At 37.2% G+C, this 144,179-nt stretch overlaps 1 protein-coding gene across 5 annotated transcripts; it reads right to left on the bottom strand.

The window, feature by feature from the left end:
* Window positions 1-55,482: 55,482 nt before the first annotated feature.
* Window positions 55,483-109,033, bottom strand: MDFIC (MyoD family inhibitor domain containing). Of its 5 annotated transcripts, XR_008450501.1 has the most exons (6): window positions 108,892-109,032; window positions 106,704-106,859; window positions 93,475-93,597; window positions 70,983-71,258; window positions 59,008-59,330; window positions 55,483-57,483 (listed from the first exon to the last, which is right to left on the bottom strand). XR_008450501.1 is itself a non-coding variant. In XM_054070419.1 (5 exons), the coding sequence occupies exons 2-5, from the start codon at window positions 106,792-106,794 to the stop codon at window positions 59,083-59,085; spliced, it is 738 nt and encodes a 245-aa protein (XP_053926394.1). In that variant the 5' UTR covers window positions 106,795-106,859; window positions 108,892-109,032; the 3' UTR covers window positions 55,483-59,082. The 5 variants fall into 5 exon arrangements, 4 of the variants coding, with proteins under 4 accessions (XP_053926394.1, XP_053926410.1, XP_053926404.1 ...); XM_054070419.1 differs by having other exon boundaries at window positions 55,483-59,330; XM_054070435.1 differs by lacking the exon at window positions 108,892-109,032 and adding an exon at window positions 107,373-107,486 and having other exon boundaries at window positions 55,483-59,330.
* Window positions 109,034-144,179: the final 35,146 nt, after the last annotated feature.

Here is a 144,179-nt window from a genome sequence, read left to right as displayed (position 1 = left end):
AAGAGAGTCTTTCAGAAAATGGAAGCAGTAAAGCAAACAGCTACACCTTGGGAATGATACCGTATTGCAGTCTATCAGTAATGATGGAATTAGGCTCAGCAAAAACAAATTCATACTTTTTTACTAGATCTGGCCTACATGGAATGTCTAGGCTGATTACAGGGGATGATGCGGGAAATACAAAGAACCTATGAAAGATCCTGTAATGCTAGGGCTAATTTGGTGTATCTTGCTGTAGTCTAAAAAAATGAACTCTATTTCTGTAACTCAGTTCTGGTTCAGTTTGGCATTCCTTATGCAGTCAAAATTCGCCCTTAAACTAATAACAGCTTCACTGAAATGTAAAGAAAAGGTTTAGGATACAAGGGAAGATTATTTCATTTTCTAAATACAGACATATTAGCAAAAAAAAAACTATATTTGTGCTTTAGCATGTCCATAATTATAAAATCTTGACAATGAGTACACATAACAAAATTACAGAAGTGTTATTAGCAGTAATCTTAGAGGCAAAAACTTGCAGAATAAAAGGGTATAGATTTCTCTTTTTACAGAGATTTACAGTACTCATCAACTTGTATAGTTCACATTAGCATCCAGTGACATTGCTTTGTCTGTATATATTTCTAGCTGTCAACAGAATGTCCTGAGGCAATTGCATCCTGATTCTATAGCTATCTTCTATTCTTTTATAATACACAAGGGTCTAATTTTCCATCAGCAAAGCATGAAATCATGTAAGAATGCCACATAACCAGCATGTGCAAACAAGTAGCACTTTTTCTACACATAAAAATGCTTCATAAAATAACAAATAAATTAAATCTTCTTGTTCAAGTAAAGTGCTTGAAAACTAAGATCCTTTTTAAAAATCAGAGTTCTCAGTGCAGAAATGGCCATGCCACGCTCTTCTTCTAAACGTGCATCATCTTGCAGCGTTATTTTGTGTAGTAAAATCATTTCACTCAGGCCAATGTTGGAGCTCTCTATTTCCTGGACAAATAATACAGTTGGAAACATCAGGTATATTAATGAAATTAATGCAAATATTAAAAAGCTATCAAGTTAACGAAAGGAGTGTGCTTCAATTTTATGATGCCAGGTTATTTTTCTAACAGTAACAGCCTTGCCCTAAAGCTGTTCAGTTTCCTATCAAATGCTTTTAGTGGAAATTACCGTAGCAAAATGGGTACAGTGACTGTCACTTGCTACTTCCAATGTATTTTTATGGAGTAGCCAGAGAAAACACTAAGGCTTGGAAATTAAATGATTGCAAAATGTACAACAATATATGTTGTACATTTTGTACACATAGGACATGCAGGCTGCAACTCTGTATTCGGAACAAATGTCTAGATCTGCAGCACTGTCTGCCACCACCGATGACTCCTTACACAGAATACACTTGAACCATATTAAAGACACATGTTTTCCTTGCTAGAAGAACTACAGAGACAAAGCCTAGTTCAGCCTCAATGTATTGACTACATTCGCCAAAATCCTTCCTCTTTGCCTCTCAGATTTCTACAACTTCAGGGGATTTTTAACACTCTTCTCTACATAATGTACAGTTTATTTAGCACGCGACTTTCAGATGTCTGGCTGCAAAGTAACCTGTTGTAATTTAAGGCAAACATGTTTTGAATAAAGAAGCTAGTGCTTTTAATCTCTACTGCAGCTTGTACAATGGAAACTTTCAGAAAAAAAATAATTTTTGCTGATGAAGAGGACCACACAGTTTCTACCCATGAAAAGAACCAACCTAGAATTTACATGTACAAGTTTCAGTAAATTTGCCTTTGTCAGCTTCTCACCATTGTAGCAATACCTTTGAGAAATGAGTCTGCACATGACAAAGAGAAAATCAGACAACATGCACTTGTTTTTCCAACACACTCATGTTTATGGAAACGTTTCCTAAACATTATGAAGAGGCATGGTTTTATCTGCCTCTTAGACAGAAGGAGATAGGAGCAAAGACAATTGTTGCCAAAGTATAACAGATGTTTCTGAAGTGCTCAGTGATGACTCACTGCAAGAAAAGAGCACCAAGCTTGCAGGGGAAAATCCTGACCCTCTTCCACAGCCAGGGCAGCCCTGCCCACGCTGCCACTAACGAGGCTTCTGGCCCACACAGGTGGAAGGATCAGCTCTGCAATAAATTCAGCAGTGCAGGAGTATTGAGGCTTAGCATCACCACAACCAGGACTAAACGCTCATTAATCAGGGACAGGATTTCAGCAAGTTTTCACTGTTACTGGTTCACAAAGGCCAAAGGAAAAAGACTATCTGCAACATCTGAAAATCTGTCCCTCCAACCCTCCTCTCCTTAAAAGTGGAATTAAAGGAAATAATTATGTAGCAGACAAATATCTTTCAGGAGAGAGAAGTCACCCCGTAGAACTGAAGTAATCTTGGATTTAAGTAAGCTCACTGCAATGCTAGGTCTTTTCTAGGCTACATGTATGACCTTGTTGTTTACAATAAGCAAGCAGTATGTGCAAGCAGACAATGCGTAAGCATTCAGGCAAGTAGCCTGTACCCCATACTTGTGCTGTCACCACAAACTAAGACAGTCCATACTCAGCTGTTCCTGTCAGAACTGAGGCAGAGGGATACTTCTGTTTTCACAGTCCTGTCTGTATTGTAAAATGGGGACAATGGTATGTCCCTTTCCCCCTGTGGTACTACAGGAACAGAAATGTGGAAGGTTGAAAGGTTCAGCCATTGTATCTGTGGTCCACTTACCTGAGATAAAGATAAAAACCTGTAAGTGTCCTGATAGTGCATGGACTCTCCTCTGAGCAAGCACAGTCACGCTTTAACTTATTACACCCTAGGTATACATATCATGTTGGCAACTACAGCAAATGTGATCTTCTCTCAGCCAGAGCAACAGTAGGAAATCTAGAAAACTTGTGCTAGTAATAAGTTGGAGAAAACAAGACAAGGGCAATATATTCACTTATGTCGTCCTGCTTCTACTACCTTTCTGTGGTTTATCACCGCTTGAAAAATCTTCCATCACTCTAGACCTTTTTTTGAGGCATGCATAGTCAGAACATGCTCCTTTTCAGGAGCAAGATTTTCATCCATCTCTACCATACCATCTGCAAATGATAAGTGAATGGTGACCTTTAAGCTACAAAAATTAACATTTCTCACTTGACATCCATTGCAATGCTGACTCAACTGTGTGCTGATTTTCTGATTTACACCTCTGCAGGTGGTGTGGTGGTGTCAAACACCCAGTTGTTCTCTAAGGCAACAGGCCAAATTGACCTGCTTCATGTACTTACATAACTCACACATTACATTAAGATTCTACATATTCTAAACACTCATATAAAAACTTTTCAATGAAAAGAAAAATATTCTTTCTAGCTTTCATAGCTGTGAAGAAAACCTGCAATTGCTAACAGACTGTAAAATGGTGCAATGCCTAAGGCTGGAAACAGATGGAAAACTGGGCTCAGGAAAGTGACATCTCAAATTCTCCAATTAAGCTCACTTGATGTTGATATTAAAACCTAATAATGTCTCTTTAAAACTTAATGCTAGGTATTTTGGTGATCATTTAAATAGATAGGAAAGGAAGAAGATGAGAATTAAGCCCTCATCGGTCATAATAGGAAGTAGAAGAGATAAAGTCTGGAAAAAGATGAAAAACTAATATTGCAGAAATACTATTGTTTATCAAATGCATGAGGAGCAAATAAGGAATTAATTATACATAAACCCAAAAGTTAAAAGAATGACAGGATTAGTAAAGACTACAATGACGTAAAACAGTGGCCATAAATTTAAATGTCAAAGTAAGAAACTTTAAATGGCTTAGATAAGCACAGTATTTTGGAACATCTAATTTTAATTGTAGTTTCTTTTATGACTACTATCATAACATATAAGCTATCCTCTTTTTAAAAATAATGTTTGTTGAAATCAGCTATTTCTGACAAATATTTTAAGTAAATGGGCATCTGAAAGAGTAGGGTAGATAAGCTCACCCAAAAATTTCTAATAAAATGTAAAGATAACTTCAGCTATATCTATAGGAGTTAGACAGCTTGGTAAGAGTGGATTTGTATGGCAACTCCACTAATGCTGAGGAATCAATATAAAATTTTATGTATTTTGGACTTTTTTACTGTGATTGGTTGTGATGGACCCTCACAGAGCCTTGATGCCTACTGATAGGTGGAGAACACTAGTTCCAGCAATGCTTGTCTCAAAGGAACAGAGACTATGATCCCTGAGATACTCCACAAAGTGAATGAATTCTCAGTAAGAAAGTTTTATCAGGAAATTTGGTCTTGAATTCAACTAAAACACCAAAGGAGGTGCCCCTTTTGTGTGGTTGTGTATTACCGTGCATATCTATACCAAAAGCTGAATGGGAAGGAGGGGTTGCTGCGTGTGCTGTGTGTTTCCCTGCTATGTTGCTGCCAGCCAGCTCCTCCTACCTGCTTTTTCACAGCTATGGATCTACTAGAAGAATCCTAACTGTTTGGTCCAGATCTAATGGTTAGACTCGATGACCCAGTAGGTGCCTTCCAACGTAGTGATTCTATGATTCTTTGGAGTAGAACTGAAGGGTGGACTGTATGCGGATGTTCACTGCCTTGATGCAACTTGAGTGGACATAGCAGTGTTCCCCTGGGTCACCAGAGGCCCAGTTCGATGCAATGGCTATTCTGTGTGTGCCGCCTTCTTTCACCGAGCATACTCGGTTTTTACCTACTTGCTTCAGCATCTTCCTTCGCACTTTTCCTGCTGACACATGACTACAGCTGTGATAGTCTCTGCATTTCCTCAAGAGCCACTTGGCAACAGAGAACTTAGGGTTGCTGATACCAGACCACCTCCCATCTCTTCTCACAGGTTTTGTTCTTTTTTCCCAGCTGCTGGATTCGCTGTTCTGGCAGCAAGACAGTACAGGGAGAGGCAAGGGAAGGAGACCAGGATTCCCCCACAAACAGCACTGAACAGGTAGGTCTATGACAGGTAGACGAAACCATGGTAAAACATTATTAGGTCCAAGTCCCCACATGTTTCTCTATCTGTACTACAGATAGATACAGTCTGGGAGCAAACAGGTGCAGAGTGAGGGGTAAGTATACAGTTGCAATGAAAAAGGCAACTCAGCAGCCTCCTGTGTAAAGGTTATGATCTGCTTTCCAAAAGACAGCAAATGAGCTACAATTAAAGCAGCTGGACTAAAAGTGGAGAGAGTACAATCAGTTTCCCAAAAGAGCTGAGAGATGATAGCCTTGATTCTTCATCGCATTAGAGCATACTCCTATCCCTACCTCTACGGAAGCCCCACCACACACAGCTTGTGGTTTTGCAGGAGAGAATTAAACTTTTCCCTGTTACAGTTGCTTACAACTAAGCCATTTACACACAAAATACTCAAGGGCGAAATATGCAATCAGATACAACTTTGAGAATAACTTCATTACAGAATTAGATTTGGCCAGAAAACAGATTTCACATGCCAAGAAGATGATGGCATTGTAGACATTAAAGAAACCAAAATTGAAGAAAAAGAAGAACTTTCAACTTTCTCTCTAAGTATCATTAAAAAGAATACGTTGTAATATTTTGAAAACATTTGAAATTTTACAGAAAACAAAATTATATTTCAAAACACAATTGTTTTAAGGTGAAGAATGTATTAGTTGAAAAAGAGGAAAAACAAGACCTACACTATTTCAAAATGTTTTCTTTTTTCTCCCTGTCAGCTTCTTGTCTCATAATAAAATTATCTAAAAATTGTTATGACAATATGAAAGTGTTTATCTATATGCCTATATGTCTGTCTGTCTGTTTATCCATCTACCCATCTGTGTTTTCATTTGGGTCACAAGCTTTCTCATCATTTACTCTCCTGATAAAAGTAGGTATGAGCTGAAATCCAAACTGACTGTACATCACACCACTGGTTTTAGGATAAACTAAACTCCAGGGTTTATTACGTCTCCTCAGTATAGAAGTAGTTGAGGACAATTCACAGTCTCAAACTGCTCAGGATTTTATATGACAGAGGAGCACAACATATTTATAAACCAACACTGATGGATCTCACTTGCTTTGAGTAATAATGCAATTAAGACTGTTAATAATGCCCAAGGAGAGTTTTCCCTGAAACCATCTCCTCTTCAAGTTCCCTTAATGATTCTTTTGTATATTTGATTATTATTATCATCCCTGAGACAGAGTCTGACAGTTTATCAATACCACCGCCTTTTCAAGAAACAGATCAAGAAATAACACCATGCTGCCTCCAAACACATTTATTAAATGTAGTGCTTGGCTGACACACCAACAATAGAAGCAGATATTCATTTCTCATCAGGTCTGTGCCATTCCAACTATTCCTCTAGAGCCAGGGCTGCACCAGTTTTACACCAGAGTGTTTTAAAGAGACATTATGCACTTTTCCTCGGAGTGGGCTAAAACCTCATTGCACGATTTTTTTATTATATGCAAATGAGCAGGATCTGATTAGGTCCTGAGGCAGCTTCACCTAAGTGTTCACAGGAATAGCAATGGGAGCTGGGGAAGAATATTTCGTAACTGAAGTATATTTTCCCTTGGGGGACACCACCATTTGATTTTGACATTTATTTGTCCTGCACTGTAAAGGACAAAACTACAATTACACTTTTTTTTTCTGCTGTGCAGTGGGCACAGTGTCAGAAAAAATTAAATCAAAGGCAGTGTGTTCCCACAAAAAAAAAAGCCAAGCTTTAAAACCAAATTTAAAGAACATATTCAGAGTTAAGTCACACTACATGAAAACAGCTTATTTGATTGAAAATGGGTATTATAAGTGTATTTTGCTAAAAAAAGAGTATTCATGAAACATAATATACAGCCCTGCAATTGCTTTGTTCTTAGTTTGTTATTAATACTATTAGCATTATTATTAATATTTTACTTTTATTGATGTTTTTTACTGACAACTTTACAAACAAGATGCATCAAAAATAAATCTCTTGCTTGAGCTCATTTCTATTTAATTTGTGACAATCTTCCTTATATGTGGAGAAAATATACATAAATTAATTGAATACAAGATTAAATGAATGGTACAGATTGTGACTCTTGCATCTTGCATTTCAACCACATACAAATCTATTTTTTGTAGTTACATCATCGTGCAACACATAGGTTTCCATTCTTGAATTCTACTGGCAAAATTCACACATCATGTAAAGGAATTTCTTCATATTTTACACTGAGTGTGCTTGGAAATTACCAATCTTGCAAACAATTTATGAACTACTATTTTATCTTTCACTTCAAAGGTTTTCAAACCTTAAGTGCATAATTTCCATAAATTAATCTGATGTTTCCAAGAAGATTCTAGAATAAAAATCTTAGAGAAGTAGTCATAACTGGCATTGCATCCTCAAATGAGCAATATGTATTTATTTACAAACCTCATCTAAATCTTAATCCAAACTAAAGGTGTCAAACATATTGTCATGTTCTTTCCTCCCATTGAATTTAAATGCAGTTAAACATGAGCAGTTCCTAGGGTTAACAAGTCTCTAGTACATAAAAATATAGTGTCTTATATATAAAAATATAGATAGGGTTATTCTCCCTCTGTACTCAGCACTGGCGAGACCGCACTTCGAGTACTGTGTTCAGTTCTGGGCCCCTCACCACAAGAAGGATGTTGAGGCTCTGGAGCGTGTCCAGAGAAGAGCAACAAAGCTGGTGAGGGGGCTGGAGAACAAGTCTTACGAGGAGCGGCTGAGAGAGCTGGGGTTGTTTAGCCTGGAGAAGAGGAGGCTGAGGGGAGACCTTATTACTCTCTACAACTACCTGAAAGGAGGTTGTGGAGAGGAGGGAGCTGGCCTCTTCTCCCAAGTGACAGGGGACAGGACTAGAGGGAATGGCCTGAAGCTCCGTCAGGGGAGGTTCAGGTTGGATATCAGAAAAAAATTCTTCACAGTAAGAGTCATTGGGTAGTGGAACAGGCTGCCCAGGGAGGTGGTCCAGTCGCCTTCCCTGGAGGTGTTTAAGGAACGGGTGGATGAAGTGCTTAGGGACATGGTTTAGGGAGTGTTAGGAATGGTTGGACTCGATGATCCAATGGGTCCTTTCCAACCTTGTGATTCTGTGATTCTGTGATCTTATTGAACTGCATTAGATGAAAAAATAGGTATCACTTGGTAAAAATGTGAAAATAGCATGTTAAACAAAAATTTCACTAATTCTTAAGGAAATTTAAATCTGTACTTGTAGAGCTAGGCTGAATTAGGATATCATGATGTCTGCAGAAAGCATATATGGCCACTTTGATTTGAATATACATTAGACTTGATATGGACACCTTCTATGATAAGATGACCTGCTTGATGGATGACGGAAGGGCTGTGGATGTAGTGTACCTGGACTTCACTAAAGCCTTTGGCACCATTTCTCACGGTATTCTACTTGAGAAAGTGGCTGCCACTGGCCTGAACAGGCACACTCTCTGCTGGGTTAAAAATTGCCTGAGTGGCCAGGCGTAAAGAGTGGTGGTAAATGGAGTTACATCCAGCTGGAGGCTGGTCTTAAGTGCTGTCCCCCAGGGTTCAGTGCTGGGTCTAGTCCTGTTCAATGTCTTTATCAATGGCCTGGATGAGGGCATCTAATGCAACCTTAGCAAGTTTGTGGATGACACTAAACGGGGAGGAAGTGTTGATCTTTTGGAGGGTAAGGAGGCTCTACAGAGGGAACTGAACAGGCTGGATCAGTGGGCTGAGGGCAATGTGATGAAGTTTAACAAGGCCAAATGCATAGTCCCACACTTGGGACACAACAACCCCATGCAGGGCTACAGGCTTGGGGAAGAGTGGCTGGAAAGCCACCTGGCAGAGAAAGACCTGGGACTATTGGTCTACAGCTGACTGAACATGAGCCAGTAGTGTGCCCAAGTGCCTAAGAAACCTAATAGCATCTTGGCTTGTATCTGAAACAGCGTGGCCAGCAGGACCAGGGAAGTGATTCCGCCCTTGTACTCAGCACTGGTGAGGCTTCACCTCGAATGCTGTGCAGTTTTGGGCCCCTCAATAAAAGAAAGACATTGATGTCCTGGAGCGTGTCCAGAGAAGAGCAATGAAGCTGGTGAAGGGGCTGGAGAACAAGTCTTACAAGGAGCGGCTGAGGCAACTGAGGTTATTTAGCCTGAAGACGAGGAGGCTGAGGGAAGATCTCATTGCTCACTACAACTACCTAAAAGGACATTGTAGAGCGGTGGGTGTTGGTCTCTTCTCTGAAGTGGTAGATAATAGGACAAAAGGGAATGGCCTTAAGCTGCATCAGGAGAAGTTTAGATTGAACGTTAGGAAAAATTTCTTCACAGGAAGGGTTACAAGCACTGGCACAGGCTGCCCAGGGAGGTGGTTGAATCACCATCACTGGAGGTATTTAAAAGGCAGGTAGATGAAGTGCTTAGGGATATGATTTAGTAGTGGACAGGTATGGTTGTAGTTGATCTCAAAGGTCTTTTCCAAACTAGGGAATCTATGATTCTATTATTCAATTAAATAGGATGAGAGGAAAACAAATTCAATGGGTGGAAAATAGGAGGCGTTTTTAAATTTTATTTGTTGTTGAAGCTTACTTCCACTGCCAACTTAAACAGTAATGATGGATCAGTATGTGAGAGTGATGACCTAGCTACTAGAACATTTGTTTCTTTCCTGCACCGATCTTAGTTCAATGAAGAATTGCGGCACATCGTTTTAAACACATTAATAGCCCCACTAAAGAAACAATACTATTTGTATGCTTGAATTACACACTTGCATTGTAAGCAAATAGGTCAATCAGGTCACCAAAAAGAAAATTATAGAATCATACAAACATAGAATAGTTTGGGTTGGAAGAGACTTTAAAGACCATCCAGTTCCAAGCCTCCTGCAATGGGCAGGGACATTCCACTAAATCAGGCTGCCCAAGGCCCCATCTAACCTGACCTTGAACACTTTCAGGGATGGAGCATCCACAATTTCCCTTCACAACCTATTCCAGTGTCTCACCACTCTCATAGTGAAGAACTTCTTCCTAATGTCTATTCTAAATCTATGCCTCTCCAGTTTCTACCCATTCCCCCTCATCCTATCACCACAAGCCTTTATGAATAGTCCCTTTCCATCTTTCTTGTAGGCCCATTTGAGGTACTGGAATGTCGCTGTTAGTATGAAAGACTCTACCTAAATTTTTGAATATGTGTTTTTTATGAATCGCATGTACAAGAGACATTACCCTTAAGTCACTCAAAGTGGACGCTCCCTATTTCTAGAAAGAATATTGTGGTGATAACACTCACAGAAGTCACTCATACCTGCCTGTGCCTTTAATCCAGAAAAAAAAAGAGGCCACATCTAAAGAAGAGGAAGGCTGGGTGATCTTTATACCCCTTTATTTCTTAGCTTCTGACATAGACTACTAACACTGTTAAGAGGAACCCTAACAGGACCTATGGAAAATTTTTCCAAAAGTTTAATCAGTGAAGTTCATTATGATTGGGTTGGATGGATGTTGAATTGGTTCAGTAATAAATAGGCAATTTTTTAAAGGTCATCAAATAACTTTTTGATGAATGTTAGCCCTTAATTTTGTTATCAGAAATGCAGTAGTGTGGAAGGTTTCCTTTCCAGGGATAGCTCTCATTATGGCATGACATATTACATGACAGCATGAAGTGTGATCATCTTCTGTTCCAGAACTGAGATGGGGGAAGCATTGCTTGTTGTATACATTTATTTCTTTAAAATGTTGATGCTAAAGAAAAGTAAAGCATTATAATAAACGATAAATTTTCCTGTAACTGTTCATGCTTTCTACTGAAGATTTCAAAATTTCACTGTATCTCTTCAAAAACTGAAAGCTATATTTTTATGATTTTATATAGCAAATGTTTTTTTAAAAAACCCACATATTTGCTCTGTAAAATGCACTGGTTTATAATAATATATTATAACACATAGGATTTTAATACCAGTGCTTTAGTGTAATAAAACTTTTAGTGATTCCCTGGTATGTCTTGTTCAGACTTAAATTCCTCATTTACATATCTGATGTTCCCCAAGAGACAGACAGGCTTCAAGTTAATTATCCATGTAGCTGTAAGAACTCCTGTTTCTCTGCTAAGAACTCTCTTAAAGAAAACTAACAGTTATTAAATATTACTTTGAGTTTCAAAATGTAATCAAATTGCATTTAAAGAGGCACTAAAGAGATACTTAAATTTAATATTCTTCTCAGCCTAAATAATACATAAAACATGTACAACTCTTGCACAGCCCACAAATAAAACAATCATTAAAAACTAACAGGAAGCTCAACTTTCAGTAATTTCCAGGAGTACAAAAGCACAGAGGCAATAAGGGTCTTAAGCAGACCCTGCACTACTCCCTAACATGTAGACATTTTACACAAAGGCAAAATTACACCTGTTGAAAACAGTGACACATTCCCAACTGCTTCGAGTTGAGTAGGATTACATTACTAATCGGTCATAAAAATGTGGAGAGAGTCATGCTCTTTACAGAAAATAACAAGTGACAGAATACAATTTCTGAAATTAAATGCAACTGTTGTAAAGACACCAATGTGTCTCTTGTATCTCACCAAACTATAATTACAGGGAGGAGTGACAGAGAAATACTGTATAGTGTATGTTGTCACTTGTGACCAAAAGCTTCTTTAAAAACCAGTATGATGTATCAAGGAAAAGAGGCACGGAATAACTGCCGAGCATAAAATGGACTTTAATTCTGACTCTTCTACACAGCTTCCACTCACGTAGCAACCACACGCCTTCAGAAGAGTGCTAGACAATGTACCTAATATATGTCATCTGTGGCTCATTCTCTGTCATCCTCAGCTGCAGCTGGCAACTTACAAGTACAGATAGCAGGTGAAATAATTAATCTGAGTATTTTACAATAAATGAGCATGTGCATCTATTTCCCAGACTCTCATGACGACTTGCATGAGAGACAAATTCACTGACTGTCTCCAAATTATTACATGCATCCTATAATTAAGTTACAATGACTGAATAGAATGTGGATGCTCTTCTCTACACAGAAGACAACAATCTCATTCCACAAAGACCTTGGGGGTCATTCAAGAAACAATTAGATGTCCTGCTATCTATACTAAAAAGAAAGAAGGCCAATGGCAGAATAGCCTTTCTTCTGTTTTCTGTACCTTTAGTGCTCACACATTCAAATGAAGCCAAATAATAAGAAGTCACAGAGCAACAAACACAGAACATGTATGCCCTGTGAAAAGTTGCTATTGTTTCTATCTGGTAAAATGGAGTAAAAAGTTGCTACTATTTCTATCTGGTAAAATGAAGCAGGAAGAGTTATGTCTGTCATTTTACAGAAAGGCAAGAGTTAGCAAATATCTGTTATTTTTCTTTCTCGGCATTACTACGTACAAAGTGAAAAGCACTAACTAAAATCATTGTCATCATGCTGCTATGTAAAGACAGAGGAAAACATACATCAGCTGTGTATGTATTCAGCTCTGGTGTAAAAAGAATTAACATGGGAAGAGAAAGGGGTAAGACCTAAATTTTACGTGTCAACCAAGTCTTATACCATATTTAGAAAGCATATCTGATAATTTCTGGCACTTTATATTTGATCAGATATTTTATTTATTGTGATAAAGGCAGTTAAAACTTGGTAATGCTCACAGACTTTGGGGATGCAAAATCTTGCAATCCTTATCTAGACAATGCTATCACTGACTTCAAAGAAGACTCCTCAGTCACTGAGTCACTGAGATTTAGACCTTTAAGGGTGTTCCCAGGACTGTAAGGAGCTGGTTCATCCAGATGCCTCAGCTAAACTGAGGAAATCTCAGCCTGTGAAGCTTTCTATCACTTACTTCTATAGCACTAAAGGAAAATGTTAAAACTTACAGAAAGCACTTTCTAAGATACAAACAGTTCACGACTCACTACCCTGTAATATTTCACCCTTTCTTTACTTCCTTTCCAGTTTTTCCCCTTGGCCTTCCTATTTCTAGTAGAACCAAGAAACAATTATAAGATGAGTGGGGCAAGTATCAGTAATAAGGTAGGCTTTACAGTTTGATCTGAACTGTTGCCTAGGTGAAGTTCAAAGAGCAATGCAGACCACTGGAAGATTTGTCACTAGAAGTTTTGCCACTAGAAGATTTGTCTCAGAAATAATGGCTTGTTTAAAGTACATCTTTAGAGCAGAGATACACAAAATTCTAAGAGAAAGGCATAGTCCTGGACTGTCAAAGTAAAATATTTTGAAAAAGCCATTGACTCCAATCACACAAATAAACTAAGTTAATAAATAAAATATGCTTCCAGGGTGTCTCATTTTCCAAATCTAAGCATCTCCTCTCATTACATTTAAGTCCACTTACGTGTTTAAGAAGAAGAGTCAAACTTAGCAGGATCTAAGCACTGAAATAAGTAGAGATATAGAGAAACACAACAGTATATAGCTACATTAACAGATGCTTTCAAACAAAAAAAAAAAAAGAGGAGAATATGCACTGATTATCCCTGAAAAGAAGATATGAAGTTAAGAGCCCTTCTGGTTTAGTTTTTTTTTTTCCATATGGGAGCCAGAAGACCAAGAGCAATTACTGAATTACTGCCAACACTCTCACTATCTAGAATACAGATCCTGGTGACAAGAGATAGTCTACTTGACTAGTAGATGTGAAATGTGTTTTTCAAGGATGAAGAAAATCTGCCTACTTGCTATGAAGACTGCAGCGGGATTTTCCTTAATCAGAACAGTGTGCAACTGAGTTTGGATTCTTGCCATTGTTTTCTGTCTATGAAGTAGTTATTTCACTTGAGGAAACTGAAGATGAACAGAGCTCTCTATGCCATTGATCCTATTTATAACAGTCTTGATGTCAAAGTGAAACAACTTTAGACACAGACAAAGCACATTCTTGGATCTGCAATTAGCTGGTCTGAAAGTCCCATTAATGAGCGTTAGGTTCCACACCTGTTTCCTTTCATCATTCCCAAGGCCATATCCCATCCCATTATCCACAGCAAAATAAGAATGGTATCTGAATTTATACTACAATCGTATGTTTTTGTTTGCCACTTGTTGAGTTTGCCTGGTACCAAAGTACCCAACTTCATCATTTCATGTTTAAGGAGAACTGGAACAACTCACCTTGTGTTTAAATTTATCAAACAGTTTATGGCACAAATATACACACGCTTCATTATAGAATGTGAGATTATTTGGGCACCCTACTTAAAAGGCAAAGATTATATCCTGTTTCCTCCCTATGGCACAAAGAGATACCATCAATCAAAAAGGTACTTGGAGTCAGACAAAATGGCCGTACGGTGCTTCAGTGTTCAAATTATGTGTGCTCTTTAAAAAAAATGAATGCTGGATAATGATTTGCCACACCGCTATACTACAGGTAAGTTCAAAAGCAGTCATTGTCAGTATGCTGATTGATGTAAAGCTTTCAGTCTCTGGGGGGAAGAGTATAGCACTTCCTACTGCTTGATCCATAAAGCAGCATTTACTGCAGCCCACCTTCCTGGTCTGTGCTGCATAATACATTGCCAGATTATGGGAGTTAGGGAATTAAAAGGAAAAGAAAAGAATGGATGAAAAAGCCATGACCCTCTCCTCCACAGGTGAAATATTTGAGTCCCTGCCTCAGGGTACTGGAAGTAGACACTAATTGCATTCAGATACCCACTACTCACTTTCACCTAAATATTTCCCACTTCTCATTGATCAGCCAACCTAAAATTTAATTGAAAAAGTTTTCATTTAACGTTTGCATCCTGTGATGCCTGGCTGGGATTGGAAGCATTCACTATCAGACCTACAGAATAAAAAGGGAGAATAGCGTCATGTGAAGGAGCCAACAACTTGCACTGCAAGTGGTACTTCATGTGCCAGGTACTGTGCCAGCTGTTTGTGTCTGTATTTGCTACCTAGTGATCACTATCTGGATTTTTGTAGGCATTTTCTCATGACTGTTGAACAGAAACCTGCAACACCATCCAGACAGGAAGGGCAAAGCATTATTGATCTGTGCCTGCTTTGATGTGCGGCTTTCTGGGACTGAAAACCAATCTGTTGCAATCTTATGCTGCACAGCCTGAATTATATTGAGGTTCCCATCAATATATAGAATATGTAGGAGCAAATAAACAGTAGCCACAAAAGAAAGACTTGACCAGATTATTAACCAACTCTGGGTCTTGAGAAAGGAAATTCATGTGAGATCCAGACAAGTCTCATTCTTAAAGACCTTTTGGGGACAAAAATACAATAAAAGAAGTGCTTGATATTGGAAACCATGCAGAGAAGGCATGAAGAGGATTTGCGGTTTATGAAGCATTACAGTGACTTCTGTAATGATACTCTATTTGGAACAGAAATGCTCCATTTAAAAAAAAATAAAAAAGAATTAAAGCAGTTGAGATTCCGAACTCGCAAACCTTGTCAGATAGATATTTTCTATGTTAGAGTTATGCATAAAAGGATGAGATGGAATACAGAGCATTGAAACCCTAAATCCTTGCTCAAGTGTTTACGATCTGAGAGAAGGAAGGTGAGTACAAGCAGTCATCAGAAAGAAAAACTCAAAGGTAATAAATTGAGACAAGAGGAATAAGATCTGAAAGACAAAAGAGTAAAGAGAGTGATAATGTTGAGCAGATAGCATTTCTCCCTATCTCCTAGAGCTTTTCACCATCTGCCCATCAGCCTCCAGGCAGGGCAGGCAGGCAAAGGGGAATATTGGTTACAAACAGGGACAGATTGCAAAATTAGATTGGCCAAAGGCAGGAACATGGGACAGAATGAAATTTTTTCAGAAACAAAGTCCTTGCAATGATTAAATGTTTAATAACAAAATCGAAACACAAATGTGTAGTTTAAAGATTAAAAATGTTTGTATCTGATTATGCAATGTTCTGCATCTTGTTTTCTTCCTCAGTCTTAGACGTCATCTGCAAAACAGAACCAGTTTTTTCAGAGATGTAAATACAAAAACGTTCAAGTGTTAGGCTGGTGCAGAAACAACTCACAGCTGCCTCTCCACATAGAGATTTCTGTTAGATATCTCGTTCTAAATGCAGAGATGGCACTCCTTTGCCAAGCTAATAACAGTGGTCAAATGTGGCATGAAGGCTGAATTCATCATTAGAACAGGTAGAAAGACAAATATATGTTAATGACGGTAGTTGAATACAGGCAGAATCACATAGGCCTAAGGGAAATGTGAAAATATTGGAGGATGGAGTCAAAGGAAGCCTAGGGAATACTGCAGCACTGCAAGCACATGTACTAGAATGATAAAGTAATATAAGGAAGGTCCTTACATTTTGTGTAACTCATGTAATGCACCTTTTCAATGTGGAAAAGTAGAAAACAGAGATAACTGAAACAAAATACTAAAGGCAACTTCAGTACCCTAAATATTGACAATGTGTTAGAATATCTGGGACTTATGCATAAGGTGCAGACATGATGCAGGACCCACAGAAGACTCACAACTTGTGAAATCAAGCAGAACACCTCAAAGCACATCAAATGGCACTTGACACTTACAATAAGGCACCTGAGATATTCTCAAAGAGTCAAAAAGCCACATTCTCTTCAGAAACACTAGGTAAGCACTCTCCCAAACAAAACCACCCACACAAGATTGCTTTAATTTTTTCATCCCACTTATTTAACTTTATCACAATATCTTTAAGTGGAGTTCTTAAAGAAAAAGACAGGTTTCACAGAGAAGTGAAGGCCGTTCAACTGATGCTTTTGGACATGGGTAATTTCTCTTGCAAATGTAAATGGTCATGACCTTACGAGTTAGATGTAGAACATTATGATGCATAATAAAGGCAGAGGACTCTGAAGCATGGTCTTAACTTTAATTATTTGAAGAGGTTTATGAGATTCTTCTGTTCTTGGGGTTTCAATTTCTCTTTGGAAGAGTAAATAAAATTAGCTCAATTTCCAGCTGTGGACAGATTGTGGGCAGATAAATAATTACCCTGCTGCACCCGCGGGTAGCCAACTTCTCCCACTGTTCAGTAGCATCTGAATTTTTTGCCTTATCTCTTGCTGATTTTGAATTTGTTGAGAAGAACTGAGGTGACATTTATCTCTTAACACAAACATATATTAGTAAGCCATTTTTAGAGATGCAGGTTAGGTGAGGGACCAGAAGGCACACATATGGGCAGACATAGCACTTTCAGTAACAACAAAGAACAGAAGGGAATTGTTAGATTTGGAAAAAATGTGATCGAAAGTTAAAGGATAAATTCAGGTATGTGTCACTATTCTCTCAATGCTAAAAGAAAGCAGAAAAATAATGACCTGTAATTCCAACAGGGAGCAAAGAATCAGACCTTCTACAGACAATAGGGGTGTTTCACCCCATGTTCCTCCTTTGATTTCCACATGAAGCCATACAGTGAATAAAGTCCTGGCACGGTTCTGTCAAATTTCCTGTCACTATAGTCAGTTATTAAGTATCTAGGTTTGACAAGAGAAGTGACAAATTAACTTTACATGAAAAGCAAGTATTTTGGTATTTTGGTAGTTTCTTGACTCAGCTGCTGTGTAATCAATAAAAGATGGATTCACCCAGATGGCAATGACTTAAGTGTAAGGTTATACCACTTACTTTAAGTGCTACAAAAAGCAGGCATCCGATCCCAATCAGGAGATTATAATGTGTTACCCTGGCACCAACACGCTCTACAATTAACAGACAGAGTGAAGCTACTTTGAAGAGAGATCCAAAAAGCCCAGGGGTGGCTAGAGTTGGCCAGGAACAGGGCTGTGTCCAAACTTAGGCTCCTTGCAAAAGCTCGGGTATGATTCTGCTCTAGAGCTGCCTCTGAAGGCCTGGTGCATAACCAAGCATGGGCTCTTTGCAGAATACGCTGGTGACCAGAGCACCCAGGGAAGAGATACCTGTGTTTCAGCTTATCCTTAGTTTAAGCAGATTTAATCCCTGAAATGCTGTACCCAATAAGAGTGCTCTACTATCAAACTAGATCTAAGTGCAAGAGTAAAAGAGGCTAGTGAGAAAATGCTCTCTAACCTTCCTTTCCAAACTGGCATACTGTGCTGTCAAAAGGGCAAAAATATTGAAGTCAAAACACAACACAGTCTACCATTAAGGCCTGTGGATAGATGGAGATAGGTGGAGTCAACTCCCCAGCCATGTGTAGCATTTTTTAAAACTAATTCATAGAACATACAGTGGATAAAGATAGAAATATCTTGGACATCTCCCTTTACCCAATTAATGACCATTCTTGTAGCTTCCATATTCTGCAAGATGGAAAATAACAGGAAGAAATATATATGATTAGAAAATTTGCCAAACTCACATTTCATATGTTTTGAGTCATAAGTGATGACAGAAGCCAGCACAATTCTGACATGTTAATGCCAAGAATTTTGAACAAATTCTTCTGAAAATAAATTTGATTGCACTATAACTTCATCGTATTCTGTAACTAGAAGTTTTTAAAATGTATAAATTTGTTACTATCATTTTCAATTGATAAACAATGGGAAGGCAACGAAAATGCCTTCACTCAACTGTACACAAGAGTGTGGAGGTAATCAGGAGGAATTAATAGAATAGGGAAATACTGCAATGTCTGAGAGATTATTTTGACAGAAAAATTTCCAGCATGAATAGTGGCGTTGTAAGCAAAATGCAGAAGACTTTGCACAGATTCACAGTCAGTACAGCAGTAATAATCCCTGACACATTATTTTTGAGCCACTGCTGCCCCTATGCAATATGTTAAGACAATGAACTTCCAAACCCAATCAGAAGATGTCACAAACATTACCTCTCCACTCCATAACACTCAGTTGTGAGTCAGGGCAAGCCTCTGGGAGGCTTTAAACGAGTTGTGGAGTACAGCACCAAGGCAAGAGAAGCCCTCAGAGGTTGTAACTCTCCCACTTCTGTCACTGTAACTTGGTCTGACTCAGAGCCAGCAAATGCTGCAGCTGCTGCTCTTTCTCTTTCTCTCCCTATCTGTAAACACATGTGCCCTGTGCATTTAGCAGGTTCTTGTTTAAAAAGAAAACAACAGACCCCCAGCATCTTTTCAGATTAGAAAAAATATCCGTTTTTTTGTATTTTTTTTAACCATAGATTTTACTTCATGAGGCTTCTTTTTTCACTCTCTTGCAATATTGTTCATCATCTGCTTTGAAAAGAAAGTGAAATGGATATATACTTGTGTCATATATGGACCACAAAATTTCTCTGCCTCTCAGTTTACAAGGACAATAAGGATATCAAAATTTCCACAGCTTTTTCACCTTTCATACCTATTCCAGATTCTTTGAGGGTCTCTGAGGGACTGGTTTTAAGCATGCTATTTAATGGTCCATAGAAAATACAAATCTACTAATCTGATTTTAAAACTACCCACTAACATTGGTACATAAAGTTATTTGCAAAGTATTTTTTACCAGAGTTCATATGATACTATTGGCCACAGGAGATTTAAAAATACAAATTCAAAATGTCTCTTGTATATAAGCCCTGCCTAGATGGAGCTACATATTCCTCCCTGCACCCTATTTAAAGTTGCTATTAATCTAAACAAAAGGAGAATATTATCAAAATATTCCATATCCCTTCTACCCTTAAAGTGTCAGAGTCCAAATGCATCTGATTCAGTTCCAGAGGGATCCAGTTTCCACTAGCACACAACTATAGCATCAAGCATAGGCACTGCAATATGTTGAATCATTGAGGACGGCAAGGGGTGAGATTTAAGTCTGCAGTGACTCTGTATTTGCAGACTGGGCTCATCTGTAGCATAGGCTCAGGTTCAAATATATAGTTAGTGTAAAAATAGTACCAGAGTACACATACTCTGAAAATATTTAGGATGCATCAGGTTTGCTTTAGCAGTCTTCTGAAGACTTTGATAGTACTCTTCAACAGACAGGAGCTTGGATACCATCAGTCACTATTTTTATTACAGTTGCAATATGCGGAGTGCCATAATCACTGGCTAGGAAGTGCTGGACTGAGTAAAGTTTTGAATATACTTTACCATTGGGCATTATTGGACATTTATTAAACAATATTACTTATCTCTAGCACAGCATTTCCTCATTTATAGTAAGAAACAAACATGGTGGTAAACAAAATTACCTACAGGCTTACTTTACATAGACTTTGCTGTTAGCATACACAAGGATGCCCTAACAAATTAAATCCTTTCTGCTTTATTAAACTTAGACAACAACATCAACAAATCTTCACACAACTGTTCTTCCGTGGGTTAAATTCTGCAGGAGTTAAAGGCCTAATAGGTTTATCAATTGCTGTTTTGTCTGAGGCTGAAAAGATCATGCCTTACTTTTCTGCCCATCTCACCATAACTCAAAGGTACAAGAGATCAGCTATATATATTAAAAAAAACACCTTTCCCTCACAAGTCCAAACCTTCCGAAGCCAACTATTCTGACCTGCTGCCTTTAATGATAATTACAGATAAGGACCAAATTGTGAACTTAAGTGCAGGCACTTATAGTTTAGGGCAATGCCATTCCTTGCATCTCAGAGTACTATTTAGACAGAGAGGGATTTATTTAAAACAAATCTGATAAAAGGCCAAATGACAGGAGTGAGACATGGCTCCTCCTTCTTCCACAACGAATGCTTCCTCACTAGCACAATTCTCCTCTCCTTCTCTCTCCCTCACTTTGACAATTGCAGAGTACCAACATGTGGAAATCATCCTTCCACTGGTGACGTCTGTCTCTCCAAAGAGCTCCGGAGGCTGTTACTGTGATAGCTTTGGAGTATGTCATATGATTAGGTGAATATCGAACAGTCTAGGTCTTCATTCTCTTAATGCTAGTTCCTGTGACCCACATTTCATTAGCTGGAATTAAGGCAATGTATTATTTTATTTTATTTTATTTTATTTCATTTTATTTTATTTTTTGTGCTAAGAAAGGGAAGAAAAAGGCTTAAATAAATTTGTGCATAGCACTTGCAGTTTAGGAATGCTTTCTCTTTTATTTATTGCATGGCATATCCATAAGTATCAGTCAGCATTGTCCTTTTATACATCTACTGGAAATATCGAACTTTCATTGTGAAAAAGCTGATGCTTATGAACATGTAAAAAAGCTTTATGTGCCACTCCTTTGCAAACAGAGACTTCAGAACGCTCTCTTCAATGATCCATAAAGGGAAAAAAAATTAAAATATCAACTTTCCTAAGAAATTACAATTAAAAGGACTACTGATTAATATCAGAAACAAGTCAAAAGAGTTAAAGAAGTTTTAAGTATTATCCTTTTCAGCATGGCTATCAATAGGAACCTGACAATAGTATTATTGCTATTTACATATTGGTAACATGCTGGTATGAATTTGCATAACGTATTGTGGTTCTATGCTCTAGGGAATAGCATTGTAACATATTGGTGCTTAATGAACTCTGAAAAAATTGATTTTCCACAGAGTAAATTAAGGAATGCATTATAGCTGTTAAAGCAATCTTAAGGGAAATCTGAGGCTTCCACTGCAGCACCATGCTTAGTAAGTAATAAATTACATGTTATACTTATTTGCCTTAATTCATGCTAATTTTGTCCAATTAATGTATCACAGTAATTCAGAAGCCTGTCACAGGAGAGCTAATTATTTATTGGATTTTTGTGTTCAGCTCCCTAGGAGTCTACTAGCAAACAAACTTGCGACTGTCTTTCTGTTAGGTCCACAATGACATTTTTATGTCTTACTGTGGAAAGAAAAAATTGTTATTATTTTTGTGTTTCAGTTATGAAAATGGATCATTATTCATGTAAGTTAGTTTTTTTGTTTACAAACTAGTGTCACATCCTGACAGACTGCTGTACTGTTAGGATGAGACCCAATGTTTTTCCTATTCCTGTAAATGGCTGAACATGACATAATTCTTATTATAGACCATGGCAGTACTTTTCACAGTCTGAAAGCCTCTGCCGTGTGTGTAAAGTTCAAGAAAAAGACCTTCTCATTCTTTTCACTGAAACATATTTTTCAAAATCCGTTGGCTTGAAAAATCAAGCACAATGTGCCCACAGCAATTGATACTCTTTCATAAAAATAGATTTTAAACTGTGGCAGAATATTAATTCACAGCAAAAAAATGAATTATTTATGAGATTAATTTGTGCAATTCATACCTATAAATAATATGGCAGTTGCTAAATATTTTGCGCAGAGTGATAAGATGCAGACATCACAGTTAAACAATAAGAGAGTCGCCAGCTGTGAAATATCCACTATCTGCTAACATTCTGTCATGCACAAGCGTTTACAGAAAATTATTTGTTGGGAATGGAAAGTATTAGAACTGATACTTGGCTTCTCCTCATGGGTAGCAGGAGAATACTTGTCAGTTGATTACTGTCTTCTACCCTACGTGAAAAGAAGTGATATTTCTTTAAATGTATAATGCAAAGTGACGTTACCAGCAGGCTACATAAAATCATGTGATGTAACCTGCCATAATATGATGCACATGACCGACTGTGTCACAAATTTAGAAAGATTTATTTTAGAAGAACTGATGAGAAAAAAAATATTACCCCTACTCCTTTTCAGTCATTTGCCATTGATCTGTTTGCCTATAGCCAAATGAATACCTAGTAGTTCAGTAAACGTCTCAGAGCAGCAAACCATCTTACACTGTAGCTATTAATATCACTTTAAAAGCATCTGTCAAGTACTCCATTGTTTTCTCCTATTGTTTTTCAATCTCTTTATTCCTAGCAAGCACAAAAAGATCTTGAAAAAGAATTAATTATCCAGTCCCAACTTCTTGGAAAACTGTTGTTTTAGGCATTCAGAATTTTCTTCCTTGACTTTTCCACTCCTGAAAATATAAAGCTGACAACGTTAAGCGTGTCTCAAATGCCATCAAAGTCAACAGGGATAATGGTTGAGTTTTCCCCTTGACTTATTTTCAGACTGCGTTACCCGGACGTTATGGACAAGGGCACAGAATATGGGCACCCCCTCCAAGGGTGGGAGCGTGTGTACAATGCAAATATAATTGCTGCTTCCTGAATGCTTAAAAAAAGGGAGTGAACTATGCAGAAGAGTAACAATCAACAAAGAAAACCAAAGAATTGGGAAGAAAAGACTTTATGAGAATGTCAGAAAATTCTTCCTGCCATCAAGTAAACCAGTTTTGAAAGATGACTTGCCTGAGAATATAACTTTTTCCTTTTCTCAATCCTTTTTTCCTATGAGTAGCCTTGCATCATTGCCCATATGGATAAGTTTAAATAGCCTCTTCTCATAAGCCAAAACCCACACAACCTGACAATGAAAATCATCTAAAACACTAATCATATGGAACGGGTGACAGAAGGTTTGCGCTGTAAAGATGTCACTCTATGGATGTACAGAATAAGAAAAAGCCTAAAAAGTTAAAACAAGATTTGGAATCCCTAGTTGGAATGAATGTTTTAAAGTTCTTATGTTTACTCTCTTGTTAAGCTAATATGTTTGCTTCTGCTAGACGTAGCAGAAACTTATAAGCTAACTTTCGTGTTATTTTAACCTAATATAGAAACTTCAAAAAAAAAAACCCCACAATGCCAAAGACCCTTGAAGAGGGAAAGCTGGCTATAAGGAACTCAATATTCATTTGATACTCCATTTGTGACAGAGCTTTGACTATGCTTGCTCCTTCCTTCTCCAAGCTGCTGTCTCGTAGAGCTCAGCTGCTCAAGCAAGGTAGGGGAGAAGGATACACTTTTCATCTGCTTCTTTCTGGTTCTGCCAGTTAATACATGTCTCACTTCGAAATCCTCTTTTTTTTCCAAGGATCCAGCTACTTCTCTGCTAATTGTTTCATTGGGGTTTCTTCTTGTCATTCAGAATATGACAAAGGAAATCAAGTTTCAAACACCTTCTGGTACAGGAAAGAAAGGAAATCTTAAGTCACATAGCAGCATGTGGCGAGACTGCTATGAACTTCAACAACCCATGAGTTCATCCGCTGTCTCTCACTACGCTAAACACCTGTAGATCATAATTTCTGGAACTATAACTTTCCAAATGCCAATGTATTTTTTCATTCCTCCTGACATGTTCTGACACACTATTTCTTTCCAATACAAAGACAACTCTCTCCATACCTGGAATGTCTTTGTCTCACTTCTTTCCCCTCCCATGCCCTCCTGCCACCTCCCTGGCAAAGATCCCTCAGCAAAGGGTTTCACATCTCCCTTTTCAGACTGACAAGGTTCTAGTGGCCTTTCATGACCCAACAAATTAAGAAAAGCTTTTTACAAAAGCAGAAACGTGTATTTAAGATCACATTCACAATGCAGATTGTGTCATCGGTGCCTATACAGTGTTTCATGCTATACAAAATCTGTCCTGTTCTGCCAACAGGCTGCCTTTGTCAGATCATAAAAGATATTAAAGAAAAAAAAACACGTGACAGTGGAAGTGGAGCAGGGTGTAATTTTGGGGAAGATCATCACTGGAAGCAGAGTCTTCCTTCTTCTCTCAAACAAAAGAGAAAAAGGGTTTATAGATTATAGAGATTCCCAAACCCATCCTAGTCTGAGTGTTTTCAAAAAATAGTGTTGTTCAAAATACCTGCATCTGTTTTAGCCACAGCTGGTTGCAGAGCCAGCACAAATATCTTTTTGGCAGTTCATATTATCATGGACAAAATCAGCGCAAGTATCACTACAGAAGGATGTGGGTACACTCATAAAACTGCAGGCTTATACAAATAACATTCATTTACTCCCTTAGTTCAGAAACAGATTATTTAAAGAAATGGAGGGCAACGATAGCAGGACTTTTAAATGATAACTAAGCAGCACCTTGGCCTCAATTACAACATTAAATTAAAGCAAAAATCATATAAAGAAAAAGGTGACCCAACTCAGGATTAATTATAGAATGACAAAACCACGCAGGTTGGAAGGGAGCTCCAGAAGCCATCTAGTTTGACCTGCTCAAAGCACATCCGTCGGATCAGGCGGCCCTAGTGGTGAATGATTAGCTTTCTGAGGTTCAATGGAAATTAGAGACAGCTAGACAAGGATGGAAGTTAGTACTTTGCTAGAGAGTGATTTGTAGCAATAGGGAAGAAAAGGGAGGGGAAACTCAAAATGGGCTAGAAAAATGAAGAAAATTATGGCTATAAATAGAAGTTGCACCCTACATCTTGATCCCATATTGCCTTTCAGCACAGGTGACTGAATGAGTTGTGCTAACGGACACTCACTACAGATATTCGCTTTCCTGTGTTCAGTTGAGACTAAGAATACCCCAGCCCTGCTTCCAGGACTCATTCATGATCAGGTTCCTCATACTGAGCACCATGAGCTGCCATCATGTATATATGACTCTTATGTTCCTGTTTCACATCTCCCAAACGGTAACAAAGTTAATTATGACTATTTTTCTCTAATCTGAAAGATGACTCTCCATTTTTTTCAGGAATTTGAAAACAAGCCTATTTGTTTCTTTTGATAGATCTAGCCACTCAGCAGAAATAGCAACGGTTCTGCTTGCTTATCAGTACATCATACTATTGTAGATTTTCTTATTTTTCTCATTTAGGGATTCTGGTATACGTTTACGTGCTTTTGCAGGAGAAAGTAAAGAGAATATAGCCATCCTTCCTACACTGTTTGGTGCTACACCTGAAATTGCACACTTCCTACAAAATTCTGTTTCTTCCAAATGATGGTTGCATATGTAAATACAAGACCTGCAGTAATCAACTTCAGAACTACAGTTCAATAAAATCACTTACAAATAGCCCCATTACACAAGTGATGCCACCTGATGTGCAATTGACCTCACGGTCTATTGGAGGGTTGCACCTCTCCTGCTGCTCAAATAAAACTCCTTTTTTTTCAGAGTGCTACTGCATTTCATTGTTCTATTTTGTAAGTGCTTTATATTGTTCTGCTGGAATTAACAGAGGGACTGCTTTGATATCTACAGGTGAAATGTATTATAGAAATGTAAATAAACTACTAGCTTCTTATTTGATACAGGAGCTGCTGTATTGCTCTACCTAGCCGTTACATTTACTTTCCATGCCTATCAATATGCACTCAGAGACTGATAGATGATGGTTTTATAATTCTTAAATACTTTTTTGATATCCTAAACCTATAGAGCCTACAGACATTTTGTTCAGGAGATTTGGAATACTTTACCACTTGAAATAAAAAGATCTTCAATTGGCAGGGTTTTAAATCCAAACGTTTAAGGCATTGATTTTACTTAGTTTTTCTAAAGTAACTCCTTTAGGAAAACGAGTGCTACATTGCTAATTTTAATTTTATTCATTTTAAAGTGCTCCAGGATACTAGCACAAATGGCATTGTAAAAATTGCATTGTGCTGTATTCGGTTTGAATAGGATAAGTTATAGAACTGATTGAGATTTTGAATTTCCAGAATTTTGTAATTTAAATTCTTATACTAAGGTTTTCTTATGTATGTATTTTATGTTTGGTGTTTTTTCTTAATAATCATAATTTCTAAGAAATATCTACTATGCACAATCTGTCACTAAAGTTTTATAATTTTTCTATTGTAATACAGCTGCACAAAAAGATTTCATAGAACAGTTATTCACATCTATATAATTATCATTTAAAATGCAAATGTTCATTGCCCAAATTACAATGGAAATTAATTTTTCATGCAATGAATCTTTAAAATATTTCCAGTGTTTATTAGCCTGCAATGGGATTTTTCTTTTGCAATACGATAAATATGCTCACCTTGTAAAAATTTGAGTGCAGCATGCAAAAAATGTGTCTGAATATGACATAGTGAGAGTAAGTGGTTGTGTATTCAGAGCAATCAATGCTAAATGAAATAATTTGTATATATTTTGAATTTTTGAACATTTTTACTATAACAGATTTGGAGATACACAGCTTACTACAACGCAATAAGATATACCATAAAGATACAACAAAGATCATACTAATTTTCCTTTGTTTATTATAAAAATTTATTCCAAACTGCACAACTGATTTCAGTTAAAATTGATTCACAATAATGTATTTATTGCTTTTAAAGCATTAATGTATTTTCATATGTGTATTTTTCCCATACATATTCTTTCAAATAAATAGATGGCATAGATGTAAAAAGTGAAAGATATTGCAAAGAATCTGATTTTTCCTCTCTGTTTTCCAACAATGTGTCTCAGTCTCTGCAAGTTATGAATAACACATGCAGGCACAGAACTACCTTAAAAGCAATAACCAAATTTTGAAAAATAATATGATCTGAGAGCAAAATATAAAGGAAAGTATTCAAAAAGGTAAACATTGGCTTTGGAAGAATAAATGGAATATTCCTTAATTGCTTTTTCAAGACCAGTGGAAAATATTCCTCACACACACCATGGGGTTTTTTTTCTCCCCTGCCTCTCAACAATGGATAATTTGTGAAGGGATAAGTTAGTGCAGAAAAACAAGATGGATGAACTTTAAGCAACATTTTAATAGATATACCACCAAACTTCAGCAGGTCATCGGGGAGAGAGATCGATAGAATGTATGTTATCACTAACATCAAAAAGAATAGATCTATCACAGAAAAAAACCCCAAACTGTTTAAAAATTTAAAGCATTATGTACAGCATTTTTATTCAAAGGCTTTTTGAACAATTGTGTTTGCTTGCACACTTCTTTAACAATAAAACGTTCCCAAAAACCCTGCCCTCATGGTCAAAGTACTACTTGGGCTTTTTAGATACCATGTGTAACTAGATTTGATTTGTACCAGTTCTGTTTAAAATATATATACATTAGTGATTATATATCATCTTAGCTTTAAAGGAAGAAGATAGTAGTGCACTCACTCCAAAGCAAAAAACACGGTAGCAAAGTCAGGCAATGATATACATTTTTAATTTTATGTTCTCTATATTAAAATACATTTTTATCACAATTAAATATGTTATCTGAGACTGATCCAAAAGAAATTGAAGCCCAGAGTTATCGTCTCATCCGTCACTGTATTTCTTGGAGTATGTCTTTTGGACGTTTCCAGCTTATCTTTTATTCTTATACAATAGAGTCACCTTTTCCCTTCCTCAGTGAGACCAGCGATATTTGTGGTTTTATCATCATCCACTTGTTGATGAACAGAAAGTGCAGTGTTTGTGCTAAAGAGGCTCATTGACTCGCATAGCACAGAGCCTCTAAAGACCTCCAGCCTGCAACGCTTTTGTGGCAAAACACAACCTGATGTGCCAGGAAGAATGGAGCAGTGAGTAGCACAAAACCAACATACACTAGAAGCCTCACCCAAACTCATGAGCGTGTATGTAACATTCATACCCTGCTGCTTTTCCAAGGTGGTAAAACAGGAAGACCAGACTTTCAGAGAGAAATAAAACCTACAAATTTGTTATAATTCTGTAATAAACGGTAGAGGTAATTAAGGTCTGTGATGTGTTCTACAGCTTTAACTGTAAAATAGTCTGGTTAATCTAAATTAACTTAATCTAATGAACTACTTATTTTTCCAGTAGTGAAGTCTGCAGTGGGTTAGAAAGGGAGAACATTGTTTCACACCTCTTATAAGCTGTTCAATGGCCACTCTTTGTTTAGACAATAGAAATTTACACACAACTGGGAAATATTTCTCATCGCTGGAAAGAATAATTTTCATGAAAATACTCTTTCTCCAATGAAAAGGCAAACCTTTGTCTAGCAAACAGAAAGTTATTTAAACAATGCCTTGCTTTTTCCATCAAAAGGGTTTTGAGCAAGTATTTTCAGTTTTATTTATGAGTTGTTTTTCTTGTACAAAACAATAAATGTTTACAATAATATCATTTATGTTGGCTGCATTTTTTTTTATGTGTGAATTAGGCTTGAAGTTTTATTCATCATGGTTATTTAGGACTGGTCTACAATTTTTCCCCTCAGGGTTGGGATACAAAGTAGAATACTGCTACAAATTCGTTGAAATATATGTACAGTCAAAATTAATCAGAAAATTTCTCCAATGGAAATTTAAAATATGAAGAAAAGTGTAAGAAATTGAAATATTTTTCTTTGGAAATCATGACATAATCTCTGTCAAGTCTCCTTCTCTGGGAGGGGGTTGCACAATCAAGATATAGGCATACAATAGTAGCCTTCCTTAGATAATTTGACTAAAGAAAATCCACTGAAGATGTAATAGCCTTCAACTCGGCTACCCAATCATTAGTACAGAGAAAAGGAAGACACCTTACTGCTCTCCTAATCTCCAGAGTGCCAGCATTTCAGCTTTCCAGCACAAGGTTCTTATACTGGTTTTTAATACAAAACTCAGATTGCTTCCATGTATAAAGAAATGAGTTTAGGTCACAAACCCAGCTGGTCATCAATAACAAAACCAAGTAGTAAAATATTAATTCTCACATTCTCCAACCCAAGACCCTCTTCATAGTTAGTGAAAGGAGCAGTCCCTCCTGAGCCACAAATCTTCTAAAACGGGTCAGACAAATTGCACTCAAAAGCACCGATTTCTCTCCATGAATTCCCCAAAATGATGAGGTAACCTATTCTGATATAGATCTCCAATATTAAGTGAGATTTATCCAACTCTGGTCTTCAGTCACACAATGCTCTAGTGGAAGGAGAGAAAAGAAAAGAAAGCAAGCCTTCCTTTGGGCTAGGAAGTTACTTTTTCTTTGTCTTTGAACTCTTTTAGTCCACGCCTTGGTGCTATTTCACAGAGCAATTGTCGAATCTCTTTCAGAAGAATTTCACAACATTCTCTGCAGGGTGGAGAAACAAATTTTCAGGTCTGTTTCTTCTTGATGATCCAAGAAGTCTTTTCCAACCTAGTGATTCTATGATTCTATGATTCTCTATACTTTCATGTAGCTCTCACAAAAATTCAACAATCAAAGCTACAATTATGCTTTGTAAAAGAGAACAACACAACGATTCTCTTCTGTATAGGATTTTTGGTTCCATTTCCATGTTCAGCTCAGTGAAGTAATTAATATAATTATATGTGGACCTTTTAATATATTCCTGCAATTCTAATTAATTTAACCAAAATCATAGGTGAGCTTCAAGAAATGTCAGCCTGTGGTCTGTATTCACGTCTCAAATGTGAATACAACACTTTAAATTTACATTGACTCCTTTGACTTCTATGGATTCAGTCCAGTGTAAATGACAACAAAGTCTACTCTGTGACCCTAAAATTCTCCTGGCAGAAGGACTCCATCTGTACCACAGCACCAATGTACTTACAGCACATTATAGTGTAGGCATACAAATTATCTGCAGAAATCCACTCTTGAACTTTGCATTCTTTTCTTTAAACTGCTATCTTAGCAAACGAATTTAGGGATATTCTGCCATCATAATATATAAAGAGATGAATGAATCAAACTTCACAAGTGTAAGTCAGCAAATTTATTTTAAATCCTTTCAACACAACTAATCAGCTATTCTTACATCTATACAATTAAAGTAATAGAAAACGGTTGCAAAGATCTAGAGAGATCATTCAGTTTCTCCTTTATGCCAAAGGAGGTGTCAGCACTCAGGACTTGAATTAGGATACACAAAATAGCTTTCTTTTCATGTACTGCAACATGAAGGTATTCAGAAACTCCCATTTTCATTTTTCTTTCAGGATCCCAGTTCAGGATCCTGGGTACTTACAGGTAAATGAATTATTATTTGTCTAACTGTTTGTATGTTCAAGTTTCAGTTAGGAATATCTGTATCAGCACAGAAGGACTGACCTAGCATCCACTGAAATCAATGGTGATTACCATTAACTTTTATGGACTTCGGAGAAAGCTCCTCTCCAGGCCCCCATGTGGAATAACTGCATGCACAACTGTAAACACACAAAATTTCATACAAATTTTACTACAGAAAGCTCATTTCTTTGAATGTCTGATCCATAAATGAACACAAATTAGCATAAATGTCATAATTTCTCCAGCTAACTTAAAGTATTGATTTCAAGACCAGAATATATTAATTAATATCATCTGTAGTGAATATAAGAGCATTTCCTCATCCTCTCAGTTGTTGCACATAACTTCATACACCTGAATAACTTTCAGTTTCTTTTTGCAGCTCTAATAACAGCTCTCAACAAGGCTACGAGGACAACTCGCATGAAAAATTTAGATATCTACAGAGAATCTTTAAAAACACTAAAGCTTTGTTTTACTTGTTTCTTTAACAGCAACCTTTTACCATTCTGAATATTTGCTGTACAACGGAGATGTTAATAGTTACCCTCAGACTGCATCTTATCTTTTACTGTAAACCTTTTAGGCAGTGCATTCACATTTTATGTCCTTTCACAGTGCAGTTCACTTGGAGACAAAAGCAAGAGGAATTTGTTTCAGTTGAGCTATTCCTTTTCATCAGACGCTTTCCAGCTCACTTGCAGAAGCTGCCAAAAGGGAAATCAAGGATTGAGATTAGCAATTTTTTTTTCAAGATCTGAAAGACCAGTAACATCATGGGGATTTTTAGAATTTATTTGTCATCGACTAAAGTGTCATTAAAGTATTTGCTAATGGATGGGCTCACGATTATGGGATAGTCCTACATCTCTAATCCTCTAATTGTACAGTATTCCAAGATGCCATCATCAGATCTTAAATTTGTCCTACTGGAAACTACTTCCAAGTTTTACACTTTTCCAAGCACTGCTAACGAATTTGCTTTGCTACAAGAAAAATAAAGCACTAATTATCCTAGTTATATATTACTCTCTGGCTAGGCATTCTACACACAGCTCGGAACTTCCATTTATTTTATTTTCATTTATTTATTATGTTATTATAGAAGCATATGACTTATGCTTTAAGTATATTACTAAAAAAAAAAGTCAACATTTTTTCTAAGCTTTTGTACTTTCATAAGTATGTTGCTTATATATAATAAAGAATGAAGTCTCACCCAATCACAATTTAAAATTATACATTGAATTCTCACTAGTTTATGTTACATAGGACATAATGACTAAATTATACATGCTCTAAACACCTTAAAGATGATTACCACCTTGCAATGCCAAATATTTTTTTTAAGCAGGGGTGAATCCAGTCACTGATTCAAAGCAACATTATGAGGGAATCTATTTCATCAAGAATTTGTGATGAAGCTTTTGTCTACCGCTTTCCACTGCAGAAATGCTGGAAAGTATATAATAATTCTCCTATGCGTCTTCTACTCTATTTGCAGGTCTTGCACAAAATCCCATCAAAGAGGGACTGCTGGGGGTCATGTAGCCCAAATATTCAACTATTTTTCTTGTCTCTAAATGCAGGAGTGAAGTAAAGGCTCTCTAACATGGGTATTAGCACTGATTAAGTGCAGAGAAGAAATAACACTGTATCAGCCCCCAGTGTGGTGCCATACCTGTTTTCACATTATTTCCTCCAAAGCTTCAACAGATAGTGAGTGACCTGTCTCCAGGTCCCCTTGGTAGAAGTGGTTGGTTCCCTGGCTAACAGCTACAGCAAGGTCATAACTTACAAAACCACTTTACTATTTCCTGCATTAAAACTTACTACATAAACATACGAATTCTTCAAAACTGTTAAGCAACAACAGGAGCAGAGATAGAAGATCACTTAAAGGTGAAGGACACTACACTGTTTTGCCTCTGTCATGTTTTGTCAGGAGTGTAATAACCATTCATTCTGCCCATCGTGTGGTTACCAAAACTTTCTTTCAAGAATGAACTATCATGAACTATTTCTGCGTACATTTTACTGAGTATAATATACTGTTTATATATGATTTATATATAATATACTGTTTATAATATGATGATGACAGCATTTGAAAAAAGAATACATTTTTAAAAAAGATTGCAACTAATTAATGCAATGTGTTTCCATAATTTATTTTCAATTTAGATACCACATTGTACAAAAAGGATTTCAGAGGTAGAGAATACTATCATTTGGCACTTTTCTATATATCTTCCAAACTGGGATGTTGTTTTTCCCTCCGGTAGAGGTCTATATTGAGCTCTGCTGTCAACATTCCCACCAAGAAAAATAATACCAAAACTGACTTGGATCATCTAAGACCTACACAGGCCACCTATGGGGGTCTTTACCTTAATACTGGCATTGGGCCTAAGCCTTGATATAAGTTCCCAGGCAACAGATCTATTAAAGCTATATTACTAAGGTTCACACTGCCCCTGAAAGCTTTGTTAAATGATTATTTCTCAGCATGGAGGGAAATCTATTGAAAATTAATATGCAGCATCAGCCAGTCATGGCTTATAACTGAGATATGCTCTTTATTTCAAAAAAGTAGAATTTTCCAAAGAAGAAAGTTTAAGTGAAATTTCTCTCATTAAATTTACTTGCCTAATCTGACCTGTAAGGCTAAAGTCAACGGGGAGAAATGGCATTTCTGGACTTGATTTCATCTTTCTTCTGTCTTAGGAGACCAGTCTTGGATAGAATGCATTACTTTCTGGAAGTGCCTCTCTGCTTCCACAGAACACAGAAGCATCCTAGCTGCCTTACCAGAGTAGCTGAAGGTGAACATGAATCCCAGCTCGTGCAAAGTAAAATTAGATGTACCATTCTGAAAGACACAAAGAAGTATCTTGAATATATACAGGATTTATTGTCTTAGGTTACCCTTTTCATATAAAATAGTTTGAGAAAACTAATGCCAAGTAAAATCATGTCCACACATATTTCTTCAAAAGAATTGTTCAGAAACAGTTAATTAGCTCAACTTCTGCAGTATTGCCACAGTCAGAATATACATATTTTCCTCTATAAAAACACAATTACATGTTTTATGGAGGTGATTTTTAATGAACAGTTAAGACCTCTAAATAATTTACAGATACAATTTAAGCTTAACAAAATTTGTCATTTTACATGTTTGGATCATAATTTGGATCATACAGTCCTAAAGTTATCAACACTTAAGTAAATGGGGAAGTTCTCTTGCTGACTTCGATTAATTCAGAAGGTGAGAGAACGAAGAGCCCAGGCAGGAAGCTCCAATCCCTGCGAGCACCAGGTGGCAGTCCGGCATAGACTGACAGGTCTGCAGACCCAAATCTTCTCTTGGTGCAGTACTTACCTGACTACCTGAGAGTCTTCTACATTTTTCTATCTGCTAAATAACATGCGTTCACCCTGGGGATCTAAGGGGAAAAATATATTTTGTGGAGAATAAGATTAATGTTTTTCAAAAATTCATCCACACCACCTTACTATTGCTGAAATACCAGGGAATTTCCTTTACGTAAAGCCTATTTTTACAAATTAAGCTCTGAATTTTACTGGTAGGCCAGACGATACTAACACACCCCAAAAGTTTAAATCACTTATAAAGCCATGTTCAGGAAACATGAGGTAGAAAAACCTTTTTATCTACTAGATCATTATGTATTTCACAGGACGTGTGACACAGATCGGTTCATATGTCTGCTACTTGAAATAAAAAAAAAAGAAAATCTTCACAGCTTCACTGTGAAAAATACTGGTTAAGCATACATTACAAAGTTTGTAAAAGACAAGTAGAATTAGTGCAAAGTCAGTATCTTTGTTAGGAAATTTGATGGTCAAAACGCTCATGGTTTTTGCTACATAAACTACGTAGAACAGCTTACAATCTGACAGTTGATAACCTCTAGAAGAAAAATAAATATTGCTACACATAAAGGAAAAAAAATATATTAAGATGTACACTGTATTTCTCAAACATCTGTGGAAACTGTCTTGCTTTATTTGTTACTCATTGTGTAACTTTAACTACTCTGCTGTTTTATTTAATGATTATATTTTGTTAACAAAAAAAGAGATGAGATAAACAATAATGAGAAATGGAAGGAATAGTAAAAATTTTATATACTTCCACATAGCGACAAAACAGTTTTTTCTAATTTCAGAAAAATAAGTTTAATTAACAAATCCAAATGTTTCAATGAAAATGCCCACTAATTTCTATTTATGTAAACACACAAGTCATTCCTAGTCATTGGAGCTTTTCTGCTAAACCAAGCACATGTATAGATACCACAAGTTCCTAAGAATAACCAACAATAATAATGTAAGGAATTTACAATGTTGATTTATTTTTTATTTGTCCATTTTGCTAAAGTGTTTTATGGCTTACATTGATATTGTCTGATTGTCTGCTACTGAAAATGCATTTGAACTGCATGGTGCTCCCTGTCCTCACCTTTAAGTAACCACCAAGGGAATCTCCTGCATCTTCTCCAGAGGATACCTAAAGTATTTCTGAAGCTGAGAAAGTAGCATTTTAATATGAATTTTTGTTACTGAATATTGCAAAAAACATAAAAATGCATGAATTTAGAACCTGTGGCTCTGAATAAATGCCACTAAAAATTAGAGCTAGTAAAAATTTTGTCTTTCTTCTCAAGGAAATTTAACAGGACTGGAGAGGTGTGACTATGTTTATTGAACAACTAATTCTGTTAAACTTGCAAAGGCTAAACTCAGTAACATTATTTTAATAAGTATTCGCAAATAAACTGCCTGAGTACTGTTCAAATTATTTGCAGAAAAAGCAAGAAGCCTGTGTTCATCATCTTGACTAGAGAAGTGAAGTTTACTAGCTTTATATCATATGTACATTCACTTAGTTGCAGCGAGTACGTCAAGTGTTTTAGCCGATCAACCTTGTACAATCTTTCCAAATTATTCTCCACTTTATTCTAACATTTCTGAAATCTCATAATTCTTATGAGATTCTACACACAATGCGCATACAAAATACATTTATAGAAATTACACATAACTTGTGTTACAAAGAAAGAAATTGTTTCTTCCACAGCACTCTCCTGTGGCTATACTCACTTTGGTGATGTTTAAAAATCATAGACTGAGGAAAATTTTGCTCACATTTCGTATGCTTTATTCTGTCTGTAAAATGTACCTGTAGAATCTTCAATGTGCACAGATTTTTCTCATCTTTTTATGCTGTTGTTACAGGATGAAAGAGCTTTATAGCCTTACATAAGTCTACAAGAGAAAAACGATGATGCAGACTGTGCAATACAACTCCTGCTGTAGTATACAAATGCTGGTTGAGGACCGGGGCAGAGTGGCCTCTAACGAAGGGGCAGGAACAAAATCCAGAAGAGTTTTCAGCTATAATCATTACTCAAAGGGAAGTGAGGACAGCCTTTAAAGGACATACCTGCTCTTAAAACCACATAGGAAATGGTATATGATCAAAAGTAATAGAATTACTACCAGCTAGTTTCCAGTTGTAACTGGGATGGGATGAAGATCGTACCTAAAGTACATCACCACTGCTTAGCTGAGAGCAGCTTGCTACGCTACAGTGGTCACACTTCAAACCAGTAGAGCACAATGGTGGTAAAGATTTTTTCAGTTGTGCACTCTGGGCTGAAAGTTCTATTTTAATAAAAACACAGGCCAAAATTTCACTGTATTATCTGTTTCACTGTATTACTGTTATTAAGCTGTTCAAAGCAGAATTCTTCAACCAGTCCCCCATACACAGCCTTCTTCACAAATTTTATAGTAGTCACTCCAGAACATTTTTAAAGCCAAAATATCAATGCAGAAACTATTGACACTTTCATTTTTAGGAGTGTCTGGGACAGTCGTACTCCTAGAGAGCTGCAAATAAATGACAAAGTCGTAGCTATAGCGTTACTGCTAGCTAGTCCTATGAGGACATAGGTTTTGCCTTACTTGTTTTGAGATAAATACAAAAAAGATCTTTTCCAGAGCTACAAAATGGCTCTCTATACACATTCGTCATGTTTCACCTACCTGTTTTCAGGAAATTGCAGCTTTCACTGAAGTAATTATGGTTTAACTGGAGTTTATTGTCTTAAAAATATAAATAATTGAAAAACAGGTATCATGAAAAAATAATTTATTTGATATTAATGTATTTAAACACTATTTTACAAAGCACAAATAGCTTAAAAAAATAAAAGTGAACATCTGCACAAATAAAAGAAAAAAAAAGACAGATACAGAAAAAAGATCACAAGTGATGGCTAAAAGAATAAGAATTTGACAAACTGTACACTAGGTAACATCAATGAGCCACAGGTAAAATAGAGTAGTCCTGCACTTCTTAAAAGTCTCTTTTTTTCCCCCTACCCTGAAGTGTTACCATGTCTGAGTAATAATAGCACAGTTTTATTCCACAGAGCCAATCCTTTTGAGCATTCTGAGCTGGATCTGCTGACTTCAGTAAGGAGGAAAAAAAAAAGTTTTAATGCTTTTCATTGCAGTTAGACCTGCAAAACCAGCAGACGAGAAAGATGGATTCTTTTCCTTCTTGTTCATCTTCAATAGAATTCTTTAAAATGCCAATGAAAAAAATGTCTAGTTGTCATAGGTCATTAAATGTAGAAGTTCCCAGGCATGAACTGTGCTAAAGAAGAAGGATTCTGTACCTGCATATAGGTTTGCAGGACTGGTGCCTCATAGAGGACTTGAAAGCAATACACCTCTTCTCTGAATCAAATGTAGAAGGGGATACTTTATGCACTGAAACCCAGCTTATGCTTCCAAAATTACTGCAGTCTAATCGAAGACTGGCCTTTTCCGGACAGAACCCCAGTGGCTCTGATCCAGCTGAGGCAACCTCAGAACCACGTCTAGACCAGGCTTTGCTGTGAAGGCTGCCCCACACCATCTCCATACCAGCCTGCGTCTATATGTCATCTGCAATGCTGAACACAGACTTTTTCCAAAGGTATGTTGGCAGGGAAACTGGCTTTTGACGTTAAGCCACCACAGCCTTAAATTCCTTGTCTTTAATATATAACAAAGCTTGTTTTCCTCTTGGGTCACTCGGCACCACTCCGAGTTTCAATTAGAGTGACATATATTTGTTCTGGACTATTTTCTACTATATTTGCCTTCACATTTTTATCAATGGCACAAATGACTGTTAATATGGCTCTGGAGAAAGAAGTACATAGAATGGGCGACTATTGAGACTTTTCATCAATCAAAAATAAATATTTTTTAAACCACACATGCACTCCATGCAACACATGATTTGCTGTGACTTCCACAATGTGAACAACTGGCTTGTAATTTTAAAAACTAGCTTTAATTGATTTTCAGATTTCAAGCAACACTAAAAGGACCTATTTTTATTTTATCGCACTGGCTTTTACTTTATTGTTCATTTTACGTTAGTCTGTTGAGATCCCTTTACATGACATATTTTCTTCCTAGACATATTTTATCGAAATGTCAACTAGTGCTAGGGATTTTTCCATGTTTTTTTGAAATTTAGAAATAGCTTGGCTCTTACATGATACTTTAATAATGCTGCCAAACCTCTGATAAGTTGTTCACATCAGCTATTTAGCCCCAATACCTAATGCTTGAGAGTCTACATTCATTCTCTTCACGTTCCGCCTCTGCATTCCAAGATTTATGAATATTAAGTTGTGCTTGCCCCAAAGCAAAAGTATACTCGCTAAGATATTTGCTGAGATCAGGAGTCTCTCTGCCCCATTTTTTAAACAAAGGCATTAATAAGGAAGCACTATAAAATGTACAACACTGAAAAAATAAGGAAAATTCAGTATCTTTTAAAAAAAATGAAAAAAATTCCTCTAGTTCAAAGCACCCTATCTGAGCTACCCTAAATAATGCAAAAGACTAACAATTTGTGACACTTGTAAAGAATTATGTCTGCTGAGAAGTGTGAATAAACCCTGATTTCTAAAACTATGACCATTATTTTTAAAAAACAGTGGACACTTAGGGTAAAAAGATATCATTCTCTATAATTTTAACCCTTACAAATATGTGGGCAGATACTATATATAGAATCTATAGAGGTCAATTAGACCCAGCAACACTGGTTGCATCGTTATCCAGCATGTGCATAATTACTTTGTGTACCAAGCACAAAAGTCATAGACCTGTGTACAGGGTACACGTGTACATCTTTCAATGCTGAAATGTGTTTGACAAGGACTAACCGAGTTTTCTAATTGAAAATACATACATAAATGTGTACTTTTAAGATTTCTAAATTATCATCTTCCTTTTTTTTGATAATTACATTTCTTAAATTCTGTTTCAAATGCTCTCAGCTTCCTTTGTGATTTGGTCCATTTTTATCTGTGCCTGAAAATAAGCAACTTACTTTAAAAGGCTGTAACTGGTACAAATTAGGAGGAAAATAAATCACAGAAGAAACGTGAATTAGGTGGTTTACTGGTTTACCAACAGGTGGAATAAACATGCTATGGCAAAAATATCCCATTGAGGTAAGTGCTTAAGGAAACTAATACTAATCATTTACATAGGCATATATTAGGACACTTAATGCTCAGTTTCTAAAGTCTGGCTACTTAATATCACTTCTGCCTCTTTGTTTGTAATTACATTGCTTTCAGATTTATATATTAAACAGTTCCCCAGCTGCTGTTTAGAAAATAATAAATTGATTAATTTTAAGAGCAACCACGTATTGTTAAGATAATTCAAGAGATACAACTGAGTAATGTAATTCATCTATTTTTTTACACATATCTTTATATTAAACTAAAAGTAGAGCTCTACTGTGTTTATTACAGTAAATATTCTTATTGAAATCAACAGCATATGCAGTATTCCCAGCAGGTTCTGTATGAGCCATTATGGAAATATTGCATTGCAATTATTTTTCAGCAATTTTCTCCTACTGTTATTCTACATATTACAATATATTGAGCACAAAATAAGATGTTGATATCTCTCAGTATAGCTTCTATTGGATTATGAATTAAGATGGATATAAATTGTATTGTGAATTAAGAAACATGAAAAGTCAAGGCACCCCTTGGATATAGAAAGCTCACTCAGTATGGCAGAGACCTCACCTCCCCTCCAACATCAGGGCTGACACTCAACACACTTCAGGATAATCCTCTTATTCACCACACTGGCAGAAATAAGAAATTCCCAGGCTTCAAGAAGAAGTGCTAGAGAAATTTATTCTCCTCTTTACCAGCCACTGCTATGTAGGACATTATATGGATTCCCGGGTAGCATTAGTGGTTCTGTTTTCTGCATGCCTCCAGCCACACGGCTGTGATTACTTCTAATCAGTTTCAAGACTCCCCACCCTGAGCTGTGCTTTGGTTATCTTCAGACTGGATCAGTACATTGTAGCCTACCTACCTTAACACTTGGAAGTTTCCCTGAGGCTTTCAGGCTATGCAGAATGCAGCCAAAATGAAAGTTTAGGTCCCTTTCCTACCCCTTCCTCCCCCTACAAGAACTTCACTATTTCCCATCAGTAGTCCCAAGCACCATATAGCAACTGTAATACTGCTCTTTTTTTCCCAGGACAATATCATAAAATTAAAAAAGAAAGGAAAATAGAATAGATTTAAATAAAAAAAAATAAAACATTTTCCTGCCAGCTGGCAGTGTTGTTTCTTACTTATATTACCTTTAAGTTCTTGAGGAGTACCCATGCAAATACATGTAATTTCACTTTACACATATTTTTGATAAAATACAAGTCCAAAATCATTTGTCTGTGTGATCAGAAATAACTCTACCAGACTTCAGTCCCCAAAACTCAGTTTCAGGGGTGCAAGGATGAAAGAATTCTTGGTAGTCACTCATTAACACAATCAATCAGATTCTGTCACTCACACTTGTTCCTCACTCGTTACCCTTCTTAATTTCAGTGAAATTTATAACTCCAGTGTAATTGACCTCTGCCAATATAGGAAGGACACCTTATATTTCAAAAGATCTACAAGGTAACAGTCATTGCACAGAGTTGCCAAAATTTAAAACAAGTGTTTAAAGAAAGTCAATATTGCTCACAACAGTAAAATAATTTTCACTATCATATGGTGACTATCAGTAGCATAACAAACACTAAATTATCTACCAGTGTGGTAAAATCATGTCAGTGAAGGCTGCAGGGAGCAACTGTGAAGATATAATGACAGTACACTGTGCATATGCACTTCATACTATTCAGAAAAAGAAAGAAAAGAAAGTTGGAGGAAATGTATTTATAAAAATCCCTGGTGAATAATATATTAATTATCAAAAAGGGCTCAGCCAAACACTCAGACAATTCATACAGCACATCAGACAAAATATGCCAGCTATTAAAAAACCAAGGCAGATGAGATTAGGCTGTGCAGGTTGTCTCACTGACATGCAGCGTTCTAGACAAGCAAGTGAACATGCTACTAGACAAGCAAGCCAACGTATTACACAAGGACCTACGCAAACTACAAAACGATCAAAGACTGCTTCAATATCATAATGTAAAATTGTAATGGGAAGGCAGACAGGATGATAAAAAGAAGCAGATCTCTTTGAAATGTGAGTCAAGAGAAAAAAAGTGACATGCTCATAACATTTTCAGATGAGGATTTAAGATTATGGCACTTTCTGCAAGAACAACATAGGAAGTGAACACCAAAACATGCACCTGTTAAAACAACAAGATTAGCATAATTTTTGCAGGCTATATAACTCCAGTGTTAAAGAACTCAGCTAGTTCCAGAGAAAAAGATATCCAAGGACAGAGGCATGTAAGGTCCAATTAAATGGACAGCAATGATGCTGAATAAAGTCCAGAGCTGTTTTCTGCCTTCAGAAACTACAGTCTCCTTTAAAATAACAGTACTGGACTCCACTGATTTCCCAGCAGCAATTCCAAAATCAAGAAGCCGCAAAATCTCTTTATCTTTTGGTAGCTTTGTGATGAGCATTCATAAGCTCAAATTTAACTGAAAGGTGAATTTTGCAATTGCAAAACTGAGAGCTGCAGTACCACCAGCTTTAAAAGCTGCCATGTGCGGCACTGGATGTGGGAAGCCTAATTCAAGATTAAGACTTCAGCTGTAGGAAACCATGAGTTTTTTCATTTAATGCTGACTACAAAACTTCTCTTTACTTATTGTTGAAACACAGGTTTCAGGATGAACACTTTTGTCCTACAACTGGAAAAGTACCCAAGTTTCATTTAACTCCTGCTGGTGAGACTGGCCGACTGGCCATGCTGTGATGAAAAGAGTAAGGGCAGAAGCTCTGTAGAAATAGGCAAGAGGTTGTCACGAATAGCCATGAAAAGACAGGCCAAAACACTTCACAGTGTGATAAAGGGGAAAGTAAAATAAACAAATAAAGACAAATAATGGAAAGAGACACAACCAAGTTACACTGGAAAAAACAAACCCAAAATAATTGTTAAATCATCTGTGGGCAAAATGTGTTTTTCAGATGGAGAAAGGTATACATGGCTACCCCAGAAGTCTTTTGATGTCCCTGATTTGAAAATAGCACCAATATTCTTGTTGAAATCACCAGTAAATTCAAAGGAGAATCAGAATTATTTCTCAGTTTTTGATGGATTCTTAGTTTGGCTGCCTCTTACGGTACTTCTGTAATGCACATCTCCATCTTTAGACACAAAATATGCCAGGTAGCAGGTTAAAAATGCTTCTAGATTTATCAGCCGATTTGTCCTACCAAGTTAAGACAGCCTAATATATAAACACAAACAGCACAACAAAATTGCACCTTCAGTATTAGGATCTACTAATTTCATGAAAAGTAACAAACACTTGATATTAAACAAAAAGCAAAGTGAATAATCAGTTTATGATTAATATTGCAGAGGAAGACCTGCAGACAGATGTAGGCAGTATAAGCTACTGCACACAGACTTTTGTGCCCACAAGCACACAATTCAAGTACTTTGGGATGAGCATTCATTACTTTTCAAGGTGAAATATTCTCCCTTTGATAATCTTCAGTGAACACTGGCTCAAGCCCAAAGTAGCTACAATAAGAAATCAACAGAAAAAGTAAATATTTACAAGCACATGTACCAAGGAAGCCAAAGTAGGAGATAAGATAAGAAGCAATAGGTTTTCTTTTGCTGCCAGCTGGTAGGAAGCATGCCGTGTGCCCCGTGAGGAGGTAGGTTGCCTGGCCCACGGGAGCTCCTGCATTCACAACTGTGATTTGTGGCAGGGAGAAAAACTCCAAACAGCTTTAAACAAGAGGGTGAATGCCAGTAATTCATATACTACCATTCACCAAAAAATGGAGAAAACAAAAAATGACTGGCTGTTTATTGAAAATGAAATATTTCGTTGCAATTTAATCCTGCTGTGTATTCGCTTTGTATCATTTGCTTGTGCATGCAAGTGGTGGGGGGAGAAAAGTTATTCAAGTTTTAAAATTACGTTTTTATGAACAAATTCTTAGCTTTCACGCAATAATCTTTTTGTTTACTCATTATGATCTCAACACAATCCTAAAGAAGGCAATTCCCACAGAAATAATGTTGCATCTGTAGTGGGTAAGACTTTTGTATTTCTGTGTTCGTTTTGCAAGTCAAGGTGGAAAGCTTTTTAGGTGCTTGTGGGATCTTCATTTTTTTCTTATTTTGAGCTTAAAAAAAAGACAAATGTTCATAATTTTTCATTTCTGTGGAATCCTTATAAATATTTTTCTGCAGTTTGGCTGGTATTGTGAATGATTCCCCTGTGTAGCTCCACAAATTATTCCTGTACAAGGAATAGAAGAACAAGTTAAGAAAATGAGAAGTGCCTACGGAAGACAGCACTGCACTCTACATTACAAAGATCAGAGGGAGCCCAGAAGCAGAACTAGGAAAAAACTCTGTACACAACATGCACCACAGTGCAGAAATACCCCCCAAACTCAAGTACCATCGTTGTCATTTTTTAAATCAAGTTCACCGGGGGGAAATATGCAAAGGGGACCTGATAAAAGTATAACCTAATGAGTCACTTCTCTGGAAATATTTTATTGAGACATTTGACCTTAAACAACAGATACAGGAGATTTTTAAAGTCCAGTCCAAAGACTATCAGTCCTTCAATTCAAATCACCTCCATATCTGGTGAAGCAAGATACTAAACATTCACAGCCTAAGCAAACAAACAGACACCGTGTTAGAAGAGTTTGGAACAGCACATTCTTCCTGAAATATTTCTCATGACTGAGTAGTAAGCATTAGGTGAGAGAAGTAAAGGACGTGTCTAAAATAGAATGTGACAGGAAACAACCCATAATGTTTGTGCATACACAACAATAAAAATCCCTTAGTTTCATTTGCTGTCACCTCTTGCTGACTGGCAACCTCAGTCAATGTAAGAAGCGATAGAACATGTTTTCTTGGTATGTTTACTAGATCTATGACTGTAAGAGAGAATACTAAGAGACGAAGAGACTGATTTCTTAGGAATAGAAACAAAAACGGGAAAAACAGTGCTAGTGTTTTTAATACCTAAGTAAAAGAAAACAAACAAGAAATTTACTTGGCAACTAACAGGAATTAGAAATCTTCCAGATAATTTAGTGGACTAAATGACTTGGCTGACCATTCAGAAAAGCTGAAATACAGATATCTCAGATAAACCTGACCCTACTGTACATAAATTACTGTGCATAAATTACATAATGATTGATAAACTGAGATCCAGTAAATGGAGACTTATTGAAATTATTTCAGGACTACTTCTAAATGACAGAATTTTGAGAAGCATGCTGTGAGTTGCGGCAAGATCTGCTCATTGCCATACCAAAGAGATGTAGGAGACCTCAGATAGGGCAAGCATTGCAAATGAAATAATGATAAGCCTTTGTGCCGATGCCTGGCATATCACTGTAATTCATACAGTAGCTTGTACTGTCCTTTAAATGCTAGCCAATGGAACAAAGAGCTCATACGAAAAAATCCTTGTTTTCTTGACTTTTACGTTCATTTTGCTACTGCTTTTTAAGGAAGCATTTAGCCTCTGTGGTTCCAAAGAAAAGCCTGAAAATAAAAGCTGTGTTTTCAGGTTTTTGACTACTGGTCAGTCATCCAAGCTCTAGATAGTTGTAGTTCATACTATAGTAGATCAGTGCTCTCCGTGGCTAAATATAGTCTAATACATAGCAGTTCATAAACGTTAATACATATCAATTTGTATTTCTGTATAAAACAAATCTTGACATTATTTTTTGTGATATTCTGATATTTTGCTTATATAACCCCAAACCAAACATGAATTATAGTATGGTTAAGTGGGGAATTACAGAGTCTACAGGAGGGATGATGAACTCTGTGTCTGTGTCATTTGGGAAGTGCTCATCAACATAAATTTTGCTCTTTCCTGGATGGCTAGACTTGCAATGTTACTATCATCCAGAGAAGTCCAACTTCTACATGCTTACATGTGATATTCCCTTGTGCAGTCCCTTCCGCTAATCTTCTAAGTGTTGTATGTGATTCCTTCTGTGTGCAAAAGCTACAGGGCAAACTGCGATCAATGTGTAATTTGACTTGATGCCCTTAGAGTTTCCCAGTACTCTGAAACATGCAAAATCACTTAGAGTAGCTGATTCAATTTGTCAGGCAGCACTGTGTGTAACATGTGTATCATCAGCCCTAATTCAGTCATAGCAGAATAGGGTGTCTTGTCAGTCAGTCAGCGCATTGGGCTATTCGCAGGAGGAAGATGTGAGCCATAAGCCTTCAAAGCAAGAATATTTAGACAGGAATTCATGTGCACGTACAAATATTAACATTTACAGTCACATAGCAATTTGCTTTATAGAGCTAAATTCAATGATTATAGATACCGAAAGGAAAGTTCACAGGACATGCACTTTCCCACACACTTCACCAGAGCTCTCTGAAGGAACAAAGAAATTCTCCCTTTGTCTGTTTCATAACATGGTTTCTAGACTATCACTTCTCAGGAAGTTTGAGAGTTTTGCTTCGGTTTTGGTTTTGGTTTGGGTATTTTTTCTCTCAAACTGCCTTACACCATCTGTCCCAGCACCCTGAAGCACACCTCTAAGAAAGAAAAGGAAGAGGGAAATACAGGTTCCTCCATTTAGTATTGGTTTCAATGGTGAAGTTTTTCATACAAACCAGCAAAGGCAGAAGTTCCCTTAACATAGCAAATGGCTACTCTGTCATCAGACCTTTATACACAGTGTTTGAAATCAGCTTAACAATAGAAAATCATAACAGAACAAACAATGCATGTCTGTTGTTTAATATATTAATGTTAGGAGTAATCACAGTCACTGTATCTACATGTGAGCAATCAGTTCCATTGCTTATGGTTTAAAACTCCATCAAAGAAGACTACGTAGTGAAATAATACCCATCATTCCAGGATTTATCTAAAGGCTATGGTAATATTCATACAGGTAGGCAGACAGTGGGCTTATACAAATGTAGATGTATATTTGCAATTCTCTTTCAAAAATAAGTTTTGTAAAATATACAAATCTGGTGTTTCAGTTACATCCCAAGATCATACCTTAACTTCAGTCTGAAACACGCTAGGACACCTTTGCCCTCTACTGAAAATACAATAAGATCTAACCTGAGAAAAAAGTGATATATACGTTTATTTAAAGCACACACTACGCTGAAGAATCTTTCCTCAAAGATGCAGGAGTACTTACCTTTACCGATACACTATTACTTGAAATATCAGGATCTTAGAGAATTACCATAAAGCCTCCAGACAGCATGTGCTTTCCCTGATTGTCTCTTTTGTTGTTTATCTGAGCTCAGAATTGGACCCAAATAATTCAGACAGAAGGCTTCAACAAGCTTATTAACCCAAGCAGCGCTGCACAGTGGAATACAGAATTAGTAAAAAATCAAGCACCTGAAATACAGTACATATCACAAACAAATTGTGCCCTTCCCATTTTAATTTTAACAAAAGGCTCCAAAAAGTCTTTACACTTTCGTGCAAATTGCCTGCCTTTTGTGCGCCAGCATCCTCGCTGGGGTGCTGATAGCCTACTCAGGGTACCTACAGTCAACAGGATCTTGCATTTCACTACCCTGATTAAGTAAGTAATGTTCACATCCCAGGAATCCCCCACGGAGCAGCAGCGCTCCTACGTGCATAGCCGTAACACCAGTAATGACTGGATTCTGAGACAATTTGAAAACCTTCCTCAACACACTTATTTCTGTTTTTCAATCTATATTCAAAGCGATACTTTGGCATTGTTACGTGATTTTTGACAGGGTTACAGTAAATTCATCATGCTAAATGGAAATGTTTCTGGCAGATGTCTACTCTGCAACAATCAAGCTATGTGTACAGTAAAATGTGACAACTACAGTGCTACTTTTAGTTGCAAAAATTACGCTTATAATACTTTATTAATGCTAACTGGGAGCACAATTACACAGTATATTATTTATTTTTGCATTAGAAAACCTTTATTGCAAAAAGTTGTTTCCGTAGATTCTATGGCATTAAAATTTTAAAAATCTAGTGTTGAGTCAAAAGTTGTTATCGGTAAAAAGAAAATAAACAAGCACATGTGCTAATACAAAAAGACTTTCTTTTTCAACCCTTCAGACTTTTTTCCTTAGTCACTACCAAATTATTTTTTCAGTCATGTCTAGCTTTCTTTTTAAAGGCTTCCCTGGAACAACTGATTTAGAAAGTTTTTTGATGGGAAAAAACCTGATTCATTGAAGAGGAATACCATAAATTTTCCAAAAGCAAATATTGCAAAACATGAGAAAAAGAAGTAGGATTAATTTTGAAAGCAATTTGAACTACTCATATTTACAGAAGTCAACCTTAAATTCTGCAAGTGCCCACTCAGGGAGGTAGGAATAGGCCCACTCTCCTTTGTTAGGGTTTTGGGTTTTTTTCAATTTCTCCCATTTTTCACTTCGTTTAAATGGGAGCAACAGGTTTAAAAGTTATTAGTAGGGAGTAAGAAAATGGACAAACACAGATGCAAGCATATACATCACAGTGGACTATTAAGCCCTTTTCTCTCTGGAAACAACGCTAAGAAAAGGGGAAAATTCTTCCGTCATTGAAGAAATCCCAAGATGTCTCAAAATACAGTCTAATAAACTACTTCTGATTTCCATTGGGGTCAATTTTCATTTCATCCTTCAACTCTCTCAAGAAGACCACAGAAGCAAAGAAGTAGCCTGAGGGAAATAAATAAATAAATACAACTGTATAGTTTGTGAGTTAAATTTCTCCTGGAGGAGAAGAATGAAAAACTATTGCTGAATCAATGTAACACAGCACTGTATTAACCTCTCACTAAGGAGGTGAAATATGCAGTAAATACTTTACATGACTGACCTTTCCACCTGCTTTGCAATTTCCCATATTGCAACACGTGGGAGGAGAATGTACAAAAAAAGAAAACAAGTACCCACTTCTTTTCCCCAGTCCAGAGCAACTGGACCTTATAGTTCTGTCTTTTTGCGTTTTTTAACATTTCAGGGTAGACCAGTAAAGATTATGATGAGCCTACTGACAGCCCACAACACGCAAACCTCAGTTTAATACATTAGAATGCATATTGTCTTTCAAAATTTTCCATAAACTACTAGATCATAGATGAACTTTCATGCTTTATTTTGGTGTGAGTGGACTATTTATCTTAACACTGCTGCTCATCTTCCTTTCACAGCCCATTTTATTAACTTTTTTGTATTAAGTAAATTCACTTTTTATCTATAATGTTTGTTTTACAGGTAATTCATCTAATTTAAAGTATTTTCTTAGTGACTTCAATTTAGCTTTGCCCTTGAAATTAACATTTAATGTATTTTACATTTTTGCAATAGAAATTAATCTTTATTTGAATTATTAGTCCAGAACTATAGCCTACTTGAATGTTGGTATGGAAAACATACATGAATGTCACTTATCCCAGACAGCTACAATGAGAGAAGACAAACACCTTTGTGTTGTGGAGATCCTGCACTAGCAAAACAAAGCACAATCTCAACTCCATTTCATGAGATTAGACACATGTATTGGTATTTCTCACACACACCAGTAAGGGTAAAGAAAAACAGGAAAAAAACCCAACCCACTAAATTGTTATAGAACCTGTTATGGAAAGACAGTCAAGTAGCAATTCATCTTAGAGACCTAAGATAACTGCCCCTGCTTTACCCAATACAGGTGTCTTGCAGAGCACGGGTCAGAAAACATCACCTCCTTATTAAATGCTCTCTCCGAAAACAAGTGATAAACAGTAGAGAATAGCGCTACTTTTCTTATACAGCTAGAATACACAGAGATATTTTGCCAATGAAAATTTTATGGAAAAACATTTCTTTCTGTTCTTTTTAATGTTTGACAAAAGTAAGAATTCTACAAAATTCACTCAAATGATTAAATTATCTATTACTGCTGCCAGACAACATTTCATGTGGTATTACTGCAACACCTCATCTAACCTGTCCAATATGAAAGGAAGTAAAACCCCATCTATTTCAATATTGATTATATATATTTTTCTATTTTTTTCTCTGTATATGCTATATATATGTATGTATGTATGCGTATACACACAGAGCCTTTCAAAGGTAAGCATATCTTCCAGAAAACCATTCCATTGAGAGCTAAAACTACCAGAAGGTGAGTAATCAAACACTGCATTTGGTAGTTTGTTCTACTTATTACTATCTTCTCAGTTACATTCACCTAAGAAATTTGACAGCAGTTTTTGTTTGGCTTTAGATTTCAGTTCTTTCTGCATCTCTCTGGCAGAATAAGAAAAGCTTCAGAACACAGTAATTTTTCCCTGTGAATATACTGGTGTAGCTTGATGAAATCACACCTGCTGGACAAACTATACAGAATAAACCCTACAATTCTCTTCTTTTAAAGCAATTTTATGTCTCTAAGTTATTCCTGTGGCTCCGTTTTGGACTGTTTCTGTTTTTCAAAACATGAAGGTCAGAAAGCAGTGTTCTGAAACTAGTTTCCTAAGTACACTCTCTTCTCTGCTTCCACTCACTGCATTACCCATTTAAAAATCGAAAGGTCACTGTGAAAGGCCACAGCATTTCAACTGAAAATCATTGTTCAGTGCCTTCTTCATCATGATCCTCAAGTCTTTTCAAAGTGTTTAAAGTAAACCTTTTTTTTCTACAAAGTATATTCTAAATATTTCCTTTTTCTTTCATACCATGGAAAAATATTTTCTCAGAATAGGTCCACCCTATCAGGTCCAGATTGTTCTACATAAGCATCTTGTAGCAAGGTACATATCTAATTTACTGTTCCATCAGCTACTGATTTCTGCTAGAAATGCTTACAGATAATTGATGAAAATGTTGAATAGTGGCAGGCACAGTACCAATTTCCATAATACTTCTCTAAAATCACTATTTTAACAAGGATTTAATTTTAAAACTGTTTGAGACCTATCATTACTCAGTTTCAGTCTACGTCATTTGCACATATTAATCTTGCCAATCAGGATGTCAAGTAAGTCCTAAGAACTCAAGTAAATCATGGCTATACAATTATTTTTATCAGCCAAACTCTTATTCTTATTAGTAAATAACAATCAAGAAGTATTTCTCATAAAACGATATTGACTTGCATTAGTACTTTCCCATAATTTAATTTATCTTTATTTCCAGAACAAGCTTCCAATGATTTTCCCTGAGAATAAAATGAGCTTTCCCCAAATTGTAATTATTATTTTTGAAGACAAAGAGTAGCAAGGTAGCTTCAACATTTTGTAATGCAGTTTGTTTATGTTTAAATCCACTCTCCTCTAGGGCCTTAGAACCATATGGTAAGGCCACCACAAAGGTGCAGGCAAGTTTAATACCATTCTTCAGTATCAGGGTCTTCCACGTAAATAAACAGCATCAGGCATCAAAGAACCAACAGAACTGGACAAGAAGTTTTAGTGAATACACAGAAGATGCTGGATTAGAAAACACAGTGTCGAACAGAAAAAGCAAGAAGCTGAAGACTCAGATGGAGCAAAAATACAGAAAAACAAATGGAGATCAGCTTTAAACACGTGGTAGGTTAATTTTCGGGTTTTGTTTGCTAAGACAACACCTGCAGGTCTCCACCCTGGAAATTTTAAAAAGTGTTCTACAAATACCATGAAAATCTTTCAGGTATTTATGTAGAAGATCACAATGTTAATTCTTTGGACTCTTTCCTTTAGAAAAGTTAATGCAACTGAAACAGACATCAGCATCCAACATCTATATTTCTTATTAGCAGAGAAAGTCCCTTCACAAGTTGCTCCCCTCAGTCTCAGGATACTTCCAAATGAGAAGCATTGTCTGTACAGTCTACAATACCTGAATTAAACGTTCTACTGAAGAAGACAGGTTGAAGAAACCAGAATGGATTTCTTTACACTGGACAAGAGTAAACTAGGCAGGAGTACACAAACTCCTGGAAAGGAGTACACAAAAAGGAAAGGTTAATATATGAAAGGTTATGACAAGAGAATGATGATAGTTCTACATATCCACTGGGAATAGAACATGGATACATAAGTATTCCTTGCAGAAATGAAAATAAGATGGAATGGGATTTTAGAAATAAATCTTTTTATCTGTAAGACTACTGCAGCAGTAGTGCCAACTTGAGTGTCCAAATTTCTCTTCATTAGAGGTTTTCAATCACATGTTTTTCAGACAGTTTCAGCCTAGTCTGCCTAACTACAAGTTCTCTAGAACTTCCTTTCAACTATGTTCTTCTGCATTTCCACAGTATTTTTGCATGCATTTTGGAATTGGTATTTTTTAGTATCAGCCTTATTTATACAAATGAACCTGCAAAGTAATTTCCAGCAAAACCCGGAAGCTAGTATTACTCAGAAACCAAGCATATTTTTGTCCTTTCCAAACAATCTGTGAGATACAAGTATGACATAGCCTTTTTTTCATTTACCTGTACAAAAACTACATACTATATTACAGTTCTGCTTTCTGATGCTATAAAAATTACTATTAGGTTTAAAAGGATGTGAAACCTGTAAAAATATCATTTCAACACCAAAATCCCCATTTTCACCATAGGTTTTTGTAACAATACTTCCATATGCAATACATGGAACAATTTAAAAATCATTTTGATGAATTATGAATCACCTGTAAAAAAATAAATAAGTGAAGACATTCTCAGTTTTGGTAAATATTTATAGAGCCAAACAATATGATGTATATGCAACAATCAAATTTCTAGTGAAAATGTGTGCAAGTAGGTTTATTTTGAAAGGAAAATTCTTACTCCCAGTGTCACACCCAATTAAATTCTCCAGGTAATGACCCCATTTGCATAGAGAGCTGAACCCACAAGTGGGAATTTTAATGGGCACACCACCTGAGTACATTAATTGAGAGTGACACTACTTGAACTAGTTTTGTGCTTACCCCACTGAAAATTCTACTCATATTATTTTTAATGTCAAGCTACAAGTCAGATTTCAAGATGATGGATTTGTTCTTTTTTAAGCATTGAATTTGAATAAAAGAAAGCTTTAATTCTGTTATGCATTGCATAGCTTTAACTAATCTGTAGTTCTGATTCTTACCATTGCTTCATTTTTTCAGTGACTGGAATTTAATTTTATTCATTAATTTGTGAATAATTAGATAGAAAATAATGCCCTCAGTGGCTAAATTGCTTTTGGATTGCTGTTTAATGTACTTTTACCAGACAATGTGTTACAGTTAAGCTGGCATAATAGTTTACTAAAATGTAACTGTGTAAATATGTCTAATTATTCTTCCTGAAGAAACAATACAATGTAAAATTTCAGTCCTGGATACCCTAATTTTCTTAAACTTAACCCCATGAAAACTTGATAGTTGCAAAGCAGATTACTGATGCAGAGACAGCAGTGTGAACAGTAGTGGAATCCTTGCATCACATTCCCCTTCATCCTTCACATGCTACTTCCAATGCCCTTGAAGTTATTGTGGATTCTAAACCACTGCTGCTAGTCTACATCAAATATGTAATCAAGGTGTCTCCTCCTCACATGAAGAAACCGACAAATGGAGTTGCATTTCCTAGGGAGGAAAGAAAACCCACGTTGTTCAATACATTTTTTTTCCCAGCTTTTTCTTAGTCTTCAGTAACTGAAAGCAGCACAGAATATAAAAGCTACCATATACATGCCACTGTAAAAAGGTATTAATTTTAAAATAATGTACCGGTCTTATTCTTGTGAGAACTATTGTGAAGACTGACAGTTTGCAAGACTCTGCAGAGGCCATCTCAACAGAACTTTCAGTTCATTATTTCAAGAAACAAGACACAATCCATATTTTGAATTTCATATATTCAAAGATAAAACTCTGTTGAACTACAGTTTCTTAGATATATTCCAAAGTTCCAAGACATCACTTTCATGTATTTATTTGACTGGGAGTTGCATATAGCAGTGAACAGGGAAAAGACAAAAAAAAATCACGACATAGCGTACATCTTGGTATTGTCCTAGACCTCCATAACAAAAACCTTTTCTGTTCTCTTTGAACAATAAAGATTAAAACAAAACAAAACCATCTTGTGACAAAGAAACAAAGGTAGGCACTGTGGAAAAAGATTGTATTGTGAAACACATACAAGCTGGGAGTACTGCATATTCACAGTACGGTCACTTTGTGCAACTTGGAGATGAGACAGATTGCAGAAGCTTACACCACTGATTGAAGAGGAATTGTATAGTGCTTGGGCACCAATTACATACCCTACTGAGATAATATAAAGAGCCTCAATTATAGTGGAGTATTTTGTCCGTTAAAAAAATATATGCACATCAGAATAAAAATTAGTAAGATACTATTAAAGGTATAAAAGGTATTATACAATCTTTCATCTAATGTCCAATTTTTATGAGTATTGAACAATAATGAGTATTGAACAACTGCTATAAAATATACATGTAGAGGAGGCAAACAGGATTGCATGTACTATTTTATTAAATTAACTTTTAAGTGAGGTGAACTGATACACTAAAATTCATATAGGGATTAGGATCACCTAATCAAACTCAATATCTGCCTATTTTGCAGAACGGTAATTCAGAGAAATTTCTGTTTCCAACTGTAGAAACAGTCTATAATATTATAGACTTGTAAAGAAGAGAAAGGCCTTCCTTTCATGTCACTAGCATCTTGTAAATAGCGTAAGCAAGTACTTACGAAGCGACTGAATTTTGTACAAGCAATCAACTTCACATTTGAGTACAACGAGCACAATGAACAAGCGCATCACGGAAGTGGGTGCAGGGTATTATAGTTATTGAACTTCTTTCAATATCGTGATGCTAAAATTGAGCTAAGGTACCTTGCCCTCTTTGGAAGTGATAAGAAGTGTCAGAAGGGCTAGAAGACAGGAAAAGAAGTAAGATTAATGCCTGTAGAATTCTACAGCTACTACTGTCACCATCAACATTACCTGAAGTCTTCCAACACGCAGTGTACACACTCACATAAAGACAGAAAAATATTTCTCTCATCTTTAATTTAATTTTGGAGCCAGGAGAAAGATTTTTGATCTATGATTCATTGTATGATTCATTCTATGACACATATGCTGTCTTTCAGAAAGTTACAAGACTGCTGACAAACGGAGCTTTAGTGTGGAAATACATCAATACAATCAACATTGCTCTCCATGAACACACGTCAAATATAACAATCATTAAGACAATTGTTTTTAAAAATGCATGAACAGCTCAGTAAAGATTCTCATTTAGAAGATTATGAAAGCAATGTTACACCAAACTCAACAAACAGTTCTTAACACTAGTAGGGTAGATGCAATAGAGTAATTTTTCAATCCAAAACCTCCCAAATGTTCATAATCTACTGAAACCATTTTTTCTAGAAATATTAGGGATTACGGATACTGCCTAGAACACCTGTAATAAATCTCAAATGGTCAATTACTTGTCTATGTGTTTATTATTCTCTTACACAATTATTTAGGCACACAGTCTCAATGGCAAGACTTCATGATACACATTAAAGCACAATTTCTGTTAGTTTTAACATCTTACCTCTGTAATGCCTAGAGGAGACATATCAGAATTTTTTAGACCCTCTAACAGCCCACATATCACAGACATCATAGAATGTTCAATAAATTTAGGAGACACAGAAAAAGTAGTGCAAAAGACTGTTTCTGCAGTTTTAAAGGAGCATTAGCATGGTCACACTTGGCTTAAGCCAACATGGAAAAAAAAATCTTTGCTTAAATCAGTTGAAATAACCTACTTTATCCATGTTTAAGATAACTGATTTTAAAAACACACCTGACTTGAAGATAGTGATACTGTGTATAAATCTTTGTTTCATAGGCTGCATAAGCCATTAGACCTTAGTAGATCTACTGTGATACTCTGAATTGACTACACTCAGTTCAGCTTGATTTTAGGAAACAGAGTTTTAGAGTTTGTTTGGTTTTTTTAAAAGACTATTGCTGCAGATGTATTAAAAAAAATTTGCATTTTGATCAAATTTAATAATTACCAGAACAGCATCTCAATAATATAATTCCACTAAGGAATGAATTTGCCCTCTTAACGATGAACTTTTTTACTGCTGGAGATTCATGCTAGCATAGCTTCCAGTGCCTGCATTGGTTTAGCTCCACCTGTAAGATAACCCACCTACATTGGTTCACCCTCTGTGCAAATCACTCAAAGCGTTCAGGAAGCATTATAACAGAAAAAAAAAAAACAGTAACAAGACATGAAAATATCATTCAGAACAGTAACAGGAAAAGACCACAAGAAGCAGCTATCCCAAAGTTTCAAAATAAAGATCTTTATTTCAAAATAGTGTTTGAGAATAGCACATCCAGTTGATATAAAAAAATGAATAGCAAGTTACCATTTTTTCAAATGGGCCAGTTTGCAGAACTATATACTGAAACACTGTACAACTTCACAAGAACTATTATAAAACACAGTTAACTTCTGATGTGTTAGTTTTATTTAAACTGTATTTTCACATTTCTCTCCTTCTAATTCTGCTTGTTTTAATTATACAAGGTGCTTACAAGATTGCCTATAGAGTGAACATTACAAAACAGAATTTAAGAATATAAATATAGAAAGGAATTCCTTAAACTACATACTAATATTTTCTGCTACAAAGATGATACATTTTACAAAAGTGCTAATATCTCTATGACAAACAGTAGCAGTTTACATTTATATGTCAAACAAATCATACAATTTTTTATTCTTTTCAATTGTCTGTAATACTTTGACACTTCTAACCACTATGAGGGCTAATAAACACTATTTTCACTTTCACAAAGTGGGAAAAGAATGTGTGTGTGTGTGTGTGTGTGTGTGTGTGTGTGTGTGTTTGAAGGAGTCTGCACACACTCAAATACACGCATGAACAGAGTTCTTCTAGTTGTTCTTTGTATTTTAACAGTATTGGAACTAAATGCTTAATAGTAAATACAATTCCTAAGAATTCCTAGGTTTTCATAATTTCAATAAATCAAAGAAACCTCTCGTGTTTTTGTAAGTAGAAAGAAGGGTTTGTGCAAAGCAAACTGAATAAATAAACTTTTACACAGAGAAAGGACTCCCTAGATTGGTATTTTTTCTTCTGAAACTATGTCATTCTGTAGTAAAAATTACTTTTACTAACACCCAGTATTTGCTAAAAGCTTAATACACACTGTGCAGTTTTCCAAACACAAAACTGGAACTGCTTTGGCAGGGAACATATGTCGGGACAGGATAGGAGACTGGGGGTCCTCTTTGTTGTCCCAAAAAGCACATTCAGAAAAGAAACAGCCATAATTCACTTCCATCAAGACCAGGAGTACAGGAGTAAGGACAATTCATGTTGCTGCCTAGCCCCAAAGAGCATGTCCCCACCACCAGAGTGTCCACCATAGACCTACAACGGGCGAAGCACTGTCTAGACTTTTTCCAAGGTGCATCTAGTCCCAGTGCTCACTGTGATGCCCCCTATTTCCCCAGAGGCATTATGCCTTACAAAGGCAAAATGCCTCCAGGCACTGCCACTCAACCAAGGCACCTCTTCCCCTTTCCAATATGGTTCAGACTTTAAGGAGTCATAATTGAGCCCCATGGGCCTGATTCTGAGCCCAGGGAATTTATCAATTTAACTATACAATTCCTTATTAGCCTGCCTATTACCATAATATCTTTGTGCTCCCTAGCTGGAGCTAAACCAATGGAAAATTCTGACGTTAATGGAAATGCACTTAATTTATGCAACACAGATCTGACTCTGGCCCAATATATGAAAAAAAAATTAAAAGGAAACATGATAAGACTCAAATCTTGTACTAACTATCAAAAAAAATAGATAAGAAACCCTCTGAGTAAATCTGCATTGCATGAGAATACACCACAATATTGCAGATGTTAAGGAAAAAGTAACACCTCCTAGCTCCCTAGAATAGTTGAGGATTCAGCTATGTTACCTTCAGTGATAACTTGCAGTAGTAGGCACTACTAGTCAGTGTTCACAGGGAGAAGCTTCAGTTAATATCAGACCATTTGTTGACTTAGCTTCACACTCCTGTGATCTTCAGCTTGTCACATTTACATAAATTGAATTCACTAAAGCAGAAAGAGACATTTATAGTCAATTCACTCAACAGAAATAAGCTATTGGCTATTGATGACTCTTGTAACAAGGTCTAACTTCATGAGATCCAACAATCTACAAATGGGAAATCTGGAGTGTACATAAGGAAGTTTGTGAAATCAACATGTGTAGGTGGTTTACAGAGAAAAGTTAATGAGCTATAGACATAGAGGGGAGGAACTAGAAGACGGTGAAGAAAATGGGTACTATTATTCCCTAAATCTGAGAATGCTTTAAACTTTTTTATGTGTTGGACTAAATTAATTTTGCAATTACAAAGAGTGATAATTTTCAGAAAACCTTAGTGGTGTAACAGAGAGCAACTTGTCCACCAGATCCTAACTATACTTTTCAAACATTTTAAATCATATTCCATTTATAGTTAAAGGATATGATACATCTTTTAAATGTTCTATTTCACACAGTTTTTTAAAAGTAACACTTAAGACACATCCAAGAATAAACATTTTTGCATTCAATGACAGAATTCCTTGAGGAAGTAAATTTTAATTTGGTCTTTATACCCTGTTTAAATTTTGCCATCCTCTTTGGATATTTCTCACATGGTGAGGAAATAAATGCTAAGTTAGATGATACTGGCTGTAAAGCCACAAATGTTGACAGTGACACTAACATACAGGTCTAGATTCTTGAGTTAACTTCTGATAATTCCTTTTTCATAGCCAAATTCTGAAGATTTGTTAGTCTATTAGTTAGTCTGTTAGTCTAAGGATATAATAATGTCTACACAGATTTTTCAAAGTCTCTTTCAAAAATCAAGCACTTCAAGTAATATTAGTACTGAAATAAAACGTAAGTTCTCTATTCTGCCTTGACTGATAACAACAAAATCTTGTTACTGTAGAACATGGCAAAACTTTAATTGACTTCAGTTTGCCAGATTTTCCCATAGCATCCATATTGATGCTGAAAAATAACAGGAATCTCTCTCAAACCAATGAGATAGTTAAAGAAATAACAAAAAATAAAACAAAAGAAACACCTATAAACAAAAGAAATACTGCCCATGCGACCACTGTACCAAAACCAACAGCACACTCCCAAGGCTGACTTTGTATTAAGTTTAAAATAATAGAACAAAGTTGCTTTCAATGCAAAGAGACTGAAATTAAGACATTTTGCTTTCCAGAATGCCTGTAAAGGCATGTTATGCATGGAGGCATTTGAGTGTTTAAACACTAAACTACTTAAAGGCAAATGCTTAAGGCTTTGCCCTGTAGTCTTTACTCTGACCAAAACCGGTCACTCATTTCAAATGGTAGTTTTGCCTTCATACAGCCTGCAGTTATCACGCCTACAATTCGGTTTCAACAAGGTCTTCCATTTGCAAAGCCAAAAGGAAGCCGGAATGTTGCTTGAGTTTCACACACAAAACTATACATTTTGTGTTAGCATACAGAGGATTGCTTTTTTAAAAAACATTTATACATAGGGAATTAACAGTGCAATATCAGTTGGTTGTGTGAAAATCTTACCTTGTCTTTCTTCAAATGTATTTAAAGAAAAGCTCTCCAGTTTTATAGAGAATAAAACAAAAAGGGATAAATATTTCATGATGGGAAGCAGATCCCACAGCATTCCATGCAGATCTCCAAGCAATCTGAAGATTCACAACATGCGTCCATTATGCCACAGTCCATATCACATGGGCAGTTACAGTCCTCTCCCATCTCGTCCCCACAGCAACAGCAGCACGCCTCCGATGTGCAGATGCCACAGGATGCTTGTCCCAGAACAATGTTACAGAGAGTGATAAATTCACAGAACAAGCAAGCCAGGATGCAGTGAACACAGCAATCTTCATACATACCAGGTCAGTAAGATGTCACGGTATGAACAAACAAAACAAAACAAAAAAAGAAAAGAAAAAAGAAGAAATCATTATGTTATTCTAAATCCAGATATACGACAATGTCAAATAAGTAGCTGAAAACGCTGATTCAGAATAGACATAAACTAACATCACAAAGAACACGTTTCCCATTTCAGGGTCACTTTTGCAGCCTGATTTGTATCCAATTCAGCACGGGTTTTGATGCAAGTTTCCTTTCCTCATTATGCAAATCCTAAGTACTAAACAGTCACTTAGATCCATTTCCCCAGTCATTTATTTTGTAAAACATAACGTCTATCTTTTCCCTCTAACTTCTTCCAGCAGGCCCACAAAGTGATTAAAAAAAAAATAAATTTAAAAACAGATTATGAAGGCAACTATTTCCAGCTTCTGCTAGTGCTTCTTGCCTTCGGAATCTATTTTGTTGGCTTACTAGTTATGAAGAAGGGAGCTGCCACAACATTTTTGCTTTCTTTTTAGTTTTATGCACACCTTAAAACTAGCATCAGAGTATGTTATATGTATTTCTGTACCTTCAACAATAAAGAAAACATTCAGTCAAAACATATTTTTCTGTTGCTTTTCTACACAAATCACTTGGCAATCTTTTTAATGTACTACTTTAATCTTCAACAGAGTTCATACCTACACAACACCAATATCCATCTCTTGTAAGTATTACTAAATTACATGAGATAATTGACAGTTTGCCCCACAAACTGCCTGCAAAAAATATGGCACCCAAAGAGTAAACATATGGAATATTTTCAAACAATTAAAACATCCATGAGACATGACAGGAAACACAAAGACTGGAATTAAACACAAACATGCCTCAATGAAAAGGAGATTGCAGGAATGAGGGATATTCTCAGGTGCTTTCCCTCTCCTCCCATAGTAAGCACATAACATGTAAAAAACATATTTGTATTTTGCAAGAGACAGTGAATAGTCACCAGAAAGAAAATAAAGTTAAAAATATAAGAAATGTTTACAACAGAGAATTATTGTTCTTTCCTAGCCTCACCCTTCATTCTTCTTTTTGCTGCCTGCAAGCTTCAATCTCCTTTAGCCACAGATAGTTGAAAACTGGGAAAATATTCTGGGGAAATACCCTGCAACATCTCATCCCTACAGACTATCATAGGTATCTGCTATGAGAAGCTGGTAGGAAAGATGGGGTATTGAGCTACGAGGGCATTTGGTCTCACCACGTACAAATGCTTCGTTCTTAGAGTGCACAGGCTGGAGACTGTTATCACAGGGCAAAGATTGCAATCCCTTGCAACAAAAATATGATCACCAGGCCTCCTAAACACATTCAAAATGTCAAAAATGTTGCAGTAACTGTGGCAGGTATCTTGACCGATTCGAAGCACCTCTAACACTGAAGAAACTTTCACACAGGCTAGTACAGAGACAACTTTATACAAGCAAGCACAAATACTTACAGCAATGCAATGACACAGGCTCAGACTTGCGAAATATATCCCAAGAAGCAAAGTAACTACCCGAGCTCCCACTAAACACACTGCCAAGGACTGATTTCTCCTCCTTACTAAATTACTTCGATCCAATCTTATCTTGGGAATGCCTTTACTGCAATGTGGTCACAGTCGTAACATAAATAATGAACTTATGCCCCCCCAAAATGGAAATATCAGGAAAAGCAAGAAGGAAAAGAAAAAAACCTCAAAACCCCTACTACTGTGCAGGAAGTAATACTGAGAGAAAACTGAGGACATTGTTGCTTGCACCAAAAGGTTCCTTTTCCTGAAAAAACACTGTCACTAAATAAATGACCTTCATAGAAAACCCAGAAGATATGTGAAATAAAGCTTGGGAGTATCAGTTCACTGAAGAGGACCAAAGCCACACCGATAGTGATTAATTAGCTGGTTGTCATGGAGATGGTGTTAAATTTGTTCAGGTACAATCTCCTTTCAGATTTTCTTTTAATATGAAGGAAAAAGATAAAGAAGCCAGGAGCTGTATCTAAGAAGCCTTCGTGTTTGAGGAACTGAAGTTTTTACTATTTTCCATCTTTAGAACACAGCTGAAAGAAGCTACTATCACAACAAATTTTGGTCTACAAATGTCTTTTTCAACAAAACACAATCACAAAACTTTATGTCTATCAGTATTCAAAATAAGATGCTTAAACAAATCTCGCCTGCTTCATGCAGGAATATGCAAAATTGCAGAGAGAAATAAACATTCACAGAAATTATATTTATTTATTGATGGGCAAGAGACAGAGTTCATCAGTTAAACAAAAGGGACTGTACTCAGAAACCACCTTCTGGACCACAAAAGAGCTATTCCCTCCTAATCTAAAAAACCCCTAAATGAATACTTACTAGGAGAGGTGGTGTCAATTTAAATAAATGTATTTCAAAGATAAAAGCCATCAAAAATGGTTGAAGACACAGAAAGAGAATTTTGGCCATTAGTGACATGTCTGTGGAGGGTCTTTCTTTCCATCTCTTCTTCACTACTGAACCACTAAAAGGATTTATTTACCTACTGTTTATTTTTATTTCCTTCTCCCTGGACTGCAGAACTAATTTTCCATTAAGAAAATCTTTATGTAACAATTTTACTTAACCTACACAAATACTGTAAGAAAATAAAGATACCTTTTACTATACTCTCCATTCTTGCAATGACTCATTTGTACGGTGAACATAAACTTTGATCCACATTTCAAGGACAAACCTGAAACAATCATGCTTTTGTATTCTTCATGTTATTGACTATTAATAGGTATCCAGGTAGCAATTATGCAACACATGGCAAAGCACGCTTGTACCTAGCCCTACCTTAACTTGCTGAATTCAGAATCATGACTGTAAAAGTCTAATAGTTCTGGATAAAACGAGCGGAAGAATAATTTCTTCTATGGATGACTCCTACATTTTAGCTTCTTAGCTACAGATGTAATTATAAGGAAAAGGAAAATATATAGTCGCAGTGAGTTTCTTCTAATAATAACAAATTTACATGCTACACAAACCCCACATGTGCTTCTCTAGTACCCATATTCCTACAGCAATCTGTCAGTTCCATAGAAACTGATAAACTTTTTCTGACAAAGACATGAAATAGCAGTTATCAGTTATGACACTGTATTACTGTAAAGAGAGGCTGGCATAAAATGATCAATTTCTTTACTTTTCTTTGGTTTGAGAATTAGAGGTTTTCTCACTCTAGATATACTAATGCGATTAAGAATTAGGGGTTTGCCTTTACCAAGGACCAAATTTAGTCTGCCTTGACATTCATGATGCAGCACTGTTGATAACAGCTAACTGCCAAGTTTCTTGGGCTTTAAGTAGTCATTAAACACTTTCACAGAGAAAGAAGAAATTAGTCTACGTTTCACTGGGTAAAACTACGACTAATGAAGATAAGTTTTTCCTTAGGTCTTGCACACTACAACACACCAGTCTCAAATTTCCACTGTGTCTCAATTCTTCTATCACACTTTTCTCTAATTACTGTAGAAATGCTGCACAACAGATTGGCACTATCCAAAAGAGAGGATGTGGTGTGTTAAACATTGTACAGAGATATACTTTATTAAAAAACCAAAAACCAAACAACAAAACAAAACATTACATTCACCCTAGTTTCTTTATGAAATGCATTTCTGATTTCATCAGGATGTAGTATTGCATTGTTGACTGACCCAAGGTCCCAAAAGCTATGCTGAATATCATAAATTATGATAAGCTTGGTCTGTACTCTGTGATAGTATATTTTATTAGACCAACTCACAGTTGGGGAAAAAAGATAAGTTTTCAGACATTCAAGCTTATCTTCAATTATCCCTTCATTTTGCCTGGGATGAAAAGTTAGACCTGAAGTTAAAAAGGACATTCCATGCAGCATTTTTAAATACCAATGTAAGTAAAGCTCTTTCCTTAGCCCTTTGGCACATGCCCAAAAGCTACAGATTTGCTAGGGAACTTATCAAAACTGTTAAACAATGCCGAGGCAAATAGAAAACAAACCAACTCCAAGTGTTTGCTGCTTCTGTCGTACACACATATCCAGCTACTTTGTGCCGGATACCAGCAAAAACCAAGGAGTGTGTATACACTACTTGTAACATCTACTTTAACTGGGCTATAAATATTACCTCATGCAATATCTAGACATGAAAGAGCCAAAAATTCCTTAAAACAGTTTACACAGTCACAGCCCAGAGGGCCCCACTCTATACCTTATCTCAGGTGAAACAGCTATGCTTATTTAAGGGAAAGAAATAATATCAGCAATAAAATGACTTTTTTTTACATGTCTTTAAACATTTGCACGTGCACACCACCTTTTTTTCCTAAAATCTTTGCATACAGATACTACCCTGATATCCAATTCCTTTTAAATATTTAACTATATCTTTCTTTCACTTCAACATCCCTTTTATAGCCTCCTCTTCATTTTTATAAAAAGGTGCTGCTCTTTCTTTTTCTTTTATAAGAACTATTGACCGTCAAAAACGTACAAGGGATGCAGAAGTTAAACTGAAAAATGTACAGAGAAACACATGCGCAGGCTGATCTGTGCTGCTTTTGTAATGCGTGACACTAACCTGTCATAGACTGACCCAATGAGCTTTCATATCAAGCAGGCAGGTCGCATATGATAAAAGGTTTTCATGTCTGCAATGGTAAATAAGCTCACTTACAGGATGGTGACCTTGGTCAGCTTCTTACTAACTATATTCACTGAGTTCAGACAGCTCAAAACAAATCCCCAGGCACTCTGCTGTCTCACAGTGAGAATCAAAAAGGGCAAAACCACAATCAAAGTGGCAGCTGAGGTCCTCAGCGGGAGTTTACTCCGGGCCCCGCAGAGCCCTGAACAGAAGCCCCAGCAGGTGCTACAGGCATCCCGCCAGCCGGCAGCGCAAGGCCAGCAGCGGCAAGAATGAACACGTGGTGCTGACAGCAGAGACAGCCCACAGCCACTGAGCGAAGATAAACCACCCCAGCACAGCTTTCTAAAAGGTGTCCATTACACAGAGGTGGGGTGTAAACCTAATGAGCAGCAGCACGCACACCATTACACCACCATTCCTGCGACGTACAGGGCTGGTATGCAGCCTCTGCTACCCATTCCCTTCCTGGAAAATACTCAAGGGAAAATAAGAAATGCAGAAACAACCAACTGACCTGTCACAACGAGCATAGCTACCCCTAGATAACAGAGCTACATTTATGTAGATGGGGGAAATATGATGACAAATCATAATATATATGATAATTCAGCATTTTGAAACAGAAAGTGATCACCTCTGTTGATCAAGAAAGTAAAAGTGTTGCCTGAACAGGCAAATTACACTGCAAAACACACTGAGACTTTAATGAAAACTTATACTCTAAACTTTCAATACAGATGTAACCACACGAGTAAAATTCTCCAGTTCAAACATACAGATATATTAGGATATGTGCCAACAAACATAGTTATGCTAAGAGATGTGTCAACTTACAATATCTAATGCTTTCTTAGAATATGAAGCCTTCATCGCTATTGCTCATCACTGCAAATACTGATACTAGTTAGGTGCTAGCTAGACCAAGACTTTTTTTTGCTTCAGGCCCTGTTTTCCACTTGGTCCTGTGACAAAACATGTAAATCACCTCCCAAGACTACCATGCAAACAAAAAACATAAACCATGCTTAGAACACACCACTCTTAAAGATGCTTTCTTAAAAATCACAGCTTTGACCACATGATCGTGTTACCTGCCCGCTGCCCAACTGAAGACTGATACAACCTTGACTAACAAAGAAACTGCTGCTTAGCTCTTCACACTTAGACATGAATCTACTTTGAATCAATTTCTAAAGATAACAATAGAAATTTTGGGCCAAGTAGAGAGATTTCCAGGATACTAAGTAGCTGCCTAAATGCTCCTTAATGCTATTGACCAATTTCAGAAGTGTATGTATGTTGTAAAATAAAAATCTGAGAGAGATGGCCAGCAGATATTTCTGCATCGTTAGACTATTCATCGTATAATGCACACTTATACTGAATTTCAGTAAATAATATCAATTTAATGACAGAACTATATATAGAAGAAAACTCACTGCTGTTCTTGTGGCCCTCAAGAGGAAAAAGAATTTTAAAAATCCTATTCAAAGACATAAGCCCAAAAGGAAAGGAAAGTTGACTGAAAACTACATTTCAGTTTATATAAAGTTATATAAACCAAAGTAAAATCCTTCTACTTCATAAAGAGGCCTGCTACCCAGCTAAGAGACCTACTCACTACTTTTCATGTGTATACACCTAGTCATTCTTAAGACCATGGCTTAAGACAAGGCTGTTTAGTGGACTTGCTTTGCCCCAGTTAAGCCATGGGTATCACTTGGGATACTCTAAGAAATTAATGCAGTCAGCAGTGGGAGTTAAATAGCGCCCACCAACCCCATGCTTGAATTCAACATCTAGAACAGACCAAGCTGCATTATACTAAAAAGAAGGGGAAGAAAAGTCTCATTCAAATGCACCCTGAAATGTTGAATTTTAAACATTGGATTTTATGAAAACCCACACATTGGATAAGATTGTTCACTGAATCTCCAGGCTCAGTAGCACAAGATACATCATCAAGAAGGTTGATTCAGGTTTTGCTCCTGGAAAAGCACGAGTGGTAACTTAAATCTGGTGGCAAGTCTACATTGCCTGTCCTTCCCCAGAGTCTCAACTCCATGCTGCAGGTTCTCTTTACCTACTTCACTCCTGCATCTAGCCCTATCACACTTCCTAAGACCTATCCTGAAAAAAAATCCATGGAAAGAAGATGCCTTTTAGTGCCTCCTGGTTTAGAGAGTATGGGAAGGAATAAATTGAAGATCTCACCCTACACATGGGAGGCAGGCTCATGATCCGCTAACCGTAGTGTAACAATCTACCCTCTCCAGATGAACACTGCCTTTTGAGAATGCTCTCAGCCTTTTGATTATGTGAAGTACCACCCTAAACTCCAACTATCACAAGTTACTGGAGTTGTGGGAACTATCCTGACAAACATAGTAACTGTGAGGTCACAGCAACTTGACCAGAAATGAGACAGCCATTTCAAAACTGAATAAAAATCTGTATTCCCTCTCTCCATCAAACAATTGCTTTGATTAAAAAAAATACGTAACATCAAGCTTCATAAGGTTTTGGTAGGAAAGCTTGGTTTGTTTTTTACAAAATAATTACAGTCTACTTCATTTGCCCCCTCCACTCCCATAATTAAATTCCTCTTTCATCTGTCCCACTGCCCAGTTTCTTCCTCCCTTTCCTCCTCCAACTCTGAATATGCCATTACTACTTACGTTCCACTACTCCAAAACACATACGTAAGTGTTCAGTTTCCCGTTTTTCTTCATTCCTTAACATCTTGATTTACTGTTCAGCTGCCTCACTGCTATTTTCTTTAGACATCCTCCCTTTTTTAAGTTGCTTTAGACAGGTATCACTGCTTCCAAATACAGGAGTGAGATTGCCACCTTCTCACTCATTTACAATTGCTTTATCAGGTTTCCAAGGTGTTTCTCTGCACTACATAGAACAGATGCGAGAGAGTGACTGCTTTGCTAGTGGTTTACTGATGAGTTTTGGAAGAACTGCAACACCTCTAACTTAAATAATTTAAAATATTATTAAAATTTCTTTGAATTCAAAAAATCTTTTACACCCAACATGCACCGAAGCCTATCCAGTCTCTTTGAAAAATCTTTAGGACTGGGACTGTATTTAAAAACTGCTTTTTAAGAGAGATAGTCAGACCATTTCATAATTCCTTTGTTTTATTTGTAGTGTAAGTTATAGAGCTGAGTAAGATTTCTTCAGGGACAATATGGATTAATAACATGCAGGGGAAGAGAAGAGCCAGTGAGTGCATTCACACCTTCCTAAGCTCCATTGGATGTGAAAGTGTTTCTAAACAGCGTATTCCACAATGCTGATATGGCTCCACAGGCTACAGGCTCATTTTAAAAGGCAGATTTTAAAGCTTTTATACTACTGCTACCAAAATTTATGTCACATTTTAAGAACTTCCAATGGATTGTCAGTTTCAAAAGCTCACAAGATGTGATCTATGGCACAAGTGGAATTTGCAGCTAGAACAATTAATAAATTAATAAATGCAGTTAACTATAGTGGGGTCATTTTGGTGGGATTATGGAGCTTGAGTGGCTTTACAGCTTGCATTAGGGCTGTGTAGAATTTTTGAGACAAGCACTAGCAGTACTGACCTTCTTCATAGGAAGGCATGATATCGTAGGTAAAATAACAATAGGCTTCATTTAGCTTTTTGGTATATGTTCTGAAGTCTGAAGTATATGATGCAGTATGCCACATTTGCTAACCTTTTAAATAAGCATAATCACAAACAGGCACCTCTGCAAGACGTGTGGCAAATCTGGATGTTTCTTGAATCTATCCTGCTTCAATCAGTACCAGGTTTTCTGTTCTGTTAATAGCTAATGATGTTCTACAGCAAAATAACTACAAAACCTGGACTTTGCATTAGAAATAGGTGTGGTGCTCCAGAAATATTCATATCTTGTCCTTTGAGAAGAAACAAAAAGAATGCAGCATTTGGGAGGGAATAAGAAAAAGTGAAAAATATTTTCTCTTTTCTATAGTCTAAACTCAGCTTGATGGGCAGAATTTTCATTTTTCTTCCTTCTCAGGCCATACTCTTATTTCTTTTCTTATCTCACTTAACAAACCCAGTTATTCTCCTGAATGACAACAGAGCAGAGCACTCAAGGTGGAACACAAGATAGATTAAGTAAAAATACACGGCATGTATTTTCTAGTTTGTTGGGTTTTTAAGGAATAGCAAAATTAAAGATAATTAGATTATCTGAAAGTGTTCAAGTTTACCTCTTTTTCTTTCTGCTCAAATTATCTAGACACTATGGTAAGTTGAAGTAGCTTAGTTAACTTGAGTGATTGGTTATTCAATACTCAACAGTACAAAAATTAATATAATTTATCTCTTTCTGCATAAGATTACAGAAGAAAACTGTATGCAAGCTATATTATTTTACTGGATAGACGGGCACAAACACAAATGCCCACCCAGCAGCTCTTTATCAGTAATCAATGGCTTTTGAGACTAACCTAGTACAAGTTAAAGCAAACCAAAGGAGTTAAACAATGTTGAAAATTATTTTGAACAGTTTCCTATCTTTTCCATCTTCCTGTAAACCTTTTAATAGTTTCTACTGAAATGTCATTGGACAGAAGAGACAACTGCTCACAAAAATACCTCTTTGCCCACCGAAGTATGATTGCTAATACAAAGAATCTGTAGAAGTTAGGTTCAAATTAATTTGTGTATACCATTTTGAAACAGTGTCTATGCAGTCCTCGCTCACAGGACTTACTAGTGTAATCTTCTGGGTTTGTATAGTTAAGAAATTTCAACTGACCACTGCCAGAGTCTCTCATAATGCATCTTATAAAAAACCTGATGGATGAGAGAACAAATGATTGAAACTTCCTGCAAGACAACAGCTTGATAAGAATACTACTATATAGTCTATAGTTCCCTCACGCAGCCCTACAGGGCAAATGACTGAAAAGCTGAAGAAACTGGCAGAAGGCTTGTACATGTGAGCATGTTGATGTGTATACACAAATACCCTAGATACATTTTTTCATCACTGCACAATAAAACTTGTGCTTCACTCAGACTAGTTAACAGAAAACTTAAAGCAGCAGATAGCAGCAGTGTGAGTCAAGCTATTTACAGCATATATCCAAGTTCTCAGACTCAAAATGAGAACAATACAAGGTGAGGTGTATAGCATTGAATATATTTAATTTTAGCTATTAGGTGCCTCAAGAATCCACATGTGACAGTAAGGATTATCCCGTACTTCATAAGTATGTAAGTTAGATGGTGTGACAACACAATGTAATTATCTATATGCTAATCAGACATACCTTTAAAAATATCAACATTTCTAACTGTACATTAAAAAATGGTATATTGGCAGTTTCAGGCAACTAAATCAATCACGTGCTGGATATTAAAATACAACATTGGAATTTACAGCTATATCTGAAAGTACAGTAATTTTCTCCTCAATCATTCAGTAATTTGATACAATCTTTGCCAAGTTTATTAAAAACAAACAAAACCCCCACTGACTTTATTATTCAAATATCATTTTAGAAGAAAAAAGGAAGTGTTTGCTATTAAATAATTGTATAAGCACATAAACAGGTCAGGGACAGTCTCTTTAGGAAGCTGTAATTTCTTTTTCAGAGGCTGAATTTCCTAAATTCAGAGGCTGTACTTTGTACCAGTCATGCAAACAGATCTAGTTCTCTTGATTTACAGTTTTTTGATATATATAGAAAATATTGGGCCGGAGGATGTACTAGATTGCACATAATAGAAAAAGATGAGGAGAATATAGCAAGTATGAAGTTGTGATTTTGGAAAGAAATTTTAGAGGACTGAAAGTGCAACAAGAAAAATAATAGTAGGTTCTTGAAGATAAATAGGATAATGAACCACAGCAAGGAGGATCAATCCATGGCACAGTCCAAGTGAAGCTGTTCATGGTATTACTATACAGATTCACTCACTAGGTTTGATTGAAGTAGCTGAAGTCAAAAGAAGTCACTCCACTGACATGAGTAGGCTTCATTCAGGCCACTACATGCAGTCCTTCAGATCCCTCTTCCTTTCATCTAGGATTCATTCTCAGAATCCTCCCCATTTCACTGAACAGTACTGTTTCCCATTTCTTTAAGAATCTGGGTCTGTATCCACCCCTGAGTTTTATTATCCAGTCACATCTTTGCCAGTATCAAGCCTATAAAATTTATTGCGCCTCTGCACCCCTCTTAGAACAGGCAGGAGCAAAGCCCATCAGGTATATAAGCGCTAATGGGAAGGCAGTGGATTGAGTAAAGGCTTGGGAACTCTGGGACCATTAGAGTAATAGCAAGCAGTGAAAACATACACACACAGCTAAAACGTAAGGGAAAATATTTACTTTGGCTTACTTAAACTGTGCATAGGGAGTACGTTTTTATATAGAAGCTTTTTCATGCAAATTATTTACAGCTCAAATTTAGCCTAAGACACATTGAACACTGAAGTACAGGTCCAAATTTTATTATCTAGCGTTCAGATCTCATGGGTCGTCAGAATATCTGCTAAGAGAACATTTTCAAAAGCAACCTCTACCTTCACTGAAACTGCCATTAGTGTACTTAAATACTTACTATGCTTTAAATTAGTACTTTAAAATTTTTTTGTGCTGTGTATGTGACAAAGTTTACATGAGTTTCTATCAGGTCAGGACACTAACTAAAGAGACTAAAGATTATCGGACCATGTTGCCCAAATGTTTGAAAGCAAGAAATCTCCCATTGCTTGAATTTCCTTCAAACACTTAATATTTTCCCTTGCAGAAGTAACTTGTGTTTTATCATAATGATTTCTATTTGCTTCTGAAGTATGGGTCATGCTCTTCAATTATTTTCAGTTGATTGTGTAATTACTAGTGAGAATGGGGTTTGGCTAGTCTTTATTCAGCTTGGGTTTTTTTTTAATAAGAATTTCTGCTTACCTTCAGGTGAAGTACCTGGCTTCTGAGAAAACACAGAGCTTATTTTACTCTTCTTGCTGCTGTTGCTGTTGACAGACAAGGTGGACTGAATTTTCCTGTGCATTTTTTCTGAAACAGGAGACGAAAGTTTTCTGTTGTCTCCAGACACATGCTTGACCCCATTGTGAATTCCACTTCCATTACTCAGACCCACACGGCCATTTTGGATTTTGACACTTTCTTCCTCACCCCTTTCCAGTGCTGAAGTATTTGGCTGAGGCAAACGTTGAGGTTGTGCTTAAAACGAAAGAAAGAAAGGGTTTATTTAAATTGCAAATTGATAACTGAACACTTTAGGCTAGACTGGGAAGGGGTATTTCATTGCTCAAAGAGTAGACTGAAAAGTTAACATTCCCCAATCAAAAAAAGAAAGCAAAAAGTATCTCTAGATGAAAAATAACTATTAGGTATTCAAAAGAGCCTTATGTCTGGCCTAGATTCCCTCTTTGGCACTGGCATTGAAAGGTTCGCAATGGTTTGTGAATTAGATATAGAGGACAAGTTAAGTAATTTGAAAAAGGAAAAAATCAGGAATGGGAGAAAAAGTAGCAAAATTTAGGTTAACTTGGCTTAAGGGAGTGAGATGAATAACAGAAATGCGACAGAAGGAGAAAAGAAAATATGGGAGGGGAAATACAGACTGCAGTAACAGGAGTAAAGCCGCAGGCTCGACAACCTTCAAATAATAACTTGAGTGACAGGTAGCCCCCCCCACCAATGACCACCACAGACCAGTTTATTAGAGAAGAACAGGAGTATCCAGGTAACTAACAACAGTTGGAGCTTAAATTCATAAAGACTGCAGAATGCAGGGAAGAACAAAACCAATCCAAATCTGGTTTTGTGGAGGAGGGGTCCAGTTATCAGAAGGAACATGCATTCAAACACCACAAAGCTGTGGCAAGCCAGAATCCCTTCATCCCTGTTCCTCAATTCAGAACCACAAATTTCAGAAATGGCTCCAATGGGCCAGTTAAGAGTTTGGACGGCAACAAACTGAAATGGTCAAAGGAAAAAAATACAAAATCTATTACGACAGGAATTTGCAGTGCCCTGGTTAAGACTCCAAGAGTGCATTCCAATAAGAGGGCATGAAACTTGACTATTCTTTATTGTGCTACTGTATCATAAAGGAGTGTATTTTTAATAACATGCAAAATACACTGTGTATTTAAAATCCATATCTAAATAACAGATACAGATTTTTTTTAATGTAAAGCTTTGTAATAAAAAAAGTAGTTTCCTATTAAAGATTCTTAGTTAGAAAAAAAAATGTAGACTTCATTTGAAAACTAATTAAATTATACACATAGTAACACAACAAGATTTCATGATCAGAAAGCATCAGCCCAATCACCTTTCCTAATGAAAATACTACTGTATTATGCTTGGACATAAAGAGGTTTTCAGACAATCCAATCTTCAACTATTTATAAATCTAATGTCAAGCAGAAAGCCCAGATCCTACTGCACACTCTACTGAAAAGAGATTAGAATGGTGCCAGCAGTAAAGAAAAACAGTGCTGCAGTTCATTCTCTTTTCGGATGATTTCACAGTATAGCTTTGTACATGAATCACACTGTGTCCAAGATAACAATATATTAGATAACAGATAATTATAGCTAGCTTCTTCTAAAAGAAACATCTCCACTGATCACTTCAGGTACAAGTGACTAAACCTGTGGATAAATACTACCGAGACACACAGACCAACAGTCTCTAAAAAGACTCCCAGTTCTGAATTTGCCTAACAAACCCTCAGTGTTTTACCGAAAACACTGATACCATTCTCAGATTTTTTTCACCAACTATCATAAACTTGTCCAGATTAAACTTCAGATAAACCTTAAATTTTAACTCAGGATCACATTCACAGACAAAAAGAGATGCGTTCCACAGTTGTTTAAATATGAACTGATTCATTTTTTCTTGCCATTTGATTATTTTAGTTACATTAACCAAGATTTTAAGATACTCTTGATTACCCATATCTATCTAGGTCAGAGTAACCCTGACTAAACCTACTTTACAAAAGTGGCAATTTTGTGTTGCAGGAAAGGGAGGGCTGCGGGAAACATTTATGCTTTAGCCTCCCCAAAGATGTTGCAGGGAAGATAAAGATCATTCCGTTCTATTACCAGCGGTAACTGCTCGTGAATCTCTAAGCCAACAGAGCAGGACCACACCACTACCTGACACCTGAACAACTGTTGCCCAAAACGTTTCCATGGGCATGACAGAAACTGCTTCTCCTTTCCATTTTGCATTACACTTTACAAAATCTATGAATAGATTTTGTAAAGGCAATTTCTACACTCTGGAATTCTACTTGTAGCATATATTCTGCTAAGATTTCCACACTGTCATAAGAGACCCCAAATAAGCTTTTAAGGAGTGCTCTCCTGGGTGAAACAGTATTCTTTAAAAGCATACCACCAGGAACCTTTGTGTAGGACATCTTGCCATTTATGTGCAAAACAATTCTTGTTTAAAAACTAATCAAATCCTTCCATTTGAAAAATACTCAATGTAGACCTAATTACAGTTTAAAAATAAAATATTTATCAAGAACAGGAATTAAAATTTTTACTCTCTGAAGTTCAGAGTTCACATCCATAGCACCCCATAGCTTTATTTTCATTATCTCACTCAAATTTGAATTGTACAATTAAGAACAGTTTTTTTCATGTTCCATAGAATGACATTTCCTCACACTGTGCCGCTGCCTATGATTCCCATCTGCAGAGTGATGCAGTTGCACCAATAACCTAGAATTACTGGGGAGGGATTAACCTTCCTCAATAAATAAAAGCAAGAGACAGTACTAAAAATTCTGTATGTCTGGGGACACAAGTTTCTAAAACTGACAGCTATGACCTTTTCAAAGCCAGCTAAATTGGTGGTGGCAGCTTACAATTGTTTGTATATTTTCAGTGCTTTGCTACAATACAGTAATTTGACAAATTATCCAAAATCCCATCCTCAAAATTAGGTGTGTTTCTGTCAAACTGTAGGTGAGTGGGAATTCTTAGGGAATCAAACAGTTGTTTGTGTTTGCTTTTATTATTGCTTTTACTAACTTTTTGGGGGTGGGAGGTGTTTCAGATTTTTTGTTTGCTTTTTTTTCCCTTAATAATCCTGGTCCTAAAGTACTCTCACTTCAGTCTTTTGCATTAACATACAACTTTTTAGCTGACTGGCTTTACAGTATTCACATGTGATACGCGGGTCAAACCAAAATGGAATAAAACCCCAAATGGATTAGTTTCCTCAATTTAAATTTATTTTAACTTTATTGATAATTTTGCACTAGGGAGACTTGAATCTTATGGTTAAATGGTTAAAACACACTTGAAACCAATTAGGAGCCATATGACCGCATTCTAGCATAAAGAACAAAAGCAATTGACAGTTCCAAGATTAAGCCACAACCACTCAGTTTAAAACAGTAATGTTTTTACCTTATTTTTTAAAGGCTGTGTATATCTTAAAAAAAAAAAAAAGGAGTAATATGGGGAACGACACAATGCTTCTTAAAACACAGTGATACCCAGGGACTCTCACTCTCTCTTTAATGATCCACTGCTCTCATTCAGCTGTCTTTCTTTTTTCAAATCTTTACATATGTGACAGCTCTCAAAAGTAGACCATAGACCATCTGGCATTTTCAGAGGTGTAACTTGTGCAAATTCAGCTCTACTGGGAACACAATGCTATCTTCTGCCTGCGTTATAAAAGATACAATAGAATGTAGAACTTATGAGTTGTTTTGAATTATTCATTTTTTGCCTGTATATTCAAGAAATTTTACAAACTCTGCATTTTGTACTACATAATCACATACGTTAAAGGTACAAAGAAACTTTTTGACACCTCTTTTCTACAGAAAGATGGCATTTTGTTTGATATGTGAACATTCAGCGCCTGTTATATCATTCTAAACAGGCCATGTGCTGCTACAAAAGATCCCATTTTACACTCTATGTATGAGCAAAAATTTTATTCTTGATATCCAGTAACTAATGCAATACACATCAAAATTTCAAATATGAGTTGGATGAACGTTCAGCATCTTCAAATCAGGATGGCACTGGTCACTTACTATATGTTAAAGATTTAAAAAAAAAAAATCATTCCTCACACAACATTGAAATATTGTCATTTCAAACATCCACAATGAATAGTTTAAATGTCTTAAGAAATACTGTGCTTTTTAGGTTAATATGTTTTTAATCTTGAGCAAAACCAGTAGATTTAAGTCAATATTTTATACAGTGCTAACACTAGTGGATTTTCAATAAGAATGATAAATATTGGATTAATGATTCAACAGACTGAATCTTTTTTGATACAAAACTAGCAGATAATGTAGCTAGTAATAACTATACATGAATCTGCTGCCTGTGGAAAAGCAATAAAAAGGCAATATATTGCTATAGCATATAATCTATTAGCGTGTTTCACTGCTTCCTTGTCATTGGTTTCCTTGCAAAGTGGGCTTTGAATACAATAACTTCTGCTGCTATTTAACTGACTTCACATAATAATTTAATTGTGAGCTTACTATCTGGTGAATAAATATTCAAGTACTAAACATTTACTTCAGATCCATCAAAACTATAGTAAGTATGCATATTCTCATTCAGACTGCAAAATCGTTATCGCGGTTTAAATGAATATGCACATGTGTACGCACACTGACGATACACTGCTTACAACTTGCAAAATAACAGCTACGCTTAGGAGAAAAATCCTGATGCATGCATTTAACAAAAAAATGTATGTCAACACAAGGAAAGTCTTAACCAAAAGACGACAGTCTAAGCTATCATTAGGGATTTTAGACAAAATACAAAACCAAACATACACGGAATACAGAGTCCTCAGAGTCTAAGTGAATCAAAAGGAAACATCAGGAGGGATAGAAGAATAGACAGCTAATTAATAGCCTAATCACATCAAAAGCAATTCCAAGGCCACTGATACAGCTGCCCGTGGTGTTTGCTAGGCTGGCCAATGCCACCAATGGAAAAAAAAACTTTCCAGTTAACAGCCTGGGTCATCTGACTGCACACCCAGAGAGGCAAGAATGCTGTTTTACTTCATTTATGACATCAGATCAGGCCACAGAAGCAATATTTTTGCAGGTGAACTAGGGAGGAATAAAAATGCATGACTCCTGGGCGTAAAAAAATATAACCTTTGGCATTTTTAAATATTGAGAAAATATGAAGTATTATTTCAGTTCAAAATATCCCAGACACTTGTCTGCCTCCCAAAACAGTTGCAACCACAATAAGAGGGATGAACTGGCTTTTGGAAGAACAGAGGTCCTGCTTGGGTCCATTAATGCTGAAAGCTAAGACCTACATGCTAATTTGAGCTTAGGAAATTGTTTGATCTCAGTGGTAGCTGCTCCTACTCACTCTGCATGGACCACACAAGAGACCGTATGCAAGGGAGGTAAGAATCAGGCCTCTGGTTTTTGTCAATACTTTTTCACAACACAGACCTAAGCTTGAGGGGAAAAATAAAGTATATGAAAGGTAGTCATGGATTGCACAGTAAAACCAGGAACTGCCTGGATTCTAGAGTAAAATTAAGGTGATTCTAAATTGCTTCTGGAAAAGACATAAATTACTGTGATATAAAAGGAAACATTCCAAACTGACTAGCAAAAAATCCTACCTTTTCAATAAAAGTAAAAATTGTGTGCATTCATATGCTCACTAAACATAAAATTTCAGTGAAGCTGGAAGAACTCAAACCTCCATCTCTCTCCCTCCCCACTTTTCTAACTAAAATCCTGACTAGTCTCTACGTGGATCCTAAAACTACATCAATAGTTTTCTCTGCCTAGCTATCTAGAATATTAACATTCAGATTACAAGATGTACCTCTGAGTCAACTGTGAAGTGGCTTTTGTCAGCAATTATTTTTGAATATTTTCTAGGACATAAATAGCATATACTGCAGCTTCCGTATCACAGAAGGCATACATTAACTAAATAACAAGGTACCATCAAGGTACAATCTATCTTTTAAAATCAATTTTTTACACTGAATTTTTTATACCATGCTGACTTTACAAGGAAAACAAAGTGCCAACTAACAGCATCAACCACTTTTTCTGAATCACTTCTTCCAAGACATGAGGATATCTTCAAAATGAATACAATATATTATTATGAAACAGAATGTCCTTTGTAATGAAAATACTTTAGTAAAATTGCTGGTACAAGTTTTACAGGACCCACACTGAGATCACTTGTTAAAATACGTCTGAGAACACATCCAGGTATAACAGAAATGGAGCTGGCAGGGGACAAAGGGAAAAGACATTTTATCCCATCAGCTCTCAGCTGGGGAAAGGCTGACAAGAATGGCAAACACATGTGTGCATGTGTGTTTATGGGTTGAGAAGGCAATACAAGTGCACAAGAAGGTGCCAAGAGTACTCTTAAATCTGTGCAAAGACACCTGCAGTGCTTTCCTTTGGAAGCACTGCAGGACCTTACACACCGTTTGAAGGGTTGCAGGAATTGTATAAAGATGTCTTTGACATACCCAGAAAGAAGCAGTTACCACAGGGAAGCATAAAAAGGGCTGGTAGCCAGAGGTTTACAAAGTTGATAGGCATTCCCACTGAAAATGTGGAGTGAATTTCTCTATTTACAAATCATCTTTCCTGATGTTTCTTTTCAAAATGAAGAAAAGTCTGCTGATTTTTTTAATGACAGCAATAGCAAATTTTTAATTATTGCTGAACTGAGTAAATCCTAAACATTTTTAATTACCTATCTCTTAATAACTATCTCAAAATCCAAGTATCCTTTTGTCTTATTAGATTATCAGTAAATTCTCCTTCTTTATCATACATAAATCTTGCAATTACTAGCACTGTTTTTTGTGATATTGACAATGAGATCTATGATAAACTTGAAGATGATTTGAGAATCCTTGCTAGATCATAATATTGTTAGAAATAAAGATGATTCACGTAATGTAATTATTGTTAAGTCACAGCTACATGAAGTGACATATAGCTCCTACTGCAGTGCACAATTTTTAATTTCTTGAGAATAAGCAGCAGTAGCTCACCGTGAAAAATCCAAGTCTCTGCTGCTCCTTCCTCCTCACAGAGAGGGCTCCTCACACTCTTCCCCTGCTCCAACATCGGGTCTCTCCCATGGGACACAGCTCTCCATGAAATTCTACAATGTGAGTGCCTCCCACAGACTGTAGTTCTCTAGTTCTCCATTAACTGCTCCAGCATGGTCCCTTCCATGGGTTGCAGTCCTTCAGGAACAGACTGCTCCAGCATGGGTCCCCCATGGGATAATGAGTCCTGTCAGCAAATCTGCTCCAGCATGGACACCTCTCACTCCACAGATCCACAGGTCTTACCAGGAGCTTGCTCCAGCCTGGGCTTCCCATGGGGTCACAGCCTCCATCGGGCATCCACCTGCTCCTGCATAGAGTCCTCCACAGTCTGCAGGTGGATATCTGCTCCACCATGGACCTCCACAGGCTGCCTCACCATGGTCTTCACCACAGGGTGCAGGGGAACCTGTACTCTGGACCTGGAACACCTCCTCCCCATTCCTCACTGACCTTGGTACCTGCAGAGTTGTATTTCACTCCTCTCTGTGGCTGCAGTTGTGCAGGTTTTTATTTTCCTCCTTCTTAAATATGTTATCCCAGAAGTGCTACCACCATCGCTGATGGGCTCAGTGTTGGCCAGCAATGGGTCTGTTTGGCATTGGCTCTGCTGGACACAGGGAAACCTTCTAGCATGTTCTCACAGAAACCATCCCTGCAGCTCCCACCGCTACAAAAACCTTGCCATGCAAACCTAACAGATGTAGTAAAAATGAACACAGTCCCCAAAACCTAGAAAGCACACAAAACAATGTCAACCCAATACAATGCCACCTCACTAAGGACAGAATTCTTTGCTTCTGGAGCTTTCATTTTAAAAGGAAGGCTAATCAATTGCTAGGCTCAAAAAAAGTAATCCAAGCTGTTGATGTGACCATTACAGCAGTTATGCAATGAGAGCCTATTGCAACAAATGGCTATATCACTGCCTAAAGACATACTGGTGTTGTCCCATGGATCTTAAGTCAAATATTTGAAACAGTTTTAATGCCCTTCACCATTGTGTTACTTGTTCCCAAATCAAACAATAAACATCAAAGAGAAGCTACAAACAACAGGATATCACTTGTTGGGTACTGCCTCAGAAGCGGCCAAGCAGGATGTACTGGACAGGAGAGATAACCTCAGCCATTATCAGCTGTAACCTGGGTGAGTGTATGAACAGGTTCTCTTGGCTCCAGCATCTCCTGCTCCCTTCCTCAAAACCTCAACAGCCACTGACAAACTACACTACTGTTTCATTGCAGGAAAGAATCTGGGATGGTGAAACAAACAGCAGTCCTGGCTTGTCAGCCTAGCCCTAGCTATTCACCTTTGAGTAAGAAAATACTCAAAGGTCAGGTTTATTCTCCACTGGCCATATATACTTGAGTTTTCACATGACAAACTCACAGTGTTCAGTTAAACTCATACAAATTACATAAAAACTGGCCATACTTGGTTTTAAAAATAACATGAAGGCAAATGCTTGGAATGAGCAATTACTGTAATGCTTGCTGCTCCCTTGATTTCTAATCCTCCACTCATGTAAAGTTACAAAATTTCAGAAGACTCCAAAAAGTGTTCCACCTCAAGTGTAAATCTGAGTCCCTGCTCTCAGTGCTGTCATCTGTCATTTCCATAGTCCTAAATAGTACCCAATGCTACAATTAACAAAACTAACACAATGCAGAAATAAAAATTAGAGCAAAACCAGAATGATAGCAACAAAGAAAGAATAACGTGAAAAGTTAGCAGGAAAACACAGAACACTAGTGCAAAAATAGTAAGACATACATTGATAACTGAGTTTCTCATCCCTTTGCTGCACTTATTTTCTCTCTGTTTCTTTCTTGCAACCTAGAGCTGATGCTAAGTTTGGCATCAGCTGATTTCAAGCACCAGAAAACCAAAGGAAGAAAGAGAGAAAGCACAGCTGCAAGGAAAATGGAACAAGAGAAGCAAATGGGCAGTAACCACAAGGAACAGGCTAAAACTTGGGATTTTACATTATTAAAACAATAGTAGGGCAAAAAAAAACATCAAAAGAAAAAAGAGCAGATAGCAACCACCCAGAAGAAGACAGCACTGGAGGGGAAGGAGGCAGAAAGGGAAAAAAAACATAGTGAGCTGAGCCACTTCAGTCTGCGAGGGCAGAAAAGAGTAAGGAAGAAGAAACGAAAAAAAACCATAAGTAAAATCCCACTAGAGCCTAAGTATTTGCTACAAATTTCACAAGTAAGAAAGGAATTAAGTGATAAATCATTGGTTAATAAGAAGTGAAATTAAATGAAATTAACAAATCGTACTTATACAGTGATCTAGTGTTGAAGCAACAGTTTCCCTTCTGCTCGAGGTCAGAGAGGCTCCTGGAGCCCAGGCCAAAAATCTGCCTCATTTAGCAATAGAAGCATGAAGGAAAATGGAAATTCTGTGTCAGAAAACAGGGCGAGGACTTGAGGTCCACAACAATAACTTTTCATGACCCAGCTTGTCATTACTACAGACTGGATATTTAATAAGAGTAATTGCCAGTAGGGGAAAAAAGATGTGGAAATGTAGCAGAGTGTGCAACAAGCGTCCATTTTTTTCCCAGTCCTGAAAAAGCATAGCGTGGGGAGAAAGAGAAGCAATAGGCAGTAAATACACTTAAGAAAGGTTAGTCTTTACCACAGACATCCTTCAGCTCCGAGAATTCTGTCATGGGAAGCAGGGTCTAGGAGATGGGCACAGGATCTGTGTCACCAGTCCACCTGCCTACTATGTCCATGGGCTGGATAAGTGGGACCTCTGCATCCCAAAGCATTCCAGGGACCCCAGGTTACCAAGGGATTTTGACTAATACACAAAAAGACCAGGCAGAGCTGCCATAACCAAAGCTGGCTGTTTGGCTGCTTTATGCCACTAACGCACCAGCTTGGCATCAGGATGACCCAGAAATGAGATCTAATTGTTTTGGCTTGCAAGAGCCACAATCTCACCTAAAATGTCGCAATTACATCTAAAATGTTTTTCTGCAAGCTGTACTAATCAGATTCTTGAGAATACATCTTGAAAAGCCCTCTTATCAGAGTCCTTGAAACCCCAAAATTTACGTTTTTTCTTCTCTAGATTCAAAACTCTAGGTTCTATGGACTGAAGTCTACATCTCTTCTCACTACCTTTCCCCACCCCAAAGGCAGCTTCACTTTGTTTTATACTAAAACAGTTGTTTTGTATGCTGAAGGGAAAGGCAATCATATATTTTAGAATGCAAAAAATTACCAGCGAGGAGATCTCTGCGTTCATTTCAAAGCTGAATGTATTTAACATGTAATTGTTGTCACTGATACTTAGCACAAAGGAAAATGTTTCTTACTTACTTACTTATTTACTGTAAAAATTATCTAGGAAGTCCTCTTTCTGACTCAGCTGGACAAACCCACCCATCTTGGCCAAGCTATTATACGTGACCTCCATTACATGAATTTAATAAGGTAAAAAGAAATAACATGCTAATGGAGTTTTTGCTTGCTGCTTACACACACATCCTCTAGAGCAGCGCAAAAGTCAGAATGCCGATCATGCCTGGTGAAGACTAAACTTCCTGTAAAAATGATGCACTTAGTTTCCTGAAAGGAAGCAAACTGTAAGCTGCTCAAATAGTTCACAAGCTCACTCTTATATCTGAGCTACACAGTTACAAATCTGTCTGGCTAGAAAAATACAGTGTCATGCCAGTGACCAACAGCTATAAGCAAAAGAGAAACAAACGCATTATTACAGAAGAGAAAATACCAGATTATCTGAGGAAACAAGTAATTTGTCTTAATGGGATGAAATTACATGTAAAAATTTTTCTTTCATCTCACAACTGAGCTAAAATTCCGATTCTCCACTTTGTTCATGAAACAAGATATAAATTTCTACGGAATTATTATGCCCAAACGATTTCAATACAGTAGTAGGCCAGTTGCACCTCCAAGTCTTTGTACTGCAGAACTGACTGAATTGCAGTAGAGTACTGATTTTTATTGCTAACATGCAGAAAGGGTGTATTCTTATTTCAACATGTTTAAAAGCATCCAACATTACATATGGAATGATTTTCATTTTCTGTTAAAAATATAACAGATATTTCTTTCAAATTATAAAACTACATTATTTGTCCCACTGGAGTTTATGTAGTTCATCTTTTGTTTAAAAATACTCCTAAGTAGCATTTAAATTCAGACAAGGTCCATGCTTTGAATCAGTGCTCCTTGCAACAATGATCCTTTTACTGAAAACCTTTAGGTTTGTCTTACTTAGAAGACATACTTCCCTTTATTTGCAGAGAAAAAGAAAATCCTTCTGTACATTAATCACCATTACTTTTACTTGGAGTGCAGATACAGCAGTGAAATCTGCTATGTCAATGTTACTCACAATACAGAGAGTGTCCATTTTATTACATTGAAAAACATATTGTTATGAGGTTTTATAAATAAGCTGAAGGATTTCACAGAAAAGAAACAGCATTTTAAGTGAAAGCATTAGAATTTACAATTGTATTTATTTTTTTTGCCCTTTTACAAAGGAGCTTTAAAGAGGCAGGAACCTCCTCTAACAAAAAAGGAGCAACCCCTATCTGACAGCAAAGACAGCAACTACATCACATGCAAACAACTTTCCTCCACAGCTCACACAAACCTTCAGCCCCACAAAAGTGTTCATATCATAATCAGCAACAGCAGTTCAACCAGGCTGGTGATGGGTGAGCCAAACTGCTGCCTTTTGTGCTGTGCAGCTGTTTCATGCTTGGTAAACATCTCAGCCTCACTGCTTGCATTTCTTGGCCCCGAACAAAAAAGATCCTAGGAAATCATTCAAACAACTGACAAAAGGACAGAACTGCCGTGGGTTTGATGCATCCTTATCCATTCTACTAAAGATTCATGCCATCTGCCACTTTATTTGCACTGCTACCAGAGCCCTGCCACTTGGAGTTAATTCCAGCACCCTTTTCTTTACTGTTCCTTCAGTGTAATTAGCTACATTTTATTGTGCCTTATCATTTTCTTAGGCTGCTGGAATTAAGAACTCACAATGGGAACATCTCCTTACTACCTTATGTTAGCCTTATGATAATTTAGACAAAATTCTTTGTTTCTGCATAGCATGGCAGTGCCAAGCCAAACTACTCAAAAATCATCAATGCTTTAGTTTTAAATACATCCTTTTTATTGATATTCTCAATTTTGCATCTTTAACTTTCAGCTTTTGTCAGCAGCTACATACTTCGACCAAGATAATTTTTTGCTTATTTAATGAAAATTTAAATCTCACATAATCACATGACTCCGGAAGCTGGTGCAATATTTAACTCTTGGCCCTTTTTTTTTCCTGAATACACAGTACTTTTTCATAATGTTTAGTTTGCTGTTAATTCTGCAATAGTCAAAATACTCATTCTAATAAGAACGTTCATGGCTACTTACAAAATAGCTTGAACACATATTAGCACACAGAAGCTGAAGTGAACAGGCCTCTATACTGAAGCAATTTAAAAACATTTCCAGTCAGTCTCTAAGCACAACCTTCCTGTCATTGCTTACATCTATTTAATTGTAATAGAAAAAGAAGTGGGGAAATGGGAAAAAGGATTGTTCAAACAAACAAACAACAAAAAAGGGGGAGAGGGGACTAGAGAAAACTACCCACACAGGAAGTGAAAAGCGGCTTAGGGGCAGTAACTATAATAGAAATGGATCAGTATTTTCTCTGGTTTTTTTTTACGTTATAAAATAAAAACCAGAAAGAGGACACAGCACAATTTATTAAGAATGAGAACATACCTCAAGATTTGACTGCACCATGATAGCCACCACTTCTCTGTGTGCCATATCACCAATCCATACCCTTTATTCTTTTACTTTCTTCCTAAATTAACAGAATTTATAAAAGAGTTCTTTTTTTAATAATTAAAACTTCCAAATGCCATTCGGTTATAGTCACTGTGAAACCGATTTCTAACTCCAAGTTTAAATTTTGAGAGCGAAGTGGATTATTCTACAAGAACCTTCCCTGTCTTCATCAAAAGAAGTCTTCTCTCCTTTTCTGTAAGGGCCCATTCCACAAATATCCAACAAAATATGGATAATGAGACCTAAACTTCTTGCCCTATTCCAGCTCTTGCAGTAGAATGCCTGGTTTGGATGTAGGCCTTCTCATAGAGCCAGGGTAGAGGATGCTGTGTAATATACAAATGGTCAAAACCAAACAGTGATTTATTTAAAATCAAGATTGAATTTGTCAATTGAATTGTAGGGAATAGAGTCCTCAGGCTATCCCATATATGGAATCAGAAAATCCAGTGGGCAGAGAAGTAGATGACGTAACAGCCAAAGAAAAAGAACTTTGAGAAAAGGAAGATTTTATTAGAATTCCTCCTTTTAAAACTGTTTTGTGTTGGTTTTTTCTCCCATCTATCTTTTATAAGTTAAACATTGTCTTAGTGTAAATGTAAAACTCACCCTAGTTTCAAGTTTCCGAGTCTTGATCCAGCACAAAACAGGTTACAGTATAGCTGATGAAGACTGTTTTGAAACATGTAGATCTCTAGAACTACTTCAGATGCACAAACGTACAGTGCTAGATCATTTGTAGTGATTAGTGTACAGTTTGCTGAAGGAGCTATTCCCATATTTCTCAATATTGATTTTACATTATAAATACGATAGTGATTATTACCTCTAAATTCAGCACACACTAAAAAGAATATCTGTCAAGGTAGGGAAATACATTATAAGGTCATAGTTTGAAAGCAAATAGCTAGGAAATAGCATACTGTTAAATGAGCTGATGCAATTTAATAAAATTACGTATATAAAAACTACATGTGCATTACCCAAAATTAGCTCCATACCCTGCATCACCATCCAAGTATTTTTCGTATCAGTTCAATGAAAAACTCAGTTTAATCATCCAGACAAACTTTTCCAGGCAGGCAGATCTCAGATCTTCTCAAGAAAACTCAATGTTTACATCTTCAGATTCAAGTAAAAGGAGTATTGTTCACTAAACTCCTGTATGTTTGATTTTACAGACCTAAAAGATGTTCACTCTGGTTTTACACTGCCCCTATGGCCAATTTTGATCAACGTGGCAATCTTTCATTGCTTTCCTGTTAAAATGTGAATTTGCAAATTATAGAATGCAGGTAAAGTACACATCTGTCCCAATAAAGAAGGGAGACGAGGAAAGGTACACGCCTTCTAACTGACAAAGAAGTTCTATTTCCAAAGAAAGACGTAGTTTGTAGCTGCCAGACTTGAAGTCCCGTTTGCTCTTGCTCTGCCGAGAAACGGGCAGATGGCTTGCGCTTTCTCTCAGGGGCAAAAACTTGCCCTGAAGGTCAAATCTGACTCATAAGCCACATATTTTATAGGCTTGCCTAACAGTTTGCTCTGCTTGACTTGTCTCAAAAGCAAACTTCATAACATTTTATGCAAACATTATACAATCTTAAGTCTGAGCTGTAAATCAATAAAATTCACTTAAACTTGAGGAATCTCTGCAATGGGAAAGTCTCTCAGTTGAAATTCTGCTGTTATTAACATCAGCATTGCTAAATCTTACAGTTTTCCCTAAACAATTGTCAAAATATTTATAGCTTCAGATTAAAGCAAAAATATGACAACTGAAATACTGCATAGAATTTGAGAGAAACAGATTTAAAAGTAAAATTTAGGCCTCTAATTTTCATAGGTTCAGACATAAAACTCAGAATTTGAAAGCTCTCATATACAATGCTGTGGGTTTGCATTTCATGATCACAATTTCAAAAGCAGTGTCCATACAAAACCATGTTTCCCACATGCCAGAACACTATAGTTCATTTAAAAACAGTTAAGGCACAGGTGGCAAATAATTCATAATTATCCTAAATTTATTATAATGAGTTAACAAAACCAATATTAGAAACACCTGACGTAAGCACAGATGTTTGACATTTGAATGTTTTTCAAAGGGATCTTTTGGGTTTGGATCATGCAGATTTTTTTTTTTTAAAGGAAAACAAAAAACCACCACAACATGCAAATAGGTCATAGGCTCCTGTTTTTCCTTGCACTTTACAAAAATACCTTCAGGGAAAGGTACTTGTGGGCACGCTTCCACTTCAGATATGAATGCAGAACAAGTAAGTAGTATTCAGATCTTTCGTCTGGATAGCTATTTAAAGAAAAAAGTTTAACCATAATTATTTAGCTAAGCCTTCTGCTGTCACCATGTCCCCTCTTCATCTTTCACTTTTTTTACTAGTAAGAAGTCAAAAGACTAAAAGCTATTTTGGCTGTCTAAATTCTGAAGAATTAATTTTATTATGTTCATGTAAACACAATATACTGTACTACTTTTCAGCTATATAAAATTACTCCAAGATTCCACATACATGACAGTAAATAAAAATTAAAATTTAAAAAGAGAAAAACTAGGAGAATTTTTGCCATGGTTTAAGTTCAAGACATTTTTGCCAGAAAACAGGTGCCTAAAAGTACAACTTGCATGATGATACTTTCATGCACTTTGTAATTTGGTGTTTTCTTTGCTAAAAATGGCTAACTGAATACCGTTAGTACTGAAAATAGCAGACTGAAACCACACTGAGTCATTGGTTTTTAGTATAATATTTCACCTAGAATGTAGTCGGTTTTATTACTCTTCCTCTTTAAGGAACCACTACAAATACATTTCACTTTTTCCCTCTATACGAGGAACTAATCAAGAAAAGAATATAAATATTCTTTTCCATCTAGGCATAACAGCACATTAATTCTGAGACAGTACCAATACAACAAAGGAAAGTATTCTGAAATTAAGATACAATTTACTTCAGGCTCAAACACAGCAAGCACAGTAATCTTCACATTACTTGAAGAATTTCACCTTTGTCTGGTACTGATGATTACTGCCATCCAAACTTTCTCAGCCTCAGACCATAAATTCAGATGATGTTCTTAGAGTCAGAAGCAAGGTAAAACAGAAAATGAAAAGCTCCAGGTAATTCTGGCTACTAGTGATATGCAGAATACATGCATCTATCTTATGGTCATCTGGTGCAGTTTGAAGTTCTCATTGAAGTTTGACTACTGTTCTGTAAATGGATCAACAACAGCAAAAAGTTTATTTCTCCACATGAAGTCACCACAGAATATACAAATTCCTTACCTATTGTTGTCCATCATTAACTGCATTGCTTCAACACATTCAATCAAGAGTCAAACAGGAGAGGCTACATAGAAAACACCTGCATACTACAGCCGACACTCGGACTGTTCCACAGATGGTTTCTGTAAACACCGGAGACCCAGTCTTAAACTTTTCAGACTGTAAATGTAAGGCTATGTCTATCCATGAAAATGCCTCTCTGTCCAAGAGAGTATTAAATAAAAACTAAATGAAAATGCCACTGTTGTGCAACAACGAGGTGCGAAATTCCCTGGATGAAAAATTGTCTCGGACAAGAGGTATGATCGCAGAAACTCCTAGTGGAAACCAAAACGACAAGAAGATGGATACACTTTCAGCAAGAAAAGGCGTATCTTTCTGCAGAAGTCCTCCAAGCATGGCTTGGAAAGATTACATCATCATTATTGATTAAAAAAAAGGGGAGGGAAATCTAAACAATCCCAGCTGAATCATCAAGACTCAGGTGGACAGTAGCAAACATGATCTCCAGTTGTGAATGTGTGCACCAGCTGCAAACTGAGTAGTTTATTTGGAATACCGAAAATTTTTGGTCTCTTGGTGTCCTGGTAGCACTAGCTTCCGATTCCTCATTTGTGTTTCTCAGCCTACTGTAAGAGCACTATTATTCATTCTTTTCCTCAGCTTACGTATCATCAGTAGGAGTAAACCCATGGGTCCTTCACAGGCCCTAGTACTTCTGACGCACAACACACTGGCCTGCTTTCGAGCCAACTAAATTAAAAAAATTCGTTTAACAGCACAATTTTCACTGTCACCTTTATAATATGTTTCTAAAATGCACGTATTGTCAGCTATCTTACAGCTGGTTGGAAAGAAGTTAAAAAAACACCAGCCTCTTCCTCAGCCGGCATGAGAGGAGTTTTTTGAGGACTTTCGGAACAGAAGTAGTAAGAGATCTGGCAGGTCGAGAGGAAAAACAGAAGTAACACAGGCTAGTTCTCTGCTGGGATGAGAAAAACTCTCTGGGAGATGAGCTCTCAGGGAGGTCCTTCACACCTCCATTACTTCTACTGGCCAGGTTCCTCAAACATTTATCTTTTTCAAAGAAGGATGTAAGTATCAAATACTGTATTCCCATATTTAAGTATTAAACTGATTAAAGTTTTGCTCATTCATAGGCTCATGCTTTTTTACACTTGGATATCTTATACATAAATTGCTTCTTTAACTAAAAGAATAGACCTTTCAGACTCAGTGATGTATTTGTAATAATTTCCATTGACCTATTCTGCACGATTTCTGTACTCACACATTCAGTTACACTGCAAGAAGACTGTATCTGTCATACTACCTAGCTTTGAAGAGTACCATTTAAGTTATCTCAAGCAGTTTGCACTATTTTTTAGACAGAATAAACACAGTCATCTGAAATAATAAGGTGACTGTGTGCTATAAACTAGCCAAGAAAAGATATTTGGATTAATATCAAAGAAAGAGAACAGCAGATTATCTTCTTGTTGAGAAAAAGTGCCAAACCCAAACTGCATCGTTTAAACTACAAAAACCACTCCCTCAGCCAGAAGGAAAAGGGAATCTCCAGACGTTAAAATTAAATAAATAGTCATGTAAAGTGAAAATGTCAACATAAAAATATAGAAAAAAATATAGAAATATCTAGGTTTATATTTCAATAAAACAAAACACAACTAGGAAGAATGTAGTAAATTTTTCAGTGAGCACACAAACATATAACACTGTTTAATCCCCACAGTGCTGAATGAAGCATCCCACTCTCTGAAGAACCACTCTTATCAGGAGGGTGTTTCATGGAGAAGAAAGAGGTAATTCCACATGGGAAATGATGGATAGCAATGACCTTTCTGTCTGTAAAACATGGGCATATTTTAGGTATTTAATATGAGAATTGGATTATTATCAATCAATTATTCATGACAGTTTGAATCTATGGTAGATGTTTTTTGTTTTCTTAAATATCACATAGCTGAGGTCCTGCTTGAGAACTGGAAAAGAGACTAAATCCTCACAAGCAAATAGTGTTCAAGCATGGCATTTTCTTCCTCCTAAACATTCCTTCCCCTACATAACAGCACATGTTGATGATAACCTAATACCCTCTGTAAAAAAATTTACCTAAATATCCTGAAATCCACCTTTATAGCCTTTTTTTTTAAGAGAGAAAAATACCCCAACCTTTCCCAAAGAACAAAGAAAGGCACTATGCTAACATGGAGCAGCAAAAACTCCTATGGCTTCATTCCTATAGCCACAGGTTACCCTGCTGCATATTTTAACATCCACTCTTCCTCACTTGCCAAAGGTGAGTGGTAACAGAAGCAGAACAACTCCGTTACAGGCCACTAGATCATACAATGAAAGTAAGCAGAAGATGTTTGCAGATATTTAAACTGCTGAAGGAGGAAAAGCAGATGGAGCTATTCTAAGGCTAAGCTTCTGAAAAGCAGAGCCTCTATAGCCTGAAATAAAACACAAAATATGTGTCTGTTAGTGAAGGGAAAGGAATAGGTCTCGATATTGCCTGGACAAATACCTGAGATGAAAAATCTAAGGTTATTCCAGCTTGAGGGAATCACTATGAAAAAGTGATTCTCCCTTAACCAAAAAGTTAAGTAAAAGTAAGAGGACGTGGATAGCCATGGCCATTTTGTGAAGAGTAAGGCCAATTTAACTCACCTAAACACACCAAATATTTGGCAGTTCTTCCTGTTCTCCAATACTCCATTAAAAAACGCATACCCTATTTCTAGTCTAAGTGAACTTCCAAGCATTACATCTAGTTCTCCTTTTGTCTGCTACAGTTCAAGAATTGTCTTACCAAAATCCTGCTCATTATGGTATCATGCTTCTTAGGGACTCAGCAAGCCCCTATTTATCCTCTTTCTTAACACTGAACAGATTGAATTCCATGAGTTTTTCCACAATAAAGCATGTTTTCAACTACTCCAGTCATTCCTGAGATATTTGTGGTTCTCCCATGACCCTTCTCCAACTGAACGCAGTATTCCAGTAACAGCTATGCAAGTGCATTAACAATTAATACTGAAAGGTAATATAACCTTTTTCTTCTTCTTTAGCTCTTCCCTGTTTATATGTCAGTATACAGCAACCTTTTGAAGCAGTTGTTCAATGGAAGCTAATATTCCTCTGCCATGACTCTCAAGCTCTTTTCAACAATGATTAATTCCTTGGTTGAAACTTTCCCTAAGATTACCCATTTATGAGGGATATTACGATACTATGAACGCTTGCATTCAAGGAAAGAAGGGATGTTCCGAAGGAGGTGAGGAAAGGGCTAATCTGGGGGAAATCTCATCAATTAGAGATTAAAAAAACGGGACTCAAGAAAAGGACTGCAGAGTCAGGGCAAGATGAACTGAAAATGTCCTACTGTGGAAAACAGGAGCAGCATTTTAGTTTACCAATGTTGCCTGGTAAACTGAGTTCATAAGTGCAAATGAGAAATCATACATAATGAAGTCATACAAAGTCTCTCACACTGGACTTCATTGTTAGTGTGCCAGTAAAACTGATTAATTTACTTCCATATAACAGCAGGATAAAACAGCTGCAAACAAGGAAAATCTTGGAAATTAAATACTGGAAACATTTATAAAGTGAAAACTAAAGCAATCACAAACAGAGTATGTATCAACTGTGAGGGTGGAAAACAATCTGCAGGGGGAAAAAAGAAACTGAATCATTAGGGTAGTGACCAATAGTTATTAATACCAGAGAAAATTAAAGCATGCCCTGTCAAAAACAATTTAAAGAAACACTTTTGAAGTAGACTGTAATGATCAAAACAGTTCGTTTCTAACGTCAAGCTTCTTTCAATATACAATATTCTGCAATATTCTGACACTTGTTATTTAAGATGAAATACCTAAATAATATTTGTTATAAGCAAGCTTCTCTTTGCTCTTCTTGTTTGACTTTTCAAACTTCAGTTACCAGGTAGATCAAGTAGTGAAACTTTTGCCAGCTAAAATAAGTATTTGTAATAGAGCCAACACTATCACTCATTTTTTTTAAAAAAAGAATAGAATTCCCTACTTATAGCCACAGCCCTCCCCCCAAAAAGAAAAACACAAAGCTGCTTTAACGTCATCACTTTTGTTTCCTCCATCTAGAAGACTTTGGCAGTAGGAACATTAGAGGTTAAAAAAAACCTTGAATTTGAAGAAAAGAGAGGACTGCATCACAGCAGCTATTCAAACTTGTCCCACAATGAAGTTACTACTATATAAAATTCTGTTAAGACTAAACGTCAAGCTTCCATCCAAACTTGCATTTCACAAAGTCAAAGGTAAAATTACTAGTGGCTCTAGGAGGAGTATAATTATGCACACCGGAGAAGTGCATCATTTCTATCCTATCTTTACCTTTTTTCCTTTTACATTTTTAATTAAGATAACGGTCCCATCACAGAGATATACAATTGCATATAACTGTCAAGATTCTTTACCCTTCTGTCACTACCAAGGCCTTGCATAATCTGCCACAATTTCTGCTATATATTGAAAAATTTACCTTTTACTCTCCCCCTTCCCCAGTGCAGCCAGTCTACTATGTCCTTGCAGTCAACAGATCAGAGGAAGCACAGCACCACTCTACTGTCTTTAGTCCTTTCCACTGTTGTTTAGGCATGATGCCAACTGCTACAAAATAAATCTCCTTTGCCACAGGTCTGAGAATAAGGAAGCCTCTAGGAAGAGGGAATGAGAAGAAGGCCACTCCAAAAGCAGTGGATGCCATATGCTGCTTCCTATGTCCTCAACACAAGCACAAAGCAATTGCTTGTCCAGAGATAGTTAGGTCTAAAATAATATTTTAGGATTAAGTAAACTTTCAAGCTGTGCAGGACAGTTTTCACCTTTACAGCCCTTCAAGAATTATTTTTAAATTGTCAGATAGGTATCCGACATGCTAAATTCAAGTATTCTATGAAGGATCTAGGTAACTATTCAATACATCAAGAGTATTAATTATTTACCAGGATTCATGATTTAGAAAGAAGGATTAACCAAGATTTGAAAAGAGCTTTAAATGCTAACACAAAGTTCAGGAGAAATTGATTTTATAGATAAGATTAAAAACAACAACAACAAAAACACCCTAAAAATAAAAGATAGCTCCAGAGAAAATCACCAGTTATGACAACAACAGGTTCAGAAATACAAGTTTACCCCACAGTGCATCATGTAGTACATGTTCGGTGTGAAGATAGACTGACCCCAAAGTGAGTGGCCAGACAACAAACTTGGGAGAGCTGGAACTGCACTCCACATTCAGTCCTTTTGCTTTCCGAATACACCCTATAATTAAAGAACAGTTTCTCATGCTGCCCTTCCCTTGAGCAACTAACATTCAGGCATTCACAGTTTTAAAGCAGCATTAGCTCTGGCAGTTGACAGAAATGTTTTCGCCTCAGGAGGGTGCAATTGTGGATGATCTTTTGGACAGCATATGATCTTCGATTCAAGACAGAAAAATGGGATAAGCCTGCATACCTTTTTGTGCTTTAAAGCATACAAGACATACACTAGGAATGTGGACTTGTAAAAACTAATTTAAAAAAAACACAGCTCCATTACACAGGTCTAAAACCTTGTCTTACAACATTCTTCTAGTTTTGAATGGAATAACTACTTTAGGATTAAAAAGTCTTTATAAACTTACACCTGACAAGCACTCAGTGCATCTGGACACAACTACTCTCAGCACAGTTTACTCTGCCACTTTAACGCATAACCAGAGAAATCGAAGGCGATGACACCCAGCACAGGGGTACACTGCAACTCATGTGCCTACTAAATACACAGATTTCACTGTGAATGATTAGAGAAAAATATAACATCAAAGCTTTAAAATATCAGTGATATAGAGGTTTATACTGTATTGCACCCCTCAAATCACACCTTTCTTCTAACTCATTGTTTTTGCATGCTGACAGGCGTCATTCTGGGAAATAAATTTGGTAGGCATGTATTATAGTTGCAACACAATTGCATTTGACACACATTTAACTAAGTCTACAGGCAGTACCCCATTACACAGTGAAAGCAAGCCTAAATGGCAGCAATTTATTCTGGAAATACTTACTTCTGATGAGCTCACCATCACTGCGATTCCCCCAGACAGACTGGTCTTGTATCTCTGGTTGTATACTTTGGTTACTGGAAGGCTGTTTAACGTCTTTATCTTCTGTCGCAGTATTCTCCTGGTCTGTTTTTTTTAAACCAAAAGAAATTTTAAGATGTTAGTTTCTATGGTATTTTTCGTCTATGTGAACAAAACTAATCTTTGAAAATTAATGAGAGCATAAAACATAACTTGCATTAGCATCTCTTGTAGTTTTCTTACAAATAATACCCAATAAAGCTGATTTTCAATTTGTTTTCTTATCCAGATCAAAACAGTTAATCTTTAAGAAAGTTTTTTAGTCATATTGTATTTAATCATGTAAAATAATACTCACCAGCTTTCTAACAATAAAGTATGGTTGAGTTTGCTTACATTTGGTTACCTTCCACAAAATTTTCAGACAAAAATTTAATTCACTTTATCACATTGGTTCTTTGCCAATATACATGTGGCTTTGGCACATGAAAGGCACAAAAATTCCACAGAAGTCTGTTCTCCGTTATTTACACCTGAACGTATAATTAAAGACAAGTATTTTTGAAATTTCAAAACTGATTAGTACAGTAATTCAGAAATCTGACACAATTACTTATTTTTCATTGAAAAAAAGCTCCCTTTAAAAGCCATTCCTGAATAAAAGTCGAAGTTCAGCCTATGATGAAAGTAAAAATGCTTTCTTCTCTCCAAGTATATACAAGATACAGGGAAATTTTCATGGTATGGGATTTGAGGAATTCGTATGCTTATTTCACAAGATAGCAGACCTTGTTGGTTTGACGATTTCAACAGTTAACATACGGAGACCTGCATTTTCTCAAATCAAGGTAAGTGACAGCTTTCATTTTCACTGTCATTAATGTTTTTAATAGTCAAATTCACACACAAACATTTTTCTGTTCTTGACTGCTACAGGTTTTTCCTACTGGCCTTCAAGGAAACATTTCCAAGTCTAGAATTACTTGGCTCATTATTCACAGTGACAAGTCATGAGTTTATATCACTTACTAACAGGATCTGCAAAACACTAAATATTTTCAGTCTCAAGTATTTTTTGAGTATACATACAACATTCAATATTTACAGTAAATTTAAACAAGCAACTGTTGAAAAGCTTGTTTATTTATTTGCTTCAAACAAGAATGCATTTATAAACCACTTCTCACAATGCAATGATACTGTGTCCTCTAGTAAAGCAATGATTCCACTCCTGGGACACAGAAAAATCACTTATTGTTCCTGCGACATATTAAAGGTTAGTTTCTTTATGTAACCAATAGCAGTTTGACTTTAAATCCTAACTTTCTGCCTTTGTTATCCACCCTATTAAACTGAGGCACTGAACATCACTCAAAATAATATATGCCATATTGTATGAATAGTACCATGTGCCTTCAAGCATTGCTGCTCTCCTTCCATTAATTTCTACCTCTGAAACATCTGACCCAGCTACCTCTGTGGTACTTCACTTATCTCTCAGCCCTCCCTCTCATCACCGGTTCTTCAACAACTTGTGAGTATTTCTTCACGTCCATCCTGAGATGAACTGTTTCACTGAGAGTGCCCTGAAGTTATTGAAGTGACTGGGAAGATATCCATTTACTTCAGTAAGTTTTGCATCTTGCCATGATGACTTAATCTCACCTAGATACTCATCCCACCCAAAAGATCCCCAGATTTTTTCAATCCCTTTGACATACATTAGATATAAATTATCTCTACCTGAAATCTATCAGGTACAAATCTGACTGTATTGCACTACAATGATTTGACCGTGAAGCTAGGTATTTAGGTGCAAATGTGTTTCAAAAGTGTTTGAAAAGTACCCTGAAATAGACTGAATGAAAATAAGTAGCTTCTTGGAGACAGCTACTGTCAAAAAAATGAAAGCACTGTACACTCTGATTTCTATGCACACTATGCTTAAATGAGCTACTTTAAGAGATTTTGCTGTTAAATTACTTTACTACATTAACAACACCAAGATTACAACAGTATCTGCCCTGCAGCTAAAACTGAAAAGTTACTGTATACTATTTTCTCAACCAGAAAGATACGGCAGCAGACACAGTAAGTGCTGCAGCCGGGTACTCGACAGAGGTAGAAAATGTGCTCTGTGGAGTAAAGGAACCCCAAAACAGCGAGCAAGGGGCACCCAGCTCCTGACTCCTGGTGCCAGCAGCTGCCACGTGGCGGCTGCTGTAGGAAGGTGGTCCCAGAATCAGCCGCGGGAGATTTAAATGGCCCCCTAGGGATGCAGCAAATAGGGTTGAGCCTCATCAGGAGGGCGGCTCAGTAGTTTGCGAGAGCAGCTCACGCGGGGAGGGTGCGCAAAGAGGGCAGTCTCTGTGCTCAGGAGGCAACTTCAGCCAGTTAGAGAGGGAGCTCAGCCATGGTGTCCACCCGGCAGGAGGCTGCATCCTCTGCACCTGCCACATGCGTCAGCCCAGACTGAGTTCCCAGGAAAACATGCATCTGTCCAGGTCTCAGGCTGCAGGGACTGCCTCCGGTTTGCACTGGAAACAGAGGGCAGCAGGGGCAACAGCTGTGTGAGGTGTGAACAGGTGGGAGATCTGCTCAGCCTGGTGGCCGAGCTGCAAGAGGGAGCAGAGAGGCTAAGGAGCATCAGGGAGCAAAAGATAGACGGGTGGAACCACACCCTGAGCTCCCTGATACAGGAACGGAGGCAGACACCAGAAAAAGCCTCTGATCAGAGGGATTTAGTATCCTCCCTCCACCGGGATGTAGGCAGGGACTTGAAGGGGTGTAGCGAGTGGAAGCAAGTCCAACAACGGTGCAGAAAATGAACCCCCTCATTGCCGACGCCTCCCCGGGTGCCTCTGCACAACAGATAGGAGGCTCTAGCTGTGGAAGAATGACCAGAGGAAAATGTGGGTGATGACTCGTCTACAGCAGAGGAAGGGCCAAGACCAGAACGACCCCCCGCTCCTCTGTATTACTACAACTGCCATGAGAGGAAAAGACAAGTGATAGTTGTAGAAGACTCTCTGCTGAGGGGAACAGAGGGTCCAATACGTCAAGGAGACTCTACTTATAGGGAAGTCTGCTGCCTCCCAGGAGCCCGGGTAAGGGATATCCCCAGTCTGGTAAGGCCATCATACTACCACCCATTACTGCTGCTCCATGTAGGAGGTGACAAAGCTGCAGATCACAGCCCAAGGGTGATTAGAAGAGATTTTAGGGCCTTGGGATGGCTAGTGAGGGAATCTGGGGCCCAGGTGATTTTTTCCTCTCTCCTTCCAGTTATGGGTGGTGGCATTATAAGGATCAGACAGGTCTAGCCCATTAATACATGGCTCTGTGGCTGGTGTCACCATGATAACTTTGGGGTTTTTGACAATGGGATGGCCTATGTGGTACCAGGTTTACAGGTATCAGATGGGAGCCACCTTTCTCAGTGGTGGAGGAGGGTCTTTGCTCAGGAGCTTGCAGGGCTCATTGACAGGGCTTTAAACTAGATGTGAAGGGAGAGAGGAGTAACATCAGGCTTGCCTCTGGCAAGCTGTGGGAGAACACACAGTGCTGGAGGGATGGGGTGATGGTATGGGCCCTCTACCATGCTGCTCTGGGGCATGCTGGGGATGCCATGGCACAGCTGAAGTCCTGTGGAGATGAGCAGGGGGCTCTTGAGCTAGTAGGTGCCAGGAAGGAAACTTCCACAGAACACCTAAAGGAAATAAGGGATGTTCCACAAAGAAAGTGATGTGGCCAACAGCCCAGCTGAAGTGCCTCCATACAAGCTCACAAAGCTTGGGCAACAAACAGGAGCAGCTGGAAACTACTGTGCTACTAGAAAGCTATGATCTGGTTGCCATCACTGAAACTTGGTGCAATGAATCCCATGACTGGAGTGTGTCTATCAATGGCTACAGACTGTGAAGGAGGGGTGGAGGCGTTTCCCTCTATATCAGCAAACTGATAGAGTGTGAAGAGCTGTCACTGAAGAGTAGCCATGAACATGTGGGTCAGAATAAAAAACCGATGCAACAAAAGGAACCTTGTGGTTAGTGCATACTACAGGCCACCTGATCAAGCAGAGCCTACTGATGAAGCATTCCTCCTCCAGCTACAGGAAGCTTCATGCTCACAAGCTCTCATCCTACTGGGGGACATCAACCACACTGACATGAAAAGTAGCATGACAAGGTGTCGGCAATCCAGGAGACTCCTAGAATGCATTAAATGTAATTTCTTAACCCAAGTAATGGACACCCCCACCTGAGGGAATGCAACACTGGACCTGATGATCACTAATGCAAGTGAGCTCATCAGTGATGTCAAGGTTGAAGGCAGCCTGGGCTGCAGTGATCACACGCTGGTGGAGTTCAAGGTCCTGAGGGATACAAGACAGGCAAGGAGTATAGTCAGGATGCTAAATTTCAGGAAAGCAGACTTCCAATTCTTCAAGGAGTGAGTCAGTTGGATCCTCTGAGATATGGTCCTCAGGGACAGAATGGAACTCGCAGACATTTAAGGATGCTTTTGATAAAGCACAAGAGCACTCAGTCCCCAGATGAAGGAAATCACGCAAGGAAGGGAATAGACCAGCGTGGCTGAGTCGAGACCTGCTGGTCAAACTGAAGAGCAAGAGGGAACTGCACAGGCAATGCAAGCAGGGACAAAGACCTGGGAAGAATACAGGGACACTTACTGGTTGTGTAGGGATGGGGTCAGGAAGGTCAAGGCACAGCTGGAGCTGAACTTGACAAGGCAAGTGAAGACTAAGAAAAAGGGATTCTTCAAGCACCTCAATCAGAAAAGGAAGGTGGGGGAACAGAGTGGGAAGAGAAAACCTTGGCGCTGTGCAAGTGCTGCTCAGTGACAGCCAAAACTACTGGTGTGCTAGCAGCCTTGGTTTAGTCACAAATCCCAAACACAGCATCACAGGGGGCTGCTACGAAGGAAACTAACTTTGTCCAAGCCAGATGTAGTACAATGAGGCTTTAGCAAAAGTAGACCTTAAGCAATGTTTAAGACTGATTTTTTCATACATCTCTTCTGATGCATCAGAACACTGAAAACAGACAAACTCTGGTGTCCTGATAAAATTATTTGGGTTTTTTGCTTGAATGTGCACCAGGTCTCAGTTTTAGTACAAAGGGATTTATTGATTATTCCCTTCAAATAGATAGCTGGTGATGGGATCAAAACTTTATTTATTCTAGAGGTGCAGCTACAACCAACCACACATGAGGACAGCCTTAAGAACACTAGAGTCTATGTTCTGTTGATAACATTATTTTTGTGTTAGGTGAATAAGAATACTGATAAGAGTAATTTATGAAAGATAACACATTTACAAGGCTTTTTTTTTACTGCATCTGCAAATAAATTTATAACACTTCTCTCTTTTAATCAAGCTTAACCTTAAGAATTTTTGTGTAATACTGTAGTATTTTAGCTTCTGCTTCCTTTAGTAGGCCCTTCCACTCTCATATGACTACGCTCCAAAACTGAGACCCAAGAAAAAAAAAAAGAGATGCTTTTCCTAGCAGTTCAAATAACGTCAAGAAAAGACTCATTATGTTCTGAGTCTGGCAGCACTGAACTAGAATTCCAATCTCTCTTCAAAACCACAGTAAGTTACTCTAGTTTATGTCACAAAAGCAACATAGTGATCTTATCTACCACAGTTCAGTCCTCAGACCAGCAATCTGTGTGGCTATGCACCTCTCCTAACCTAACAGCAGTCTCTGGGCTAAAGAGCTCCTAGCCAAAAGCCCTACAGGAGTAAGCCCGCAAAGAGTACCATGTGATTTTTCCTGAAGGTAAGCATGGGCATGAACTCTACTTCTGTAAAGATTAATGCAAGTTTAAGGTTTAAATAAAGAAGAGATACAACATGCTGGCAAAGTATAGAATTGAGATGGTTAACAGCCCAAATCATACCTGTATTACAGACAACTGGTAAGCCACTTAGTGAAAAAAACTTAAAATTTCAATCACATCTCAAAATTACTGTTTCATGAAATAAGTGAACAAACTGAACTTCTGATTTTTCATCTTTTGGAATTATTAAAGTGTATATATATACTTTATATAAATAGTTTTTGCAGTACATACATTTGTTTTTCCATAGTCTTGTTATATTTATTTTTAAAATTACACAGCAATAAATGTATTTTATAGAATCAAAACCTGTTGTCACAGTTCGCATTGATTGTAAGCTCCTGTTTTAGTTCGGACTATGCACCTCTGGTTACATACATTTCTTTGTACCAGGACAACACATCTTACAAGACTCTGCCAACACAATATCAGCAGTCTGTGTCAGCAACAAGGCTACTATTACAACAGCCCTGTCAAAAAGAAAATTTAACAAACAGCCAGAGTTGTCAAGAAAGACTTACGTATAGTTAGGCAAGAAAGGTATACAAGGCAATCTCTCCAGATCCCTCCCAGTCCTGGGATATAGATCAAACCAATTCCTGAAAATTTCTTAGAACATCCCAGTGAAGTATCCCTCTTTTCAGAGCTAGATTTATTCTACCTTTCTCTATGAAAACATAGAGCATATTGATTGGACATCAAATTAATACACAAAACTGATAGAAAATACAAAAAACCACAGGTAATGGATGTACATTTGCAGGTCGTGCCTCAAAGAGCTCAAGTCTTTGACAAATAACCAACTTTTCTTCTCCAAGTGCTTGTCCATTTGCACATTCACACTCCAGCTGCCCTCATATGCACTGCTACATCTCTTGAGGTTACACAAAAATGGGTCCCAATGTGTTCAAACATGGCACCATACCTCAATGCATCAGCAATGATGCAATGTTCAGTCTCTGGACACAAAAAAAATGGGAACAAGTGCCCACATGAAGTGGGTTGCACGTCCTCAGAGTGCATTTGGCAGCTGATTTGTATTTACTAGATGACACATAAGCTTACATACTGATTCAGCCATCTCTTTCAAGCATGTGACCTGTAAGAGTGTTTGACTAGCAACAAACTGGACTTGAGATACAGGTTTATAGAGTCTGTCTTATTGACACAGGAACACTGTGGATGTAAAATGAGTTAAAAATCCTGTCACTGCAACAATAAGCTTTGTTGCTATTGCACGTTCACTTTCTGTTCACCAACAATACGGTGACCACACCAAATAACAAGTAAAACAAAAGCAACAGCTGGGAAAGGCTGCTGGCAATGTGAGTCCATCATTCCCATCAAGGGCAGAGGGACAAGCAGAATGGACTGGCACAGTGGAGTCACTGTGACTTCAAAAAATGCAGAGTCAGGAATACTCCAACAGTTTTACTGTCTAAGAGTGGAGGAATGATGGAAGCACAGGGCAAAGCTTACTTAGGCGCCTAAATTTGACCAGGCTGCTGGGATGTAAACATGAATCCTAGGAAAGCCTGAGTTATCCCTGAACAAGCAGATGCAAGTTTAAACATATATGGGCAAAGTTCAAACCATTCTAAATGGAATTTTGTCCTTCAAAACAAAGCGGAATTAGAAAAGCAGACCAAAAAAAAAAAAAAAAACCAAACAAAAAAACCCCACAAGTAGATCTATCAGGAACAAAAAAGTTTTAGACTGTTTCCAAAAGGAAAGATAACAAAATGGTTCTCTGTCTCAAGCCTACAGCGGCTGGGAGGGATTGAGAAGCATGTGGCAAACACTGCATTTATAACACTTCCTTTGTTCATTAATATCCTCGCTGGCAAGGAACCACTGAGGATGCTATTTCCTACCAAAAATTCCACTGTTCCCAACAATAACACAAAGGAACCGCGATAATACCAGGTTTCATAATGCAACCATTAACAGTCACGCCCACTAGATACTTCATGAGATGCCTACAACTTTTAGGCATTTCACATAACAAGTAAGCTCAACTGTGCTATTCGTGTAACAGAATGCCTATTCCAGTTCATGATTTGCATGAAACAATGTCATTTCATTAATGACTGGTTGTACAATCTAATTAATATTGATAATCTTCAAATTATGGAGTTGGAAGCCTTCATTTAGATGTCTGATTGTTTTAAAACTAAAATAACTGACTTTTTTAAAATTTCACTTCAGTGGCTTTCATTTAAATGTCTCATCGCAGCTTTCAGTGGGCTCAAAAATGCCAGTGAAAAAAATCAGTCTTTTAAAATTAGAGCAATTCAAGTGACCTTCTTGAAAAGCTGTTACACAGAAATTCCAAGTGCCAGCTATGGAACAACTATGGATGTAGTACAAGTTGAACAACCCTGGTCAAATTTCAGTCGTGATACATAAAAAATTAATATCAACACGGAAATAGGTATTCTGCGCTATTAAATGCATTAAAAAGTTCAAATATGTAAGTGAAAATGGCTTCTTCTCACAAATAATGACACTAATATTCATGTGGTCAGTTATAGCTTTATGTCATTCATACAACAATGTTTCACATCTGTACAAAACCAGTTTCACGTGAGTGCTAAGCAATACTCAGTGGCTATGGCTGTAACAGCAACAGCACGTGCCAGTAAAAGTGGGCCTGTACAGTGAAAGAGTTGATTTGAAGGACACAATCCTCTTTATATGTGTACCAGCAGCTTTCTTCTTTGGACTAGCTCTCAGATTTAATCTCAAAGGCTGCAGGCTTACTAGTGGCTGGAGTGCATTGGGCATATTCCTGCAGTGCATCTCTCCGACTATTTTGTCCAAAAGCAATCCAGTCCAGGTCACTCCCTAGGATCACTCCACAATGCAAACCAAAGCAGGGGTGAACAGGAGATTTACTTCAAAACTGCATTGCTGACTCAAATGAAAACACTCGCATAACACACTCATTGCTGGATGTTACTTATTAGGAAAAAAACAGTGTTTAAAACAAAGAGAAATCTGACGTCTGAGGGCCAGGAATGAAAACTGAGAAGAGTTATTCTGATATAAAATTAGCCTATGGGACAGAACAAAAGTATTTCAAATTTGACGCAAGACTTAACAGTCAACTCAATGAAATACAAGTATATCACACCCATATGGACATGAATCACTTAACTGGAACGGCATGAATGTGAAACTGAAAGCAGAAGTATATTTTTATGACAAATCAGAGTTAGACATTTATACAAGTTTTAGGTATTTTAGTCAGTAACGTTCAATAAATACCTTAGTACTGACAGACAGCAACAAAACAAATTAGCACAGATTTACTCAACCCTTGTCAGATTGCAAGTGGGAACACAAATATAGAGACAGTATTTGGTAAGTTTGAGCAATCAGAGTGCACTGGTTAACCGTTAAAATAAAAATATATTACTCATAACACTGAGGCACTGCTGGTAAATGCAGTAATTATTGTGACAGTAATTGTTGTTGCCTCAAGAATATCAAAACATTCCCTGCAGTAAGTTTTCTGTCACCCTGCCTCATCTAGCCAGCATGTTCCTTTAGTGTTCCTCATCATGAAAACAGTTAAGCACAGAAAACATGGAGGTTTGAATCACATTCATGAAAAGGATTACATGCTTTTTTCTACTTTTCTGAATGGAAGTATTAGTTAATGAATATGGTTTCTTCAGACACCAAATGAGAACTGCATCTCCATCCAGCAACAGTGACATCATTTGCACCCAAAAAAACAGTCACTTACAGAACGTGATCCTTTATATTTCTACTAGATTTCCCCATCGTCCTCCTCACCACCCTAAAAAAATAAATTCTAGTGGATTTCCATCATCTAAAGAGTTACTAGAAAGTTACTATAGTTCAAGTGCAATTATCAGTCTCAGTTTCATAGTATTTTTTTATTATTACTTTATTGATTTTCCTCCTAAATTGAGAAAGCTAAACATTATTCACTTGTTATTCCAGGCTACATTTGATCACCAAGAAGCAAAGGTAAAAACATTCCAAATACTTCATAGATGACAGTCCTACATTTTCTAAAACATGGACTGGTACTGTAAATATAGTTTTGTGTTCATTGAATTCTCTCTTGTAATCCATGGTTTATTCGAGTGCAGAGGATTTAATAAAAAACATTTACCCATAATCCAGGTAATAACCAGTATATCAACTCTAACATATGAAACATCTTCCTTAAAGCAGAGGCTAATGGTCACTAATTGTCACATTCCTTCCTTAGAGACCTTATTTTGGTACCAACCAGTGGAGAAAATACTCAATCACAGCCCAATTGAAGTGGTCTGAGAATAGAGATGACACTGCTCACTGACTACATTACACAACACACAGGTAGAAGTAGTCATAATTTGATTCCAAGGCCTTTGGGGCTACGGGAGAAGAGACATGGCATGACCAGGATCTTGAACAAAAGTGCACAAGTAGAGCTACACTTTTGGAAGTATGTAGCAAAAAGCAACTAGATGTTTGCAGAAATTAGGTTAAAACTTTCATCCTGTAGTCTGTACCTTAGAGCAGCAGGCTTCATTGGCACGGATAATGATTTAAAGACTGAAATGGAGTCTTGACATTGCCACAGAAGACCCTACAATTTCATTTGTGGAGGGGCAAAGTCCAATAATCTCACTAATATTTATGCATTAATTAAAAGATTAACTAACAAGAAAGAACAGCGACAGGGGATGTGTTCAGAGAGCATGTTGGTTAAAGTAACATACAAACAAACATAAGTTGTGAAATCCAGGGCATGCCACACCTGTGAGGCAAACTATGTTTCAATCCACAGTTTTCACCACATCCACAACTGATGCATAACCCTGCAGTCTACCTACGCTTTATTACTTTTGTCTTATTTTTAACTAGGTAGTGGGATAGTTATTTGTTGAATATTTAAAATCTGATTGAAGTTTGTTTTCCTTTCATAGAAAAATAAAATTCAGCTTCAGTATCTGAATGCACATGACAGTAAGCAAAAGGAGCACTTTAAGGATCTGGATTTTTCCATGATACCTCACAGGACTACATAAGAGAAGTTTGTTCCAAGGATATAAGGTATCTATACTAATTTAAAAAATATAGAAAGAACATTAAAGTTTGGTATTACCAATCAAAAATTTTCCCACTAGAATTCACTTAATACTTTATTATATATACAACATAAACCATTTTTTTTCTAATTAAGAAATCTTTATTCCTAGGTGAACACAAATTTCAAGTATCTCACTATAAATATATGGAGTCATCACATAAATACGATGAGGTGATTCTAAGTAAAGTAGTAGTCATTTCAAATTATTGCAGATTTTTCCAAACACCTCTACCTTATTTTCAGAAATAACATGAATTTCAACCACAGATTTTAAAATCATCACCAAATTCTAAGGAAGTCAGTGTACTTTTGAATGTCCTGAGGATAGTATAAAAGAAGTAAGGGATGTTGAAAGTCCCAGACGTACTAACTTAGATCTTCAGTCCTGGAATATTTGGACTACCTTACCCTGTAACCACAAACTGCAAAGCTGACAACAGAAATGCTGGAATATAGGCTGGAAATGTTATGAACTCGCCTCTTCCTCTTTCCACCCCCATTTCCCCAACAGGCTTAGGCTAGAAAAAAACAAATATCCACAGTTATCCTTATATCTAAATTAATTAGAATAAATATTATGTATTTGAATGCTGAATTCTGTAAAAAAAACAGCCTTGTCTTTCTGTCAACTATACATAGTTTTTTAAATTGAACATATGCTTCGAGAGGTGTGGCCAGTAAGCAAATCTGATCAATATATTACACTTGTTTGTACCTTACTGATCCCTAAGAAAGTAACTTTATAATACCCCACCTCAACAGCTGTGAGCTGAAATTGTGTCATTCAGTTTTTCAGCACATAACTCGTTTGTGGACAGATCACAATTTGTTTCCTTATTTTTCATAAAAAGAAGGGCATGTATTGAAAAATCTTAGAAAATGGAACCTCATAAGACTCGACTTCACAGCAAAAACCTAGTTTGAAGTGACACTGTAAGAACAAGACCACTTTCCAAGCTAGTTGTTTCACTGACTTACAACTTCAGTAACTTTGATGTATGGTCTACCATGCAGCATTTAACCAGCATGGCCACATGATCACATGGCAGATAAAACCAACACATTGCAAATAAACATGTATTGCAGATACTGATGTTTCTGGCAAACCCACAGTTTTAACAGTTCTGTTCTACATCCTTGATCTTCTATATCTAATCTTATTTATTATTATTTGTTACTGTTTAGAAGTTATGAGTCATTCTCTAGGGGAAAAAAAACGACAATAAGATAAGTATAAGCCAATTTAATAAGTCTCCCTGCCAGAACATTTTTTACTTAGCTACGGATACTTTCTGGTTTCTCAAATGAGTCTTCAACTTTGATTTCACACAGCTATTGATTTTCCAAGTTACAAAAACATGACTGCATCTTTAATCCACAGTTGCACAACTGTGTTACCAGGCTGTGCTCCAGTTAACCACTTATGAATAAAGTTACAGTTTCTGAACAAGCTTATTTGTTCTTCAGAGACTTTTTAAACTCCTGTCAGAACTCTGGGAAACAAAGCTGTAGCTGTAAATGGAAAACAAATAATTATGTCTCATCTTCACAGAGCAGGACTCAGGAGAAAAATACACTTCCCTGTTTTGAGGATAACCTGCAATACACCTTGTCAAACTCCCCTACATGAAGGTGATTGAGATACAGATGTGTTCCGTGCAAAGGCAAATAAGACATAACTTAAAGAATTTCTCTTTAAGACTAATGTACTTTTAAACAATCTTTTGAACAGCTGATATGGAACAAGTTAATACTCTCAGAAACTGTCTTTAGCTGCAACATCACAGAGTAATCCAAGACAAAACCAGCAAAGTGAACCAACCTGAACAACACTTCTGCTCCTGGATCTGCCTTTCTCAATTTTACTGCAAGACCTGGAAGGAGAGCTTTACAGGAAAGAGCTTCTAAACACAAACACAAAGCTGAGAAAAAGAAAGCTATTTTTAAGGAGCAGCATCTGCCCCTGAATGACTGCAGTTTTTCAAGTACTAAGAATCAGTGCTGACACCAGTTCTTCTTTTTCCTCTTCTTTTTTTTTTTTTATTTTCTGCATAGGAATTTCTGGTTAAAACAAAAGAGGTGGAAGTGAAAGTGTTACAGAGTTACCCCGGGGGTGGAGGAAGGGGGGCAAGAAAAGAGAGGTTAAAACACACAAAACAAATCAGTAAACGCATCATTCAAATAAAAGGCGCAACAATTAGAGAGAAACTTTAAAGCAACTTACCTCGAGGGAGAGAGATCAAAGAGCTGTTTTCAGTCGGAGCTCGCTCTGGCCCTTCAGGCCCCGGAGGAAGAGGTTCTCTCACTTGGGACATCTGCCAGCTCTCGCTCCGAGGAACAGAGAGCCTGCACCCCCCTCCAACAAAACTAACACGCGACCCTGAAGGAACAAGCAAACGGAAGGGCTCGTTAACGGATCTTACGCGGAAAACTCACGGCTCGGGGACGAGGGGAATCGAGGAGGGACAGCAACGAAGCGCCGGCAACTTTGTATCGCGGCGGCGGCAGCGGGCGCGCCCCCCGCCCCCCTCTGCGAGCGGCCGCGGGGCGGGGGGACCGGGAGGCCTCGGGGGGGTCCGGGGGGGCTCGCCCGGCGCGGTAGAGCACGGCCCGCCCTACCCCAGCATTTCCTCCCCGGGAAGCTCCTCGCCGCCGCCGCCCCGGCTCTTCCCCGCCTCGGGCAGGGTCGCGCACACGCCGCCACTCGCAGTCACTCCTTCTCCATCATTTCCGGACAATGAAACATCCGACCGCGGCGGGGGGTGGGGGCCGTGCGGGTCCCACCGCCCGACAGCCGCCGGAGTTGCCCCGGGAGGGCGAAAACCGCCCGGCAGAAATAGGGAAGAAGGGGAAAACAAAACAAAAAAGAGTCGGAAAGGGGAGGCTTTCGTGCCTGGGCAGGGTTTGCGGCAGTAGCGCCGGGCAGGAGCTGGCTCCGAAGTTGCCCCCGGCCGGCGCCGCTCCCGCAACCGGTTGCGCCTCGGAGGCGGGGAGCGAGGGAGCGAGCACGTGGGGCGCCTCCAGCAGCACCCGGCGGGGGCAGCGGGGAGCGCGCACGGTGGCGGACGGGATGGTCAAACATAGGGTCCTAGAATAGTTTGGGTTGGAAGGGCCTTAAAGATCATCCAGTTCCAACCGCCCTGCCACGGGCAGACACCTCCCACTAGATCAGGCTGCCTAAGGCCCCATCCAACCTGGCCTTGAACACCTCCAGGGATGGGGCAGCCACAGCTTCCCTGGGCGACCTGTGCCAGTGCCTCACCACTGTCATCCTCCTTGTGTCCAGTCTAAATCTGCCCCTGTCCAGTTTATACCCATTGCCCCTCGTCCTATCACTACAAACCTTTGTAAACGGTCCCTCCCCAGCTTTCTTGTAGCCCCTTCAGGTACTGGAAGGAAGGCTAGAACAAGCGTTTTTCAAAAGTTAAGCCCAAGAGAGCAAGCTCCTTCCTCCACTGTCACCTGCCAAGCAGCATTAACTGTACTTTCTCTAGATTGGAAATATATTTCTTTCAGGTGGGACCCCTGCCTCATGCTCTGCTCTTGCCCACGCCGTGGAGCACTGCAGTTATTGCTTGGGTGTGTGCTGGTGTCCATCAGCCACATGCTGTGCCTTGCTTACAATCAATAGATCACTTTCCTCTAACAAAGTGTGTTCATCTTTAAAATGTAATTTCCTTAAAACTTAGCAAGTAGATTTTTTGGTATTGTGGTTTAGTAAATGTATTTTACTAGTATGTTGCATACAATCGGGTATCTTTGGGAAAACAAAAGTAAGAAGGCAAAATAGCAACGTTTTAAAGTATCCACATCCTAACATAAGATAACTGGTGGACATAATTTATTTTGCCATCATAAGTGCTAAGGAATATGCTCAGGTATTGAAAGTGCACTTCTTAAAGTTTAGCATTTCCCTTCAATGCTTGCAAACCAACCACGGTAGTGTTAGTACCTCAAAAGGAACTATTTCTATATGAGACGCCTCCTCTCATTTCAGAAGTCATCAGTAATTTTGAACCACTTGTATAGCTTTATTATCAGTCATTATTAGTGCGAAAGAGAACGATGTGATTGAATTAATAAGAAATGCTATGTAAGGTTAATGTGTTTTCCTCTGAGAAATACTGTATTTTTAAGTGTTTAAGTAACCTAACATGTACCTTGCTACACCATAGTCTTTCTTTAAACTTTTTCATGACAAAATGGAAAAAGAATGTGCTCTGTGGGGAAGAAGCTATGTGAAAAATCCATTTCAGGCACACAAAGTTATTATTGTACTGAATAATAATAATAATATTGGTCTCAATATCTACACTTCTCATCTATGAAAACATTACATAACTTTCCATAGTGCCTCCTCTCCTCGCTGTCCTGGGGGCAGAGCGATTGAGACATAAGGTAGAATGACTTACCTCAAACTCCCAAGTGAGTCAGTAGCAGAAGAGAGCTTATGACTCATGCTCAATGTACAAGCTTGTATTTTTCTTTCTGAAACTGGAAACATAGCAGAGGAGAGTGGGAGGAGCGATAATTTAGCCAACCACACCCTGCTGTCAAACTATTTCATTGGATAATAATATCTATCAGGAGCAGATGCCATCCAGGGCTGGTGTTTGTTTTGGGTTTTTTTAAACCTTATCTATGAAACCCATGTGGCAAACTACATGGTGTTCATTTTATCTTCTTAAAAAAGATGATGGGATGAGTTCATCCTGCCAAGTTTCAATTATGTGACAGCCTATGTAGAGTTTAAAGTAAGTAAATGAATGGAGGAGGATCTTCAACTGATATAGCCACATTGTAGCCGATGCCGTGGGAGATAATGCTAAGGAAAATCAAATTTTAAAAAAAGGTAAGAGAATTCAATATACAAAAAGCACAATTCACTGAAATAGCACATTAAAATTACTGTGCAACTCACAATACATTACATTCCAATGACTGGGATGATTGCAAAAAGATGAGTTCAGATGTAGTGACTGTTAATGAGAGAGAACAGATGGGCAAAATTCATTGGCATAGGCCAACCATACAGCACTTCCTGACAATACAGCATAGTTCTGATAAATACATAACTAGTCTAAATTAATTGTTTTATTACTTTCCTTTAAAATGTATATCATTCTGAAATTCTAGTTACTGAAAATTCTCAGGAAGTAGCAGTTCTGACATTAACATCAGCAGCCTTCCAAGTAGGCTACAAATATGAGATATGATGTATCTTATTACAACAAACCAGTTATAGGTTGTTGCACATACATGTTCCAATATACTCTTCTGTTGCTAGATCATAAAATTCAGGTATGGTCTTCTAGACCATAAATGGCAGATTTTGAGACAGATGAAGAGAAGCTCAAAACACTTCTAAATCATGGAATTATGGAATTGTTTGGGTTGGAAAGCACTTTAAACATTGTCTAGTCCAACCCCCCTGCCATAGGCAGGAACATCTTCCACTAGATCAGGTTGATCAAAACCTCATCCAACCAGGCCTTAAACACTTCTAGAGATGGGGCATCCACAGCGTCCCTGGGCAACCTCTGCCAGTGCCTCACCACCCTCATAGTGAAGAATTTCTTCCTTATATCTAATCTAAATCTGCCCTCTTTTAGTTTAAAGCTATTACCCGTTGCCCTATCACTACATGCCCTTGTAGAAAGTCCTTCTCCGTCTTTCCTGTACGCCCCTTTTAGGTACTGTGAGGCTGCTAAAAGATCTCCCCAGAGCCTTCTTCAGGCTGAACAACCCCAACTCATGCAGCCTGTCATTACAGAAGTGCTCAAGCCCTCATCTTCGTGGCCCTCCTCTGGATTCACTCCAACAGGTCTGTATCCTTTTGTCATAGGCTCCAGAGCTGTTTGCAGGCAAGTATAGTTTGTAGGCAGGTAAAAATTTCGTGAAAGAAAAAACAAAATCAAAAATAAAACTCCAAGATGTTTTTCCTTATTAAAAAAATTCTGTAAAACAATTTCCTAGTAAAAGCAGACAAAATGCAGAATATAATAATATGTTTTCAAGGCAAAATTAGTCATCACCATTTTCTAATCTGAGCTGCTACACAAGCCATATGATAGTTATTACCTCCAGTCAAAATAGACTGGTCACTGAAAGAAAGAGTTTTAAAAACATTTAAGCTGTTTATTAAGGGTAAACCCACAATATCCCAAAATTAACAGCCGCAAATGTTATTTACTTACATTATTTTGAACTGAAGCTATAGTTCTAGCTTGAATTTTCCAAGGCAAACTTTTAGTCTTTGAGGTTTTTTCCAGTATCAGATAGTTTCTTGTGAAGGAAGTTTTGGATAGCAATGTTACTCATCTTAACAACGCTGTACAAAATCTGTGCATAACTCTTCAAATAATAATATTTTATTAAAAATATTACTGCTTACACAGTGAAGAGGAGTGATCAATAACTTTTACTTATGGATCAATGCAGGTGTAGGTACCCAAATTTTCTCCCCATTTTAACAGTTACCTCTCCCTTCTCAAGGCTACTCTAGCTTATGCTGACTTCTTTCCATCAGCAGGAACTGAAGATGTTTCCAGAGGAAACTGGAAACATTTCGCATCCTTCTTAACACTCTGCATCACTTAAAAGTTTCTGAAGGATGGACAATATTTAGTAAAAATTTTTTGTGATGATTACTTGTGCCTTAGTACCTGTGAGTTCAAGTTAGCTTTCTGCTATGCCTAAGAATGTGATTTTCAGCTTTGTAATATGCTTTTTTAACATGTGTATTGCTCTACATTTCATAGCTTTTTTCGGTATTAGATCATGGCAGGACCTCTCTCCTGAGGATTTTATAGTGGGGCAACACTGAAATGGGAAGCCTGTTATGGCTAAAAGGGCTAAAGAAAAGACTTGAAGTTAAGTTCAAATTATTAACAAAATAACGGAATTACAAGTGGAGATTACAAATTGTGGTTTTTTAAAAAACATAGATCAAAATCAGAAATACATGCAGAACATGCATGAAAGCAGTGTAAAAGGGAATTTGAAGGTGACTACCATGCCTGGGTTGGAGTGCTTTTGGTTCTTGGTGTTCATGGCCAGGTTTGTATGTTATCCTTCTCAAAAACATCCTGTTTAAAGCCATGTCAACTGTCAGCACTAAAGTGTTATGGGATTGATGACACCATAGACACCAGCTGGTCCGAACAGAGCAACCAACCCCTCCTAGTCCAAGGAAATCTACCTCCACAGAGCACAAACATAGAAGCAGTAGGTTGCCTAAAATGAAATTAGAGATATACAGATCTAACGCCTTCCATAACCAGAAATGGAATAAAGAAATGCATTCTCTGATAGAAAAGCAATTGGTTCCAGTAATGCTGTACATTACCCTGGGAGCAAGAAGTCTTTCTACCATAAGTGATTCTTGTCTAGATTTGATGTCTTTCTGCCACAGGATGGACTCCACAGTGAGGAGAAAGGGAATATGAGGCTTAATGACTGCTTTGTGCTGGCTCAGACCAGCAATTGAGAATTAAACGTGGCGTAAACGTGAATTTAAAATACAAAAAGGTATTTTTCTCCAATTTTTTTCTGTTTACAGCAAGTAGAATAGTATTAAAAATATTTTGTTTCTGTAAAATATTTTCTATGTGGGTGGCAAAGATTTCATTAAAATTGATCAGTTATGAAGTAAAACAAATAAAATATCCTGAGATCATTTCTGATTTAACTCCAGTGAAATCCAAGGAATTGCATGAAGATGAATTCAGCTCAACAAGCTTTATCCTTCCTAGGGTGAAACACATCACATGGCATGGTTTACAGTAGTTTCAGCTCTTCCTTAGCAAGCTCAAGCAAGTAGCTTACTCAAGCAGGTAATAGAGCTCACATGAAAAAGTAACAGATCATATATTGAGGCATGCAAAATGACATTTCATCACAACAAAATGTCAACTAGTAATTCATTGCAGTCCTATAAGTCAAGAAGAAATATTCATTATTCAATTACAACTAAGTGTGCTGGATTGCAACAGTTAATTTATTTACATATATTCACTTCAGTAATTCAACTGTTAGCTTTAGAGTTAATATTGCACCTTAATTAAAAAAAAATATATAGGACTTTGGAAGAAACTTGAAATTCAGCAAAAGTGAACATTTTGAACTATACTGATTTTTTAGTGCATTAAAGATTATTCCGAACACTAAAGATTGTCTTAGCAAAGAAAAATGGTGGACAATAGCATATTTTGAGTTAATGAGACAGGAAATTTAAGGGAACGTTGATCAAAAAGTGTGTCTAACTGAACACAGAATGTTGTGATACGAACTATATGGAGGCTTAGTAAGTTTAGAATAACTTAATGAATTTACCTGAAGCCTTTCGTCATAACAATTCTAGAGGCTGTATTTATGGCAAGAAAAAAACCCCTAGCCCAGTGTTTCTGTTGTTTTGTTTTTTAGGTTAGCAAGACTCCTTTTTCTTCTGCAGCCTGAGTAGTATCTGGATATGGCATTGTTCTACGTTAGTATTTTATGCACATTCCTTACAATTTTGAGTATTCATGAAATTTACATTACCTTTTCTCAGCAGTATCAAACTAATTGCCAATATCAAATGATATTTGCAAAAATACCATATCTAAAATTCCACAAGAATAAAAATATTTCCATATGATACCTAGCCAATCCTTCCAAGATAATATTGAAATGAAAAATACTAAACCAAGCGTATTTTACAAATAGAATAAATAATGCGGAGGAACAGAAGACTGTATGGTTTATTGCTGTGTGAGATCATGGTATCACATCAAGAGATCTATAAACATTTATTTAATTCTGTGCATCTTCAATGTGAGTGTGTAATACGCAGTACAGTTGCTCCTTTTGAGCTGCCAGGGATTACACTATGAAGGAGTATTAAAAATATTGTGCATTCTGTGTTGCATTTTCGTAATATAGGATGTTCTTACTTACATATTTTTTATTATTCCTAATACATATTCACAGCATATATTGTAACAGTTCCTTTGGAATCACTATCATGTATGCTGTGAATGTGTATTAACAGTAGAATGCATTTGCATATTCTGAGTCCATAATACTGAATGCACAATCAAATCTTTGATAAAAAGTCATTGCTATACATACAAGCAGAGTTTATTTTCTCATGCTTCTCACTGACAACTGTGCCATCTTGCACAGTCAGTTCTCACTTATACTTTTACAGCTCACAAAGAAAAAAGTATCCAGTATTGCAGCAATTGTATGAATTATAGTTTTCTTGAAGTAAAAAAAAAAATTATAGGGTCTTTTTTTCTTCTCTTTGTTCTTTCTGATAATTATAATCAATGTTTTATTTAATTGTCTGAATACCTGCTCCTGATTTTTCATTTAGGCCTCCATGTAAATGACTGTACTAAGGTCTTAGCATCAAATGCTCATTTGAATATTACATGTAAAATACAGCTCATAGGAAGAACAAACATAAAAATAAACCTCAGTCAGTTCTACTAGTAATGTTAACTGTCATGATATTGTTTGTATATTTGCCTAAAATAACAGGGGTGTTTGCCAGCCAGGAACCTAGAAGTCTCTAAATTGGACAGAACTCAAATTACAAAATAGTATGATTACAAAACTTCATGTGGATCAAAAAGTTATTGTTCTTCTACATTGACAGACGAGCATCCTGGCAACCAATGCAAGTAAGATGGAAAAAAAATGCACCCTTATTTGTCTAAAACCAGGAATTAAAGAAACATAGTCTTCTGCCTTGGTTTCTTGCTTAGCTAAATGAAAGTAATGTAAATATTGAGTCCAGGACTGGTATAATTCTGTATTTCTGGTCACAAGGTACTGATTTTCCCCAGGAACTGGAAGAAAACATGCAGACAACTTGGCTTTTGCCCAGTTCCTTTCCTCATTTTTTAGTCTTGCTGAAACAGCTAGGAAGACATAAGAGGAAATTCTCTGTACCTTTTCATGGACTGCAGAGTGATCATACTGAGTATTAGTTTTAAAATACTTTCAGTTGTATTATTTTAATAAGCAGTACTGAAAGAGATGTTATAGTTCTGGTATCACCACAGAGACATTAACTCCAACGAATATTCAGATAAGAATTCTGGCAATTAATGACAAGTATAAACTACCAACCATAAAAGAACAAAATATTTATGCATGACTATAATAATACTTCAGCTAAAATGTTAGTAAAATCAGAAAACAGAGATTAGATTCAGAGAATCCACGTTAGAGCTGGTACTTTTGGGTCACATATATGGGGATGCAGTCCTGCACAGTGAATAATAAGACCCAATTATGTTCTCCATTAATATGTGTAATATCTGCCACATATCAGAGATAGAATGTGTATGTGTGGATGTGGATGTGAAATCACTGGACTTATAGTGTTTTCACTTTAAAAGTAATGGTTACATTTTAGTTTAGTGAGGAAGCCTATTATACTGTACCAATTCCTTCATTTCTCTTTTCTGTCGTCTGTGGTTTGTGTCAAACATTTTAAAGTATTAATGAAAATGCTGTAAAAGCTATAATATTAAAGTATAATTTTATGTAACGTTGTTTTACATTATAAAAGCTGTAAGCAGGCTCCTGTAAACTTATACAAGCAGTTATTTTGAGGTCTGAGCTGGTTTTTTCTTTTATGACTGTAAATAAAGGTAAAATAGTTAGTACTCAATTATTCTATAATACTAACATATTAGCTGCTCTAGAGATTGTTTCAAGATATAAAATGCTAGCAGGTTATAAATCACCTTGATCATCAATGATCAACAAAAAACCAAGTAAGAACTTTTCTGTTGTTTTCCAAAATGAGCTGCACATCTTCCCAATAAATTATTTGGATTTTCAATTTAATACATTCTATTCTAATAAAAGCAAAGTTCTGAAAACAAGGACCTACTGCAAAATAAAGTTTAAGCAATTGTGGCATGGGCGCTTTCACTGTAGAATCGCTGGTGTTACAGTCCTGGATCTTTGACCAGGTCCTTGATTTTTGTCCAATTTTGATATGCTAGTAAAATAAATTTTTTTTAAGTCAGATTTTTTTTTTAATGTAGTAGTGCTAAACCAGCCCTGAGCTTGATCCAGTACTCTCCAGAATCTAGCTAAATTTTCAAGCACAGCTGAAAATTTAGCCTGAACAGCCTGAAGAAGATTTGGCATCAGAGTTTTAGGGTAAAAGGTATACTTTTAATTAGTTTACAACATGAATATAATTAAAGAGTAAGTCAAGGGAGTAGCACAAATGATACTGCCATTTTTTTCTCAGACATTTGCCACTTGCAGTGGGGACATGAAAAGTTTGAGCCCACTCCATTTTTCGCCACCACGGCATCATGTTTTTTTGGAGGCTGGAAATGGGAGCCGCTCCTCTTATGGTCACCCCATACTCTCAGCCTAAAACACTAAATACTTCTCACCAGAACTGCATCTTGCCACTTCGTATTACTATTTGTGGGTAATTCTGAAAAACAATCATATAAAATTCAGGAAAGGGTTATTGAAATGCTCTCTCAAAACACCTTAACATCAGCAAGGTCTTATTTTCTGGAGGAAAAAAATGCAATTCACATCTGGAAATGTATGCGAAGGAGCACTCGGGGCTTGTATTCAATAAGTGTATTATTGCCTATCATTGTAATAACCTTAAAGAACTTGTGAGAACATGAAAATTTTGCAGGTCATGTTGTAGGTGCTTGGTGCCATATATGAAATATCAGTACCAAACCCCTAACTCTGAAGAAACATCTAATTTATCATCGATTGAATTTTCTTTTTATAAAACTGTAGCTGGAAAAGGCAAAACACGAGGGTAAGCAGGAACAAAAAGTTATGATGTTCTTTCCTTTATAATACAAGAAAAAGAACTCTCTCTTGTTACATCATGGCTTCTAATATCTTGTCTTTCCCTTTATGAGATTTTCTATGGAATAAGAAGTGGCAGATAGCACCAACAAGCTCCCATGACAAAAGAGAGTATAATACTTTTTAAAAATAAAACAAGATATTTGATCTCATTTTTTCAATGTGAGTGAGTTGACTTGGGAGTAGTGGGGTGACTTTGGCCTCACGTTGATGCAAACAAAATCAGAATCTTGACCCATAGATACAGCAGCCCATGAAATACTACTTTAATTTGCTCTGCAGTTTGCAGGGAAATACACAATTTGGGAATTTGAAAAAAAAACCAAGAAAGTAAATGTTTTATAAAGACACAACATATTTCTGTACATGTACAGTGATGTTTGTCTAAGTATCTGTCTAGACACTCATAGTTAACTGCACTCACAATGTGTATGCGTGAAGGATATGCTACAGTAGACCATGAGATTATACATTTATCCTCATTTGTGAAGGTGGATGCCTAGAACTCATGAATGGAAAAAGATATATTATAAAGTATTTAATCCTAATCAATATTTATTAAAGGAGACAAAGTAACAGTAAGGCAACCTGCAGTACTTTAGGAAAAAAAAGCAGCATGCTGGATTTCTTGTCTTGCAACAGTTAATGAAGTTCTGTGATTTATTTTAACTCTGAATTAGATTTTAAAAAACCCTAATTATATTAACGTACCAAAAGAAATACAATTGTCACTTAGTTTCATTAAGCATGACAGGTGACAGTTCCAAAGATAAATGCTGAAACTTGTGAAAATTGGAAGTTCGGGTTGAAGTGACAATAATATGGGAGCAATGGGATGGAATTGTGCTGCTCATTGCATTAATCAATACTACAATTTATTATTTAATGTATGAAGAACATTTAATTTCAATAATTTATGACTAGGTTCTTTCTACTAAAGTCTTCCTTTCAGTCTTTGGATTTTGGTTTCATTTTAAAACACTCTGACTATTTATAAATCCACAGGCAATCTCATAAAATATCACTGTTGGGAAAGAATCAGTTTTCTGCATGCCATGTGCAATTTAGGAGATTGATAATATAACTAAATCAATTAAAGGGGACATGGCTTTATTAAGACTGGAAAAGCTGTAATATTGTCACCAGTGCTGTGCTCTGTGCAAAATCAGAAGATTTAAATTTGTTCAGTTTGTGGTATCTCACTTATCTTTACAAACCACAGGCTACACCTGCAATCCCCTAGCAAAACTTAGGTTTTCTATTTCCAGTTGTGAGTACCCACATGATTTTATCAAGTCAGTGGTATCTTTAGATCAGCACAGCCTGGATCATTGTGTCACAGATCTGAAGCTCAAACTGAGACTGAGGGGATCCTACCATAAAATACTTTCATTACAATTTTATGATTCAAAACATAAACTTACATACAGACTCTCTGCTGCTGTGGACAGACGGGGTTTGGTTATCTTATAATTGTGATAGCCCACGTAGTTGGGTTTTAGTACTTCAGGATAAGCAAACAGTTAAAATCTTTAATATCTAATACATTTAATGAGCTGTGGTAAACTGTGCGTACACTAGATGTCTATGGACAGCTGTTGGCAAGAATGCTTGCAGCAGCTACCATAAGCACCTTTGGGCTATTTTCTTTAAGTATGGTTAAATAACATATATACAGTAATTGGTATGTAAATTTAAATTTAAAAAATGGCAATACTAAAACTATTGTAGCAATCTCCTTCACAGTACTGTAAAATCAGTATGTGAAGCATTTCTGGAGCACACATTTAGCTCTGGTTCAGGATACAAAACCCTTTCCAAGTAAATATACAAGCAGTAGTAAGTATCAGACAATACTGAAAACTACTCCCTGTCAACAGGTCTAAACGTATCTGTGACCCCATTAGAGACAGGAAACAATTCCAACATTTTCATGCTGAATGTAAATAAATATATTATGTCAAGTGTAAGTGACCATGCACTTGTATAGAATAGCTTTCTCTGCTATTATCATATATTTTTATTCTGTTTCATGTGTAAGCTTTAACTTATGGACTTGCAACTTATATTGCTCTTTACATGTCCCGTACATCTGGCTCATTATTCTCATGACCTACCAAAATTCACATGTAAGTGGGTAATGTCTCTTAAACTTATCAATCCAGTTTGATTAAGAGACAATATTCATAGTGTAGGAGTATATGAGGCAATTTATGGCTTTAGAGGGTGATTAAATGCTGAAGTGAAGCCAAAGCTTTTGATAATCACAAGAGCTATTTATTGCTGGAATATTCCAGCCACGTGAATGTTTTTCCTATCAGCTAGTAAAGAGAAGCACATTTAGCAAACAACATTAAGAAGGCGGCTATTTCTAGGTAAATAAATGTTTGAAATCCTGTGATGTAACTGCAGCTGAGAAGCCCCATTCATGTCCCATAAAGGGCAGGTATAGGTAAAGTGTGTATAGAATTCAGAAGGAGAATGTTCTTCTTCCTAAAAGCTGAACTGAGGACAAATAATTGCGTGAGGGAGTTACTTGTGTGGAAACTGAGGGCTGAGACTGAAGTGTGAACATACGTGATTTGAGTTAGGATTTATGAGTCGTTTTCATATTGCTACTGTAAATAAGTAACAATTATCATCTGCCAAACTGGCCTGTTAGCATATGTTGGAAGCAAGTTCAAAGTGGTTGCAGTTCTCCAGTCTCATGGGAACAGGCCTGTTTCTTTTATACCTCCAAAAATGTAAATGAAGTAAGGAATGATGCCTTAGGAAGAGACCTCTACAGAATTAGGAGAAGGGAAGTTCTGGTGGAAAACTCTCATAAGAGCTTGGAGAGGAAGTTGGAGTTGAGGGTTTGGGGGATTTTTTTTATTTTTGTTTCTAGTTAACACTGTGAGTCACAAGTAAAAGGCCAGGGATAGTACTCCATGTTTCTTTAGACAGTGAATACAAAGAGACTCAATTCATTCACAGATCCTATACAATAGTCTGCTGTACACAAAATAGGAATTCTTGGCTATTTTTAATTTTTACAAGGAAAGTATCACTGCTACTCATGTGAAAATGAGGTAACATCTTCCACAGCTGAACTACTAAACCCAAGAACATTAGGCCATAATCTGGTGACTTCCAGAACTGGGGCAACCAATCTGTTACACACTCAGTGACGTTTCTGATCATAATTCTCCTTCATCCTCTTCCTCTGAACTCAGATGAGTCAGTCAAAAGCTGTATAAAATTCAACTCTCTTCTCATTTAGTGGAAATGAAGAAGATAGAATGAAGGTGCTGGAAAGATAGGAAGACAGGTTCGAAGAGCCTGTCCAAGTAGACAACACAGAAAGCAGGTAACACTTGCAGTGGCAAGCTGGCAGTTTCTTAACTGTGGTCAGAATAGAAATACAATGTATTTGTCCTTCTCAGGGACAGTTGCAGAGAAAAAGAAAAGGAGACAAATGTTCCCCAACAGTTTTTTTGTCTTCAGTTTTCTGACTCTCTCACTTCATATCCACTAGGAATGATTCACAGATAAAAGGGAGAAAATCTGAATTTCTGAACATACCTAAAAGTCCTTTTTTAACAGCATCCTAGCAAGGACTGGAGGTCGATTATTACTGGATAGTAAAATATATGAGAACTTTTATTTACCGTTGATAGTTGTCTTAATTTCAATGTCTATTTTTTTCTCCATAGATAATTTCAGAAGAGAAGAAAGTTGGGCAACAGAGGAACACAGCATTGCAGGGGAGCAATGATTTTTCACTCCCATTTGCTCACAGATACCCCATAACTACTGTTACACACATGGTCTCACTCGGTGAGAGGGAAGAACCTGGGAACTGATGCATTGAGTCACTCTGGAGACTTTCCCAGAGCAGTCTGTGTCAGAGAGCAGGCAACATCAGGTATTTCAGGGAAAAATACAAGAAGTCAGTAATAAGAGTGTGGAATAATTACTTCTACACATGACAGTATCTTCTACTAATTTGCAAAGAGTTGCTTTTCCCTTACCTCAGGCATCAGGCTTTGTCCATACAAGAGATCGTCCCTATGCATAAGTGGTTTATGCAGTTCGATCAGTACATTCTTTTCATTACGAAGAAATTTACAAAATCACACTCTAATGTGATGCAGAATTCCGTTTTTTTCTCTAAAAATGGCTCAAGCCTGAAACTGAATATAGTCCCAGTGCATGAGTCCCAGCTGTCTTTCTTTAAACACATAGTTTCTTCTGCATCTACCATCTGCAGAAAACCTCAATTCTCTTCTAAAATATACCACATACTTTCAATTTATCTACAAGCAAAACATTTAATCTTTGCGTGCCTTCTTTTTATTGTCTATGAAATAAGGATAGCAGTATTTGCTTCCAGAGAAGGTTATATTTGCCTGAGATTTGGGGATATCAGGTACCAATGAATTCAAAGTAGTAAATATTTCTTAGAAATCTCACAACAAGAATTTGGGAAATCACCAAATTCACCTGTCAATCATCTTCCACAGGACCACCTCAGTAGTCCTTGTTAGGAGTCAACATTACTAGTTTTTCAGTCTTGCCTGACTATCAGCGTTAAGTTCGGCCTATCTCACCTGAGGTATTACTGACAGAGATTGCTTTACCCACTTTTGCTTTCCTCAGGCAGTCAGAAAGGATGTGATGACAAAATAAGAGCTACCAGCAAGACAGCAGGGTAGTTATCTCTGAAAGCATAATGGGCCACGGTTTTAGAACAATCCCACAACACTGTTTAGAAGTTGACTGGCTTCTTGTTGAGGACATAACAAATCAGTTTGTTCATTCTTGGGATGATAATGCCGTTTCGCTGAAGTACATCTGAGTTCCTTTTACATTTTTTGTGTGCAGCAAAAATCCCATAACAATACCATTGAGCCTTCTGAAATGAATACCTCTTGAAGCAGTAAATCTGTTAAAAGAAAAAATGGTTTCTGGGCACCAGGTCTGTATGTTTAAGGATTTGAACTTTCTTAATGCCTAAAACCTGGAAAAAAAGTCCAGAAAGGACACCCAATTAGAAAGATAGTGACTCATCCTGACAAAGAGGTGGGGGAGGGAGAAAGGGAGGAAGGAGGGAAGAGATCAAGGTTCACAACAAAAGACCTATTCATTTATAACAGCTTGGCTGTGGAACCATTCCAGTAAGCTCAAAAAAAACTTTAGCCATTAGTTGGGAATTATTTTCTAAATGACAACTTACAGCCCACATCTGACCACCACCAGCTCCCTTTTCACATTGAACATAGCGAGGTTTGCGTTGTCAAAAGCAGCTTGCCACCTCTTCTGGACACTGTAGGGGAGTGAGGCAGAGTAAAGTAGAGGTGCCCTGTGTGAAACAAAAATCCCTGACCTCCCGCATATAGAGAGGGGAAGTACAGTGCTGTTCAGTTCCTCCCAGGCTATTTTAAGAAAAGAGTACAAACTAATAAGTTTAACTAGAGTTCTCCTCACACAAGAAACAGCAAGATTATTTTAGGTTAATCGAGTTATTAAAAGTAAGTTCATTTAATGCCTCAGTATATGAGCTCAACAGTAATTCTTTGCGATTTTATATAAAGCTGCTTTATGTTAAATGGTGAATCACGCACCCGAATAAAATCATAAAACATATTACCAATGTTCTTACCTATTAGCCAATGGATAAACATTTTTAATGACAAATACTATCTACAGCAGGATTTTTTTTAATCAAGTAATTCTCTCCTAGGAGCACTTCCTTCTCAGTTATAAAATGGTATAGCTGGAACTATTAATATTTTATGCTAGGGACTGTGGATACAACTTTGTATAAAAGCTTTTCTTTATCTGAAATATGACTGTTGATGTAAAGTTGGCATTTCTACCTTTTCCCGGTATTTTGTTGTATATGTGCTCAGAGCTTAGTTTGAGGAAAACGAATGTCTGGTTTCATGTGTGTTTATTTCTCTTGACACATACGTTGCATCCTTATGTTAGTTTGCATTGAGACTCTGGAGAAGATGCTGGGAGAATATTGTGCAGTTGATCTTCTCATCAAAGTATCAGCTTTTCTAAACGTGTCAGTCAGCTACAGCAAAAAGTACTCTATATTACAATATATGCTCTCTGATTCACCTTCTTACAGGGATCATCTTTGTAACCTTTTCTCATGTGGATATTCTTAATAACACCAACCCTATGTAAATGCAAAGTCTACATCTGTATCTACAGCATCTGTTTAAAGTAAAAATGCAGCGAGCAAATGCTTAAGTACTTAAAACAAAGTATTCAATAATTTATACTTGGGGGTTAGGCTTTAGATATATAGCAACAAGGTTTGTAAGAATTCCTTGCTTTCTTTTCTTAGTTTAGTTGGTTATTTTCAAGCAAAAATGAGGAAGTAGAGATGAAAGTGAGCATTGTAAATAAATACTCGTATGTGTCCAGTTGCTCACAAACAAGGTTGTATTGTACAGAATGCAAAGAGTGCACAATAGCTGCCTTTTTAACTTCCTGAGACACGATAGCTCTTAATCTAGGTTTGTAGGTACCTTGAAATATTTATGAATAATACAATACAGAGTCTAAAATCTAATCTCCTTTTATGAATACTGGCAGATTGTAACTCAGCTCTACAGAAGGCCTAAGAAAAATGGGAGGGCAAGATCAAGCATTTGTTTACATCTCACCTCCAACAAAATATAATTTTACTTTGGCTGACCTTTAAGTAGATGTAACAATTATGTAACGAAGAAACCACAAGCCAAATAGAGAAAGAGAGACTGCAGGTCACGCAATCCAAAATGTACAAGAAAAAAAATCTAGTTATGGTTTTGTCATGAGGAATTCTGTCTAAGGTTTATGTGCAATGCTGGACTTGTAAATGTTTCTAATTTAATGGGCAAATATATCCAGATTTTAATAGCTCATTTCATTTTCTAGGCTACATCAAAGAATAAGATGACCTCAACACATTATCAGGAATGGAAAGAAATCCAGAGTTCTGAGCCCGGATGCAGGGTAATTTCAGAAGCCTTCTTGTCACTGCCTGGCTCCTGTCTTTTGACAAGTTAGGTACTTTTTATTTAAAAGCAACATTTACCTACTGCATAGGAACACTGGGAAGATTAATTCATTTGCATGCCATGTGAAATGTGCTGGGAAACAAATCTTAGCGTTGGAAGCGCAGAGGGCAGTTACGGTGCTACTACTAGCACACTGTTCTGAAGGAAGCACCTGACTGACTCTGTTGGCTTTCACCTCCTTGCCCTGTCACTTCTCAGAGAACACGCTGGGGCAGAAAGAAGGGGGTTTCAGGGACTGGGTCTTCTTTCCAATCTACAGTGGAAAATGATCTGTATTCTTCAGCCCAAGCCAGTGCAGACTGCTTCCATGTTTTTACAGCAGGTCAGGTGTCGAGTCTTGAATAAACTTCTTTCTTGTGGATGCCTGGGCTTCTCTGACAAAAGTACGTGTAGCTGAGGTTGAAGCTTAATATATATGCAGAGCTGATAATCAGGCAGACTTGACTTTCAAGCAAAACAAAGCTTGGCTACACAGGTGTAACCCATGTATCATGTTCCACTTGATTATTGAATTGTAGTTTGTGGGCCTAGTGGAGTCCTTGAAACAAAGAAAGGCTTAGAAATCCCTACCTCCTCAGACTTGATCAGTCTTAAACAAAAACTTAGCACAACAAAAGGTAATTATTAATAGCAATATAATATTTTTACAAAACCAAAATGTCATTTTTTCTTTTGTGGCTACAATAGCGATGTTCCTGTGATCCATCCACAGCATGAAAATGGATGTATGTTTGTATATCTTAGTAACTTAAATAAACTTGTCTATGAAGAAAACCGTACCAAATGCAACACGAATCAGAATTGAGCACTTTTTAATTCTGTTTATAGGGATATATAAGAAACAGATGTTTATTTATTAAAGTAGAGTATATAATAGACCACTTTTCTCTGTACCAACTAAGACCAAGTTCAAAGTAGCTCATTATCTTGACCCTGACATTAGCCAGCAGCAGGTGCCTATGCAAGAGCAATTATACTTCCTGAGTGTGCTCTTGCAGGCCACACATATTTGAAGTTCAGAACTAGCCAAATTAGCTCTTTCTTCTCTTTCAATAACCTTTTTAGGTACTTCATGGATGTTTTTTATTCCCAACACTTTTTCAAGCCTATGTCAACTTTTAACACCACAAATGTCCTGTAGTAACTTAATTACATGAAGAGGTTTTTTTGGTTTTTTGAACTTGCCATATTCTGAGTTCATCTCATAGCTGCTTTTTCTCTCTAGAAGAAACAATGCACAATCATTCTGGTTTCAACTCCTCTATTGCCTTGATGATTTTATAAACTGCTGTTACATTGCTCTTAATTAAACATAATGTTGAAACTGTTTCTTAATTTTGATCATCTTTGTTACCTTCTCTGTATCTTTCTGACATGGGGAGGGGATATGATTAAATCAAAAGTGTCACAGTATCGTTTAGGTTGGAAAAGAAGATCATCAAGTCCAATCATAAACCTGACACTGCCAAGTCCGCCACTAAATCATGTGCCACATCTGCACATCTTTGAAATACATCCAGGGATGGTGACTAAATCACTTCCCTGTTCCAATACTTGACAGCCTTTCAGTGAAGACATGTTTCCCAATATCCAATATAAATCTCTCCTGGCACAACTTGTGGCCATTTCCTCTTGTCCTATCACTTACTACTTGAGAGAAAAGAATAGCACCCACCTCACTACAACCTCCTTTCAAGTAGTTCTAGAGAGTGATAAGGTCTCCCCTCAGCCTCCTCTTCTCCAGGCTAAACAATCCCAGTTCCCTCAGCCACTGCTCATAAGGCTTGTGCTCCAGACCCTTCACCAGCTTTGTTGCCCTTCTCCGGACACACTGCAGCAGCTCAATGCCTTTCTTGTAGAGAGGGGCCCAAAACTGAACATGATATTCAAGGCGCAGCTTCACCAGCACCGAGTACAGGGGCATGATCACTTCCCTAGTCTTGGCCACCTGGGCACACTGCTGGCTCATGTTCAGTCAGCAGTCAACCAGCACCCAGAGGTCCTTTTCTGCCGGGCATCTTTCCACCCATTCATCCCCAAGCCTATAGCACTGCACGAGGTTGTTTTGACACAAGCGCAGGAACTAGCACTTGTTATATCTCATACAATTGACTATGGCCCATTGCTCCAGTTTGTCCAGGTCCCCCAGAACCTTCCTCCCCTCAAGCAGATCAACACCTCTGCCCAGTTTAGTGTCATCTGCAAACTTACTGAGGGTGCACTCAATCTCCAAATCCAGATCATTGATAAAGATATTAAACAAGACTGGCCCCAAAACTGAGCCCTGGAGAACACCACTTGTGACCAGCCACCAGCTGGATTTAACTTAATTCATCACAAATCTCTGGGCTCGGCCACCCAGCCAGTTTTTAATCCATCAAAGAGTACAGCTGTCTAAGCAACGAGCCACAAGCTTCTCTAAGAGAATGCTGTGGAAAACAATGTCAAAGGCTTTACTAAATTCTGGGTAGATGACATCCACAGTCTTTCCTTGTCCTCTGGGTGGGTCACTTGACCATAGAAGGATATTAGATTGGTCAAGCAGGGCCTACCTTTCATGAATCCATGCTGGCTGAGCCTGATCCCCTGGTTGTCCTGCACGTGCCTGGTGAGTGCACTCAAGATGTACTGTTCCACAATTTTCTCCAGTACAAAGGTCACGGTGATAGGCCTGTAGTTCCCTGGATCCTCCTGCCTGTTCTTCTTGTAGATGAGCATCACATTGGCAATCATCCAGTCATCTAGGTACTCCCCTGTTAAACAAGATTGCTGATAAATGATGGAAAGTGGCTTGGCAAGCTCCTCTACCAACTCCCTCAGTACTCCTGGGTGTATCCCATCTAGCCCTAGAGACTTGTGAGTGTCCAGGTCACATAGCAGGTTGTTAACTGCTTCCTCCTGGATTAGGTGGGGGGATGCAATTCTATACCTACAGTGTTCTGTACATACAGTGTTTTGAGGCAAGGGCATACTATGGAATTACAGAGAGGTGAAATGATATTTTCTGTTTAGAGCTGACATTTTTATAGAACTGTTTCTCTACAGAGATACACTATTTATAACTCGAAGATCTCATTCCTGAGTGACAGGTTGTGTATGTTGAGTTAGATTTATATATAATTAAAGCTGAGGTTATTTTTCCCCATGGATGTCACTTAACATTTATTTACATTTCATTTCACTTGCTTTTTTATTTCCAAGTATTATGTTCTACAACTCTTCTTGGCTGGTCCTCGTCCTTTTCTCCTGAATAACTTTGTAATACTAGCAAACTTCATTATCTCACTTTTCACTCCCCTTGCCACCTTATTTTCTACTATGTTGAAGAGCGCAGGTCTACCACACGCTTTGTAGGACTCTCCTAGTATTCTCCCTCAACGAAGAAAGTTGACTATATGAACTTATTTTTCCTCTACATTTTCAGCAGTTATTCATCCATTCAAAAACATTCCCTCTTACTCAATGGCAGTGTAGTCTGCTTTACAGGTCCTTGACAAGAAACACTGTAAAAAGTCTTTTGGAATTGCAAGATGACTTTGGTAGCTGGGTTACTCCTGTTTACGTGATTGTTCACTCCTCCAGTGAGCTATACTCAGTTTTTGAGACGTGACCTTACTTTACAAAAGCTACACAGCTTCCAATCACACAATGTATCATATTTATTCATGTCTACTAGTTCTGTTCTATTCTGTTTGTATTTACCCAGTTCAAATGGGAACAAGTAGTTTCCTTGATCTTCCTTGCATTTCATTTTTTTTAAGTCAGCATCACATACACACCTTCCATTCTATACGTATCAAAGCATTTTAAAGCAGAAAGTTACATACTGTAACAAATAATCCGGCATCCTCATACCTAAATTACTCTAAAGTATTTTATTTCATACACACCAAGTTATCTTTTATTTTTTAACTTATTTTCCATGATTTTGTTTGTTGAAACAGAGGCTTTGATGCCAGAAGCTGTTTTTCAAGGGCTTCTGACATGTAACCGAAGACTCTCCATGGCTGACACAGATACAGAAGTATATTGTAGTTTCAACTTCATTTTCCCTAAATCCTTTCTGCATACCTTGATTACCTAATGTCTCTACAAACTCTTGTTTCCTTCTTGTAAGCGCCTTGTTCTTCACATGTTTGAAAAAAAAAAAAAATCTTTCTGTATAACTTTTGCAAGTTTTTCCTTAGTTCATGTTTTCCCCTTTTGGCTGTCCTTTTCTGTTTCTTCTTTAAGAAGTTTCTTCATTCTGATGGAGTACTCTTTTTCAAAATTAATGGGATTTTTGGCTTTGTTTTTCTGGCAATGTATTTGAAATTAAGTTATAACATTATGGCCACTCTGTTATGCTAAGCTTCCTGTGTTGATGGCACACCAAGATTAAAAAATTAAAACCTGCTATAGGTCTGCTTGCAATAGCATTTATGTTAACACCTTTCCTTTTACTTTACTGCAGAGGAAATTAAATGAACTCTTGATGTACCTAGAAAACGATGTGCCCATGGTGAAGAAGTGATGGTAGACTGTCATACAAGGCTATTAGGAGGGTGCCCTGGAATTTAAAATTGTTCTTGATCATCCCAAGACAGGGAATGTCAGTTGCCCAAAACCAGGGTACCCAGTGTAGCTGACCTTCACATCAGCTCCAGCCAGGGACAGCTGGATAATGTCCCACGCATATGGCTCAGCTGTGGGTCTTTGTCAGCACCAGTTTGTGGTTCTCTGGCCCAGGCAGAACAGGTGATTGTTCCCACAGCCAGCACTGGGATATTGCCCCACGTGACAAGACATACACCTCTTTCCCCAGCTTCAGTTCTTTTTTACACCATTTTCTGGTTTGCATTGTCTTGACACAGTATACTTAGGGGGTCATTGTGGTGGTAAAGAGCAGTGACAGGCAAAGCCCCTGTATAGAGCTGCTTGCTGAGGTGATGGATCATAGATGGTGCAGAAAAGATGGCTAAAAGAAATAAAGGGCAGTATGTTAGGCATGCAGCCATTGTGTTGGGCCTTCCATGAGCACCTGGTGGCAGACAGCCTGCAGTCTGGATGTCAAGATGACCCTCCAACCTAAAAAAAGTCTGTAAGTGGCCTCTGAGCCCCACCAATTAGACTATATAGAAAAGCTAAACCAAATACAACAGGCAATGCTAAGATGAGGAAATTGGGGTAATACTGTAAAAATGACATTAAATGGGACAGAGATGGGAATTGATTTTTATACAGAATGGTTAAAGAAAAGCAAGGGATGCTACAGTATGGTCAGTACCTGACAGGGTGGTAAATTGTATTCACCTGATAGGTAAGACATAATTTGAAGACAGAAGTTTGCATAATGTAATAGCTTTCAATACTCACTGCTATAAAATCACTCTGTGTTTAGGAAGACTGCCGAAGAGCATCTCAGCATTTAGTCACATTTTAACATTTGGCTTACAGTTTGAAGGATCTCAGCCAGATCTGCAACATTAGGCTCTCCATGATTTATCCTTGTGGCTGTTGCCTGCAGCATTTGTAGTCTCAATCAGCTGTTAACGCTTCTCTTGTAAGATTACAAAATAATTGCAAATGGCTCGGATTAGGAGGTGTGAATGTCACTTAAAGCTCATTTCCGTTTCATATGCTCTCCAGCACTCTCCATAGGCAGCAGATGAGGGTCTACAGAAAAACAGGAGCCTAGAAACAAACAATAATAACAAGTACTAATCAGAGCGTAATAATCTTTTGAGCTGCACTTACCTTAAAAGATAATCACTGATATTCACACAGTACTGAATAAGTAGCATTTCATGTGGACTTCATGGTTACAGAAAGAAAATAAAGAATTTGATTTCCTAAAGGACATCAGCAACAAAACAGGAAGAAAACATAGCTTTAAAGTTTTAGCACTGGCTTTCAGGAGAGCTGCATTTTCTTAGTTGTGGCATAAGATCTCGTATAAACTTAAGCAAATTTTGACACTATGCTTGAACACATCTTTTCAGTTGCGATATTATGGCACATGGGTGACCACTTGGTCAGCGGTATTGAGACAGGCGTGTCTGGGCGTACTTGAAAAAGGGTGGCTGGGTAACTTAGCTGGTGGAAACTTCTAGTAGAAAGAGTACAAGCACCATACTGATTAGATGGCAGATGAGGGAATGGTTTCATGGCAAAGAATCTTGAGACACCACCAATGTTGTCCCTGTGCCATCCCTATGTCCACTGTTCCAGAGGCAGCTGGGACAAGCAGGGTTAGCCGTACATAGAAGAGCTACTGTTGCCACAACCTCCGTATGTCAGCATGTGAGCTGAGGGGGCTTTCAATAGAGATGCAGTTAAGACCCCCAGATCTATGGATCCAACCTTATAGTCCTCCCACGGCTCACCTTTTGTATTTTAAAAATACAGTAATAATACATACTTGGCTGGTGTGTGCAAACATTTGTTTCCAGAATGTATGAGCTACTTAAGAGACCCTTGAAGAAAGAGCACTGTTGAGTAAGAATTTTTTATTTTTGTATCAAACGCAAGCAAACTGATTTTTTTAAGCACTGTTAAGATTTCTTCACAAAATTGAGATGGCTGAATAAAATAAGAAATGAATAGTGGAAAACTCAACACTAATTCCAAATATAAATGAACAGTATTTTACACAACGTAACTAACAGAAAGCAAATAGGACCTCAGACCTTTACTTTATTTTATACCTTTTTATATCCACATACCATAAAAGAAATATTATACACATGCATGGGCATAATGCATGTCTTCTAGCCACTTGAGAGCTTTTTATTTGCTTGAAGAACAAAGTGTATCTGCAATACAATACTAAGTGGATACGTGTCTTACAGGTTTATTTCTTTGGTTGATTAAGATAAAAAATATGCTTTGTGGTCTCAAACATAATGATTATGAATGTCTGAAAGGGAAAAAGTCAATAAATTATTTATATATTTATCATATTCTATCACATAATCTTTACATTCATAAATATGTTAATCAAGAACTGTTGACTTTAAAAACAATATAGTAGCATGTGAAAAGTAGTCCAGTAGTTTTTCATAATAATAACCTTAGTGATATGAAATTCTTTATATACACAAATATGATCTTTAAAATGGCCTCTATCAGCTTAAAAAATGGACAATATCATGAAACTTGTTAAAGCCAAGGTGAACTATGGCACAATATCCAAATGCAGAAAAAGACAATCACATTTTTCGACATTTCTACAGTTGATGGCATTAAAATGTCAGCAAAGCTCAAAGCAAAAGTACACAATAAATTTGATATTACACCACATGTTTGATTAAGCCCAAGGGTGAAATTGTAACCTGCAATTTTATTCTGAGTCAGTAGATTTCTGACACATTTTGATTTTTAACAAAGGCAAACTCAGTCTTAAGGCTAAACAGAATTCAGCAGAACTGTCATGGTTTTATTCAGACTCTCCTATAAAATGTTCTCTACAAGCCCAGTGGACACAAATACGTTAATAAATTTTATTATTTTAAAAACTGTTACCAAGGAATTTTTTCAAATAGCGAGGCTATGACTATACTCAAAACACATACTGTTAATTAATGATAAATGTGTGGTGAAACAGCAACAGTATTTTCTGATGAAAATTGTACTATTTTCTACTTCAGAATTATAATACATTAAAAATAGTTCTATATATGTACCTCAAGTTGTTCATTTTTTAAAATGCAAGGATGTTGTCTACGTAAACTCCAAGGATTTTTGGGGCATACTCTGTTATTTTTAAAAATCTATTTATACTCATTATAAAGTATGTGAGAATTCAAATAAGAGTTTAAAAACCTAATTCTGCCAGATGAAGAAACTGCATCTGTTATAATGACAGCTCTCCGTGAAGAAACGCTTGACTACAGATGAAAGAAATATAAATGGTGAAATCCACTCTGGTTTATGGCCACAGAGCATGGTAATTAACTGACATGTATTCAAACACTTTTTAAGAAATAGCCTGTTCAAAAACCATGTGTTGTTTTTGTTGTTTCCTACTTTTTATCACACTGCTGGATGGCTCAGAAGTGATACTGTCAAAGCAGTAGTCAAGGACTGAAGTAATTGGAACTGCTGGGTGAAAAGACAAGCTCTGTACACGAATTTCCTGCCACTCCGGTGACTGTGACAGAAAAGCTCTGAAAATGCTGGTAGAGATTTAGAATGATGAATAGCTGCTACGGTTAGTGAGAAATCTTGGAAGTTTTGTTTTATTTGCTGAAATATTACCAAAGAAGGCTTGAAGCCTGTGACTTGTAAAATGTGACTGCAGAATGACCTCTGACAGTTGGGGTTGCTGTGGATGTTATGCTTCTATTTATCTGTGAGTATGTTCAAGTCCTTTGTCTCATTTCTCAAAATAAAAGCACAACCTTTGTCCCACTGTTTGTCAATTCCTTTATTTCGAGACCTCCTAATTTTACTGACATTATTTGTTGGGGCTGTCTTTTCTGCCGTTCTTGATAATTATCCCTGTATTCCATTCTCCAGTCTTCAGAGATAAACTAACAAGGATATGTCCAGATAATGGACTTCAAAGTTAATTGTTGCAACGCTGAACCTAATTACCCTGCTTGATCTGTGGAATTCGTAACCCTGCTACAGGTACATGGGCTCCTGCTGCCTTGAAGATCCTGAAGAAATAGGCTTGTGAGAATAATATCCAGCGAAGACAGGGAAATGACACTAAATAGGAAATGTGAATAAGGGTATTTATCAGCACTTCCAGGCAGGGAGCCACCCATCACCTGGCTGGACACTGATTGACTCTTTTCCTTGCTGAGGTTCTCAGATGTGAACTCTTTTCTGATTTTAGGCGCTTAACATAGGCTGATCCCTACATGACCACAGCACAGAATCAGTAGTAATAAGTTAGAGAGTTCTACACCCAGTAGACCCACCTAGAGCATTCACCAGGACACCGACACTCAAATCCCACCTCTGACTAATTCAGTCTCTCAGGTCTTTGGAGAGCATTCCCCATGGTGCAGTGTTTAGAGCAACTGGCAATAAAAGCAACCTCTTTAAGATTTGGGGTTTTTTTGTGGTATGATTTGAGGATGTCTACATGATCAGATGTAAGTAGAAAAAAGATTAATTTTTGATGGTATTTAACCATTAGTCTGTTTGGCACCACCAGTACTATGGTTGTGATATCCAGAAATGCTAGTTAAGTACTTTATAGGTAGAACCTTGGACACATGTAACAGCAGCAGAGCAGTGGCTTTGAAGGTCTAAACTTTGACCTGAAAATATTAGTTTATTCAAATAACACCTGTAAGTTATTTGAAGTGAATGGGGCTTCACGTTTCACCCGAGTGGATCTAACTGCAGAAGCAAGGCCTGAAGACTTATCTGGAGACCATCTTCCAGAAGCATTAAAGCTGAAGTCTGGTGCAAAATCTGTTGCTACACCTTCTTAGATATATAACCAATACTCAGAATAATGTGCTTCAATTTTATTTTATATATGATTTTTCAAGATAGCTACAAACCATTACACGAAGCAGACAAAATAAAAGCAATAATCTTCAAAGCCTGACACCACATCCTTTTCCTTCCTGGCATAAGTACAAAATGCAAGCTAAAAGAAGATAACTTCTTACTGAATGAAACCACTTTCACAGAGACTGAATCTAAACTGCTTTCCTCTCTTCTGCTGAAGTCTCTTTAAGAAACAGAAATAAACTAATCTGAGGGAGCGAGAGAGGACTCCAACAAACCAAATAAAAAAAACATGTACGTGGAAGATGTAAATGTATTTGTTTTATGAACATAAAGTTCTTTCATAACTTCATTCTAGGAATTAGTATAGTTGGACACTTACAAAAGGAAAAGTTCACTTCAATGAACACAGATATATGCAACTGATAAAGTGAATTGTGAAATATGTGGGCTCTCTCTGTCTCAGTTGTAGAATATGGAATCTCACAGAAATGCATACTTCTCACAAAGCTGTAAGGCAATGACTTTGCAGTCCTCTAAAATATTTTTCTTCTAGTTTCTCTTATTTCTGTTGTGCTATTCACATAGTGTTCTTTTTCCTTTACAATTTCTCTTTTCCAATCCTAATTCTAAATATTATACTGTATTCCTGCTACTTTATAACAATGAACTTTTAAAAAACTACAGTAAGTTTCAAAAATTATTTACCCAATAAACCAAAAGCAAAAAATCAATATGAAGTTAGTATATATTTTTATTTACTTATTATTACTTTGGTTTAATTTACCCAATTATAATGGGTGCTGTGCTGTACAGCTGAACAAAAAGCCCTTGGGCTGTCACCATCATTAATGCCACAACTGATTCAAATGAAATAAGAAAACATAGTAACAAGAATCAATGCGATGAACACCCACCACCACCAATAAAAAAAAATCCTAAAAAAAAATGTTAATTAAAAAAAACCTTTCTAAATTTTCGATGTGACAGATATTGAGAAGATGTAAATTGAAGAATTAGTGCAGCGCTACTTCCATGACACTTGCATTATGGCAGCATTCAGCTACTTATCAAAACACCAGATAAACAGATAAGAACAAAACCCTTTTAAATACAAGCCTGATGCTACTCTTCAGACTACCAGTCATGCTCTGAGAATAACCTCCCAACTTTACCATTACTTTCTGTGAGATAGATGTCCTCACTCTTACCAGTTTTCCTGAGCTGACTCTATGTTTTCTCCTGAGTGTGTTGAAATCATACAGAGCAATCCCTTGCCAGCCTTGGAAGAGTTACTGATAACAGGAATACAGGTCTCACTTTGAACTTCATTGATATTTTCATTTAGTCTACAGTTATATTTATCTTGTGAACTATCTGTCCCTTTGTCTTTGGCCAGACCGCTAGATTACCTAGCATTAAAATAACATCATGGTCAGTGTAATCTTTCTTTCTGGTCTCAGCTTGCTGGAGCTGCTTTTTGGAGAAAAAGAGTCACAAAGCAGCCTGGAACTCTTGTAAATGCTCCTTGTCCAGTGTAAGAACAATAGACAGTTTTCCATTACATTCATATAGTGTCTCTAAGTTATTAAAAATGCTCTAAGGCATGCAAGTCCCAGGAGAACTGCCAATTGAAGGGAATATAATTTATATTGTGCCTATTTAAAATATGTTCAAAGAACATTAAAGTTGAATAGCCAGTGTTTCAGACAGGATTCACGTATTAGGGAATGCCAGATGAAAGGCAATATACCTAAATTTCATATATATTTGTATGTCTTTGTCTCCTTGATCATGTGTTATTTTCCACTTCACAGAACATCATCTGGACCTTATGTGGAGCCTTTTGACCACCAACAAAATATCACTCATCTTGAAATAGTTGTAATCACTCCTTGACAGTTGCAAGGCAGGCTATGGAATAAGAGCGAAACGCTGGTCAGTCCTCGTCCATCTCCAGGAAGAGGTTGATCTGCTGACTCTAGCCTCTATTAGCTAGTAGAGCCAACCACATTGATCTAACACATTCATTCTGAAGTTCATTATGCTTACATATAACTTTTGGCTTTGTAATATTAGAAATCAGTATTATACTCTTCCTGCTAGATGCCAATTAGATTCATTCTAGCTGTCTCAGATCCATGCAGTTTTACCAAAGCAAAAAGCTCATTTCAGGGTTATCTCATCCATATCTTTGTGATTTTACCTAGAGCATGATCAAATGTTACAGGGATGTCACTGGTGTGATCAGCAATTGAAATGTCTGTTTGACATCAGATAATCAGATGTACTTACTCTTGCCATTTCTTGTCCTCTTTGGCCATCAGGACTGTGGACCACCCAAAACCCTTATCCTAGTTTTAAAAGAAAGCTAAAGCCTTAGATGTTCTTTAGTTGCTTTTCATTTCTCCAAACAATTTTCTGATTCACTTTCTTAGAGAAGGAGAAATTGATGTCCAGGGAATGCCACCCTTTGTAAATTGGTATAATCTGAGTGACACAAATTTCAGCAGAGAATGTAAATGCACTTTCCAAACAGAGGTTACTAAATAAATTTTGTTAATTTTTCTCCAAATCATCCTTGTTCTGAGAACAAACTCAGAGCCAAAATGGGAATATTTAGAGAGAGACAGCTGTCATTAATTTGGTGGGTTTAATTAATGTAGATCATCAAGTATCATTATCACTTAAGAGCTTGATATTGTGGTTCCATAGTCAGCCATCTCAGAGTCCCAACAAGCCAGTGACCGTTGCTACACCTATGTCATTTCTGAAAGCAGGCAGCTTTAGCAGATGCCATAGACCTTTATGTGTCTGTATAGATCACACAGCTGGAAACTGAGAAAAGCCTTTAAAATATCCTACTGTACATATTCTCCAGTTAAAGTGAAGGGAAATGAAATATTCATACGATATGAAGCTTCCTGGGCTGGAAATAGAGCTTCTCTTGCCAAAGGAAGCAAGCACCTTCTATAGAATATTTTGCTTGCCAGAAATACGGAATAAGTATTACCTGACCTCTGAAAATCACCCTTTTATTTGATTTCTTACCATACTGAAGTGAAATGTGAACTGTAGCTTTAAGGCCTCTCCCAGATTTAATAAGCTCCAGGTGTACTTGAAGCAGTTAATTGCTTCTGAAGGGAGCTAAGAGAATATTGTTCCAAGAGCCTGTTATTTCTGAAAAGACACTAAGATCAGGGCTTGCTGCCTCAGTGAGTTCCTATGGTGAAAGTTATTCATGTGTAGGAGCTATCAGGCTTGAAAGAAAGAGCTTTTATGGAGAACCTCTTTGTGGAAGGATGAATGCACTGAAGATACTCTACAGAAGGCTATTTGAATTACATGCATCTTAAGCAATGTATATTGAACTAAACCTCTCTGAATTTTATGGAAATGGGCCCAAAGTGTGAACTGGGCTCATGATCTGGGTTTCCTCCTAATAGAGGGGGCTAAATTCGTTTTTTACATAAGGCTTCTCTCCAATTCTATTAACAATGAACTCTAGATGGCTCTTTTGACAGCTGAACTGAAATCTCTTGGTGTAACTAACTTTCTTTTGAGAAAAATAAAGATCAGTTCCCTCCTTTCTAGCTTTCATATAATCACATCCTGATAATTAGCAACTTATTGCAGCCAAAGACACCATAGCTACTTGGTTATGCTCTTGCAATTTTATATGATTTTTGTGTTTAAATTCTTCTAAAAGGAGGGGTTAATAGAAAAAAATAACTTTGGCAAGTGCTTCTTTCCGAGGACATAATATTTTTAGTAAATCACACTGAATTCTGAAAAACATATTGTGTTGATTTGTAAAGAAGAGCTACCTTGTGACTAAACCACCATGCTAAAATTTCTAAGATGCAGGCTTAGTTCCCCTCTTTTAGTTTTCCATTGTGTCCCTGGATAAGTCATCATGTTTTTCAGTCTAATCTTGTTCTTGGAAGAAACTTATCTGTTGGGATTGAAATTTTCCAAAAATTCAGTCTGTATAGGAAATTTCAGAACAGATGTTTCAGTCTTGGCAAAATTACAAATAAAGAAAATAGGTTCTTTTTTTGGGAAGCCTGAAGCAGTTTTAATGATTGATGAGCTCTCTCTATTTGAATGTAAACAGGTTGTACACAAATAACTTTCAAGATAACTGACTTTGCCTAATTTTTTACATCCCACATACTTATCCTTACTCTACTGTCTTTATTTTTCTGCAGTTGGTTCTTTACTTATAATTTCAAGATCTCTAACACTTTCAGAAGACATTAAAATGTCATCTTCAAATCTTGCATGACTCAAGTACTATAATATTTGTGTCATTTTCTTCTTATTTAAACTTTCTAAAGACCTTTTCCAGGCATGAGGTGAAAAATTTCAATGAGATACTATCTCCATATCCAGCTACACTTCAACTCAATTTCTTCACACTTCTTGTCATGCTAAACTTAAACATTTCTGTCCTAATAATATAGCTGTGTTTCTGGATTATTTTATATATGGCCCTTCTAAACCTTTCCTTTCCACAACTTTCAACACTACTTGAATTTCTGTCAAGTTAGAAATCTGTTCATAATTCCAGGAAGGTATACACAATCTCTTGTTTTTCCTGGCACTCTTTCTCAGGGCTTATTCATTGTTTGCAGGTGATTGCTGGCTAGGACATTATTTCTAAATCCAGGCTACTCTAAGCATGATTAGGGAGTCATTAGATTTTTTTTTAGTGTACATAAAGTGCTGACTGTAACCCCCCACCATCTGTCATTGTTGTATCCTGATGGTTGATAAGACAGTAAGAGAAGACTTTCAACCTATTTTGCCACTAGAACTACGGTAATAATCCAAGAGAAACCCAGAATTTGTTTACCAGAGAAGGAGCATTTCATGGTACTGAACATTATTTTTAAATAATTATTATTACTATGCAGTATAAATATAGCTGCATCTTTGAAGGACTAAATATCAATATTTCAGACATACTTTGTTGTATTAGTACTTTAGTAATGCACACCCTATTTTTAAGTGGTATTGCAATCAAGAATCTGTAACGCTTTGAATTTCCAGGAAATTCCTAAAAAGCCTCATACTTTGTTTATTCAGTTGTACAACTAGTGAAGTGTGAGTATGTCAAAGATGCAGTCAGAGCGTGCTTGACAAAGAAGAGTGTGCAGGTAGAGGGGACACACTGCGACATCATAGGAGAGCAGCCATGCCACTGTGCGTGTCGTATCTAAGAGCACTAAATGTGAGGAGAGCACCTACGACTCCCTTACTGCCCGCACCTCTTAATAAATTCACTTTATGTTAACTTGAGAGACTAACTTAGAAATCTCTTCATTTTTTGTTTTGATCTCGAAAGAATTCTGTAAATGCTTCCTCCAAAACAGGTGTAAGGAAGTCAGTAAGTGATACTGTACTTTTAAAAAAATGAGAAAAAAAAAATCTTACCAGTTTTCTATCATACCTTAAAGCGCTGCTCCAAATCATTATTTGCCTTCCTCAGAACCTAAATAAAATCTGGTTTTCCTGTATGTCCTGATCTATTTGGACTATTTCAGACTAAGGCAACAAGCCAGTTTGAAGAACTACTTTGGGCAACACCAAGTGCCAGATCCCCAGCTCGTATGAATAAACTGTACTTTAAATATCCTTCCAATTGCAATTTTGGCACTGCATCTCACAGAGGCATAAAATCCTCACGAACAGTATTGAAACCGTTTCAGGTTGCGTAACCCAAAAGTTCAAGTTCTACCCAAAACCAAATAGGAACCAGAAACCAATTATCTCCTGGTTTACATAATTTGATTTAAAGTGTACCACCCCGTAGACAACTCTGAAAGGATTTATAGCTGAGTTGAAGAAAGTATGGATTTCAGTAACTTCTGAAACAAAACAAGACACATTGCCATTTCAGGAACTCAACAACATGGACAACCATCCTGGCAGTTTTAATTTAATTGACAAGTATTGTGCCCTTTCTAAAGTCATTATACTCCCACATTACGACAGTAGGCTGAAATCTTAGGATGCGGCAGCTCTGTCCTCGTCATAGGATTTCTTAGTATCTCTAAAATTATGCCATCTCAAATTAGTCATGAAGCCATGAATGTGCCACCCAGGAGAATTTTTTTTTTTCAGATAGTCGTCTTGTTCTACTAAGATATTTTAAGCCCTCCAGCAAATTATTCAAAAATCTCGTTGCCTTTCCATTCTGCCTAGGCTGTATTTAAATGCAAGTAACTGAACTGAGGCAAAACGATGTGCCCAGTGGAGTCAGACTATGACTTCTAGCACTGACCAGATGTGTTACAGAAATATTACAATATAATGTTTGAAATGTATGTTACTATTCAACCTGCTCTGTCAACGCTCGAATCTCACTGAGCAGTGTCTGCTCCGATCATGAATCTTTTTTCTACATGTCCTGTAGTGGGGAGTGGCAATAAAATGAACACTGTCTGTGATGCTAATGCTATTGCACACATAATAAAGGACAGTCTGTTTGCTGAGTTGGATAGGGTAATAGCCTTTGCATAGCACAAGAAAAAGGCTCAGAAAGTGTTTTGCAGAGGTAAAATTCGTGATGTTCTTATTTCCATCCGTGACAGTGGCTAGTTAACACTTAGAGGTTCCCTAGAGGTTATCAGGGCATGTGAGTAAGAATAGAAATCTTTGGGGGTGAGGCAGTTCATAGACATCTCTTAGCCCTTTCTAAGGGCTTCTGTTCTCCTTCCGTCCCAGACTACATATGAAAAAAAATAAGGGTTACTTAATGTATGTGGAAATTGAAATATTATGTTTTCAAAAAAAAACCAAAACAGAAACCTTTTTTCTATAATAGAAATAAAATCTTAAAATCCAATGCAAAATGGCTGATTCAGCACTAATATTTTTTTATCAGTTTATTGACATAGAAGGTACACTGAAAAGATATATTTTCCATTCCAAATTTGGCTGTTGTCCCATTTACAGGTCTGACTACTAACTGTCTATTCTAATACCAGTTCTGTAGTTATCCAATTAGGTAGAGCTGGGAAACACACATCAGACATTCATATCCACATCTGTATGTGACAGACAGAACTTCTGATAGTCAGTGAAGCACACGGAAAGTGGCTGATTAAATTCTTCCATCTGAATTTGTAGGCTGAAAATCTGATCTCAAGTTTTTCCACTCTTTCTAAAATCTGACAGTTCGACATCCACCTCCCCAACTTCAACTGATTCTTAATGTGATTTACAATGACATGAGGCTGCATTTTTACTCAATGAAATGTGCACTGTAATTTGTTCTAAATGTTAAAGGAGGAAGATTAGTTAGATTTCTATATTAATAACCACTCAAACTAAGCAAAAAATCAGTGACTTCTACCTGTTTAGACTTAGGTAAAATATGGAAGGATTTTTTCCTATAATAAAAGCATTATAATTAATCTTTCTTTTAACAAAAGTTAAATTAATAAGCATAATTAATAGACATCATCTTTCATATGTCTTGTTATGAGAAGGTACACCTCTATCCTCTTATTGTTTTTGTTGAGGAAAACCAAGGAATCCTTTAAGAGGATTAATACATGCAATGTGCTTTTAAATGATAAAAAGCCCCAGAACATTTGAAACATTTCTGAGCAGAAAGCACTTAATAAAATCTATTAGCAGTAGTAACAACATATTCAAAAAAAGTCAATTTGTAAAGCATTTACTTATATATCCTGTGTGCAAATCATTTTGTATGGACTACAAGGATCAGAGAATGAAGTGTCAGCAAATAACTTCTGAAATACAAGATACCCTTGTAGTTAAATATTTCATTTCTGCATGAGTGGTCGTGAACATCTATGGATTTACCAGCCTTTTGTAGCCTATATAGTGGGATAATATGAGAATACCTTCTACAAGTGAAATTGAATTTTAAGATATTCAGATAAAGTGGGTCAGAATAGTATGGAATTATCAACAAACTTAAAACACTTCATGTCAATTTTTATTACATTCAGTAGAACAGAGCTCTCAAAAATGATATAATCTAAACTTTTCAATAATAAAAAAGGAATACTTCTTCTTTAAAAATCTGATCTCACAAGTATTTTTCTTTAGGGAAATACAGCTCATCTCAGAAATATCCCTCTCTTCCTTTCACTGTCATTTATCATTGAATTCAACTGAATCTCTTTCACCGAGACTTTATAATTTCATCTTTAATACCCCCCACTAATCTCCCTCATGGTGGCCTTCAGCCAACAAATGTTCTTTACATTACAATACGCTCATTTATTCAATTCCCAAGAAACAGATCTGTGAAAGGGTTAACTATTTGATTATCAAAATCTTTGGGTTCTGCTGAGCTACTAAATTTCATGTGCACTTATTACCCAGGTTAGGTTCAAGTCATTGCTGGGCTGGCACAGCGTTTGCCTAACAGGGATAGACCCCTGTAGGGAAAACTAGACAATTAGATGATACTCTACACACCTCACATTTACTCAGCCTAAGCCATACTGGTATAAACTCAAAGGTAAACCATCTTTCCCTGATTACTCACTGGGAGAGCCGGTTCCACTATAAGGGGTTGCAACTAAGTCTAAATTAGAGGAATGAAATTAGTTTACCAGATCACGGCTCCTGCTGCCCCTCCAAGCAATGCCAGGGTGACATTCTACTTTGTTTCAAAAAGAATGTCGGGAGAAATCATTTCCAGCTTAAATGGGTAATATGAAAAGACTTATTTTTCACCATTTATTTGATCAAGAGGAAATTACCTACCGAACAAGTGGATGCGATATCGCAGGAGCTGAAGTAGCAACAGCAATGTATTCGTCTGCTGATCAATCTTTCCACTTTTGTTATGTTTACCTGACAATTATTAGGTGAAACAGTCTCGTTACCAACTGATCTGCATTTCATAAAAATAATTAGGCATCCTTTGGAACAGGTACACAGATAGAAGTTTCCTGTGTCGCAGGAGAATGTTCTTGCTTCCTGCCCCCCCTTAACCTTTCTCCTAATTCATGTTTAGTTATTTAGTGCAGCATTTAATAGCCTTAACAGGAAATAGTGAGGAAGCTCTAGATCCTTTTTGAGAAGAATGGTGATTAGGATTTTCGCATTTTATATGTGGAGGATTTGGCTTCATATTCCTATTTCAAACAACACTAATTGCCACATCTTAAGGAAGTTCAACTGTGTTTATTGAAACACATGCCAAGTGTGTCTCTTTCCAGCTACTTTCCTCTACAGTGTCCGGTTCCTTTAACAATATTTCATTGGAGAAGACTTCTGGGGTTTGAACCTGCGTCTTGGACTCAAGCTAGAGAATTTTATTGGTATTTAGGCAGCTGGCAAATGCCTGAACTCAGGGGCATCAGCATCCCACCCTGTTCACTGGCTGACTCTTGGATACTTGCACAGCTAGAGGACAGCATAGTGCAAAATATTTCTGTATGAAGTGGATTCAAGTAGGCAGGTGCTTCATGCTCCCTATTTCTTTCACCCAAAGACAGGTCTTCATAATTGGCCACCCACAGCCAAATGAAAAAGATGGGTGTTACTTTTATCTTCCTGAAGAAACAGTCTGAAAAATGTTCTTAACCCCCATGCAAAGTGTCTTCACTGAGTTTCTGCTGATCTCGTCACTTTGAAACAGGAAAAAAAGAAAAGCATCCTGTGGTTTATTTGCCAGTCTATACCATGGGACTATGAAAACCTGAGTAGGCTGTCGGTTTTACTAGAACGGAAGCTATGATCACTTGGAAATAGAAGGGATAAAGCTCAGGGATTATAACGTCCCATTCTGTGAGAACAAGGGCATAGCCCACCTGTTCATTCAGTAAAAGTGAGGCAGAGGAAATGGAGTAAAAGGATAAAGTTTCCTTTTGTCTACCAAAAGCACCTGGGTGCATACTGGTCATAACAGAAATTGCTCCTTATGATACCAAATGGCAGATAAAGGTTGTTTGATTGCACAGAGGAGGGACAAACAGATTTTCCGACCTAAAAAATGGCCATATTGGAGTCCAATGAAAGAGTTCTAATCTTTGTACAAACAACTGTTTTAGATTCAGTCAGGCAGAATATTAATTTAAGAGATAGGAGACAATCAACCGTGTTTGGATTTGAAGAGATCATCTAACCGACATAGCACAAAACAGAAGAAAGGCATTTAAATAATTTTATTTGTGGAATAGCCCTTACTTATAAAATGCACAGTCAGATGAAGCCACAGCATAATAATAATTATGTAGGCCAAGATGGGTAGGAATTAATATCTTTGTAATATAGATCATAAGTTAATTAAGAGAGAGAGGAGGGAAATGATCTACCTAAGGTCATGCAGAAAGCCAGAGAAAATAGTAGGAAGGAGCACCAGATGTCCTTTTTTCTGAAATCTCTACTATTACAATTAGGTCAGTAATTCCCATACTGGCAGCCCATAAGGTCTTCTGGTGTTCTTCATGCCGATATATATTAAAAACCTAAACCTAAAGCCATCAGCAAAATGTTGCCTATGGCATGTTACTCACTTGCTATTTGGCTGATAAATTGAGACAATTAGAGGCCACCGACAGAACTGCTTTACCTGTTTAACGTGTAGAGTCAGGCTTTGTCCAGTCTCTAAGCCTGTCTTTGCTGACTTGCTAGAGTATAATAAAAGGCATAAAACACTGCTGGCAGTGATGCAGCAAATGCAGGCAGCTATTGTCAGGATAAGCAAGAAGCTGCAGTTGCATGCATGAACACTGCAGTGCTGAGGGGTGGCAGCACTCACCAGCTTCAATGCCAGCCCCAGCAGCTGCTGCATCTACTCCAGCAGCAAAGGGTCGTTGCTCTTAACCCATATACCACTTGCATATGACAAGAAAGATGCTCACAGAGACTCTCAAATATGCAGTAAATATAAGTTACATTGAAGAAAATATGATTGACCACGGCACTCTAAATATTATTTCATGCAAACTGATGCTTTTCAGCCCAATTCTTCTCAATTACAGAGTCTTAGAATCATAGTATCATTTAGAAAAAGATCTTTAAGATCATCGAATTCAACCTTAAACCTAACACTGCCAAGTCCACCATGTCCCAAAGTGCCACGTATACATGTCTTATAAATACCTCCAGGGATGGTGATTCAACGACTTCCCAGGGCAGCCTGTTCCAGTGCTTGACATCCTTCTTAGTGAAGAAATTTTTCTCCTCTGGTGCAACTTGAGGCCATTTCCTCAATGCTACTTGGAGATGAGACCAATACCCATCTCACTACAATGTCCTTTCAAATAGTTGTGGAGAGCAATAAGGTCTCCCCTCAACCATCTTTTCTCCGGACTAAATAACCCAACCCCAGT

The sequence above is a fragment of the Cuculus canorus genome, chromosome 1, assembly GCF_017976375.1.
Source record: "Cuculus canorus isolate bCucCan1 chromosome 1, bCucCan1.pri, whole genome shotgun sequence".
In the NCBI taxonomy this organism is placed as follows: Eukaryota; Metazoa; Chordata; class Aves; order Cuculiformes; family Cuculidae; genus Cuculus; species Cuculus canorus.
This window is presented reverse-complemented; position numbering and strand designations above follow the sequence as displayed.

Coding starts and splice junctions, on each gene's coding strand:
- MDFIC (XM_054070419.1), bottom strand. CDS start 106,794: ATGTCCCAAGTGAGAGAACCTCTTCCTCCGGGGCCTGAAGGGCCAGAG. Junction 93,598..106,703: donor TTTGATCTCTCTCCCTCGAG/GTAAGTTGCTTT, acceptor TAAAAAAAACAG/ACCAGGAGAATACTGCGACA. Junction 71,259..93,474: donor TGATGGTGAGCTCATCAGAA/GTAAGTATTTCC, acceptor TTTCGTTTTAAG/CACAACCTCAACGTTTGCCT.